The following is a 144,179-nucleotide window of genomic DNA, read 5'->3' as shown; positions in this document are numbered from 1 at the left end:
AAGGTTTGAAGGGAGACAAAGAGGGTGTGATCAAGGAGAAAGGGGTAGTGGTAGGTCATTTGGAGGTCGAAATGAGACCCAAAAGAAAAATGAGGATGTGAGTACTAGCAGGAACTAGAGGAACAAGGCTTTCAACTGCTCTCATGATCAAGACTTTGGAAATCAAAGAGGAAGTGGTAGAGGACATGGCCAAGGAAGAGGAGGCTTTCATGGTACTTGTTTCCATTGCAATGAAGAAGGTCATCATGCCTTTGAATGCCCTCAATGACAAGGAAGGACAGATAGGAGAGCTGAGGGTCAAGCTAGGGTTTCTCATGTGGATGAGGATGCACAATCATCACATTCAGAGGATTCAGAAAGAGGAGAGACTTTAGTGAATGAAAGGGTCCTACTAAGTGGTGAGATTGAACCAGGACAAAGGAGGAGTTTATTTCGTACCAGGTGCAAGTGTGAGGATAAATGTTGTAATGCGATCATTGATGGTGGTAATACTGATAACTTGGTATCAGAAGAGATGGTCTCTAAGCTGAAGCTCAAGAGGGAGAAACACCCCAGCCCTATCGGATTGCTTGGGTGAAAGATGAACATAAGGTCCTAGTAAGTGAACAATGTTTAGTGAAATTCAAAATTGGGAGTTACCATGATGAAGTTCTTTGTGATGTTATTCCAATGGATTTTTTCCATCTATTGTTGGGTAAACCATGGTAGTTTGATAGGCATGTATTACATGATGGTCATGCAAACACATACTCTCTAACAAAGGATGGAGTTCGCCACAAACTGAAGCCCATGAAAAAGGAAGGTGAAAAAGTATGTAGTAGTGCTAGGATTTGTCTTGTTGATGGAAGGAAGTTTTTAGATGGCATGAAGCATTAGCGTATGTGCTATGCTTTGATCCCTAGGAAAGATAAAGAAGGTAGTAGTGAAATACCACTTGAAATTTCAAATTTACTAGGTGAGTTTAGAGATATCATCACTGATAATGTTCCAAAAGGATTTCCATCAGTAAGCCAAATCATTCATCAGATAGATTTAATCCCAGGAGCTAGTTTGCCTAACAAGGCTACTCATAGGATGACTCCTACTGAAACTGAGGAGCTAAAAAGACAGGTTCAAGAGCTATTGAGGAAGGGCTTGATTCGAGAGAGCTTGAGTCCATGTGCAGTATCTACAGTACTAGCATCAAAGAAGGATGGAGAGTGGAGGATGTGTACTGACTCTCAAGCTATAAATAGGATAACCATCAAGTATCGGTTTCCTTTGCCAAGAATGGATGATCTTATGGACTGCTTGAGTGGAGCTCAGTACTTCACAAAGATAGATCTCAAGAGTGGCTATCATCAGATATGGATACAAGAAGGAGATGAGTGGAAAATAGCCTCCAAGACCAAGGAGGGTCTTTATGAGTGGTTAGTCATGCCCTTTGGATTGACGAATGCCCCAAGCACCTTCATGTGGCTTATGAATGAGGTACTTAAGAAGTTCTTGGGAAAATTTGTTATTGTCTATTTGGATGATATTTTAATTTTTAGAAAGACTTTGGAAGAACATTTATTGCATATTTGTAGTGTCCTTGAAAGGTTAAGGGAAGAGAAACTATTAATTAATCTGAAGAAGTGTATCTTTACAAAAAGGGAGTTAGTCTACTTGAGGTTTTTTATATCACCTAAAGGTCTCAAAATGGATCCAAAGAAGGTAAAAGCCATCTTGGAATGGCCTACTCCAAGGTCTACTACTGAGGTAAGTTCATTTCATGGTCCGGTTAATTTTCACAAGAAGTTCATTCAAAATTTCAGTGGCATATGTGCACCCCTGATTGGCACAATAAGAGGGGATGGAAAAGAGTTCAAATGGACTGCGGTAGCCGCGAGAAGTTTTGAAGTGCTGAAGAAGAAGGTGACAGAACAACCTGTGTTGGCACTTCCAGATTTTAGAAAGGTGTTCCAGGTGGATTGTGATGCTAGTGGCAGCACTATTGGGGCTGTATTAAGCCAGGAAGGTAAGCCTATTGCATATTTTAGTGAAAAATTGAATGATGCAAAAAAGAAGTATTTTGTTTATGATCAAGAGTTCTATGCAATAGTTCAGGCCTTAAAGAAATGGAGGCATTATTTATTGCCAAAGGAATTCATCAGGCATTACAGTACCTAAATAGCCAAGGTAAATTGAATCAGAAGCATATGAAGTGGGTAGAATTCTTGAAGAGCTATACATTTGTGTTGAAGCATAGAAGTGGAAAATCTAACAGGGTTTCAGATGCACTAAGTAGGAGACAGTTGTTGGTTATAGTAATGCAGGTTGAAGTAGTTGGGTTTGTTGAACTCAAGAATCTGTACCCTGAGGATCCTAATTTTGCTAAAGCATGGAAAGCTTGTAAAGAGCCTGTTGCTCTAGACAGAACTAAGTGGTTAGACTATCTGATTCAGGATGATATGTTATTCAAGGGCAGTCAATTATGTATTCCAAGGAGTTCCATGAGAGAAAATTTGATTAAGGAGAAACATAGTGGAGGGATGGCAGGAAATTTTGGTTGAGATATGACCATTGCCATTCTTAGAGAACATTATTTTTGGCCTCAAATTTCACAGGATGTGAAGAAGTTTGTACAGAGTTGTCAGATTTGTCAAGTTACCAAGGGATTTAGTCACAATACTAGACTATATCATCCATTGCCTATTCCATCAAAGCCATGGGAGGACATAAGTATGGATTTTGTTCTTGGATTGCCGAGAACAAAAAGGGGTAATGATTCAGTATTTGTGGTGTTTGATAGGTTCTCCAAAATGGCACATTTCATTCCATGCCACAAAACTCATGATGATGTCCATATTGCAGACTTGTTTTTCAGAGAGGTGGTAAGACTACATGGTCTTCCAAGGAGTATAGTTTTTGACAGAGACACTAAATTTGTGGGGTATTTCTAGAGAACATTGTGGAAAAAGTTGAGGAAAGACTTGAAATTTAGTTCCACACATCATTCGCAGACTAACAGCCAAACAAAAGTGGTAAACAGAAGTCTGGGCAATTTGTTGAGATGTTTAGTTGGGGATAAGCCCAAGGGGTGAGATTTGATTCTACCACAAGCAGAGTTTGCTTACAATAACTCTATAAATAGGAGTACTAGTAGATCACCATTCCAAATTGTATATGGAAGTAGCCCAAGGACTGCACCAGTATTGAGGAAGATAGAGCAAGGGGAGAGGACAAGTGTTGAAGCTGAAGAATTTGCTAAACATATCAAGCATCTACATGAGGAGGTTTAGGCACACATTACCAAGATGAATCAAGAGTATAAAGCTAGGGCTGATCAAAGGAGAAGACATAAGGAATTCCAAGTAGGGGATCTAGTCATGGTACACTTACAAAAAGAAATATTTCTAGCCGGTACTTACAACAAGCTAAAAATGTAGAAATTTGGCCCCTACAAAATTCTGAAGAAACATGACTCAGGAAATGCATATGAGGTGGAGTTGCCAGATGGTATTCACATTTCTCCTATTTTCAACATTGCAGACTTAACAAAGTATCATGATGATGGTGCAGATGAGGAGTCGATGTTAGAGCCATGTCCAATTCCTGCTTCTAAGAAGGAGGAGATAGAAGACATTTTAGATCATCATGTGGGCAGGATTACCAGAAATAGGTAGTATGAAGAGTATCTGATCAAGTGGAAAGGACAGCCAATAGAGGACTCAACTTGGATATCAGCAGCTAAGGTTTCCCATTTGGGATTTCCTCTACCATTCATAAAGTGACAGGGTCACTTTTCAATCTACCCTGGGTGTCTAATGCAAGAGGATCCAGAGGTATAAGGGCAATCTTGTGTCAACCAAAAAAATGTACTTAGTTTTTGTTTCATGTGTTTTCATATCTAGATACCCATTTGGATCAAATAAAGGTTCCAACTCTCATTGTTCCACTATTAGTGTTCTGGGTTAGAGTTTTTAATCACCTTGGGATATGTGTAAATGCCAAAAAAAATAGGAGTATGTAATTGAGAAAGAATTTTGGTGAACTAGAAGGAGTAAATTGGTTTGATGATTGTAATTATAATTTAGAGCATTCCAAAAAAAGAATCAGGTCAAAAGGCCCCACGGTTTGAAAGTTATCGCAGTTTTTTTGGTTTCTAGAGACCTCCTAAGAATGCTTCAAAGTCAAGTTAGGGGAATTAAATGACCTTGAATAGGGCCTAAAATGGGGGATGAGTCAAGCTCATCCATAGGGCTATATATTTCTTCGAGAGCTTTCCAAAAATGTAAACGATTCGTCAATCAGAGCTACGATTCAAAAGTTATGCCTCCCGAAAGTTTGGTTACTGTTTCTAGATTCTTCTAATTTTGTGCCAACTTCTAATGCGACTTCTGGAGCCTTCTATTTGGTCAGTGGATGCCAACTAGAAATTTCTAGAATGTATCCCTAATCCTTAACCCTTCGGGGTCTATTTAAGAACATTTTTGGCATTGTAAAAGGTAGTTCAGAGTGGAGTTTAAGAGAAGGTACTGGGAGAAGAATTTATCTCCAGATTTATGCTATTGTAAGCCCATAGGGCATGTTTTGGAGTCTATTTCTCTGCACTAAGTGTACTAGCATATTTTCACAGTTAATAAAATTTTCCCTTTCCTATTGTGTCCATTTTGTGCTTGGGTTGTGTCTCCATCACCTTCACCACACACAATTTGTGTCTCTAGTCCTTATCATCTCTCATTTTTTGATATTTTTGATTGTCACCAAGACATTTTTACTAGTTTGTTTGATGGAGGTTCCCCTTCCAGTTGAATTTTGGACCAAAATTATAGCAAGGACCACCTTCCATCCAAACCAATGGAGCTATCACTGAGCTAGTTAATGCAAAAGATAATCTTGAGAAGAATGATGATGACTCTATAAACTAGGTTATCATTTCATATGCTCTCTTCTCTCCAAATAACTGCACAAAGCCCATCAAGGTTGGTGTCATTGAAACTTATATGGATAATATTGACTATAAAAAGAAGAAAAGTGTTAGGCAAGGTTGTAACTCTTCAATTAGAACAAGAATGTAAGAGATTATTAAGCCTAAGAACACAAGCTCTTGTTTCAAAAACTCACTTTTCTCTAAGTTTATGAAAAGTTTTTCTTCATGTAACCTTCTTAACACTGTCTCCAAATGTTTCATGTGCTCCTCTTTTTTCTTACTAAATATAAGGATGTCATCAAGTTCAACCACAACAAATATTCTTATATAATCCTTCAACACTCCATTCATTAATCTCATAATGGTACTATGGGCATTTGTAAGCCCAAATGACATTGCTAACCACTCATAAAGACCTTCTATAGTTTTGAAAGAGGTCTTCCATTCATCCCCCTCTTTCATCCTGATTTGGTGATACCCACTCTTGAGATCATTTTTGTAAAATACCTAGCCCCTCCAAGACAATTCAAAGAATAGGAAACCTATATCTTATTGTTATTCTATTAATTTTTCTAGAATCAGTACATAACCTCCACTTGCCTCCCTTTTTCAATGCCAAGACCACTAGAACAGAACATGGACTTATACTCTTCCTAATTTTTCCTTGGTCAAGTAGCTCTTGGACCGATCTAGCCACTTCCTTGTTTTGGTCTGGTGTCATTTTATAAGCTGCCTTATTAGGCAAGGATGCCCCTAGTATGACTTCAATCTAATGATTGATGGTTCTTTGAGGAGGTAATGTTGTTAGTGTCCCATCACTAATGATGTCATTAAACTGATCCAATAATTTCTTGACTTCTCCATGTAGGAGTGCTTGCTTTGGGTTGTCTTCTTCTTTGGGCTTCACAACAATAGAAAAGCCTATTCCTTCTTCCTTCTTAAGGCCATGCAAAAACTCCTTTCCACTCATTAAGAGTACATTGGAATCTATTGTGGTCACTTCTCCTTCTTCAACAATTGACTGAATCTTGTAAGTTGTTCCACTCTTTTTGAAGGAGTATTTATTATTCTTCCCATGATGGGTAGCATCTTTGTCTTATTGCTAGGGTCTTCTTAACAACATATGGCAAGCATCTATGGGTAGGACATCACATAGGATATTGTCTTGGTACCCTCCTATTGCAAATTCAACCCATACTTGTTTATTGACTAATACAGTCTAGTCTTTGTTCAACCAAGTAACTCTATAAGGATTTGTATGGGGAATCTTGGTTAGTTTTAACTTGTGAATTGCCTCCTTTGAGATAATATTGCATGTAGACCCTGAATCTATTATGACTTTGTATACCTTGCCAAGGATCTTGCACTTAATTCTAAATAGGGCTCTCCTTTGTTTAGGTTCTTCCTTAATAGGTTCCTTGATCAACACCCTCCTAAGCATGAGATTCTCACCACTCTCTAAATCTAGATTTAATTTAGGAGATCTAACACTACTAGCCTCTTCTTGTGCATAAGCCACCTTCTTCTCTAGTTGTGAGGTTGATGATTTATCGAGACATCTATAAGTAGGATGGCATAGTTTACCAAAATTGTAGCACTTCATACTTGCAAAGTGAGATCCCATATTGAAACCACCAAATCTACCTATGCTAGAGTTACCTCTACTACTAGTATCACCACCATGGAACCCTCTACCTATGCTAGAGTTACCTCTACTACCAGTATCACTACTCTACTCAATCAACTTTGATTCTCCTTGATTCTTGGCTTCATTACCTCTACCACTAAATCCACCACTATAACTTCCTCTAGAGTCTCTTCATCTTCCTCTACCTCTTGTGCTTGTATCTTGTTTCTTTTCACTATTTTCCTCCACTTTAAGAGCTAGTTGATATTTTGTTGACAATGGTAGGGCTCAATAGACTAATTTATTCTTGTATATTCCACCTGAGTCTATTTAAATATCTAGCTGCTTTGATACTTTCATCTTCTTGAACCTTGGATCTCAAACACAATTTATAGAATTCTTCAGTGTAAGTAGCCACATCCATGTCCCTTTGTCTAAGACTGTCTCTTCTTATGGAGTTGTAACTCATAATCTTCAAGTAAGTAATTTTCTCTTACCTTAGCCTCCATTTCCTTCCAGGTAGCTATAGGTTTCTTCCCTTCTTTCTCCCTTTCTGCTTTTAGAAACTTTCACCATGCTAGGGTTGGTCCCTTCATCCTTGATTTTTCTACCTTTATCTTCTAAGCTTCACTAATGCCTTCACACTCAAAGAGATTCTCCATTCTTTCTATTCACTCCATTTCTAATTTAGGTTCCATTTTTCCATTGAACAAAGGTACTCCAAGAGTTTTTCCCCCTAATGCCTTGATAGCTTTCAAGAATGGTTATTCTTATAATGGTGGATCTAGTTTAGGGACTCCATCCTCAATATCCACTACATTACCCTTCTCTTCACCATTCTTTAACTTCTCTTTCACCTTATCAATCGTCTCTTCCACTTCATCTAGCTTGTTTTTCATAACTTCTAAAGCTTCCTTCAGGAGCCTATTCCCCTCCATCTACTCTATCATCTATTTGCCCAACTCTACATTGGTCACCATGCTTGTCTCCCCCACTGACTCTGACATATAGTATGTCCTGGCCCAAATCTTCAGGGGCTTTGATACCAATTTGATAGGGAGAACTTTTTCCTTGAGTCCTACCTCCCGTGGACTCCCTTAAGGCCTTTATCCTAGCCTTCTTAGGGTTCTCTCAATGACCTTATTTGAGAGGAATTCATATCTCAATTCCTCTTCTCACCTAAACCTCACTACCAAGTTGACACTTCTCATAATTCACCCTTTCTCCTTGAACATAATTAGCTAAACTCAACTCTCAACTCTCCATGACCATGGTCACCTCCTAGTAGGATGGATGACCTTAAAAACTACACCAATCACCTAAGTTTGGCACCATTTTACTCATTCTAATCATGGTTTCTTTACCTATTTCTTGAAATCCCTTGTAATAGCCCTACTAGCCCTTTTAGGCCTAATTAGGTCTCTTAATGTAGTTTTTGTGAAATAACTCAAAACCTTGAAAAAAAAGCCTTCAAACTTTTGACATTTTTTGATACCCCTTTCAAAGTACTACAAGATTTTTAGGTTTTCAAACCTTAAGTCTTATGTACAGCCATTCATATATTCATACCTATTAACAAGGTTTCAAGCTTTAATAGTCTATAATGGCTTTATTTTGATCAAAATGCATATCAATTGGATTCAACTTGTCAAATCCTTCTCTTACATGTCCTTTAGAATCTAATCTTCACCTCCATGCCCTTGGATTGCTCTTTTCAATCCATTAAGCAATTCATCCATTTGTTGTTATTGCACTTGCTCTACCTGGGTACCAATAAATTGGCCTAGAGCAAGATAGTAAACATAGAAAACCTGCAAGTTTTAACCCCAAAATGCATGTGTACACTATTTATAGAGTACTCTACCATATTCAAAGTGGTTGTGAAGGTCCCACCATGGGATTTCATGTTAGAGCCATTTTCTTCCTCCTAAATCTATATAGACCAGTGAACCAATCACAGAGAGAGGAGTTTTATTTCACCAAGAAAAACAATTGAACTATGCCTAAAAATGCACATAGAGTAAGCACATGAGTTTTCCTAACTATCCATGCTAAGAAAATCCTCGAGTCAATTCATTCCAATAGAGATGCTCAAGTTGCAAGTAGATTGTAACAAGAAATGGAAAAAAAATGATAGGTTTATTATGCAAATTTATTCATACAAACTTCTAACCCTATCTCCAAACCTTGGATATTCTTAAATAGTTTCAATCTTCATGTTCCAACTATTGGAACTGACCTCCAACTGCTTCTTGATTGAGTAGCACTTTTTATCAAATGTTGTCATGAAAGCATTCCAAAGTTGCAATGTTTTGATTAAGTAAAAACGGGTTTTGAAAGGACCCGAAACCTTGTACAAAGGGATAAGAAAGATATAACAATGAATGATCTTAATATAACTATGGAACTCCACCTAAAAAACTAGAGGGACATGCCAAAGTTCTCAACAAGAGGGCTAAAAACCTAGAAAGCCAAAGACCATCAAGATTTACATTTTGGTCTAGTCTTTTGAGAACGTAAAGACATATCAAATAAAGGTTTGGAGGATTTGATGTGTTTTCCTTTAAGTGATGTTCATCCATCCTCCACCTTCCCAATAGCCATCTGCCAATCCAAAGAGCGAGGGTAGACTGTAGGAAAAAAGGTAGCCTCGCTACTAGCCCCCAAAAACCTCACAGAAGAATGGGCCTCTATACCCATAGCAACAGGAGATGAAACAACTGAATCAGCACCAACATCAATGTTGTGGACAAATTCATTAGCAAAGGAAGAGACAACAACAACATTCTAAATCAAAGTCTCCTTAAGGATAGCAAAAGAATCCTCAAAGATAGCAACAGAATCCTTAGGCAAGGAAAGATCATTCTAAGAAGTGATATTCGCCCCATCCTCATCCTTGGATACTTTCTAAACCATATAGTGATCATCTAAAACCCCCAACCACCAAGAAGGTGATTTCTTTGATCTAGCCTTGTCAAAGGAGCATCACGCAGTGAGATGGCTAGTCTTATGACATTTCCTACATTTGAAGGGAATACCCTCATAATCAAGAAGTTGGATCCAAGAACCATTAGGATAAGCCAACTTAATCATTTCAGGGGGACCCTTGGAGACATCAATCTCCACAAGAATGCGAGCATGTGTCATCTTATACACATTTGAAGACTCTAAATCAACCAACTTGAAGTCCCTAATGGCATCCCCCACAACCTCCAAGACTAAATACTACCAAAAGTGAAGGAGAAGATTCGGCATCTTATCCATAGAGGTATCTTATTAAAGGATTCAGTTGTCAAATCAAAATCTTGATACCAAGGTCTACTCATGAAGGGGAACCTCTCCTACCAAGAGAAACAATGGCACAGGATTGAATTTATATCTACAACATTAGCAAATTTCACAATTTAAAAAAAAACCCTTGCCACAGGGTAAATTTGAACTAAATCTGAAATGATTGGTTACCAATATTTGGAAATCCAAGCATGCAAATCCAAAAGCAAGGGCCAAAAACTCCAAAAATGAAAAATAGAAGTAGTAGAAGAGTAATCCTCCACATACTAAATCTAGATGAATCACAAGTGGGTTAATTACAGAGACAAGCACAATCAAATAGAGTCCCCTTCACTCAATAGGACCACCAAGACCTACCTCATAATCAGCCACATCCACATATGAAATAGAAGATCTCCCTAAAGAAACCTGAGACCCACTAAGAGAAATAGCAAGGAGCCTTGCACAAGTAGCATCAAGAAGACGATAAGCTTTTGCACTGGCAGTAGGAAGATGCACCTAGGTGAGAGCAGCTGGAGTAGCGAGGATCTGAGCCACAACAGCAGGAGCATCCACAACAGTACCCATAGGACTATGGGTGGGAGAAATGATAGTTTGAAAAGCATTCGTAGGAGCGCGGATGAGAGCAAGAGTGGGAGCCATCCAAAGTTGCAATGTTTTCATTGACAACTTTAGCAACTTTTTCACTTTTACAAGTCATGAGCCCTCCTCATGAGTGCATAATACTTAAATAGACATTTTTAAACATATCTAGCATCAATCCAACCAAATTCACACATTACAAGGTCAATTTTCCTACTCAAGTCATTGACAACTTTTTGCCATACTTGGAAAACTTTTCCCATACACTCAATTAAACACACAAATCCACTAGACACACCTATGGGACCTATTTGAAGTCTTTATTATTCGGTGACTTGGCTAGGGTCACTTACAAGCCAAAAATGAGTTAGGATTTAGCATAAAACCCTAGGTGCCCCTATTGTCTCACTAAAAATCAGTCATATAGGTGACTAAATTATGGCCACTAGATTATTTGATGTAGGACGTTGTAATGTAGATACAAGTTTTCTCTAACGTAGAAACTATCTCTGCAAGAGGTAATCTTTTTTATGTGAGAAGATGTACTATGCTTGTCTTATATTTAGTTTTTTTTTAATCACTAATGGTGGGTTTTTCTTAAGTGAAATCAAAAATTAGATATAAAAATAGAATAAACTCTTCAAATAAAAATGAATAGAATAAAATAAAATATTTTTTAAATAAAATACAAAATTTGTGTCAATGTAGTAAATTAAATTATTTTAAACTTTTATACTAGATAAAGTACAAATTTTGTGTTCATTCAAACAACATGATATTGGGAGACTTCAATAACCACAACTTAGAACACCACAAAGAAGTCCCTCCTAGGATTTAAACCAAGGTCGCCACAATGAGAATACATTACTTTAACCACCTATGCTAAACCCTTTGGACTTTTAAACTAGATAAAGTAGCTTTGAATATTTTTAGATAATATATTTAGAATATTTGTAATAGTGAATCAACTCTATATATTTAGAGTATATAGATAGTGAATCAAAAAACACAGATATTTTTCACCTCTATTTGATAAATCAATTGTCTTCTCTTATAGAAAAAGTAATTTATCAAAACTTCAAGTCTCTAGAAGGCATTAAATGCATGCAATATGAATGATGAAAACTACAATGTTATAACAATTCTTGCTATGATGTGTTTGGACTCCCAATGTTATAAAAAGGAGGTACCTATGGACCTGGACTATATTTTGGGTAATACCCTTTTCCAAGCATTCTATGTTTTCCATTCATTGCTAATTGAGTTTCCTTTTAAGACTATTCCACCTGCACTACTAATTGAATCCCCAGAAAGTCACCTTTTGAACCATTGTATAAGTTGTGTGCAAAAAGTTTGCATTATAATATAACAATTCAATGAGAACTAACAACTCTAGGTAACAAAACAATACTCTTAAGGTGGAGGGAAGCTGCAATAATATGGCAATGATACAGTAGTCATAAAATGCCTAGGCCATAGGACAACACCCCAAAAGAGTATGGCTCTTTTATATATTAAACCTACATACCCCAAGGATGCATCCTTGCCTAAAAAGCATGACTTTACAAGATGAGGATGTCCTTGGGATGGGGGGAGGGGTATGGGACATCCCCCAACCATCTCCAAAATGACCAAATTCACAAGGGACATCTTGAGTACTTAGGGAAGGAGGGGTGGCTTTTCATCCCCAGTACGGAAATGGGATGTCTAGAAATCCCTTGATCGTACTAGGGATGGTCGATCATCTCCCCTTTTTTGCATGAAAAAAGTTTTTAAAGTCAACACAAGAACAAAAGGTTAAGGCTTCCAACTTGGTTGCCTTGGTGGGCCCCACCCCTCCAAATGCCCTAAAAGGTTAAAAGGGACCACATTTTGGTTGTTTTGTCATTTGTTTGGTTTTGTTAGCGAAGTTGGAGTGTGTTGCAGCTGGCTGGGGTTTGTTTTTTGCAAGAAGAGGAGGTAAATTTTTTTGCTTACAAGAGCTTGATCAAGGGTTTGAGCTTCCATTTTGTGCACCAAGTATGGAACTCTTTATGCTTCCATTTTTCATTTTTTAAATATATTTGCAGCTTGAAAAGTCTAATTTATTTTTATTTTTTTCATTTTTTCATCTCATATTTCCATTACATATTTAAATCTCAAAAAAAAACAAAATGAGCAGCAATGGGAGTATAGTAGAAGTGTTGATGAGGAAGAAAATGTGTTTGGGGGTGATGTTGCTAGTAGTGCGACTACCAAAAGAGTTGATTCTAAATCTGATTTATTTAAATGTCCTTCCATCATCATGAAGGATTTTTCAAAGGGTCCTTTCAATAGGAAAAAATGTCTTCTTCAATATGTCACACCTAGGCCAAAAGATAAAAAGAATTCAGGAGGGACTAGGGTGTGGGATTGTCATTGTACACAATGTGAACACATATTCATGAAACCTTAATGTAGAATGCAAATAGACTGACGACAAACTATACTAGACCCAAGATATCATCATCAGAATTTAATCTCTATGAGCGTATCATGTTTCTCTAACTACAACTGCTAAAATAGCTCTCAGACTAGCATCTTAGTGACAATTATAGAATGGGAGTATGCTTAAAATGTAAATCTACAATGAATACATGCAAGATCTATGACTAAAATGCAAATTATATGTGAAATACAACACCTAGAAATGCTCTTGAAATGATCATGCAATGAACTAACATGCAATAAATGATGCTAAATGACACAAAATGATGCTAAAATGCTTATGAACTTGCTACAATGAAAATGCTAAAATGATGAGTCCAAATATGCCTATAGTGCGGATGCATAAAAACTTGGGTCCTTCTACTTTTGGATTTCCCTCCTATTTATAGGATTTTGAAAGGGATTTGGGTAAGAATCGGGATTTTCACCTTTGACTGGTGGGTGAAAATGAAACTAAAAACATCTCATAAGAGACCAAGAGGAAGAGTCCAACAGACTTGATTTTGAGGATAATTGAGGATATTTCTCATTCTTTTAAAATGAAAAAGGGAGATTTTCCATTTTGTGAGGATAAGTGATTTTGTTGATTTAATGAATGTCTTATTTATTTTCAACACTTTTCTCTTTTTCCTCCTTTTTTGAATTTCATTTTATGAATTTGAATTGTTTTTCTCCTCTTTTAAAGTTGATTTAGGTCTTATCAATTTGATAGGTGATTAATGACCTGATGTGATTTTTGATTTGAAAGTCTATTGTGTTTCTTCTGATTTTCTCTTTAATTTGGACTAATTGATTAGGATTGTGTGATTTAAGTCTTTGCCAATTTTTAGGTGTCTACAAATGCCTCTCTTTGACCTAATATGCGAAGCATATTAGTTCAAAGATTGTCTTGATTTTTTTATGTCAAATTCTGATGATGAGATGTCTATTTGATGAGATTTTGACATTTCATCATTGTCGTGGTCTCTATCTATTGATGGTTTGATGTCTGATCATTGATGATTTGATGTTTTGATTGTCGTTGATTTGATAATTTGATTGTCATTGATTTGATGATTTGATTGTGATGTTGATTTGATGATTTCATTGTGATGTTGATTTGGTGTTGCAATATTTTTGCTTGGATATCCCAGTTTTGGTAGACTTGATGTTTGAAAATTTTTGGCTGGGGTAGGACGTTTTTTATGTTTCAAAAAAATTTGATGCCCTAGTTTGATATAGATATATTGCCCCCTTAGAAATGAAATTGGAAGGAAGTATGGAAGTGCAAAAGTTGAGTAGGTTCCAATTTTATTTTTGACATGTTGGGAGTTTGGCAGAAAAAGATAATTAGATTGGTTTGATACAATACCCAATTCATTTTGGTGAGCCAAAAGATGCCAATAGTGGGTAAGTAGGGTGAAAAGGTGATATAAATGTCCCTTGGGGGGGTTAAATAGGTCAAAAAGACCTTTTACGCTTGTCATTTTCACTCTCCCCTTTTGCATTTGGTAATTTGGAGCTCTGAGTCAGCGAGGATGGTAGTTTCGTTACGAGAGCATAGATTTGAGAGGGATCATCAGTATGAGCATCCAGTAGACTATGGTGCCTTGGTAAGTTATCAAGATCCTCTACGTTTGAGATTTAGCATTTTTACCTATGTTTTTGACGTTTTGTGCAAATTTTTACGGTAAATGTGGTAGTTTGAGTAGATTAGTGCATGTAAAGAATCGTGTAGTACATATGAATTGCTTTAACGCATTTGAATGATGTATTAGAGCATTCACAGGTCAATTTAGCACATAGAAAAAACCCTAGCTTGCAAGTAGATTAGTGCATAGGAGAAAAAAATAGCGCATATAATTTTTATAACAGTACTTTTAAGATTTTTGGCGCATCCAAATTCTGGTATAGTGCATATACTTAATATTTGAGAGCTTTTGAACAAAATAGAACTTATGTCTTGTAAAATAGTACATGTTATTATTATATTAGCGCATATTTGTTATAGTGCATATGCTATATAAATGCATTCAAGTGTTAAAGTAGCACATATGCATGTTTTAGCACTTTCAAATGATAGGATAGTGCATATGTCTTAGGAAATAGCGCAAAAGATTATCAGAGTGTGAAAGCTGGGTATAAAAGATTAGATTCTTGGTCTGTCAGCCAGGGATGGTCATAACGAGTAAACAATAGGAGTTAGTTATTTGTGAAGTGATGTTGTAGGATCGATCAGGTGATAGATAGGTGATGTCCTAGCTTAGGATACAAAGTATGGAAGACAAGCAAGTCCAACTCAGGATAGAGAAAGATGAGCAATAGGTCCAAGATAGAACTAGCAGCTAAGTAGTGAGATATGAATATGAGGTTGATGTTTGATTATCACTTTGTGATGAAAACTAACATGTTTATTTTGTCTGATGAATAACAGGTGCATGGGTGAAAGCTCATGGTACGAGGATTGTATCCATGGCCGTTAGAGGCAGTGGAATGATTTTCAAGCACAAATTAACAGGTGATAGACATATGTGGTTTCATCTATTTGTTATAGATGCCCCAATTCTGAGTGAATAGGGGATTACTGATAGCTATGGTTGAGTGATGGCACTCAGACTACAACACATTTCATTTTCCAATGGGGGAGATGACAGTGACTCCTAAGGATGTATATAGGATTTTCTAGATCCCAACCATAGGGGATTTGGTATATTATGATCAAATTGTCGATGGTGCTACATTCTGAGACTTGTTTGGGGATGACAGTATTGGTGATGACAATGTGTCCTAGTTTCAGATGTTATAGTATGATTCATTGCCAGCAATGTTGGCTAGGTTGATAGGGGGATTTATGTTGCTAGACCACCGACGGTGAGGGTGTCCAGTTGGATGGGGCTAACTGATATAGGATATGACTAATAGGCCATGTAGATTTGCATGGGGTAGTTGTATTTTGGCTCACATATATCATGATTTACATCAGGTCATGTACTCTGGAGCCTCATCACTATCAGCAGGCTCATTTTGTTACAACTGTGAACATGGGAGCATCTACCTTTACCCAACTAGTGTGTATGCAACAATGGCCATAGGGTATACCATATATGTATACTTATTCTAGTTTGATCATGCAACCCCATTTGGGCAAGACGGAGTATTGGCAATAGGTTTTGGATGATATTGATGAGGTGATGAGATGGTGTACTTTTTTAGTCTAAGGTATCTACTTGGTCGCGTTGCTGCTGTGATAGAGTGGTTTTGTTTCAAGCGGGTGGCAAGGTAGTTCAGTCGGCAGCAAGGAATGCCATAGGGGATAGCATATTATGCCCAGGTACAGTAAAAGAGGGCAATGTGGGGGCTAACTTAAGAGTATGAGGCCTATTTGGAGGCCTTCTTATAGATGATAGACACACCGCAGCCATGGGCCTTGTGAGATGGGGTGGAAGATGTAGAGATGGAGAGGGATTATGCATAGTGGTTTCAGCATCATCCATTCCCTAGATACACAAACCCGATCAAGCCGATTCTGGAGATTAATGAGCCATCGAGTGGGGGAGAGGATGATGATGATGAGGGTAGTTTAGGGAGAGGTAGAGGGAGACGACGAGCCAGGGTTAGAGTGGGCAGAGCACAAGGGAGGCATGGTCAGGTAGCCATGGTATTACCACAGAGGGGAGTGGCACGAGGCCTAGTGTAGGGACTAGTGGGTGTAGAGAAGGTCAGAGGTATTCACGGTTAGGGTGGTGTATGAGTGAGAGGAGGGATGGTTGGTTAGTGGGATGGAGAAGAGAAGATAAGGGCTAGGTTTCTAGAGGATGTGCAGTTTGTCAAGCGATAGAGGCTATGAGTGTAGGGTCCTATCAAATATCTACTAGGTGCATAGCCACAGGGACAGTAGTAGGTGGTATTAGATGCACAGCCATAGGTACAGTAGTCGGTACCACTAGAGGCACACCGATACTAGGGAGGTTAGAGGGATTGACTAATTTGGAGGTGTAGATGAGTGCCATAGAGGCTTAGATGGGTGAGGTGTTGAGTACCTTACACACATTCATAGTTGTGATGACACCAAGGCCACCACCGCCACCATTGCCACTAAGGATAGATGGGGCATTGTCGAGTTAGACTGTTTTGATTGGACAAGTTACACCATCAATAGATGTGATAGGGCAGGTGCCCCGAGGGGATACAGGTGCCCCTAGTGAGCAGGGAACGTCAGATCAGGCACTTCCACATGGATGAGTGTGTGTTATGTATTGTGATCTCACTCCTCATGATGTATGATTATTTTCTTGATGTTTATTGGACATTTATGTTGATGTACTTAGTTGATCCTTAATTTATGTATGTTCATGTTATATGATCATGTGATGTTCGTGTCGAGGCATTTTATCTAATATTCATGTGATTTTAGCCTTTTGAAGGATTGTCTGATTGTCATGTTGCTTTATGATATATCTAAGCTTATTGATGTTTTAGATGTGTGTACTTATTATATCATGGACTTATGTGTGCATGTGATTGTATGTGTTGATGGATATGGTAGCAGTGGATGCGGATGTGTATATATATGTGAGTGATTAGTGTAGATGTATCATGATTTAGAATAGATGGTATGGCATGAATAATGTAATGAAAATGTGATGTGGTCTAATGAATGCAATGATATGAAATGAAAATGTGGTAAAAGAAAATTTGATGTAATGAATTGGTCATAATAGGATATAATAAAATGGAATATAATGACATGTAACAAGATGTAATAGAAATGATTTGTAATATATTGGAATGAATTGTGAAAAATGAATTGTAATGAGGTGAATGTCATGGTAATGTAATGAAATGTGACAAAAATGTGATAAAATGTGGAAGAGAAATGATATATGATGAAATACAGTGTGATTTAATGAGATGAAATAAAATAAAATGAAATAGGTAATGAAATAAAATGAAATGTAATAGGGAATGGATTGAATTGTGAAAAGTGAAACGTAATGAGATGAATGTCATGGTAATGCAATGAAATGTGATAAAAATGTGATGAAATGTGGAAGAGAAATGATATATGATGAAATACAATGTGATGGAATGAAATAAAATCAAATAAAATCAAATAGGTAATGAAATCAAATGAAATGGAATAAAATGAAATGACATGATAGTTAATGAAATGTGCAATGAAATGAAATGAAATGAAATGAATTCAAATGATATGTAAGGACAGGATAGTTAATGAAATGAAATGAAATGGGCAATGAAATGAAATGAAATGGAATGAAGTGAAATGATATATAAGGACATGATAGTTAATCAAATGAAATGAAATGGGCAATGAAATGTAATGAAGTGAAATGATAAGTAAGGACATGATAGTTAATGAAATGAGATGAAATGGGCAATGAAATGATAAGTAAGAGGTAATGGATTGAAATAGGGAATGAAATGACATGGGATGAAAAAAAAGAACAAAAAACAAAAAATAAAATAAAATGATATATGATAAAATGAAATGAAGTAATGAGATGGAAACCAATGTAATGCGGTGTGATGTGATATAATGAAAATAGAATGAGATGAAATGGGGAAAGAACACAAAAAAATGTAAATGCACAAAATGTGACAAAGTGTCATGGAATGGAACATGGTAACATGAGAATAAAAAGGAGTGCCCAAGTGTGGGGATGGGATGAAAGGAGATGGAAAGATAAATGAAAATGTGATAAAATGGGATGAGACAAATGAAGTGTGAGTGAAGGTGAAAAATGGAAGGAAATGAAATTGTTTGAGATTTGAAGGCTATGAGGTGGAGTGTCATCTTTTGAGATTCAAAGGCGACGAAATGAATGAATAATGTGGTGAAATGGAAGGAGATGGAGTATGAGAGGAGATGATGCAGTGAAGAAAATGAGGTGGAAAGGGATCAAATGAGATTGTTTGGGATTCAAAAGCCATGCAAGGCAATAGATGAAGTGGTGAAATGGGATAGTGACTAGAATTGTCTGAGATTTGAAAGCCACATAACACAATGAGTGGAGTGGAAAGGTGAGTTCATGAAGTGTAATGTTGGTGTGGATGGGATGAAGAGACAAAGTCCATGATAGTTGAGTGCTCAGAAGCTCGTCTTGAGGTTGATGTTGATGTTGTTGTCCACTATTCAATAATCAATTGTGAAGTTTTTGATTAATGTTGGTGAATTGCATCCTAATTTATGTGTCAACCATTTGTTTTCAAGGAACCCAAGAAGAAAATTCAAATTAGATGAATGCAACTAACTGTCACTTTTTTAAAGAGATGCAAGCTAATTGTCATCATAGAGTGTGTGATAAAAAGTGACTAAGTACAACCACCACTTGCTCAGCTATAGTGATATGAATACTATGTCATAACAAGAAGTACCAGCAAAGATGATTGATGTACAAGAAAACATGACAACCACTAAGAAATAGAAGATATAGCTATAGAATAATAAAAATAGGCACACAGACAGTCACTTGTCAAATAAAAGACCTCACCTAAGATAGCACACAAAATTGGTCAAGGTACACATGGCATTCCATATGAGAGGAAGCACTTATAAGTGGACATCAATAATGTGTGAAACCAAAGGATCACTAGAGTTAAACAGTAAAAAACCAATAAAAATATCATGACTTCATCCTGATACCTCTAGTCAAACACATTATCAAGGTACTAACAGCACATGATTGCATAGAAAACCATTATTTGGGAACTAGGCGTGCTTCCAATTGTGTGTAACAATAGCAAGTTTGTATTAGTTATGCAAAGGAGTAATGGTTGTATCAGGCAGATAAGAGAGTGTGGCATGTGTCAATGGTGATTTAGTAGCGGGTTTTTTCTATGCATCAGCAAAAATTTGGGTGGCTAAATGTCAGAGCCAAGGGTCAAGTGTACTAAGTACTAGTGTGGCAAGATGTAGAGACTGGATATGTGGAAGACTAGTATAGAACAAGTCTCAAGTGAGTGACGGCTATAAGTATGTGGATAGTATGGGAATGAACCAAGGCGAAGTGAAGAGTAGAATATGATTATTGGATGTATTAAGAAGTTGTAGGAATCATGCAAGTGAAAGTATTTTGGGCTCACTAGATCAGTCGCAGCAGGAGGGTGATGCTAGCTAGGGAAGGTGGATGAGGCAAGGGAAAAGAGTGAAGCATGTTCGGCAAACCTTTGAGGAGTGGGTGGATTAGTCAAAACTCCAAGTGTTAATTTTAGGTCTAGGTGAGGCAAGTCAACTAGGAAAAGGGTCAACGCAACTCAGAGAGGTGGGGATGGAGGTAGAAGAAATGCCCTTATCATCTTTAATGGTGTTAATGGGGACAGCAGTGCAACAGGCATTGTAGGTGGTATTAGATGATGAGCCAATGATGCAGGTGGAGAATAGTCCACCTGAGAAGATGAAGAGTATGTCAGGAGTGGAGGAGGAGGTGGGGGAAATAAAATCTCCTAAAAAGTCCATGGGAGAAACTTTGAAGGATGTGGGAGGTGTTAGTGGAGGTGAAATAATGAGTGGGATGCATCAGTGGATGAGCCTCAAGATGTCGGGATGAGGGTCAACAGAAGGGGGAACGAGTGGTGTAAATGTGGAGGAGCCACAGCTAGAGCTGGGAGATGGAGATCAATCATCATGGGACATGGAAGGATTATAGAGACTGCTAGCTATAGAGAGAGTTCAAGCAGAGAATGCAAAATAGGTCACATTTTTTTTGGGATTAATGGAGAAGGTGCAAGAGGATTGGGCACAAATAGAGGCAAGATGACTGTAGGCGGTGGTGGATGTAGAGCGGGCATGGGTGCAATCACTAGAGATAGAGTTGTGTGTGGAGCACTCATGGATGGAGGGAAATCATGTGGGTATGTAGGTTGAACAGTCACGGGCTTAGTGGTTGAAGGAATCATTGAAGATGGTACAGGTGGGTTTAGAAAGTGCTCAAAATGAGCTAGTGTTATTGCAGTCATAGTTTGAGTCTTTTAGGGAAGCAATTGCGAAGGCAAACTCCTTGGTGTTAAAGTTGCAGGAGTGATTAGCATTAAGTGAAGAGAAGGTGAGGCAATTGCAACAGCATTTGGGTGAGGTAAAAGCGGACATGGAATGTTGGTGAATGATGATTGCTCAGATGCAATAGTAGTGGGATGTGGCCCAACGAGCCATCACTGCATAGGGGGTAGGAAAGTTGGTGGAGAATGTGTTCGTGGAAATGCACCGGACGATAAAGGTACACCGAGAAGACACTTATTGGATGGGACGTTATTATTAGGCATTCCCAAATGAAGATAAACGAGAGACGTAGTTTATAGATAGGGAATTTACACATCTATTGAACATGCAATTACGTGGTAGGAGGTTTCCAATTCCCATGGATACAATGTGGACATGTAGGGTGTTGACACCAAGTGCTTCTTTGTCTGGAGCTGGGCCAGAAGGGACACCATTGATTTGACACCCTATTTTTCCATCTCCCCCAAGGAGGCCAGAATAAACAATCTATTAGAATTCTTTAGAATAACTGAGAGGGGGGGGGGGGGGGGGGTGAATCAGTTATCCAAGGTCTAAATGACCTAATAATACTTTTTCACTAATTACAGTGAGCCCATTAAACTATTCATTCATCCAAGCTTAAATAAAACATGCAAGATCAACACATGACACAGTGATTTACATGGAAACCCAATTTGGAAAAAACCACCAGTAACATGCTACTCAATTCTCACTCTTCTAAAGTGATGCCCTGTTAAAGGCTTACAACACACTATTAAATGTGACCTTGTTAGAGGATTTCACCATACTGTTAGGAATGGGCCTGGTCAAAGGACTTTGGAACATTCACTTGGAATGTCACCCTGTTAAAAGATTTACAACATGGCTATTAAACCAACCTAAGTCCATAGGATTTATACTAACTGTTACAATTGCTAGAGAGTAACAATAAAAGCTTTTGATATGATACAACTCACAACACATCTTGTAGATTTCAGATTACACTTCAGTTCAATCCTTTGCTTGGCTTCAATCACTGCGGCTCTGACAGCTTGTCTTACTTTCAAGCTTTGTCTCCTTGATTCTTCTTGCTCATCATACCAATGCAATCATCTCTGTGGTAATCTATTGAAACAGAGTTTATGTGCTCTCTTCCTCCTTAGCATCTTCTTCAGCACTTCATGCTTTCATGCTTTCATGCTTGACCTTCTATCTTGCTTTGTGACCTTATGACTCCTTAAATAGAAATCTAGAATACTTTTGCCACTAGATTCTCCCTCTCCAACTTTAGGGCTTTAATAGATTAGGTAGGATACAATGTATCTGTCTCATATCTTGCTTTTATCTAGAACCTTTGTCTAGAATTCAGTTGTGTTCGCCAAAAAAATTTTACATAGTGTTTTATAAAACCAGCTTTTACATAGTGTTTTGTGCCACCAGCTCATCATTCTTATCTTCTATCTGATTTACAAAATTCTAGATAACTACCATGTTGGCTCAAATCTGGTGAATCTTTGACTTTTCAAAATAATGCAGCAACTTGACATTATTGGTTTACTAATGCTCGACACCTAATCTTTACTCGGCACTTGATCTTCACTTAGCACTTGATCTTTACTCGGCATTTGATCTTTACTCGGCACTTGATCTTCACTCGGCACTTGATCTTTACTTGGCACTTGATCTTTACTCGGCACTTGATCTTTACTCGGTACTTGATATTTACTCAGCACTTGAAGATCAGTCGGCACTTGATCTTCACTCAGCGCCAGAAGGCTGCTCGGCACCTGAAGATCACTCGACACACACTAAGGTTGAACTTGCTCGGCTTCAATTGAGAATCAGTTCGACACTAACTAGCTTGATCGGCTCTCTCTAATGAACTTAGTTAGGCTTAACAAATGACTTAGCTCAACCTTACATCTTTCATGTGTTTTAGTGTGTCCATTCTCTATGTCTTAGAGTATATCATCAATACACTATTTCATCAATGGCTTAGCTGATCCTTGTACTTCATTACAACATCATAACTTCGACCTTTCTCTAGGTGCTCTAGTTACATCTTATTGATTGCCTCCTCCTTGTCAATCAACCAATTGATAGTATTCAAATCACTAAAGCAGTTGTCATTCCTGCAAGTAGCAAGTTTGACATCAATGAAAAAACAATGATTGAAAACATTCTTTACCAGTTCCATTATTCTTCATTCATGATCTTTTCAATCATTTCCAACACAATCCGCTAGACACAGTTGGATTGTAATGTTGTCATTGTCATTGTAGGAGAATGAAAAGTTTGTGGTTGTTGTTGTGGCAATCAAAGGGACAACAGATGTTGATTTTAATGAATTGTCATGTGTATTTTTGATATTTTCATAATATATGTGGATGTTTTTGCATTTTGTGGAATATGTAAATGTTTTTGGATTTTTGATAGATATTTGAATGTTTTGGTTTTTTTTGACAAATGTTGGAGTGGTTTTAATCTTCATAAAAGTGGAAACAATGTGGTCCATAGAGTAAGGACAACCATTACTAGTAGGTGAGAATATCTGTATGGGCGCATAATAGAGGAATACATAGTCAATAAATGCTCTATTTCGGTATATGTGGAGCTATGATGTGTAAGGCATGACTCTGTGTATTAATTGCCTTAATGTTGGGATAGTTTTATAGGCGGGTGTTGAGACAAACATTCTCAAAGCCTATAAAAAGGCATTTTGGGGCCCAAAAAGGATACTTGGGTCCCTAGGAAATGAAAGAGGGCCTTGAAAAAGGTGTTTGGACCCAAAAGGCATTGTTACCTATTTTTGCCTCTCACCAAAAATTTGAATTTTGAATGCAGGCCCATCCAACGGTCACTTCCCGTCTTTAGTATTATTTTAACACCATGGAGATACAAAAATAAATGAGTAAAAAACCTTATTATATCCCATCTATTTCTTAATTTATTTTTGTTGGCCCATAACTTTTCACGCCGTCAAATCTTTTGATCCACGGTGGGCGCTTTCTTGCATTCTCAAGATGAACTACCTTTAAACAATGCGGGGAAGCCCCTTTGCGACGTGGGGCAGATGGGTCCATGTTCTTCTTGTGGGCCGCAGAGGGGAGAGCAGAGGTGAGTTGGCATTTTGATTGGTGCCCACTTTCTCGCATTCTGTGTTGTGTCAGACTTCCTCACAATGCGGGCAAGCACCTTGCTACTGCGTGTCATCGTGGGGCCAAGTCATGTGAGGTGGCTGCTAAGTGGTTTGTGGGCCCAAAATCTTTAATGGAAAGTGTGGTATAAATACAAATCTTTCACGATTGTCGATCTTCTATAGATCGAAAATCAGCGCTTACGCGCAATATGAAAGTGCATGAGTTTTAAGGAATGCAGGCAAGCCCTTTTGTGACACGTGGCACAGTGTGATGTCATGGGCTTACCCTTCTCAAAAGGAAATTAAATAGCTCATCTTCCGTGGTAGTTGTCAGGTGAGGTGGAATGCAGAGGAAGTGTTTCATTGGTCCGTCCAACTGACTAGGTATGCGGTCATGCAAAATTTATGATCACCGTAGATTTAAAGAGGATCAAGGATTGGCACTTCCCCGCATTAACAAGATGCAAGGAAATTAAGCAATGTGGGAAAGCGCTTAAAGGACATGTGTCCTTGCAGACCCGAGGAGATACATTACAGCAAGGGCGTTGGCAGTGAGGGCTGGCAGTTATGAGACTGTCACGGTTAGAGTTGCAAGGGGGCGCAGTTAGTTGAAGATGTTGTCAAACTTGAGAAGACTTTACGGGGTGGTAGAAAAATAAAAGCCTATTGGCCCACGTGGCCTATTTTTCTTGAAGGACTCATTTGACTTGCTGACTTTGCTGACTGATAAGCCAGAAACGTGGGGAATCAGGTTTTCTTGCACAATTTAATCTTCATGATTGATTCCAACCACTCTTGAGTGAATGTTGCACTTGGTAAATGAAGGAGAACACTCCACCACCTCTGCTCCTACCCATCTACTTAGTCAAAATGGTTTAATGGCACCATTTTCTGTCTTCTCAAGGCCCTGCTTCGAAAAAATGTCAGATTTCATTATATTTAAGTATGTGCCAAGGTTGGATTCGCCCTAGATATGCATGATTATTCTCTATAGGACTTAATGACGGTGGTTGTGGAGTAACTTCAGTTAGAAATATCTCAGTTATGCCTAAGCTAAAAAGGCAATTATTGTAGATTTTGTCTGTGTGGTCAACTCTTCTTTGTTTTCTCTGATATTGCTCTGCAACTTCAATGTAAGTCCCATTTGCCTCTAAACTGTATGACATTCTACCTTATCTCCTCCAACCATTGATGTAAAGTGCAAGAATGATTTGTCTCTCATTGGTGTATTGTAGAGATCTACAATCTTGCATGATTGTATCTCTTTTGGCTTGTGAATGATATATAAGTGAATCCTCTCTTTCCTTGTGTCATTCATTTGGGTTTTCTGATCTGTATGTGATTGTTAGATTAAAGCAAGTCTGGATATGTATATATTTTGGTGTCATGATGGTTCAATAGTGCATGTATGGGCAGAGATTGGTTTGAACACTCTATTTTGGTGCATCACCCCCTTAGGTTAGAATAGGTAGATTTGCTTCTATGCATTCCTTCTCCCTTTTCCTCTCCAAGAGTAGTTAGGTGCACCCTGGTAGTAAAGGAAGTTGGCCTTCTCCAGAGACTCAACCTCACAGTTCAAGTCCCACAGCTTGGAGGTTGTTTCCATGTTTCACAAGGTTGTCCTTAGGTAAAAACTTTGGACATGGGTGCAAACTTTTGTGACAACAGGCGTGTTGGGGCCCTAAAAAGGCATTGGAGGGGGCATAAAAGGTGTTTTGGGCCTAAAAAAGGTGCTTTGGGCCTAAAAAGCCACTTTAGGCCTGAAAAAGGCACTGGAGAGGTCCTGAAAAGGATATTGAGGCCTTGAAAAAGGCACTGGAAGGCCTAAAAAGGCGTTTGAGCCTGAAAAAGGTGTTGGAGGGGTCTTGAAAAGGATATTGGGGCCTTGAAAAAGGTGCTTTGGGTCTAAAAAGGCTCTAGAGGGGGAGCCAAGCTCTCATGCTTACACTTGCTTATTATGTGTCGTCAGTTGAGTTGAGGATGAAAAAATCCAATGAATATATGGGCTTTCGAGATAGCATTGATATATTTGTTGAAGGGGGCTAGGCTGATCATGGCCACTAAAACATAAATAAGACTAATGATCCATGGGGAATTGTCACTCGTGACAAGAGGAAGGAAACAGGGGCATCTCTTGCGCTATCCATGTTGTGCCAGATTTTCCAAAGTCCTGCAAAATGTTTCAGGACATTACTATGCTGCTTCTTAATATCAGCAAGGCATGTTGGTTTCAAATATTTTATGTCCTATTGTATAGCCTAATGGAGCTAAGGTGAGCTAGGAATTGATAGGAATTTTGGGGTGTTGTTAATTTTTCAAACGTTTGTGGCTATGTTTAGTAATTATGACCCCTTTTTGAACGTTTTTGGTAAATTTGGATAATATTTGAACTCTTTTTGTTAAATTTAAATAATTTTGAATTTTTTTGATAGTTTTTGGCAATATTTGAACTTTTTTTATATTTTTGGCAATTTTTGAATTTTTATTGGTAATTTGAGGTAATTTTTTGAATTCTTTTTTATATTTTAGGCAATTTTTGGAATTTTTGAATTTTTTTGATATTTTTAGGCAATTTTTTTTTTTTGATATTTTAAGGCAACTTTTGATTTTTTTTTTATAATTTTGAATGATTTTTAGGTCTGTGGGGGTGAAACAGAGGATGTGAGTGAGATTTGTTGGAATATAAGGCTAACTAGGACCATGTGAGGTACCTAAAGAGGCAATGAAGGGATTTTATGACATCAAATGGGTTGACTGAGGGCTAAAATAAACATTGGAGATCATTGGCCAAGGTGGATAGCAAAGAGGTGCATTGATTTTCCTGCAATTCATGTCTATGGTATCTCAATACATAATTGGCCTCCTTGTTTTGTTGAATTTGTTGTGCTCTCCTTTGTTGTTGTCATACTAACTGTTTGTGCTGTTGTGAACTACATTTGATGCCAAAGAACCACAAGATTGTGACCCACAAATGTTTCTCAATTCCTACTACTCCCACTTCTAGTTCTAGTTCAATCTTTGCTTCGTGGTATGGACAAGGATTGTTGCATGAACATAAAGAGTTGTGGGTGTACATTCAATCAAGGAAAAGGGCTTTGATTTTCTCTTATTATTGTTGTTGTTATTGTTATTATGGGCTTTCTTTGCCTTTCTCAACTACTGTTGTCATATTGGTTGTTTCTACTGCTGTGAACCACATTTGATGCCAAAAGACCTCGAAAATATAACCCACAAGTGTTTCTCAATTGGTTATGTGTGAAATTAACTCGATAGTGCTTGAAACAAGCAAAATTTGTCTAGAGGGGTTGCTTGAGGGTTGTCTTGACTATTTTTCAGCATTGAAGGACTTGTGTTGTTTAGGAAAGTCCAAAAGTCTTGTCTCTCGACCCTTTTCAAACCAAAGGTGACATTCTCACTTCTTTTGTACCATTTTCTTTTTGGTATTTTTGAATTTTTTTGATTTTTTTGGTATTTTTGATGTGTTTTCCAAATATTTTAGACATAAATCTATTTGAGATGGATATTGTTGATGGGTTTTGCTAGGTCTGTACCATCACAATCTAAAAGTTTGTAAGTACCAGTCCCAAAGGATTCTGTGATAAGGTAAGAAACAATCCAATTGGCCTCCTGTTTTCCTTTCTTTTCCCTAGTCGCTTGGTTGTTAGGGCTTTCTCTGAGTACTAGGAAACCAATCTGAAAAACACAGGATTTGACCTTTTTGTTTTAATGTCTAGATAACCTATTCTGATACACTTTGAGATGTTCATGTTCTATATGCTAATGTTCTTCTAACAACTCTAGCTTATCTAGACAGGCCACTCTGTAATCCTCATCTGATAGGACGTCTCGAAGAGTAACTCTCAAGGATGGGATCTCAACCTCTAAAGGGAGAATAGCTTCACAGCCATAAACCAAGGAGAAGGTTGTCGCACCTGTAGGCATCCTAACACTCGTCCTATAGGCCCAAAGGGTGGGGTTCAACTGTAAATGCCAATCTCTACCAATATCATTGATAGTTCTTTTGAGGATGTTGATAATGGTTTTGTTGGTGGCCTCTGCTTGGTGATTTCCTTAGGGATAATAAATTGATGAGTGGTGTATAATGTGAAATTTTTTACATAATTTATCAATTATTTGATTTTTAAAGTATAGGGTATTGTTTATGAGAATGGCATGAGGTATGCCAAACTGATAAATGATATGGTTGAGAATAAAAGAAGAGATTTGTTTTCTCATAGAGTCGGCAAGTGGCACCACTTCGACCCACTTGGTGAAGTATTCGATGGCGGTGATAATCCATTTATGCCCACCAGAGGAGGGTGGATGGATGGCTCTAATCAAATCAAAGCCCCACTGATAAAAAGGCCATGGTGTGGCCAAAGGGTTGAGCTCTTGGACTGGTGCATAGACAAGGTTACCATGGATTTGACATTTTTTGCAGAGTTTGACATAGTTGATAGAATCCTCTTCCATGGTTGGCCAAAAATAGCCCATCCTAAGAATCCTTTTGGCTAGTGTGAACCCACTGGAGTGTGACCCACAAATCCATGCATGAACATCCTATAGAGCTACTCTAGACTTGTCCTTTTCAAGACATCTAAATAAAGTACCATCAAGACCTTTCCTATATAGTGTATCAGCCACCAAGGTGCAATGGAAGGTTTGTCGAATGAAGTGTCATTTTTGGTTATGTGAGAGGTCAAATGAAATGGTATTATCATAGAGGTAAGTGATGATAGGGCTATACCAAAGGGAATCGGGAGCGTCTAAGTGGAAAATGATAAGGGAATCAAGTTGGATAAACCCTGGCTAAACCACCTCTTCTACTAAGAACTCATACTACTTGTGCTGCTCCAAGAGTTGGAGTAAGGAAGCCAGGGTGGCCATAGCATCTGCTTCTCTATTCTTCTCTCTGGGAATTTTCTCAAAAGTAATGTGAACATAACATGCCTTGAGTGTATCAACCATATGTTTATAAGGCAATAATTTTTCATCTTTGGTTTGATAAGTGTCGATGACTTGACTAATGATCAACTAGGAGTCTCCATAAACCTCTAGTGTTGTTAGCTTCCATTCTATAGCTAGTTTGAGACCCAAGACTAAAGCTTCATATTCTTCCATGGTGTTGGTGTAGGGGAAAAGCAGTTTTTAAGACTTGGGGATGGTAACACCTAATGGCATGATGAACAAGATACCGGCGCCTGAGCCATGTTGTGTGTAGGAACCATCAAAATAGAATTTCCATGTTATTGGCTCTGTCTGAAGAATATGCATGTCTGGGAAATCTGTTAGGATAGGATTTGAACTCTCTATAGCATCTGCCAATTGATCGGCAATGGCTTGCCCTTTGATTGCCTTCCTATCAACATACTCAATGTCTAACTTGCATAGGATCATTACCAATTTAGCCAATCGACCAATTAATGTTGTTTTTCTGAGAAGATATTTGAGGGGGTTGATTTTGGATATGAGCTTGATTTTGTGTGTTAGAAGGTAGTGACGTAGCTTTTGGGATGAAAAAACTACGACTAGGAAAGCCATTTCAATAAAAGAGTAATTGAGCTCATAATTGACCAAGGCACCACTAATATAATAGATAGCCTATTATTTTCCTTGGTCATTTTTCTACGCCAGGAGGGCTCCGATTGATTTATCCATTACAGAAATGTACAATAACAAAGGTTTGTGTGGTAAGGGAGGTACTAACATGGGAAAATTCATCAAGTAAGTTTTGAGTAAGTCAAAAGCCTTCTAGCATTGGTCATCCCACTTAAAATTTATGTCTTTGTGTAGCAAGTGTGTGAAAGGTATACACTTCTTCGCCAACTAAGAAATGAACCAATGAACTGACTGAAGCCTACCTTGAAGAGAGTGTAATCGACTCAGGTCCTTTGGAGGTGGCATACTGATTATGGCTTGTACCTTTTCGAGGTCAACTTCTATCCCTTTGGCTGAGACAATGTATCCCAGGAGCTTGCTAGATTTGATGCCAAAAGCGCATTTCTTTGGATTGAGCCTGACTTTGAATACTTCTAGTTAGGTGAATATTTTGGCTAGTATGGTGAGATGTTCTTCTCAGCTGTGGGATTTGACAACAATGTCATCCACATAATCTTCCATGAAGATATGCATCATATCATGAAAGATAGTGGACATGGCCCGTTGATAGGTAGCCCCAACATTCTTTAACCCAAAGGGCATCATGTTCCAACAAAATGTACCCCATCCACAAGTAAAAGTTGTTTTCTCTTGATCTTCTAGTGATATCCTGATATGATTATACCCTGAAAAATTGTTCATGAGAGAAAACATGGAATGACCTATTGTTAGATTGAAAATGGTGTCAATGTTGGGAAGGGGGAAATCATCTTTGGGACATGCTTTGTTTAAATCTTGATAATTGATGCAGATGTGTATGTTGTCATTCTTCTTTGATATGGAAACGATGTTGGATATCTATGATGCATACACCAAGGGTCGGATGAAATTGGTGTTGATTAAATTTTCTAACTCTGCTTTGACTAACAGAGCTATATGGGGATGCATCTTTCTAAGCTTTTGTTTTACTGGCTTGGCCTCTAGAGAAATATTGAGATGATGGAGGATTAAGTTTGGGTCTAAGCTAGGCATGTCTGCGTAAGACTGTGCAAATTTTATCTGTTTTTCTTCAAAGAAGCAGATGAATGCATGTCTTTCCTTTGTGCTTAAGGACTGTGCTAAATAAATGACCCTTGGTTCTTTCTCTGTGTTGATGTTGATTGGTTCTATTGGTTCAATCAAAATAGAAGATCTTTCCTCAGAGTGTTCGGGTAAGGTATCAATCACCCCATCTGTGGGTGCCATAATTGGGTTTTTACCTTGGGATGCATAACTTTTGTTTGGTTCCATTTTTTTCTCGAGGTTAGCTACAAATTGGTAGTGATTATTGAGGTTGTGGGATGCTTGACTTGTTCTAATGTGACTGAGGTAATTGATACCAAACTCGATTATATGCCTTTCTTTTTTTCTTTGGCAACGAGATGGTTCAACTGCATTAAGGTAGAGGAAGACTTCATGGTCAGTGTCAAAATGAGGGATGTGGTGAGGCTCAGTTGTATCCTAATTAATGAGTTCGGGATGAACTAGGGCTAATGATTCGTAACATGGAGTAGGTTTGGCAGGGTTTAAAGACATGATTTCATTGGATGGCTCATATGCTATATCTATTAGATCTATGACATGAGCTTCTTCTAGAATTTTGAAAAAAGTAGAGCTTGTGAGAGGCTCATAGTAGTCATCCTCAACCTCTACTAGAAAGAAGTCAAGGGATAGGGTTTGAAATTGAAATCCTTCGACATGTTCATCATCTTCCAAGTTGCTCTGTTGTATCTTGATTCTCGGCGAAGTGGGTCTTGGACTATGAGTTGTTCCTTGTGTAGCCAAATTGTCAGATGTGGGTATGTGAACTACATCACATTCTTTATCGTGAAGAAACTCCTCGGATAATGACTCAAATTCCCATTTAGTGGAATCGTTGTCGTCTTCGTTATTAGAGATGTTCATAGATGGTTCTTTCGGGGGATATGAACCTAAGAGGGACAGGTTCACATTTATGATGTTAGTTGTTTTCTAGCTATAACCATCCTTTTTTCTAGGTACCCATGCCAAGGTGGAAGGGGAGGAATCATTATGCTTAGGACAAGCTTCGGAAGAGGCTTGTGTCCTATCTTGTCCATCATATCCTACCCCCGTTTTAGACTTGTTCAAAGTAAATTGTGCCATTAGAGGTTCAATAATGTCTGTCCCTTTTCCTAAAGGACCATCTCCCGTGTATCCCATCTTTTTCATTAGGTCAAAACTTTTTCCATGGAGGTGGGGAGAGATATCAATGTTTTGTTGACTGATTTTTGCCACTAAGTTTGGAGGCATGCTGCTTGCTTTAATAAAATGTGCATGATAAGGCTTGGTGGATGATGATTTTCCATGAGATCTTGGAGAAAGTGGGGGATCAAATAGGGAAACTAAGTACTCGCCCACCCCTTTGTGATGCAATTTACACTTTCTATGAAATTCTTTCATCAATCTATTCATTTCTTCATAGTGTGACCATTTAGGGTCTTTGGATGATGATGGTGAAAGAACGGAAGGACCCGAACAACCCACTTTCTCTTTACCCTTAATTGATGTTGATGAGTGGTTGTTGTTTCAGTCGGTAGAGCATGACGTGTCTGCAATTGTGGACTGGCTGATGTCATCAGTTGGTGTATTAGTTTCTTCCCTATTCTGAGGAACTGAGGAATTACAATACTGTGCAAAATGCTAGTCTCTGGGTATGGTCACTTCTTGACCCATGTAATGAAATTTAAGACACTGGTCATAAGTGGAGGGAATGGCCTGCATGTCATGAATCCATGGTCTTCCCAATAGGATGTTATAAGTTAATTGTAGATCTAAGACCTAACAAATAGTCTCTTTCACAACTAGTCCTACTCTGATTAGCAAAATAAACATGTCTTTTGAGGATCTTTCCTTGTCATCATAAGCTTTGATGGTAATTTTCTTTCTTGGGTCAATAGCATCCTTTGTATACCCTAGGGCTTTTACTAAGTTGAGTGCAAATATTGAGGCCTACTCCACCATCGACCAATGCTTGCTTAACTCTATTTCTATTAATAAAAACTTCAATATGCAAAGGATAGTTTTGGGGTTGGATGACAGACATGTCATCTTGGGCTGAAAAAGATACGTAGTGAGGGGTAACGAGGTTGTTGACCATGTTCTGGAATCTACTCACATCTAGATCGTTCTGTACTAAGGCTTTAGTGAGTATTTCTTTATGCTCCGGGGAAATCTGTAATAGTTCAAAAATGGAGATATGGGTCAGAGTTTTAAGTAATTGGTTGACCAGGTTGTACTTGGGCAAGGAGGAGCTTGCAGTTGTAGGGTCGGGATTTGATAGGTCCTTATAGGATAACTTTAGAGGCTTGGCCTCGGGTAACAGCGTTTGAGGATTGTTTTTTGTTTTTATCCTTAACTATGATGACATTTACAGTGTCATCAAAGCCAAAAATCATGTTAATGGTGTTGTCGTAATGATGCGCATAATTAACCTTAGTGTGAGGGGGTACATTCTGATTGGCTTTGGAGGATTCACCATTTTCATGACTCATGAAGGGGTTCTTGAAGGCCATATGATCTTCATTATTGCTAAGGTTGTTTACTTTGATGACTCCATCATTGATCAATTTTTGGATTGCCCCCTTAAGGGCAAAACAATTGTTTGTTAAATGCCCCCTATTTCCCTGGTAGGCATAAATGTGCTTGTCATTCCACCATTTCAGTTTGACTTGGGGTTCATAGGGTTTAGCCTCAGGAAGTACAATGAGCTCATCCGCCAAGACGGTTTGCAAGGCACTCTCATAAGACACTGATAGGAGTGTGTAGCTTGGGTATATCAGAAGATTGGTATCTGCGAGGAGGATGAGCTTGATTGTAAGCAACTTGTTGATTGTTCATTGAAGGGGGTTTCCACATTGCGTCGATAGAACGAGCGAGTATTGGCTTGTTGGGGTGCATTTGGGTTAGTGTTGTTGACAACAAGATATGATTGGTTTAGATGGGATTGGTTTTGAGGTTTCACATGGTTGGCCTCAACCATCCCATCATTAATAGTGTTCTTGTTGTTGTTTCACCACCACGACTTTTGCTTATCGGTGGCCCAATCAGAGGAATTATGAGTCTACGTGGAGTTATTTGAAAAGCCCTTACCATCTTTTGATAGTTTAATGATGTCATTACTTAGTAAGGTCTCTTCTACCTTAGCAACATTTTTTAAAGTGGTTTTGAAATCTTTGGGCCCTTGGAGTTGGAGCCAGTAATTCATTGGTTTGGAGAGACTATTAATGAAGATGTCAGTCTTCTCTTTATCGGATATGTCTATGTGGTACTTAGCGAAAGTCTGTCTCCATCATTGTAAGAAAGTTTTGAATGACTTGTCGGGGAGTTGTTTCAAGTTGCATAGGTCGATCATTGTAACTTCCCTTTTGATATTGTAAGAATATTGGGAGATGAACACGGAAGCTAGTTAGTCAAAGGTTTTGATATTGGAGGGCAGGTTGTAGAAGCACTCCATGGCTTTCTCTCCAAGGCTTCTAAGAAACAGTCACATCAAGTACGTCGTATCATGGACAAACTCCATACTCAAGGTATAGAATTGCATGAGGTGGTCTTATGGATCTGATGTGCCAAAATATTTATCATATTTTGGTATTTGCACATTTTGTGGGAAAGGGGTGAAGATAATGTTCTTATCAAAGGGGAGAGGACACACCTTCTTGAATTTGAATTCCGCAGGTTGTGTTTTTCCTCTTTTCATTCTTTCCATTTCCATTTGTAGGTCTTGTAACTTTTGAGTAACAACATTTAGGGGTGACTCTTCTTCATCTCATTTCAAGTTGGTCACATCAAAATTAGATGGTAATTTCGCACCTTCTTGTGCTAATGCTAGTATATAACGTTCCTTATTTTTTTCGAGTATCTTGTCCATGATGTCAACAAGCTCAGGAATTTGTTAGAAATCTTCGATCTTAGTTTCAATACTTTTGTCATCCCAGATGTTAGATGAACCCATTGTGGCCATGGATTCTGAGTTTCGATTTGACAAAGGTGACTTGTGAATAGTTGTGTTCTGTGGGCAATCTATTGTTGTAGTAGGCTCGAGGAGATTTAGAGGTTTTGTGTGTTTGATGGTTCTGTTGGCTATTCTAGCACTCACTCGTATAGGTGATCACTTTGGTCTTGTAGCTGTACCAGCTTTATGTGGTGGCATAAAATGTGAGTTGGATTCCTTTAGATTTTAGACATTTTTCGAAAAGGCAAGCGTTCCTGTTGACTGTGATTTGTTTGTGGTAACAAGCTAGATTGGACAAGGTGTTTACGAATGTTGATAGGATGAGTTTCACTTTCGCGAAGTCAGGTAAGGGACGAATGAGTCTCTGAACATTTCTGACTTGATGTGCGAAATGAAGCAATGATAACTGTTGGGTTGATAATGATGTTTGTAGCTCTGCTTATTTCAAAAGGATGTTTTTAGCTCTACTAGGCAAATGCGTTGTTTTAAGGCTCATATGCGCAATTTAATAGGAATATGCGTTATAACAGAGATCATAAGCATTATGTAAATATTCAGAAGCGTTATTTTATGCAGTATACGTGCTACTTTTAGGGTTTTTTAGCAATGTCTTCATCTTGGACTTGGTTTCTCGATACCAATTTGAAATTTTTCTTTCTGGAAGGTTTGTGATCCACACTAATGTTCATTATTAAGTTTTAAAGCACTTCCAAGAACAATAGTAGTAAGACCAAAACAAAATGAAAAATCGCACGCACCTAGAAAATGGAAGAAAAATGGCTTCCTATCAAGGTTATCTAAAGCCGGTGACTAGTGGGTCTTAGTATTCTAACTGTGTTCAGATTTACCTCTCCTGTGACAAAGAGCTTCCCACCAATGCCAAGGAGGTTTGGCACAATCCCTTGTGGGACTACTAGAGGAAGGCTATGTTCCGAACACAGGTGGCTTGCATTCGATTGAAAATGCAAGATTGGGAGGCAATCCCTCTGACCGAACCTGCTAAGGCAACTCAGGAGGTAGCCCTTCTATGGAAAGATAACCCTACCTAGTGCAAAGCGGGAAATGGAAATCACGATAGGTCTAGGAGTCTGATCACTCGAGGAGAGTGAGAGCATATCCCTACTATTTTGACTTCTCAAACACAACAAACATGAAGTTTGATTACCAGCCCTTATACTACTAAAGACAGAGGAGCTCCTGGTTAGGTTATGTGTGGATTCATTCCTCATTCAATTGTGACCAATCTTTACAGAAGGTCGGGCATTCTGATCAACTCAAAGGAATTGAGAGCATAGGCCTACTTTTGTGTTAGATCAGCGAGATCGAACGCTTCTATTACGCTATGTTTGAAAACTTAGAAATGCCACACTTTCAATCAATGAGAGTCGAGGTCCACCTACTTGATTCAGAGCTAGCAAAAGCTAGACGCATTTATGAGGGTCTTCATTCCTATTGCACATGGTCTGCAATCCGAAGGCTTTTTGGTTAACACGGAAGAGGCTTGTAAGAAAACGATATTTGGATCTGGAAGTTAGATTCAAGAAATTGTAATTTCTACCAAATGTGCTACAGAAATGTTCATATGTGTTTCAAGAAACCTTATATGTGTTATTTAATCATGTAAATGCATTATAAGAAAATCAAATGTGTTGTAAGATGCCTCACATGCACTATAGAAATGATTAAATGCATTATAGAAGTCTTCAAAAGTGTTATAAGAAGATGCAGATGTGTTATAGAACTATACAAATGCATTACAGAACTGTGTATATGTGCTACAAAAAGTTAAATGCATTAAAACAAAGTTCATAAGTGTCAGAATATCTCTCAGAAGCATTGAAACAGATCTCAAAAGCACCAGAAGATCCAGATCCGGCCCTTGTATACTTGGGGAAGACTTTGGAATGTTGTTCTTGCTAATATGAGGCCTTCTAAACACTATAGAACCTGTATTCGATCAGATCTGCACAAGAGAATAGCAAGAAACACAGATCTATACTAGAAATGAAATATTAGATTGAAAATTTTGAAAATAGAGAGGCTTTTAGTTTGGCCCCACGGTGGGCGCCATTTTGTACATGGTGTGAACGCGTATTTATGAAACCTTAATGTAGAATGCAAATAGACTGACGATAAACAATACTAGACCCAAGATATCATCATCGGAATGTAATCTCTATGAGTGTCTCATGCTTCACTAACTACAACAACTAGAATAGCTCTCAGATCAGCATTTTAGTGATAGTTCTAGAATGGGAGTATGCTTAAAATGCAGATCTACAATGAATACATGCAAGATCTATGACTAAAATGCTAGGAGGAAGAGTCCAACAGACTTGATTTCGAGGATAATTGAGGATATTTCTAATTCTTTTTAAATGAAAAAGGGAGATTTTCCATTTTGTGAGGATAAGTGATTTTGTTGATTTAATAAATGTCTTATTTATTTTTCAACACTTTTATCTTTTTCCTCCTTTTTTGAATTTCATTTTATGAATTTGAATTGTTTTTTCATCTCTTTTAAAGTTGATTTAGGTCTTATCCATTTGATAGGTGATTAATGACTTGATGTGATTTTTGATTTGAAAGTATGTTGTGTTTCTTCTAATTTTCTCTTTCATTTGAACTGATTGATCAGGATTGCGTGATTTAAGTGTTTGCCAATTTTTGGGTGTCTACAGTCATGTTTGTCTTGATGATTTTAGGGGCAGTTATACAAGGGTGAAGTCACACTTTTTCAGTGTTCATGTCATGGAGTTAAAGCTTCTCTTAACTTGATTGATGAACAAAGATAAGAATGTCAAATATTGCACTTAGAGGCTGAAATGGAGGAGCAAAATTTGACAATGACATCACCATCTATTCCGTCACAATTATCTAGGCATATGTCATCTACCACTGGTACTAGTGGAAGCCCTACTAAGTCTAGAAGGAAGAGAAAGATGAGTAGTGGTGAGAAGGGCTCTATGAAAAGTATGTTTAATGCACAAGCAAAAGAAAAGTGTGAAGCATCCATTGGTAGATTCTTTGTTGCTAATGATATTTCATATCATGCAACCCATTCCACTTATTTTAAACAAATGGTGAAAGATGTATTGAATATAAATCCCTCATTTGTACCCCCTAGTGGGCATAAGCTACGAACCACCATCTTAGATGAAGAGTACTCCAAGGTTGTTTTGTTATTTGAGAATATGAAACGCACTTGGGTTAGGACGAGTTGCTCTATTGTGATGGATGTGTGGACCGATGTTAGACATCGATCACTTATCAATATCATTGTCACATCCCCTATTGGCTCTTTTTTTTTTTAAGTCAGAGATTGCTAAGGAAAGAAAAAGGATGCAAAATTCCAGTTCACCATTTTGAGAGTTGTCATAGAGGAGGTTGGGTCGTCTAGTGTAGTACAAGTTATCACATATTTTGCACCTATGTGCAAATCAGCTGGTTTGATGATAGAAGGTGCTTGTAGGCACATCTTTTAGACCTCTTCTTGTGTTCATGTCTTGAACAATGCATTGAAGGACATAGGAAAGATTGAATGGTAAAACAGGCGATGTTAGAAGCTAGAGAAGTGCAAATGTTTATTTGCAACCACCACACTTCACTTTCTCTATTTAAGTCATTCCCCAAAAAGTTCCTCGAACCGAGACAAAGTATGACAATTTTAATTATAGTTTACTTTTAATTTGATTTAAATTTATTTTTATTTATAAGTGTTACAAACTTACATGTGATGTTTTTTATCATTAATGTTTAATTTTATTGATATTTTAATTTATAATTGTCTCTATAGGTATTGCACATATTTCATCTTGATGGAGAGGATGATGAGGTGTGTAAAGCCCTTCAATTGATGGTGGTGAACCTAGAGTGGGGACAATGGTCCAATTCTAAGTGCTTTGAAAGAAAAGCAATGAGGCAAAGGATCCTTGATGAGGGTGGTCCACAATAAGATAAGTTGCTGATTTTTAAATTTGATATTAGTCTTTTGCTTGTTGATTTGCATGCTAACAGTCTTTAAAAAATCAAATTTCTAATTCTGATTTTAATTCATGTTTGCATCTTGCAAATATATGTGTTTTGTCATAGCACCAATTGTAGATGTCATTAGATATGTTGATACTGACGCTCCTAGTTTGGGAGAGATATATGAGACTATTGACAACACATTGGAGAAGATGAAGAGAATTGTTGCAACAAAGGATCCTACATTGGGGTTTTATGAGAAGAATATTAATTCTATTGCGACCCCGAGGTGGAACATGATGAATACCCCACTTCATATGACAATCTTTGCTCTAAATCCCAAATGGTATGCAGAGTTGGGTAGAAGTGGCCTCCCATGTGATGATCCTGAGGTATTGGATGGCTTCACAAGAGCCATTGATAAGATGTAGTCAGCTCAAAAGGCCTCTACTCTTCGTGCACAATTCCTTGACTTCACCAACCTTCGTGGCCCAAACTTGGGTAAGCCACAAGAAAGGTTGGATAGAGTTGTTTTGGCACAGAAAGATTCTATTGGATGGTGGACTTGGCATGGGAGAGATTCACCTGAGTTAAAAACACTTGCCACTCGCCCCTTTGCACAAGTTGCTAGTTCCTCAGCTGCAAAGAGGAATTGGTCCACGTATTCATTTATCCACTACATCAAGAGGAACAAGTGTACCTCTAAAAGAGCAAAAAAGCTAGTGATAGTGCATCATGCTCTTCGACTTGCAGATCGTCAAACTCTAGAGTATAAACAAACACCAGCTTTGAGGTGGGATGTTGAGCCTGAGGATGTGGCCTAGATAGATTAGGATGCCACAACTCCAAGATTGGTTGGGGTTTCATTAGATGAGACTATGCTTCTTGTGGAGAATGATAGTGAAAACTTGTTTTGATACCATGGCAGTAGAGGCAGAATAGAGCAACAGTTTGTTTCATTTTCCTATGTTTTGCTTTCTATGTTGAACTTGGACATGATAATACATTGATACATTATAGCAGCCCTCTAATCTTTGGGCATATTTAGATTTTCATATTTTTATGATATTGTTCACTACTAAACTTATATAATATATTTATATTCACATATTGATATGCATATTGACAATTGAATATGATATGCTTTGTGCTTAGTTTCATATGACTGACATGTATATTTGCAAACTTTTGTGTGTGTGTGTGTGTGTGTGTGTGTGTGTGTGTGTGTGTAGCTGTCCCCGTTTGCCATCCCCTCCCCTCCCCTCGCGCCTACCCCCTCTCCCCCATCCCCAAAATCACCAAATAAAATTGCCATCCCAGAAACCCGTCTTGCAGTCCCCGTCCCAAAAACTCGAGGGAACATAGTATTAAACATTTGAGGAACCATACAAGGCTAACACAGTCTTCATTCTTTGGAAATGTTCAATAAGAGAGGGATATAAGTTCCCAAAAAGCAATAGTAAAATTCCACAATTCCTCTTACCAAAGAACACAATTCCATGACACTTGAAACTTAATGTTTATATTTGATCTGCAAGGGAAAATTTACTGTTTTTTTTTTATTTCCTTGTGACATCTTGGTAACCTTCTATTAGACCAAACAATGGTAAAAAGTACTGTTTGAGTTTTACACTTACATATTCAGGTGCAGATATGATTTTAAAAAATAACACATTCATTTGGAAAGTAAGGCCTTACTACTATGATCCTGGATTTCCCTTACCGTGCTACATATGCTGCAGAAGTTTATGTTTTAATTGAGATCGTCAAGGTAAAGGGGAACGGTCACAAAAACAGAGTCTCCCAACTTTGCATTACAGTACTGCAAGAAATAAGGGCCAAAATTGTCCAATTAGTGACGTGAAGACTGCTTTTGCAGTATTTTTGGCCATAAAATGTTTTCACTCGGTAAAAAGATTTAAACATGTATAACCTTTTTGATAAAGCTCATTTGGCCTGCAACTTAATACTAACTATGTCTTGCAATAACTATTAATAATTAAAATATGTATATCAACCTTCCTTGTTTGTAGCCTGAATGAGTATCCATTATATTCATAGAAAAGCTGCTCTGGAGGAGAATATGTAGAAAGTGATAAAATCCATGACAATAAAAAATTCAGATGGTTTATTTTTGTCTGTAAATTCATATTAAAATGGTTTCAAGTTATGTTGCAGTCATAATCATTGATATTGTAATTCTTTGTAAATCAACATCAGTTACAAAAGAATAAGCATCATTTGTTTAAATGGAAAATATCAACATCTTTTTTCCATTTCAAATAAGCATCTGTACAGCAACTACATACAAGAACATCATCCAAAATCAGCTGAACAAACATGTAATATAAACCCCAAATAAGGTTCTAAATACCAAATAAACTCCCAAATATTTGGCTCTGGTATTTCGTGCTGTTTTTTAAATGGCGTCATATAGTTTCAATGGCATTAAAACATGACATGCAACCAACCATATACAACATCCATTGGTAACATCAACAATTTTTTGGGCAGCATTTTCAAATATTGGGTATTTCTTTATTTCTAATCAACTTTTTCAGCATGGCCTTCTCTTCATCAATACGTTTCTTCTCTGCTGGGTTTGTTGCCTTTATCTTCCTCTTCTCCTCTAACATCCATTTATAAAGCTGGAGTTGTTCATCTGCCAATATTTGTGGTGGTGTTATCACCACTTTGGTACTTGGTAAGGTTTCACTTCTTGTCTCCTTTACAACAGTCCTCTCTTCACCATCTGGAACTTTTTCTACAACTTCAACTACATCCGTAGCCCTCTTTTTATTTTCCAAAAAGATATAACCTGACAAAAAAAATTACCAAATTCATTCTGTTTTGCACATACTCATTCATGGCACAAACTTCTAGTCTAAAACTCGTTAAATCTTGCACAAGAGCTCAATCAGTCACACAATTAGACTTCAAGAACAACTAGTAAAGTAAAATATAATTCTAATTACAAGTACTTTCAATTAATAAATATCATAATCCTACGCGACCAATGATTCTTCTAATTGAAATTATAAGATTCACAAGGTACTGGCAAATTAAAAGCCATAAGGATACATAATACATTTCCTAAATGTCAACTATTGGAATACAAGATCAGACAGGAGACTTGTCTGAGATTGCTGACCTACACTGAAATACTGTGAGTTTAAGAAGACAATTTCCGGGTTCAAGCCCTACAGGTGTTAGTAGATTTTAGCAATAAGGGTTTTCTTTTTGGGTGTTCCAATCCAAATTTTCGGTGTGTAGTTATTCAGTCCATTTTGGGAGAAATTAAACAAACAACACTTACATGCAATCTTGCTTAGTTCTTTAATTTGAATGATGGCAAACCTAATTATTTGAATTTCAGAAACTGATAGAACTTTCAGAAAAATGGCCCAAAGAGCACAACAAAGGGCACTAAAGTCCCAAAAAAAGTCATCACACACAAAACCAAAGATGTGAGGAAGCCAAAAGGATCAACAAACAGGACCAATGTGTTCATCAAAGACATGACAAAAGCAATGGCATTGCAATTAACACCAATCATCAGTTCCTACTTTGTAATGTTCCCTTTCTGAAAAAATATGATTTAATAATATATAATAATAACAACATTAAAATATAATAATAAATAAATAAATTATAATATAATATAATATAATATCATTACAAGTTAATTAAGATTAATAAAAGGACAAGATGCATCAAATGAAGAGTTGCAATTCCCTCACCTAAGATATAAAAGGTAAGAGAGTAATTGAAAGGGGATGTGAAGGGAATGATATGCTGTTTTGGGATGTAACAGCAGACATATAAGCAGAACTAAGTAGCAAGCATCAATGGAAAATTAATGAACAGAGATAAAGGTTAAGGTAGCAGTGATAAAGTAATTTGCAGCGATCATATTAGGAAGGCCACAAACTATCAGAAATATGAGCAGAGATAAATGGGAGCTGCAAAAATTAAACACAAATAATACCATGCTCCATATCTTTTCATTCAATGCATTTGCATATATGTGTAGGATTTTTATTTCCTAAATTATAGTCAACTTCCTAACTCATCTTAAGTATAATGAGTTGTTTCAACTCGTTATATAATTACAACTAATTCCTGACACCTAGAATAGCTATGTGAGTTACTAGTAAAACTCACTTATATTTTAACATACCACGAAATATTGACCGTACTAGTAAATAAAAGTTGTTTTCCAAGAAATTTATATTTATGACATTATTGATACTAATTTTAATACCTATGTGAACACTGATTGCTAACACGAACAAGAAGCAATTATTGTTTAAGCAGCGATCATGCTTGAAGGTTTTCTTTGTTAGCGAAAGCCTCTCATTACAGTAGGTGTGTTCATTCATGAAACCACCCTCCACACGAAGATATAGTAAGTTGTTCTGAAGTGCATTGTAAGGGAAACATGGGGAATAAGAGTTTCTATCAGATTTGCAAATGGGAAGATAAAAAGGAAGATCATCAAAGAAAGGTTGAAGGCATAACTGTAAGAAGAGTTTATGGCAGAATCATAAGAAGAGTATATGCAGATAGTAAAAAGGAATATAAACAGATATTAAAACATATGCTGGTATAAATTGAGAGGGAAGTATCTGCTGACTTAAAGGAGAAGTATTAAGAAAAGACAAAATTTGAGGATGTGAATCAAAAAAGTTAAATGGATTGAAAGAGGAATAAAGAAAGGAACATTTAAATCAAGGAAGGATAAATAAAGGAACAGAAAGTAATAAAAATTGAGAGTATTTCAAAAAGGAAGAAATAATGAAGGGTTGTACTCTTCCAAAAGGGTGCAAATTGTGGAAGGTAGTGACTCTTTCAAAGGGCAGAAATTATAAAGAGATGTGACCTCTCCCTTACATTGTAAGACATAAGGTAAGAAGGTTCCATTTGAGGAGGAGACTCGAGGGATATCAATTAGTAAATAAATTTATTATGCTCAAAGGGCAGATAGGGGAGTGGTGACCCAAGTCTTATTAAGGTGGTGGCCCTTTCACCAACGAAGTATAAGAAGAAGAATCTCAATCATTCAAGAATCATCACTCATGAATCCACAAAAGCAATCATAATTATCAGATCAAACAAACTATCAAATCAGCATAAATTCAATTCACCAATTTATTAAACCAGCACTCATTACATCATCACTCGTCAATCATCAACTAATGAGAAAACCACTCATTATTACACAAATACCTCAAATCACAGAATCACAAGAATTCATTCAATCTATCAAACAATCAGACCAGAGCAATCATTCCAAAAGGCATTCAACAGATCAAAACACAATCAACAAAAACATAAATTTATATCAAGGAAGGTTGAAGCATTCAATACAAAATCCAATCAACTCATAAAAATTAGACAGTAAATACATCCATCAAATGAGTTAATCTTCAGATCAAACATAATACAGTGGTCTGATATTATGTCACATCTACCTTTCTCAACACTCTTTCTCACAATCAATTGTGGTGTATGGGTGTGTGTGTGTGTGTGTGCTGCTTATGCATATATACATAATGCTTGAGTGTATACTCATATAAAAATTAACATATGCCTGTCTGAAATCCATCTTGTAGAAAGGGCATGGGGTGTAAGAGGAGGGGTTATACGAGGGCTCTCTAAGTAGGCCGCCCCAGAGATGACCATATGACTGGCTTCTAGGGCCAAGGGCTTTGGCAATCAACACGCTCTTCAGATTACATAGAAGAACTAAGTAACCCCCTTACTAACTTTTCCCAACTCTGCAATGATGCCATTTATCTTTAATGGGATGAGACATAGATGGGGAAAGTGGGTACAAGTAACCAACTAACTAGGCCAACTTGGCAGATGTCCATATTGACTAACCACCAAGGCCAAGAGGGCTTTGGCATTCACTCCGCTCTTGGGCTTAGTGTACATTTTTCTTATGTTATGATTGCAAGATTCAAATCCAAGGTCGCATTATTTAAAGAGAGATTTTATTCAGTAAGATGTAACCCTAACCCTAATTTGTTGCCATTGTGGTTATGAGACAAATTAGGAAGGGGTCATTACATAGATAGCTGTGTGCTACTTATAATGTATTTCTCCTTTCATAGAACGACTAATGTACGCAGAATTCAGTTTTAACTGATAACATGAAAGCTAAGGAGCAAACCTCAGTACACATTATAATACAACAAAAAATAGCATAGCATAGTGTAGTGTCATAAATTGCATGCCTATGTAATTTCCTGCTCACCTAGGCCCTTTAGGGCATGTATGGCCTCTTGTACCTGACCCTTACATTTCAGCACCATTCCACATTAAATTTTGGCATCTCCTTGGCATTCTAACCCTGGGTTCATAATTGGATCTACATTAGTGGGTCTCCATTGAGGGGAGCAGATCCTGATGTTTGGGCCTAAATTCAAAATGCTCACTGGTTAGCTTGTGGGAGTGGAAAATTTAAGCTAGTGTTGGCTTGCTCTGAAATCGACATCCAAAAATGCTAGGGAGAGCTATAAAAGGAATTATAGGTCATCCTCCCTCATTTGGTGCTTCCCCTATCATCAATCAAATCAAGGAAGCATTCAACTTCTCAAGCATACAAGGCATTTTTTCCCACATACTCTTCAGATCTAGCATTGTAGGAAGCTTCAACATCCTTTATGCAAGCATGCATTCATGATTTTTCATCTTACATCTTGTGAAGTCATGTTATTGCATCAACACTTGCAATAACATTCAAAAAGCATTGCATCAAGATATAAGACATCTCAATTGTCAGATCAAGCCTTTCCTACATATCAATATGCTTTCATTTACATTTCAATTTCGTGGTTAATTCCAAAACTGGGGTAAAGCCCCTTCTACTTGTTGTGGGGTTTTCACGCCATCACCCCACTGCAAATGGGGACTCCCTCTTTTTGCCTTAACCCCTTTAGTTTTGGATCTTAGAGCAAGTCGGTGCTGTCTTTTTGGTCAGTGAGGGGAGTTTCAGAAGTCAAGAAAAGAGGAGTGTAGCTTGAAATCAATTGAGTCCTTGGTTTTGAGAGGGCTTGGAGGGGCACAAAATAGTTAAGTGTGGGCAGCCTAGCATAATCTAGAGGTCAACGTGTTAACGAGAAAGAGAAGACCAGACCAAAGAAGGATAAGTGGCATTACAACACAAGTTTGGGCATGAAATGGATTGGAGTAAAATAAATCCTCAATCCCGCCATCCCCAAGGATAAAATTCTCAAGCCATCTTAATTTCCACCCTCTCATTATGTCTAAAATCTTGGCCCACTTCACAGTCCTGCCTATGGACAATTCCTCAAAGTTATTAGAGGAAGATTTGGCATGTTTACAGGTCAAAAACTTTAAAGGAAATGAAATCAGACTGAGCAAGTGGTGGTTTAAAATATGAAACAGCCATCTTGATGAGCAAGTTCGCAACCAAATTAGTTGAACCTGACTATCTCGGAAGTGAGTTCTTGGTGGATCAAGCTTAAGACAAAGTCGAAGTAGAGGCAAAAAATTCCTTGGGAGCAGCAGAATTCCACCACCCCCAAGGTCCAAGGATAAATTCCTCTCCCCATGTGAATTTTCGCTATATTGTGATAGCCATGAAAGCACAAAATTTAGCGTACTTAATCTCAAAATGAAGTGAAAACTGTTAACTGACATGGATCGTTTTTGCAAATGTAATTATATTGCCATTTTTACAGATATTTTCCAAATGCAGATTTGAGGACTCGTAAATATTTGAGGAAGAGACATGTCTCTAAAGTTTATTTATCTAATGATAATTTACCATCAATAATGAATCTTATGATCATATCAATCTGACAGTAACTACAACTTAACACTCCCTCTAGTTAGGAAGGATTGATAATTTGATATAGAACATATTATGTTCTTGAGTATACAAAGAGATATCATCTCAATATGATATTCCTAGAATGGCATATTTAAGGATATCAACATAAATCCATCAACACACACATATATTATATATATGGAATCGGCTACAATTTACAATGAGGCTAAATTTCTCAACACTTTTTCTTTTAGCAAAGAGGGAAATTAAGCAATTTCTATAACTTTAATATAAGTTTAAATACCACCTTAAGTGTCATCTATAATAGATTTAAGTTATGGTGCCTGGCAAGATCCGGCCCAAAGAACCATAACAAATTTCATCGTGTCCGGCAAAATCCAGCCCGAAGAACCATGATAAGTTGGTTATCAAGGTGTCCGGCAAAATCCGGCCCAAAGAACCAAGATAACACTTGCTCCAACACATTTTGGTGTTAGGAGATAGGTCAACTATTGATAAGATCGTCACCTTACAATAGTTACCTTCTATTCATTATCATAACTTCCATAACTCCAGGACAACAACTTCATGTAGTCTATTATGATAACAGGTCCAACTATTGATAAGATTGTCAACTTTCAATAGCTCCCCTCTAGATATATACATCAATGAAAGATCGTCACCTTTCATGATATAATCACAACAGCATCATGTAGTAACTCACATGATATCCACCATGAACCAAGTCAGAGGGAGAACCCACCATAGCTACTACTAGAGGGTAGAACAAGGTTTTCACCTCAAACTTCTCTCTCATAGAGGAGAGCATATTACAAAGAATACCACTTAGAAATTCTTCTCATAGAGAAGATATCATCCACAAAGGATTGCATCTCAAAATTTCTCCCTCTAAACAATGATCCTAGGAAGTTAGGTCCTATAGTTACTCCCTTTGAGACTATCTTCACCCAAGCATGCCTCTTGGACTCTCTCTAAATCTGATATTAATCTTTCAACCTTGAGTGATAAGCCGTTGTTTCCTCATGATGTATATAAAGGGTAGGCCCATCAAAATCATGCAATCACACACATGTATTTTAGACTCCCTCTAAGTATCAATCTTCTAAGCTCTTGCATTGCCTTCGAAGAAGTGTCATACTCCCTCTTAATGTAGAAGAATCTCATAATCTTAATCATCAAAGATGTTTGCGTCAAAAGCCTCATTTTATCAATCTTGATCATCACGGTCTTTGGAGCTACTATCATTCAGTACAAAATCTAGTAGCATGTGTAAAATACCAACTTTTTTTTCCTGCAAGAACATCCTCATACATAAAGGAAAAGATCAAGGCAAATAACACATAGTATGTATAAAATTACAAAAAAAAATATAGAGAGTAGATTAATGCAATACTCAAAGATAAGAAAAAATTATCTACACATGAATGGAACATCTCCCCTTTAAAGTGAGAATGGAACATTGTTTATCATTCCCCCCCACAATATGAAGTTTCCAATCTTTTATCATCAAACAATTTTTCCATCACATTAAATATGGCAAGCTTCATCCTATTGGTATCCTTTTCGATGTATGTGAGAAGTCTGATTTGTAGTTTCTTCTATCATCTTAATACAAATTATAGTTTACATTTGAAATTATATGAAATTCATACCACTTCATCCTTATGGGAATCCCAAATAATTGAGTATTGCAATCTCAAAGATGCCCTTCGTAAATAGTCTTCCTCACAGCAGTGACTTGGACATGTTGACCATCCACCTATTCTACTTCTTATAACTCCTTTCTTGGAGCTTGGTCCACGTCGCCTTTTGCCTGACTTACTTCACATTATTTCTAGGCTTATGATGGATTTTATTTATGTTGTATGCCTTGAATATGTTGGATGCTCTGTGATGATAACAATAGCTCAATCAACCTACAATGATAGCAATAGAAGACTCTATGTTATACGTTGTCATCTACAAATAAGAAAGCATGTAAGACTGTTTTATCAAAGTTCGTTCGATATTGTAGAAGACCAATTTGTACCAATATCAAAGTTTGTTCAATGCATGACTACCCTTTTGTACCACATTTTCCTTTATCATTGTGCCGTCGATTGATGATGATATTCTTAATGCTGCATTTTTCCATATAATTGACTGCCTAAAATTGGACATAGTCGATGTTCCATCCTCTTGACTATCGTAATGATATTGTTCCCTTGCTATTAGGATTGACAAGACCTCAAATTTTTTCGCTAATGCCTCATACACAACAAAAAGTGATATATTGGTCTTAAGGTATTTTCTATGATAATCTCCCTCAACTCTAGAGCTAAGTTCGTATGCCCTTGTTTTACCAAGATGAGACTTCCTTGATATCTGTTATGCCCATAGTAACGAGAATCGCGCTGAAATCACGTGAATCGCCGATTCAGCGATCAGATTTATACACGCCGATTTTTTTGGTGTCAGAAATCATGATCGACGATTTCATCGGGTGAATCGCATGTATTGGCGATTCACTCAAAAAATCGCATGTATCAACGATTCACTCAAAAAATTGCATGAATCGCCATCAAAAATCGGCTGGCAGCAGCAAGCATGTTTAGTTGGAAATAATAAAAAAATCACTTATGTTTTTTGCTTTCTTTTTTACCTTTCCTCTTTGTTATAACCCTAAAGGGCCTTCTAATTGTTAAGCATGAAGCACTTGGAGTAGGTGATATGCTTTGAAGCACTTGGAGTACGTGTTGGATGTGAAGCTGTCTTATAAAAACTCTTTACCCCATGTGGTAAACACAAACTTCCATGTTTATATATGTTAAGTTTCAACTTCTATTTGATGATGTTATAGTGTGTTTAAGTTATATTCAAAAAAGGGTGCATGAAATAAGTCTTAAATTGTTAAAATCTCTACATTTAAAGGGTTTTTTCCAAGGTTGCATGGGTACGTGGATACAGGAACGGGAACGGGTACGCTTATTTTTCAAAATAGGGGACGGGGGGTACGTGTGTATGCCTAATTTTTTCTATATAATTAATATTTTATATAAAATATAAAAATCAAAATATATGTCATGAGTCATGACATTGAGCATTCAAAACAAGAAATTTGAAAATATGAGCCATAAGTCAAATTATAATAGATATATGCTATTGCTGAATGTTTATTGTTTAAAATATTTTTCATAATAGGGGATGGAGGTACTTGGGTATGTCAAACTTATTTCAAAATTATACTTTTATATTTATAAAAAATCTGAAATTATGAGTCATGACTATGGTTTTTCAAAACAAGAACAGTGATAAAGTTTGCAAATGTAATGTATTGTTTTCAGTTTCAGATTTGCTATATGTTTGAAATAATAATACATGATAACTTAGATGCATAACAAAGAAGGCAGACTTTAAGCATGAACAAGAAGATCCTAAATCATATGACAATGACATATTGCAAATGATAAACTTATGACTTGAACAGTGATAAAGTTTATTGTTAATGAGTATCAAAGTTTCAAACTGATTTGGTATTGAATTAAGTTTGATAAACAACAAGCTAATACAAAAATAAAAAACCAAAAAAAAAATCAGAATCTTAATCAAGGTCCTTAGCTTTGATGCTCTCCACCGAGTAACCGGTACGTGGGATACGTGTACCCGGTACTTGGGTACATGGGTACGAGTACCAAGGGTGTGGGTACGAGTACCCATGCAACCTTGGTTTTTTCAAATTTGCCGATTCACCAGCGATTCACCCCCGATTCACGATTCGATTCGGCCGTGCCGATTCCGATACGATTCCGATTCTCGTTACTATGGTTATGCCTTCTTCCCTGCTCTCGACAATCCCTCTTTCTGATCTAGTCTATGTGCTAATTTCTTCCTGCATATGATTGACTTAATCCAATGGATTGATTTACAATTTTGTTCTAGGGATCTCTTCTATTTGCTGCTCGGTTGCTCCAATATGACTGCCAAACTTTCCCTCTTGATGCCTTAGACCGTAGACTAAACAAGCTTCTGATTTTCCCTATCACTATCAAGAATGGAATTTTAGGCCCTTATAATTTCTTCAATAGATGTGCCTTCTCTTATGTTGAGCCTTTTTTTAACATACTGCTCTCCAAAGACATTTCAAATAGAAAAGAATCATCAGCCTTTTGCTTCATGACTTTCTTACATGTGCAGTCTAGCTCTGATACCATGTTAAGTGACATGGATCGTTTCTGAAAATGTAATTATATTGCCATTGTTATAGATATTTTCCAAATGCAGATTTGCGGACTCATAAATATGAGAGGAAGAGACATATCTCTATAGTTAATCATCATTAGTTAGTATAACCATATGTATAATATATAAATAATTATATATATTTAATATAATATATGTAATATATATATATATATATATAAGAATATTTATCTAATGATAATTTACCATCAATAATGAATCTTATGAAAGTCCTATGAAGAAGATGATCAACTTGAGAGTTTGAATTGGATGGAGGAGGAAGTATATAGAGATGAAAACGCCAAAATAAAGAAAATCCTTGGAAGTGACAGAATTCCATCACCATAGAGGATTCCATAATACTCCTCTACCTTTGGATTCTGCCCTGAGTTCTAGACTATATGACCTCATTTTCAAGATAAAATGATGAAGTTAGAAAGTGATGGAAGTCTAAATGGCTAGCATAATTCAAAAATGACAATCCAAAGGGCAGTTAGAGTCAAAATTGGCTGAGATTGATGAAGGAAGAGTTTTAAAAGTGAAATAAAGAAAATCGTTGGGAGTGGTGGAGTTCCACCACCCCACAGGATTACAAGTCCTCTCCACATCATATTTTCTGCCCCAAGGAGTCCTCTAAGATGTTTTTGACTCTGCCCAAAAAGACCACAAAAATCCCCTAAGTCCTATTTCCACCTTGAATAATGATAAGAAGGCTTGATGTTGTTGTGTGAGAAGAAACAATGGAAGCTGAATCAAAGTACATAAATAAGGGATGGCAGAATTCCACTATCCCTGAGGATAAAATCCCGCGCGCGCCCCCCCCCCCCCTCCCCCCCCGTAAGACTCAATCAAGGATATTATTAACTGTGACTTCATTATAGAAAATTAAACATTTTTAAAAATCTTCCTTTCCCTACCAAGTTGGCCTAGAGACACCATAATTAATAAGAATTAAATGATTTTTCATTGGTTATTCAGGGCCAAGTCGGCCTACATAGGAGGACATGCCTCCTCAAGTTGCAATTGCCTATAGAAGGCAGGCAAAGCTGAATCATTTTGACACCAGATCACAAATCATTTGCCTCTGCAAACTAGACAGCGATTTTAATCTCTGCCTATAGCAGCAAAGTGCCCCTTAATTAGCAGAGATTCTTATCAACTCCACGCAGGGAACTGACATAAAGAGAGCAGATTGATAATGACAATTTTGAAGTTTCTTGGCAAGCAACAGTTCTGGGTAAACAAAGGCAGTTTCTAGCAATAACTATGGGCTTTGAAGGTGGCAAAAAGACTGAATCTGAATATAGCATAATGCAGAAATCACCTATAATTTCCAGATTTTGAACAATTTTGTTAAATCGAATTTGCTATTGATTAAATTTCAGATCTTCTCATATGAAAATGTTCAATATTTTGTTAAGGGGAATCAAAATTGCAACTGAAATTCATTGAAATAAATTAAAAACTGATTTCAATGCTTGTCTACATCCAGTAAAATAAAAAAATTGCAAGGAGGTGAATTGATTATTTTGACTGCTATTCAAGTTAATAGACTTCATTGCAAACTTTAGTTTTCTTTTGACAATAATCAAAATATCCTCTAAAAAAAACTATAAGTTCAAGTAATTGGATTTTCGTTAAGGCATTAAAGAGAGGCATTTCAAAAAGTTTAATAAAAACTTAGCTTACTAATTGCAAATCTAAATCTAAAAGCTTGATGTGCTAGTAGAAATCAAAACTCCAGTCTAATTGAGGAATTGTAATGGCAAGGAGGAGTATGCGAGGAGCTAAGGCTGGGAGCTCAAAGAAGGATAGACAAGCTCACGAGAGGAAGGACATCAAAAAATGGTACCAAAATCCAGTTTCGCCATGAAGAATAAGAAGATTGGGGATACCAATCTTGGACCTATCAACATGATTCAAGTCTTGGATGAAGAAGAAGAATGGAATAATTCAAGTAGCCACCTTCCCTCCTACCATGCAATGCATCGAGTTGGATCTTGAATGTGCACGCATTATAATCCTCAAAAGAAGACAGTCGAGTATGGGAAAGAGAAGAAGAAGGTTATAACTCTGCTATCAGGAAAGACTATCAGGACTGCCTTCAGCATACCATCTAACAAGGAGGGAACCTTTATCACAAAGGAGCAAACCTTGAAACACTACAATGATCAAGAGGATGCATGTGTGAAGAGGATGAACGATGAATGGATGGTTGAGCCATGGAGTCACTACTCCAAGATCTTGAAGTTGACCAAGCTGACTACATTGAACTTCAAGCAAGACATTGGTGATCTCATTATAATGTTAAACATGGTGATGGGAGAACCACAAGGTGGCACTTTCAAGCCTTGGATGTTCTAATTCATAAATAAGATCTTTTTGGGGAAGGTGATGTTTGAATGGGCAAAGGTTATCAGTGACAACACTGACCACCAACCAAGGATGATGAACACCAAGACATTTTACATGACATCCTACCTAGTCTATATGCTGGCCATGGTGTTTAAATCCCAAGGATTGGCAAGTTTGGGAAGAAGTGGAACCACTTAAGGGGAATACTTAGTGCATGAATGCCATCCACAGCTACACCTTCATAATCACAAGAACTTCAAGATTTTCAATGATGTATTTTCCATGAAGATTGTGAGACAGATGCAAGAGGCTCCACATGTGAGACTTTCCAAGGAGGCTAAGAAATTAACTGAGGAATATAGATCATGGTACATCTAATATCCCAAGTTCACATATATTTGAATACTTGGAAGTATTATTTGTCCAAGGAAGTGCCCAAGATATTCTATGAGCAAAATGGTGATCATGGAGGTAGCAGGGCAACTACTTGCTTATGACAGAATTCAAAAGCAAAAGCAAGAAGTTTCATTCAACTTCAATCTTCGAATTGGAGTATTATGGGCTAGGATTTTATGAGTCATGAGCAAGTTTTGATCCATGTAATAAACATAATTAATGTTGGAGGGAGCCAAGATCTTAAAGCACAAGGGTACCTTCCACTAGTGAAACGAAATGAGAACACAATATGATGTCTATCATATAAAATGAAGTGTCAAAACACGCAGTGAGAGCCTTGTATATATAGACAAGGTAGAAGAGGTAGGAAGGTAGGACCACCCCTCCAAATGTGCACACTTGTATGCTCAAATGAAAGGTGTGTCAGCATGTGTAAAGTATCTATTTAGGTTGCATGGTTACGCATACCCACACCCCTGGGAGCACTGGGTACACATACCCAAGTACTGGGTACACGTGCTCCAAGTATCAGATACTCAGTGGAGAGCAGCATAGCTAAGGCCCTTGATTAAGATTTCTGATTTTGATTCAGTTTTTTGTTTGTGTATCAGCTTCTTGTTTATCAAGGTAAATTCAATACATAATCAGTTTGGAGCTCTGATACAATACTGATTAACAGTAAACTTTATCATTGATCTAGTCAGAAATTAATATATTTACAATATGTCATTGTTATATATAATTTCTGATTTTAATTCATGTTTGAAGTCTGCCTTCTCTATTATGCATCTAAACATTTATCATATATTATTATTACAAACATATTGCAAATCTGAAACTGAAAATAATACATTAAATTTACAAACTTTATCACTGTTCTTTTTTTTGAAAAACTGTTGTCATGACTCATACTTTCAGATTTTCTATAAATATTTAATTATATTAAAAAAAAAGTTGATGTGCCCAAGTACCCCCATCCCCTATTTTGAAAAATAGCTGTACCAGTACCCTTAGGACCCAAGTACTCACATCCCTGTGACCTTGGTATATATGCATGCAATAGGTGTCTCAATAGTTAGTTGTGTCTCAACCAAACGAAGTTCAACAAAAGGCTAGATCTTGTTAGTTGTAATGTACCATTAACACACGTAGCCATATGCCTCCTCCCATTGCACACCTTGTCGTACTACTGTATGGCGTACTACTGTATGGCCTCCTATGCTCCCTTTTGTTGCACACATTGTCGTACTACCGTATGGCCTCCTGAAGTCTCACACACATGTTGTACAGCTCCACCTGCACTCATACAATTCACATCACATTGTATGACCTTTATTGTCACATATAAATTTCACACTAAATGGCTTTTATCTCTCATCATACAGCCAAGACACTTCGTACAATATGAAGATCATTCCGCTCGTATGATCATACCATTGTTACGATCAACCCTTTCCTTGTATAATATCAACTCAGTTCAACTACAGTGATGTTCACATGTGGTTTTCCTAGTGCCAAACTTGTGCGCACAAGCAGACAACACTCCACCATATGGTCGTATAGTGTCTATGCCACAACTCTCGAACAGAGCCCTCCACGTATGATATTAATAATCTCAGTTTCAAAAAGATTGCTCCATTATATAGCGTATAGTTCCATCATATAGCATATAAATACAAGATGTTTGATGATATTAATATGCGAGAGATACAAAGATAAATGTCAATGATGCCACAGACAGAATATTGTAATGCTTCGATTAAGAACATTGCAATGTTTCGATAATGAATATTATCCAAAAAACAATATCAGATATCTATGTCATACAAATTTGTCTTTGAATGAAGAATTCACAAATTTGAAGCGCAATGTGAAATATCGGAGTGATGTTTTTGACGGCAAACTAGGGTGAGGAACAACTCCTATCAAAACAGCAAATACAGAATAGGGAGGATCTTCCATCCCTGAAACTGCATACAACTAAATGCCTAATTCCAAATGGAATCACAAACACAAAGAAACATAAACTCTACGATACTTTCCTACATTGCTAACCATTGCCTTATAAAGGCCTCCAAGAAGTTTTTGGAAGGTTACCATTTGCTGACATCATTATTATTATATTATTATTTTGGCACCCTTCTATTTTATAAAAAAATTAATTAATTAAAGAAGCCCTTTATAATATTGATTTACTTTATTGAACTTGTGATGCAAGCAAGGGATGAATAACTAGGGCCAAAGGCACACCCAGCTATCCAAACCACCCTGCAAGAGTTAACACAACGGAAGCAAACACGAGGAACAGCACCAAGGAAAGAGAGAACAAGGATATATTTATTGATTCATCAAATATTCAGCATACATGCCCAGCTATAAGGCCAAATTTGAAGCATCCTCTAGAGTATATTTGAGGAGCACCTATCATGATATCAATGCCCAACAATACCACAGATATATAAATCTACCTTAATGGAGTGTTTCCCCAACTTGACCTCTTTTTTTGGAACTATACCATCCAAAGAAGTAAGCACCTAACTTAGATGCTTAGTTAGGCCCATTTTGGAGATTTTGAAATTTCATGCCCATTATGCTTGATCCAACTACCTATCCCCACTTATTTTGGCATCTTCATGTCATTCCCAACACCTCATTTCAGTTTGGGCCGTTTTTCCTTGGTATGGAATGCCCTAGGCATTGTATTCCAAGGTATGCAATGACCTAAGCATTGTATACCTCAACATTTGGGCCAATATTTGAATTAGTGACCCATTACAATGCTTTAATGGGGAATTAGATCATGTGTCAACCTCCAGTTTTTAAATCCCAAAAAGTTGTGGAAGGTATATATAAGTAGCCTATCTATCCTCATTTTGGTAACCATGATCAAGATTCCAAGTACTCTCCTACAATTTCGCATCCAAAATCTAGTATTTTTCATTATCCAAGGTAATTTTGAAGGCAAGCTTCTCCAATTTAGCAAGTTTCTCTCACATAATGGTCAAGTAGAGAAGTTCCCAATCGAGAAGGAAGATTTTTCAACTATCTACATTATTCTTCCTTCAAGGAAATTGTTCATCAAGAATAATGAACATTGAGGATCTTGGAGTGGCATCCATAGATCCATACATTTGTGAAGGCATCATTTTTCTTTCTACATTCCAAGGTTCAATAATTACAATTTAAGCAACATGAAAGCATCTTCATAAATATGTGCAATCTCAATATTTTTGTTTACAAAGTTATTTTCATTAACAAGGTAGATCTAACATTTACATGCTTTCCTTTATGTATTTTCATTTACATTTCAAGGTTTATTCCTAAACAAGGCTTTGACCAAGGCAATCCCTTTTCAACCCAACAATTTCCCCTTTTTTTGTGTGCAAGAATAGGTGACGAATCTATTGGTACACAATTTGGAAAGTGCAGGAGCTGACAGACTATTTCGGAAAGTTTCAAACAAAATCAATAGGCATACAATGCCCCGAGCATAGTGTACTTGGCAAATCAACTTCAGATTCAAACTATCTTTTGTTTTTTGTTTCAAGTCATTTCAAGTTATTGTAAGCTTTCTAACAAACTGAATTTTTCATTAATTCTCATATTTGCTTATTTGAAATTCTATCTTGTATCACCCTATCAATTTCCCTCAAATCCAACTTATCTCGGTTACATTACAGTGAAGGATCATTGATTCGCTTAGTTAAATCCTACTTGAGCCTAGTGAGTCATCTTCCTTTTGGGTTGATGAGGGATGACAAATAGATATATCTCTCAAGAACTATATAAACATGAGGATGAGTTTGTTGGGAGGTTCGTGCCTCTGCCCCATTTAGGTGAAGGTATCGTTCAGCATAGACCAATGGATTTGTGACATGTGCTTATCTGCCTCCTGTGGAGCCCTACCTCTAGTTGTTGTGACGCACTGATAGCTCGTGTAATGTCCCCATTTTAGCAGTTGACCAAGTGTGTGTGCGTTAGCCTTGTTCTACATGGTCCCGAGGGCTAACGAAGGGTTTAATGGGATCCTGGAGTGTTTTGGCCTAGTCATTTCCAGTTTGGGCCAAAACGAAGTTGATTTACTCAGTTTCAGGCATATTTACTATTTTTAGTAAGTCAGCAGGACACAGTGCAGGTCAATTTTGGTGATTGGATTTGATACTCCTTGGTGAGAGCTTTCTGATGAGCTATCACTCGCATTATTCGGAGTCCGATTGCTAATACATTTAATGCTTGAAGTTTTATTAAAGTAACGTCTAATTTAATTGTAAAATATTAAAGTGTTACTTTAATATTTATTTTATGGGGATCTGTACCCAAGGGAGACATAAGGGGTATTTTAATATATGTTTTATATACTACACATCTTTTATACCACATTGCCCATATGAGTTGAGTGAACCCTTGGAAATAGAATAAAAGGAAACATTTGTGGCTTCATTAGCCAGGTTGAATATGAGAAGAAATTGGTGTGTGAGTTGCAGCTCCGTTCTTGGCATTTGAGGACGTTTATCCTCTCTTGTAACATTCTAGACGTCATTCCCTTGGGGTTTGGCCTTTGGAATTTTTTGTTATTGGCTTCATTATCAAGCAATTTAGTTGCATTTCCAGCTATAGGTAGATTTGGTATTTTGCTCATATCTTCTTCACTACTTTTCCGACGCTTATGCCGCTTTGGGGGAATGATATTACGAAGGTAGTGGACTGATTGAAGGACAAAGCACTGTAGCAGCAAGTTCGAAAGCATGGGCTGGAGTATTATGTCAATACTGCTGAAGTAATTAGTGAGTTGATAAATCTACCATGTATTTGGTTTTATGAATTCTGAAAATAACATTTATTTAGCAGCAGTTCATTTCCACTTTGCATATTATTGTAGTTTCTTTCTTGTTTATGTTGTATGATACCAATTCCATGCACAAAACACAACAAACAAATAAACGTTTGATTTCCGGAGTTATAAGGGGTTTAAAACATTAAACGGAGAAATAAGAGGTTGAATGCAAACTGTTTGACAAAATTCCTTTCAGCAAATTGGTTTAGTTTTTTGAGACATTCAGGGGTGCCCATTACAGTGGTATCAGAGCTATAAGTCTTGCCATCCTGTGGAGGTCTTATAGGGAATTTGGAACAGCCGGATAGAGGGAAAAGTATTTGACGAAATGTCAAAACACTAAAATCAAAAATCAAAAAGAACACAGGCTAAGCATTTATGTTTGAGCATGCGGCAGGGGCCTTATAATTTCCGCGATACCAGAGCAAGACAAAATAGGATTTCAGACTTGCAAAGCAAACAATCTAGTACATCCGTGTAGGGGGACATTGAATCCAGCCATACAGACACAGAGGAGATATTCTTTGATCAGGACAACAATATGGGTGATCGAGATGACAGGAATACAGGATTAGGCGGAGGCGGGAATGCTGGTCCAGATCAGGGGGACATAATGTTCAAACAATTGCTGGATACATTAGAGCAGGGGCAGCGTATGCAACAAGAGCAAAATAGGCGAATGGACATGATGTTGCAGCTCATGGCTAGACAGATGGGTGTCAATATTAATTCAGGTGATGCCAACAACAGAAACAATAACAATGAGGGAAACAATAACAATGGAGGAAACAATAACCATGGAGGCCAAGGCAACAACAATGGTCCTGAGAATAACATTAATGGTAATAATGGACACGGCAACAATGGGAATGAGGCTGATAACTTTAGACACGTTGCATGCCCAGCTCGAGACCTCTTCTACCCACCTTCCCACCCAGAGATCCGGTTCAACCAGTAAACAAACCGCAGATTACCAAGTTACAGGCTCAGTTCAGGAGGGACTGGGACGCTAGTGGACCGGAGTTTCAGGCAGATATTTCCCTCAGAGATTATATGGACTTGAGGATGAGACACATGCCTAGAGCAGGAGGGAGGAATCAAAACTTTAAGCTGAGAAAGAAAGTTGGAAAACTTTCCTTACCTTATTATGATGCTTCAGGGAAGATGACTGCACGAGCTTGGGTGCAGAAGGTAGATACATACTTGCAGCTAAATCCTATGCCTGAGGAGGAGGCTATCAAGTATGCGGCTATGCACTTGGATGGCGTTGCACATGAATGGTAGCATCATGGCATGGTGACTTTGGGGCATAACAGATTACATCCTATGAGGAATTCACCGAAACATTGATTGAGAGATTTGACACTAGGGATCCCGAGTTACATTTCAAGGAACTAGCACAGTTAAAACAGTCAGGTTCTGTGGATGCTTACATTGCCGAGTTTCAGCGCTTGTCTGTACTTGTTACTGATATCTCTTCTAGGAGATTGGTGGTGTTATTTTGTGATGGTCTTGCTGATCCATTACGAGGTTGGGTGTAGGGACATGATCCACTCACCTTAGCTGAAGCAACTAAAAAGGCATGAGATTTAGCCCCTTCGGTATACAAAGGAAAAAACCATTCAACAGATTCTTCCTACCGCAAGGACAAAGACAAAAAACCGTTTCAAAAAGAGTATAGCAAACCCAAAGAAGGATCAAAAGGACTAGACAATGAAACCTTGAATGAACTTCAAAAGAAGAAGCTGTGCTTCCATTGTAGAGAGCCTTGGGACTTATCTCATAAATGTTCTCTCAAGGCTAAGGCAAATCAAATGGAGTATTTTTCAGCAGAAGATTCAGAGTCAGAGGGGGAGGATCAGCACTCCGATTCAGATGAGGGTAACACTATAGAGGAGAGCAGCATTCCTAAGGATGATAGATCGATGGCACGCTTGACAGGGGCCCAAAAGGCAATCACATTTAAGGTCAGGGGTACTATCCAGGGGCAGAAAGTGATATCTCTTATTGACACTGGGGCTACACATAACTTCATAGATGCACAGTTGGTAGCCAGGAGAGGGTTACAGACAAAGGAGCATGATGGGTTTAGAGTCATGGTGGCTAACAGTGATAAATTATTATGCACTCGGAAGATATCTAATCTTCACATCAGGTTTGGAGATGGCTACGAGTTGAAGGATGAGTTCTATGTTGTGGACATGGGAGATTATGATGTCATCCTCGGCATAACATGGATGGCTTCACTAGTGGAGTTCACACTCAACCTAGTGAAATTGGAGATGAGATTCCAGCATGAGGGCAGAACTGTGGTACTTAGGGGTCTTTCAGATGGAGGTTGCAGAGTAGTGTCCTTGAGGAGAATGCAGAGACTTTTTCGTCATGATGACATAGAGTGGGCGACAGAGTGCTACATTATGCCAACTTCACCAGAGCCACAAGAAAAGAGTCATCCACCAGATATCTAGAAGATACTTGATAGACACGCTAAAGTATTTAGCGATATTCCTCATGGGGTTCCTCCTGACAGAGGGATGGAACATGTTATTGAGCTCGAAGAGGGAGCCAAACCAGTTATGATTACTCCCTATCGTCATCCTAAGAAACACAAGGATGAGATAGAGAAGGCGATTAAGGATTTGTTGGAGATGGGGCATATCAGGCCCAGTAAGAGCCCCTTTGCTTCAGCAGTAGTATTGGTAAAGAAGGATGGGACGATGCGCATGTGCATCGATTACAGGGCACTGAATAAGAAAACAATTAAAAACAGGTATCCCATTCCTAGGATTGATGAGCTGATTGATGAGTTGCATGGGGCATGCTTCTTCACCAAAATTGATTTGCGATCCGGATACCATCAGATCAGGATGAGAGCAAAGGACATTGAGAAAACAGCCTTCTGATGTCACTATGGCCACTTTGAGTTCATGGTTATGCCATTTGGTCTAACCAATGCACCCGCTACATTTCAAAGTTGTACGAACCAGGTATTCAGGAAGTAGCTGAGGAGATTTGTCTTGATCTTCTTTGATGACATCTTGGTCTTCAGTAAGACCTGGGAGGAGCACTTACATCATCTGGAGGAGGTGTTATCTGTTCTGGAGAGAGAGTCATTGTATGCCAAGGAATCTAAATGTGAGTTTGGCATGACTGAGCTCCTTTATCTTGGGCATATCATTAGTGCAGATGGCGTTCGGGTTGATCCCGAAAAGATTAGAGCTATTGTAGAGTGGCCTACTCCCACAAACCTTACACAACTTAAGGGATTCTTTGGTTTATGTGGTTTTTATAGGAGGTTTGTTAAGGGATTCTCACAGATTGCTACACCCTTGACAAATCTTACCAGGAGAGGAGCCTTCGTGTGGACAGGGGCAACACAGAGGTGTTTTGAGCATTTCAAGCAGATAATGTCTTCATGTCCAGTTCTAGCTCTACCGGATTTCACGAAGCCTTTTGAGCTTCATTGTGATGCATCAGGTGATGGGATTGGAGCAGTATTGATGCAGGAGAAGCATCCCATTGCATTCGAGAGTAGGAAGCTCCAAGGAGTTGAGAAAAGTTATTCTATCTATGACCGGGAGATGTTGGCCATAATGCATGCATTGGCCAAATTTCGATCATATTTGGTAGGTGGACGTTTTGTGATCAAGACTGATCACAACATTATTAAATACTTCATGAGCCAGCATGATCTTAATGACCGGCAACAAAAATGGGTGACTAAATTGCAAGCTTATGACTTTGACTTAGAGTTTGTCAAAGGTAAGAAAAATGTGGTGGCTGATGCCTTATCTCGGAGACCTCACTTATGTGCTCTGGCAGAGATTTCAGGAGATTGGAGAGATCGGATTATAGCAGAGTATGATGGAGATGCTTGGGCTTCTGGATTGATTTCAGGTACCATACAGGATGATCACTATGAGGTGATAGATGGATTGATCAGAGTTCAAGACAGGGTTTATTTGATTCCGTCATCACATTTGAGAGAGGCGATACTGAAGGCATTTCATGATGCACCCACCGCTGGACATCCGGGGGTCTTCAAGACCTACAGGCAGATCCGAGAGCGGTTTTCATGGAAAGGGCTCAAGGATGATGTTCAGAGGTATGTCAGGGAGTGTGTGGTTTGTCAACAGAATAAGGGAGAGCAAACATTTCTTGCAGGTTTATTACAGCCCTTGCCCATTCTTGATAGGAAATGGGAAAGTATTTCGATGGACTTCATCACTGGTTTACCACGAGTGCAGGGAAGAGAGTGCATCTATGTGGTGGTGGACCGCTTGACGAAGTTTGCTCACTTCTTTGCTATTCCGTCCACTTACACAGCAGCACAGGTGGCAGATCTTTTCTTTAGAGAGATATTCAGGTTACTTGGGCTGCCCAGATTCATTGTCAGCGACCGGGATAGTAAGTTTATGAGTGTTTTTTGGCAAGAGTTGTTTAGGTTGTGTGGTACAAATCTTACACCTAGCACTAGTTATCATCCACAAACAGATGGGCAAACAGAGATTGTGAATAAATGGGTGGAAGGATATTTGAGGAACTATGTAACTGCACAACAAAAGGCTTGGATCAGATGGTTGCATATGGGAGAGTATTGTTATAACACCACTTATCATATGTCCATCAAGATGACTCCTTTCATGGCACTCTATGGTTATGAAGCACCGAACTTCATGGATTTAGTTTTGGGGTACAGTAGAGTGCCCAAAGCCAAAAACTTATTGCAGGATAGTCAGGACATCCTGAAAGTGCTCAAAGAGAATATACAACAGGCCAAGAATCAATAGAAATTGTACGTTGATCAGCACCGAATAGAGCGTAGCTTCGAGGTAGGGGATATGGTTTACTTGAGGCTACAACCATATAGACAATCATCGCTCAAGAAGAGCGGAGCTGAAAAGTTGAAACTTAGATTTTATGGTCCCTACAGGGTGATTCGCAAAGTGGGCAAAGTCGCCTATGAGCTTGAGCTTCCAGAGGGCAATCGAGTGCATAATGTGTTTCATGTGTCTAGGCTTAAGAAAGCCATTGGTCAGAATGTAGTGCCTTCTGCAGATTTACCCCCTTTGGATGAGGAGGGGAAGCTTGTGTTAGTACCCGAGGCTATTCTGGACACCAGAGAGAGGAAGCTTAGAAACAGGATAGTGAAGGAGTATTTGGTCAGATGAAGAGACCTGCCGGAGGAAGATTCTACATGGGGGAGTGAGCAGGTTATTCAGCAGGCTGGACTGAGATTGCTTGAGGACAAGCAATTTCAAGGGGGGCGGACTGTAATGTCCCCATTTTAGCAGTTGACCAAGTGTGTGTGCATTAGCATTGTTCTACATGGTCCCGAGGGCTAACGAAGGGTTTAATGGGATCCTGGAGTGTTTTGGCCTAGTCATTTTCAGTTTGGGCCAAAACGAAGTTGATTTACTCAGTTTCAGGCATACTTACTATTTTTAGTAAGTCAGCAGGACACAGTGCAGGTCAATTTTGGTGATTGGATTTGATACTCCTCGGTGAGACCTTTCTGATGAGCTATCACTCGCATTATTCGGAGTCCGATTGCTAATACATTTAATACTTGAAGTTTTATTAAAGTAAAGTCTAATTTAATTGTAAAATATTAAAGTGTTACTTTAATATTTATTTTATGGGGATGTGTACCCAAGGGAGACATAAGGGGTATTTTAATATATGTTTTATATACTACACATCTTTTATCCCACATTACCCATATGAGTTGAGTGAACCCTTGGAAATAGAATAAAAGGAAGCATTTGTGGCTTCATTAGCCAGGTTGAATATGAGAAGAAATTGGTGTGTGAGTTGCAGCTCCGTTCTTGGCATTTGAGGACGTCTATCCTCTCTTGTAACATTCTAGACGTCATTCCCTTGGGGTTTGGCCTTTGGAATTCTTTGTTATTGGCTTCATTATCAGGCAATTTAGTTGCATTTCCAGCTACAGGCAGATTTGGTATTTTGCTCATATCTTCTTCACTACTTTTCCGACGCTTATGCCGCTTTGAGGGAATGATATTACGAAGGTAGTGGACTGATTGAAGGACAAAGCACTGTAGCAGCAAGTTCAAAAGCATGGGCTGGAGTATTATGTCAATACTGCTGAAGTAATTAGTGAGTTGATAAATCTGCCATGTATTTGGTTTTATGAATTCTGAAAATAACATTTATTTAGCAGCAGTTCATTTCCACTTTGCATATTATTGTAGTTTCTTTCTTGTTTATGTTGTATGATACCAATTCCATGCACAAAACACAACAAACAAATAAACGTTTGATTTCCGGAGTTATAAGGGGTTTAAAACATTAAACGGAGAAATAAGAGGTTGAATGCAAACTGTTTGACAAAATTCCTTTCAGCAAATTGGTTTAGTTTTTTGGGACATCCAGGGATGCCCATTATAGTGGTATCAGAGCTATAAGTCCTGCCATCCTGTGGAGGTCTTATAAGGAATTTGGAACAGCCGGATAGAGGGAAAAGTGTTTGACAAAATGCCAAAACACTAAAATCAGAAATTAAAAAAACACAAGCTAAGCATTTATGTTTGAGCATGCGGCAGGGGCCTTATAATTTCCGCGATCCCAGAGCAAGACAAAATAGGATTTCAGACTTGCAAAGCAAACAATCTAGTACATCCGTGCAGGGGGAAATTGAATCCAGCCATACAGACACAGAGGAGATATTCTTTGATCAGGACAACAATATGGGTGATCGAAATAACAGGAATACAGGATTAGGCGGAAGCAGGAATGTCGGTCCAGATCAGGGGGACGTAATGTTCAGACAATTACTGGATACATTAGAGCAGGGGCAGCGTATGCAGCAAGAGCAGAATAGGCGAATGGACATGATGTTGCAGCTCATGGCTAGACAGATGGGTGTCAATATTAATCCAGGTGATGCCAACAACAGAAACAATAACAATGAGGGAAACAATAACCATGGAGGCCAAGGCAACAACAATGGTCCTGAGAATAACATTAATGGTAATAATGGACACGGCAACAATGGGAATGAGGCTGATAACTTTAGACACGTTGCACGCCCAGCTCGAGACCTCTTCTACCCACCTTCCCACCCAGAGATCCGGTTCAACCAGTAAACGAACTACAGATTACCGAGTTACAGGATCAGTTCAGGAGGGACTGGGAGGCTAGTGGACCGGAGTTTCAGGCAGATATTTCCCTCAGAGATTATATGGACTTGAGGATGAGACACATGCCTAGAGCAGGAGGGAGGAATCAAAACTGTGAGCTGAAAAAGAAAGTTGGAAAACTTTCCTTACCTTATTATGATGCTTCAGGGAAAATGACTACACGAGCTTGGGTGCAGAAGGTAGATACATACTTGCAGCTAAATCCTATGCCTGAGGAGGAGGCTATCAAGTATGCGGCTATGCACTTGGATGGCGTTGCACATGAATGGTGGCATCATGGCATGGTGACTTTGGGGCATAATCAGATTACATCCTATTGAGGAATTCACTGAAACAATGATTGAGAGATTTGACACTAGGGATCCCGAGTTACATTTCAAGGAACTAGCACAGTTAAAACAATCAGGTTTTGTGGATGCTTACATTGCCGAGTTTCAATGCTTGTCTGTACTTGTTACTGATATCTCTCCTAGGAGATTGGTGGTGTTATTTTGTGATGGTCTTGCTGATCCATTACGAGGTTGGGTGAAGGGACATGATCCACTCACCTTAGCTGAAGCAACTAAAAAGGCACGAGATTTAGCCCCTTCGGTCTACAAAGGAAAAAACCATTCAACAAATTCTTCCTACCACAAGGACAAAGACAAAAAACCGTTTCAAAAAGAGTATAGCAAACCCAAAGAAGGATCAAAAGGACTAGACAATGAAACCTTGAATGAACTTCGAAAGAAGAAGCTGTGCTTCCATTGTAGAGAGCCTTGGGACTTATCTCATAAATGTTATCTCAAGGCTAAGGCAAATCAAATGGAGTATTTTTCAGCAGAAGATTCAGAGTCAGAGGGGGAGGATCAGCACTCCGATTCAGATGAGGGTAACACCATAGAGGAGAACAGCATTCCTAAGGATGATAGATCATTGGCACGCTTGACAGGGGCCCAAAAGGCAATCACATTTAAGGTCAGGGCTACCATCCAGGGGCAGAAAGTGATATCTCTTATTGACACTGGGGCTACACATAACTTCATAGATGCACAGTTGGTAACCAGGAGAGGGTACTATTCAGCATAGACAGATGAATTTGTGACACGTGCTTAACCGACTCACGTGGATCCTTGCCTTTGGCTAGTGTGACGATCATTGATAGCTTGAGCGTTTGGTGTAATGGCAACGGTGATTCCAACAAAGTTACCCATCCTCCGATGGTGATAGAACCTACAACATTAGTCTCAGAGTTGAAAACAATTTTTGGGATGTCTTCTTTTATCATTCTTATTTGGTGATATAAGAAGTATTTAGCCTCGTGAAGTTCATCAATAAGTTCACCCAATCTAGGAATTGCGTATTGATTCTTAATCCTCTTTTTGTTCAACGTCCAATATTCTATACAAATTCTTACCATATTGTCTTTCTTGTTTAAAATCACTATCAATTATGTGAACAGGCTTGAACTAGGTTGGTTGTGACCCATCTCTCGGAATACTTTAATACTTTTTCCTATTTCTTATTTATATTTTTGCAGATGTCTATAGGGTAGTAATTGCTGGTTTTGGCCCTTTTTCCAATTCTATAATATGTTCCAAACCCCTCTTAAGAGATAACACAAGTGGAATATTGTCAAACACCATTTATGTTTCCTAAGCATAGATTGTATCCTTGTGCAGAGGACTTGTTCAGGATCATGCACTTGGTAGCCTACTCTCCTTGTCCATGCCCAGAATTCCTTATATTCTTTTGTTACAAACTATCTCTTCAAAACCCACGAGTAATCCTTCCAAAGTGATTTTGTCCCTCATGCTGGAAATAAATATTCAAATTAGGTAGATCAAATTTGAAGCATTCTATGGAGTATATCTAAGAAGCCTCTAATATGATATCAATTCCCAACATTACCACACACACACACATATATACCTTAATGGAGTGTTTCCCCAACCTAACCTCTTGTAACTATATCATCCTAAAAAGTTTAGCACCTAAAGTAGATGCTTAGTTAGACCCACTTTGGAGATTTTGAAATTTCATGCGCATTATGCTTGATCCAACTACCTATCCCCACTTATTTTGGCATCTTCATGTCATACCCAACACCCCATTTCAGTTTGGGCCCATTTTCCTTAGTATAGAATGCCCTGGGCATTATATTTCAACGTATATAGTGACCTAGGCAGTGTATACCTCAACATTTGGGCCCAAATTTGAATTAGTGACCCATTGCAGTGTTTTAGTGGGGAATTAGATCACGTGTCTGCCTGCGGTTTTTAAATCATGAAAAGTTGTGAAAGGTAATATAAGTAGCCTATCTATCCTCATTTTGGTAACCATGATCAAGATTCCAAGTGCTCTCCTACAATTTCGCATCCAAAATCTAGTATTTCTCATTACCCAAGGTAATTTTGAAGGCAATCTTCTCCATTTTAGCAAGTTTCTCTCATATTATGATCAAGTAGAGCAAGAAGGTTCTTTGACTATCTACGTGCATTCTTCCTTCAAGGAAATTGTTCATCAAGCATAATGAACATTAAGTATTTTGGAGTGGCATCCATAAACTCGTGCATTTGTGGAGGCATCATTTTTCTTTCTACATTCCAAGGTTCAATAATTACAATTCAAGCAACATTGAAGCATAAGTTATTTTCATTAACAAGGTAGATCTAACATTTACACACTTTCCTTTATGTACTTTCATTTACATTTCAAGGTTTATTCCTAAACAAGGCTTTGACCAAAGCAATCCCCTTTCAACCCAACAATTTCCCTTTTTTTGTGTGCAGGAATAGGTGACAAAACTATTGGGACACAATTGGAAAGTGTGGGCACTGACAAACTATTTCAGAAAGTTTCAAACAAAATCACTAGGTAGACAATGCCCCAAACATAATGTATCGGGCAAATCAACTTCAAATTCAAACTATCTTTTGCTTTTTGTTTCAAGTCATTTCAAGTTGTTGCATGCTTTTTGACAATTTGTATTTTCCATATATTATCATACTTTCTTATTTGGAATTCTATCTTGTATCGCCCTATCAATTTCCCTCAAATCCAACTTCTCCCAATTACATTATAGTGAAGGATCATTGACTCGCTTGGTTAAGTGCTACTTGAGCCAAGTGAGTCATCTTCCTTTTGGTTGTGCAATTAGAGAAAGGAGGGCAATTCTCGTTTTATTACATGGCTTACCTTCCCCTATTGTACAAGAACAATCTTACTGCATCTAAACAAAGTTCATGTGGCTTAGGTGTCGGGAAATCCTCAAACATCCTTGGTTTTTAGTTCACCTTTGCAACCAATCTTTTGTCAATGAAATTGTGGGATGTTCCAAAATCTACTGTTAGGATAAAACCACGGACAAAAATAACAATTACATGCAAATATAAACAATAATAGAACATAATAGATCGCACAAAAGAGAACACAAGACACCAAGATTTAACGTTGTTCACCCAATCCCTGGCTACATCCACCAAACGGCAAGTCCAATATTATTACAATCCAATGATTACAATATGTAATCCCTTACAGCACAATACCACCGCAAGAAGTAATTCTTGCATCACCACAATGAAACAATCCCTAACCCTAAGCCCTTTTATACAGGTATTTTTGTTGCCGAGGAATTATGGAGTATGTACAGTACTTCCCTGATCAATCACCACAATCTAACAATCTCCCACTTGGGGACTGATCAGGCTCCACACTAAACAACAATCTCCTACTTGGAGACTAATCCTGTAGCTATGCCACTACTCCATGAGGCTCCCATTGGATCAAACCACCCTGGACTCTACTATTTTTTTATTTATGTTCAGTCTAGAAGACCAACCGAAGCTGAAGAGGAGTTCAACTTTTCCCTTGTTACTACCTCTGTAAACATATCTGTTGGATTGTCATCTGTATGTATCTTGTCCAACTTTAACTGTCCATCATCCAAAACTGACTGAATGAAATGGTACCGCAACTGAATGTGTTTTGTCTTTGAATGCAGAGCAAAATTCTTCGCAAGATGAATGGCACTCTGACTATCTATAAACAAATAATTATCCCTCTGAGGGTGTCCCAATTCTTCCAAGAAGAACTAAAGCCATATCATCTCCTCGGTTGCTTTGTAGCAGCAACATACTCTTATCTCTATAATGGATAAAGCATTAACCTTTTGCAATCGAGAAACCCAGCTCAAGGCTGCCCCACCAACAGTAAATACATAACTTGTACTCTTCAACCTAGTATCAATATCCCCTACTAAATCTGAGTCAACATAGCCCTGTAAATTAGTAATAGAGCCCCCAAAGTGTAAACACTTACTGGATGTTCCTCTCAAATATCTGAAAATTCATTTGACTGCATTCCAATGCTCAATTCCTAGATGACTTATATACCTACTAATGACTCTCATTACATGTGCAATATCTGGCCTTGTACATACCATAGCATACATCAAGCTTCCTACAACTGAAGCATAAGGTACCTTGGACATCTTATCCTCCTCTTATTGTGTCTTGGGACACATCTCCTTAGTCAACTTCAAATGACCAGGTAAAGGTGTGCTGACAGCTTTAGCATTCTCCATAAAGAAACATTGCAACACATTCTCAATATAATTAGCCTGAGATAAAGTCAATTTCTTGTTCTTCCTATCTCTACAAATCTTCATACCAAGGATTTGTTTTGCTGCCCCCAAATCCTTCATAGCAAATGCATGTGCAAACTGGTGTTTCAGCCCCTCAATGTGATCCATGTTAGACCCAGCTACAAGCATATCATCAACATATAAACATAAAATAATGTAGCTATCATCATCCAACCTCTTAAAATAAACACAATGATCTGAATGACACCTACTATATCCACGCTCATGCATAAAACTGTCAAATTTCAAATACCATTGCTGAGGTGCTTACTTCAAGCCATATAATTTTTTCTTCAATCTACACACTAAGTTCTCCTTACCTTTGACCTCAAATCCCTGTGGTTGAGCCATATATATCTCTTCATCCAAATCACCATGAAGAAAGGTTGTTTTAACATCACGTTGCTCCAAATGCAAATCTTCAGTAGCCACAATACTTAAAATAGTGCGAATAAAAGTCATTTTTACAACAAGATAGAATATCTCATCAAAATCAATGCCTTTATTCTAGGCAAATCCTTTTACCACTAACCTGGCTTTAAATCTTTTCTTACCTCCATCCTCTTCTTTCAACCTATAAACCCACTTATTCTGTAAAGCTCTTTTACCTGCAGGCAACTTGCATAAATTCCAAGTCTTATTTTTCAGCAAAGAGCCCATTCCGTCTTTCATAGCAGACATCCACTGAATCTTAGCATCCACCTGCACAGCTTCATCATAACATTCAAGTTCAACAGCATCGGTTAGTAAAATAGAATACAAAGAGGGAGAAAATCTTTCTAGAGGTCTACTTAGCCTTGTTGACCGTTTAACATTCACTGGTGTGCATGGTATTAGTTGTTGTGGTTGTTGCACATCATGAGGAATTGTTGGGACATCATCTTTTGGAGTATCATCCAGCACTAAATAATTAGCTTCTTTCTTCTCATGTTGCTGCAACAGATTTTTTTACAACACTTTCTCATTGAATATGACATCCCTACTTCTTACAATTTTATGATTTTCAAAATCCCAAAGCCTATAACCAAATTCACCAATGTCATATCCAACAAATACACATTTCTTTGACTTAGCTTCCAGTTTGGTTCTATTTTCAGAATCTAAAAGAGCAAATGCTTCACAACCAAAGGTTTTGAGAAAAGAATAACTCACCTTCTTACCAGTCCATGCTTCCTCTGAAATACCACAACCCAAAGGAGTAGAGGGGCCTCTAATAATCAAATATACAGTAGTATTGACAACCTCCACCCATATGTTTAAGGGAAATCCAGCATGTAACCTCATGCTCCTTGTACGCTCCATTATAGTCCTGTTCATATGTTCAACCACTCCATTTTCCTGTGGAGTCCTTGGAACAATTTTTTGTCTACGAATACCATTAGTGGAGCAATAATCTTCAAACTCATGACTACAATACTCACCACCATTATCAGATCTGAGACATTTTAATTTCTTACCAATCTCATTTTCAACCAAGCATTTCTATTTCTTAAAAGTTAAAAATGCATCAGCTTTTCGTCTAAGGAAATAAACCCATACTTTTTTAGTTGCATCATCAATAAATGTAACATAATAATGAGAGCCACCAAGGGAAGATACTTGAGTTGGTTCCCATACATCTGTATGCACAAGCTCTAATTTCTCACTTTTATTTTCCTTCCTAGTCTTCACAAAACTCACTCTCTTTTGTTTTCCATACACACAACTTTCACAAAAATCCATATTAACACATTTCAAACCTGGCCAAACTTGCTTTGAATGAAATACTTTCATACCTTTCTCACTCATGTGCCCAAGTTTGTTGTGCCACAACGCTGTATCAGAATCTTCAGCAGCTATTTGTTCTCCCTACTCAACAGCAGCAATTGTTCTTGAACATTCATTTTTCTCTTAAACAATTAAAGTAGAAGGAACAATATGATCTATACAAAGATATAAGGTGCCTACTTTCACACCTTTTGCTACTACAAGGAAGCCTTTTGAAACCTTCCAATTCTTATCATTAAAAGTAACTACACAACCCTCATCACCGAATTGCCTTGCTGAAATTAAATTCCTACTCAGCCTTGGAACATGTCTTACCTCATGTAGTGGCCAATGATTCTCATTATGCCACTTAATCTTAACTTTTCCCTTTCCAACAATCTGACAGGGTTCATTATCCCCCAAATAAAAAAGCCCAAACTCCCCTTGGACATAATCGATAAAATAACCTCTATGAGGTGAAGCATAAAATGAAGCACCAGAATCTAAAACCCATGAATCATCAACACTTTCTAAAGACAGAAGCAAAGCATCCTCTTCGGACTTGTTACTTACCACATGTGCCTCCTTGTCTCCATCTTGCTTTTCCCCTTCATTTTTCTTTCAAGTCCAACAATCTTTCTTCTTATGCCCTAGTTTCCCACAAGTACCAACAGTCATTTGGTCCTCTTGATTGAGACCTCTTCCCTTCTGACTTTCTTCTTGATTTCCCACGATTTCTGAAATTACTCCCTCTCTCAGTCGTTCTGCCCCAACTTTGTGCGTTCAAAGCACTTCCAAATGTAGATCTGCCTGAGGCTTTCCTACGAGTTTTCTCACTCAAAATAACACCAATCACATCATCGTATTTTAAAGTATTAGATCCAAAAATGGAATTATTCACAACCATTACCAAGCGATTCCAACTTTCATGCAAAGAACACAAAATCAAGAGAGCCCTAATTTCTTCATCAAAATTAATACCTATAGAAGATAACTGAATAGTAACAGTATTAAGCTCATTTAAATGATCTGCAACAGATCCACCTTCTGCCATCTTCATATTAAATAAACGCTTCATGAGAAATACTTCGTTTGAAGCGGAGGGCTTTTCATACAATTTCGCTAGGGTTTCCATCAACTCTTCTGTCGTCTTCATTTTTGTAATATTAAATGTCACCGATGGTGCCAAGCATAATCAAATGCTTCCAAGTGCCTTTCTGTCTAAAAGCTCCAAGTTGTCATTTGTCATTTGTCATAGATCCCCGATTTTTGGTTTTTCCTTCCAGTGGCTTCCATAAATCCTTCTGATAAAGATAGTCTTCCATTTGCATCTTCCATAACTGAAAGTTCTACTCATTAAACTTGTCAACCCTCAACTTACCCTCCTCTACCATCTCTCCCACTCAACCGTGAGACTTTCCTACAGAGGATAACTGAAAAAAATAACCTCGCTTTGACACCGCTTGTAAGAATAAATCTACAAACAAAAATAACAATTACATACAAATATAAACAATAACAAAAAAAAATAGATTGCACAGAAGAGAACACAAGACACCAAGATTTAACATGGTTCACCCAATCCCTGGGCTACCTCCACCAAACAACAAGTCCAATATTATCTCGATCCAGTGATTACAACCCGATTACAATCCATAATCCCTTACAGCTCAGTACTGCTGCAAGAAGCAAATTTTGCATCACCACAATGGAACAATCCCTAACCCTAAGCCCTTTTATACAAGTATTTTTGTTGCTTTAGGGTTAAAATTAGTTATAACATGTCGGCCATAAAATGCCGATAAAATAGTCCCCAAAAAAAATTTCTTGGGAGCTCCACACCCAAACCCCCGACAGTCATGGCCTAATGTCCCCGGCTATATTGGGCGTTGCCGCCCCTAAACCCCCGCTCAGGGCCTGACCTGGCCCCAAACTCCGCCAAGGAATTATGGAGTATGTACAGTACTTCCTTGATCAGTCACCACAATCTAACATCTACTAGAGATGGTTCTTCTAATTTTGAATACACAATGCTTTGAAGCTTGAATGATGATGACTATTATTCCATAGTCTTCATTTTCATCCCCATACCTTGTCTCCTTGTGTGCATTCTCTCCATTCTCTTCCTCGGAGGTTGCTTCTATCCTATGAACGTGACTTTGCATTTATGCTCTGGTTTCCATTTTTCTTTAAATTTACAACACATTTTTCCCTTTCAGATTCTCTTTCATGGCAATTGTGTGCCCTCCTGTTGTTTTTTTGCATTTGAGACATTAGAGCCTTGTCTTGCATTCACCCTTGTGTGGGAAGTCTTTTTGGTGCCTATCTTTCTTGGGAAAGGTTCTTATATGTAAGTTAGTAGTTCTAACGCTTGTAGATTATCTCAAGGCTATTTCAATAGCACTGTCGAGAATTATGAGTTTAAAAGCACTCACCAATCCTCAAAAAGTCTTCCAATCCCTTCACAAATAGATAAGTGAATCTCTCTTGAGTGATTTGAGGTACAATGACTAGCAATTTTTGGAATTTGTGGCAAATTCTTCTATTGTTCCTTGTTTTCTTAGTTAGGTTATTTCTTTCAAATGTATTGTGGATGTTTTTGATCAAATATTTTGATGAGATTTTGTGTGAAGTGATTGTAAGTTGTTATTTGTTGGTGGCCCTAGGTCATGAGGTCATGGTGCCACCACTCATCAGTCGTTCTTGTTAAATGGAGTATAGCAAATTTGATGGTGTTTCCTTTTGTCATAAGACTCAAAGATGTCTAAGTTATGAATGCAAGAACAAGTTATATTTTCCCCGATCCATCAAAGGTAGTGTTGTGGCCTTTTCACACATCTCCCAATTGCAACTACGTATCCCCTCTTTTCACTTTAAGCCTCGTCTTTTTGGCTTTTCCTTGTGGTAATTATGACACAAGCTTCTTAAGATTCCTCATGTTCCAAGTGAGAAGTGACGAAATTGGCTAAGTCTAAATGAGAAGGGACATCCACCTTTGGCTCCTAGAATGGAAACTGTATTTATTAGTGAATTAGGTTGAGGGTGAAAAGGAATTGAACTCTCAAAGAAGATGTCAAGAAAGTCTTGAGCAATTTGACTTGCTATTTTTTGAATTTTGAATTTTTTTGGATGTTTATTTTGGTAAGTTTTCACTGAATCCTAAAATGGTCTTATTTTGAGTTTAGATGTAATTATTTTAAGCAAGGTATAATTTTAGTAAGTTTCATTGTGTCTCCAATTCACCTAATTTTGTGTTTGAGCAAACTTAATATTTATAGTAATTATTTTTGGCATGTATGGTTTGACAACTGAGCAATGGTTGAAGAGAATGAAGATGGGTATCCAAAATTGTGATGAAAAAGCATTCCTAAAAAAGATGTCTCCAAAAAAAGCAATTCTAAGAAAGCACTCCTATAAAAAGCAATCTAAAAAGGCATCAAAAGGGGAAAAAAGCAACTTAAAAATAAAAAAGCATACACAACTCCACAGATTTTGAAATTAGGTTAGTGTGTAATATGTTGCTCATTTCTGGAGAAGTTTGAGAATAGGACAAATAACTTATTCAAGGGAACATGTCCAATCATTGGGTGGACTCCAATGCCAAAAAGCAATGCAAGTGAGCCAAATTGGAAAGCAAGTTGGGAAAGCAATGCAAGTGAACCAAGTTGGCAAAGCAATACAAGCAAGCTGAGTTGAGAAATCAATGCAAGCGAGCCCAGTTGGAAAGCGATACAAGCGAGCCCAGTCGAGAAAGTGATGCAAGCGAGCCGAGTCAGGAAAGCGATGCAAGTGAGCCGAGTCAAGAAAGCAATGCAAGCGAGCCGAGTTTAGAAAGCAGCACAAGCGAACCAGGTTGGGAATGTAATACAAATGAGTCAAGTTACGAAAGCAATGCAAATAAGCAGAGTTAGAAAGCAATGCAAATGAGTCAAGTTGCAAAAACATTGGTAAGCATGAAAAATGAGCAAAAAAGAGAAAAAATTGGCTCAATATTGGAGGATGTTCCATGAAGCCACAACAAAATCCACAAAGTCCAACTTCAAACAAAGGATAGGAGTCGATAGAAATAGGCATAGTATACAAAATCTTCCTACAAAGCTCAATTGCCTAAGCGTTAAAAATCCTCCTGCAATGCTTAAATGTACTTTGGGTGTTAAAAACCCTCCTACAATGCTCAAATGTACTTTGGGCACAAATCTAGGTAGGCAACCAAAAAATTTGCTAGAGTGTTGGAAATCGTCATGTAGTGATCCTCCTCAAATGCACCTTGGGCTCAAATCCGAGATAGACAAGCGAAAATTCATCTAGGTGTCGAAAATCCTCTTGCAGTGCCCTACTCAAATGCAACTTGGACACAAATCCAAAGTAAACACTTAGAACATGCACAAATGCACCTTGGGTGCAAATCCAAGGTAGACAAGCAAAAAGTTGTCTAAGTGTTAGAAATCCTCCTACAATGCACTTGCTCAAACGCACCTTTGACAGAAATCCAAGATAATAAAAAAAAAGGTTTGTCTAAGTGTTGGAAATCCTCCTACAATGCAATGCTCAGATGCACCTTGGGCGAAAACCCAAGGTAGGACAAGTAGAAATTCGCTTAAGTGCTAGAAATCCTCCTACAATGATCCTCTTATGGTGCAGTCAAATGCACCTTAGGCACAAATCCAAGGTAGACAAGCAGAATTCGTTTAAGTGTTGGAGATCCTCCTACAATGTAGTGCTCACATGCACCTTGGGCACAAACTAAAGGAAGGCAAGCAGAAATTTGTCTAGGTGCCAAAATTCTTCAGTAGTGCAAAGCTCAAATGTGCCTTCCACACAAATCCAAGGTAGGAAAGTAGGAACATGCCTAAATGAAAAGAAAATCCACCCTCTTGAGTTATGCGCCCATGGGAGAGAATTCTGGAGAAAGAAGGTGTGTTTTGCAGAAAAATGTGGAATTTTTAAGAGGAATTCTGGAGTGGATTTGAAAAATTAAGAAAAGGTACGAAAATTCTGAAGAGAGATTTTCAACAAAGAGAAAAGGTTTCTAGAGAGAGGGCCTCAACTTTTAAGAAGGAAGTACATTTGCAAAGAGTGAAGATATGAGGAAGAATTCCAATTCCAAAGGTTAAAGAAAGCTTATTAAGTTCCTAAATCTTGATTCCAATGTTGAAGACATCCAAGTTTAAAGAAATCCAGTTCAAGGCATTCAACAATCAAAGTTCAAGTGCACGTGCAAGAGGAATGCAACACCTTGAAGTTCCTTCAAAAATCCAAACATCCTAGCCAAGAAAAAGCAAGGCCAAATTCCAATTCCAAATGATCAAGGAAGACATTCAAGTTCTTGAGATCCAATTCAAGTATGAAAGACTTCAGCAATTACTGAATAGTCAACAAGAATGATACTCAATCACCTTCCAAAGTTGACACATCTAGATTCTTTGTGTTTAAGTAAAGGAATAAATGACAAACTATTATTGGCAGACGACATTTAATGCACAGTGGGCATTCATTCACCCACTCTCCTCACTAATGGAGTGGCTCTCTTTTGATTGGTCCAAGCAGACCCTATCATTAATTGTAGATTCTCCCTTCTTCCCCTAACCCTAACCAAGCTAAGGTGCCAAAATTTAGCCCATTAGCTCTATTTCAATCTTGGCCACCGATTGTAATTTGACATCTTTATAAAGGCCTCACTTCACATATGTAAAGGAAGTGAATTTTAAGATTGTTGCTGAGAGCTACCGAGATAACAAAGTCTTCATTGTTGGTTCCATGGTGATTAATTAAAGTGCCTACATGGTTTCAATGTTCCCTCACTTAGAGTAGATTTGTTAATAGGCTTTGATTTCAATGGAGAAATGTAATGGTGTCTGAGGGATTTCCCCAGCTCATACTTTTCGTAATTAGTTGATTGTAAGTAGTTGTGTAAAGCCAGCCTTGTTGAAGTATAGAATCAGTCGAAGTGATATACTCATTACATTGAGTATTTGTATTCATGATTTATATGACTATTGTTTTATGTCTCATATTCTAATAAGACATATATATATATATATATATATATATATATATATGAGTGTATGTATATCTATGGCTTACATAAACTATGGGACATGACTTTGTTGTAGCCTCTGTTGGATTGATTTTATTAAAGCTACCTCATTGATGATAAATTGTCCATAAGCTAGGTGTATTATATATATATGAGTGTATGTATATCTATGACTTACATAAACTACAGAACATGACTTTGTTGTAGCCTCTGTTGGATTGATTTTATTAAAGCTACCTCATTGATGATAAATTGTCCTTAAGCTAGGTATCTTATATATCATATTACATATATCATATATATATATATATATATAATGCATAATATATAATATATATATATATATATATAATAACCTCATTGATTTTATTAAAGCTACCTCATTGATGATAAATTGTCCTTAAGCTAGGTATCTTATATATATAATATATATAATACATCATATTACATATATCATATATATATATTATATAATAGATATATAATGCATAATATATAATATATAATATATATATATATACATATATATATATATATATAGGATATATGTAATATAATATGTATTATATATAATATGTATTGTATATATTATGCATTATATATTATTATATAATAATATAATAATTTTATATTATATTACATATATAGTTAATATATTAATATTATATATATGTTAAAGATGAGTTATGATTATAGTTATTTATAAACTAAATAGTAATTAACTATAGAGACATGTCTCTTCATGTCTCTTGAAGAGACATGTCTCCTCGTATCATATTATACATATATGAGATCCAAATTTGCATTTGGAAATATCAATTAGAATGGCAATGTTAGTACATTTGCAAAAACGATCTTAAGTTACTTTAACATGGTATCAGAGCCAACTGCAAATGTTTTGAAGACTGATTTTAATATAAAATTCTGCATATTGACCACGTTTATAACTTGGTGAATATAGGACGTAGTGAGTGTTGTGAGTTTTCACACCATCGCCCCAAATTTTTCGGGACCCCACTTTTTTGTATCACGTTGGCAAACTTTTGAGTTGTCCAAAAATTTTGATTTGATTAAGTGATAGGACACCTACAAGCCAGAGGGGAGAAAGGGTTAGATTTATTTTCACCCACTTTCGACTTGATTTTCCAGAACAACCAATTTCATCCTTAGGTCGGACAAAATTTCAAAGAGCAACACTTGGCAGGATAAAATTGTAAATTTTGTTATTAGACAATTTTTTTTGAAAATTTGGATATAATTGTATAAATTTAGATAATTTTCAAAAAAGTGAAATTTTGTTAGACTTGAGTTTTTAGAAAATCCTAAATTTCTTTGGTGAAAAAAATTTCTTTTGTGAAGACGAAATCAAATTGCAAAATTGATTTTAGACTCTAGAAATGATTTTTATTTTTTGTCAAAAAAACAATTTAAATTACTTCACAAAATTGATTTGAATTAAATTGCAAAAAATTGGCTTTTAATGGATTAAAATTGCCTTGAAAATTTTTAAGTCTTTAGTAATTTAATATTGAAAAAATGGCTTTTGGTTAGCCAAAATCCGATTTTAATGACATAGTAATTAATAAATCATCATTAAATGGAAACATTTAGCATCTCCAAGGCATTATTTACTTTCTTTTTGCAATTTTGGTCTAGTTGGCAATTTTTTAAAGTAAATTTCTTCTTGGCAAAGTTAATTTTTAGCTAAGCATTTAATTGGGGGCCATGTCTTGTGTTCTAATTTATTTATTTTTTGCTCCCATGGTCCCAGTTGGCCAGCTAGGGAGGATGAGCAAGTTGGGTATAAGAGGAAACTCTTTCCCCTCATTTCCTCATTCCTCACTCCTCCTCTTTGGTGCTTAGGCGATTTTTGACTTGGAGCAAATTTCTTCTCCTTTAGGCAATTTTGAAAGGGCAAATTGGCATTCTTTTTTGGTGATTTTTCTTCATGGTAGAGATCTCCTATCTTTGGCAATTTTCTTTGTGAAGCAGATCTGCACTTTATATTGGCAATTTTTCATGATTAAAGGGCAAAATTCTCATGCATGGCGGTTTCTCAAGGGCAGATCTGAAACTTTCCATTGGTAGGCGATTTTTTTTGCAAAGTCTGATTTTGCTAAGGAGCTATGATTTCTACCCTAATTTGGGCGATTTTATTTGGAGGAGATTGTGATCAAAGGTCTAATTTTTTGGGCAAATGGAGGACAATTCCAAGAGCACTAAATTCTGATTTTTTTCTAGCTAGAGCCTCAAGATTTGCAAGGGGTTTGAAATTCTCGAACTCTGATCCTAAATTCCAAAAGAAGACCCGACTATTGGTAAAATGTAATTTCAATTCATTTAGAGTTGAAAGGGGTCCTTAAGCTGATTTCCTTCTTTCATTCTTCTCTAGATATTGTCTCCCTTGGTTCTTATTGCATTCATTATCCACCATTTCACCATCCTATCATAGATTGACAAGATGGTAGATGTTAGTGCAAGCAAGAATCCAAACGAACAAACACTAAGAAAGACAAAGAGGATATGATGTCCAAAACAACTGTCTTCTCAAAAATGAGGCGAATAACCGATACCAATGTCGGAACAGTAAATATGCTACAAATAAAAGACAAACTAAAGGAAGGACAATCGCCCTTGGCAAAGAAGATATACAGAAGGCAGTTGCACAACACAGCCCAAACGTCGACACTTCTATTTCAACCATGATGAGCGACATTGGGTTGGCACTGGATTTTGAAGACATCAGAGAACAAGATATCAATGAGACAAGACCTGGATCAAGATTGGATGAGTTAGGAAAAGTTGCTATCAAGAAAGAAACATTTGAACACCCTTTCCTCCCTCAATGTCTTTTATCGGATTTGCAAAAGAGTATGAGAAGGATCATGAGAAGACACTACAAGCAGCAAGCAACGTGACGAAATCAGCGGAGCTCAAGATAAAGCACACATCTTGTCCTCCCATGGAAGAAGTCAATGAAAGGCTACCTAAGCTCATTGCCTTAGCTAAAAAAATGAAAGAAAATGGGAGTGTTATATTAAAAGATCATTTGATGTAAGCCCAAGTGGCGATTTCTCTTTCTTCGAGGATAGGATGTGTCTAATTCTGATTGGCCACCATTTTGGTGCCTTCTCATTGGTTGCCACTTTTCTACTTTTTTCATTGGTCCATTGGCAAGGTGGCGTCTCCTCATTTGCTAATGGGGTGGCAACCCTGATTAGGGTTTTTAGGATTCAATCTGGATCGTCGATTTTGCCTTTTGATCTCTACCATCGGTTGTAATTTTGGCCTCTATGTAAGGCCATTTTGCTCTCATTTGTGGGGGAGTTATGTTGGAGAATTGTTGCCAAAATACTATCAAAGTTGTTCTCTATTCATTGTTGTGGCTTGCATGGTGGATAATAGATATACATGATCATTTTGGTGTATTGCATGGTTCTTCTCATCTCTCAAATTAAAGTAGGATTTCATTTCATGTTGTTAGAGTAGAAGTAGATGGCTAATTGTATGGTGATGTTAGTGAATGTTTGATAAGGATCTACAACTAGGCCACTAGCATCTTAGCCGCTGGTTAAGGAGCCTTGTGTGGTAAACTAGTTCTCTCTTCCTTTGAATCATTGCATCTATTGCGGTGGAGCCGCTAGTAAGCTTTCATTAGATTCAATCCCCGTCTATTTGCTAATCTTTCCATTCATAGGAGTAGGAGTAGAATAGTGAGTAGTTGAGTAGTCGAATTTCACTCTAAGAAAGTTAGGAAGGTAGAAGTCATTAGAAGCATTATTACCTCCTCACACAATTAACATTATCTGACGCTACATCCTCCACCATCACTGTCACCATCAACATCACCTGGCACTCATACAAAATCATCACCATCTCACCAACAAACCCAAGTCATCCTTGAATGAATAACATAAGGCCACCTACATGATTACCAGCAAATCCCATCGATATACTGAGTTAGTATCCACAGGTGTAAGGAACATTGGAGTTATTCTCATGTCCTATGAGTATTAACTTTTCAAGAGAGGAATTGTGTGTTTGATACTACGTATCAAGTATTCAATTGCTAATATGTTATGTAATGGTACAAAAACTCACATCAACATTATCTGGCACTAGGAGGGCTGAATGATTTTCATTCTTGGATCAACTTGGAAATTCGGAGCAGAGATTGACGAGGAATGAAAAGCTAGATTTGAGATGACAGATCTCTTTTAAAAGTGAAAATCAAAAAATCAAAAAATTAAAATAAAAAAAAATTCAAAAGGGGAAGGTTTCTCAATGGACAGACAGGTAGACGTTCTTCCCATTTGGTTTGATTTGAACAAAAGATTACCTCCATTGGATTTGTCTCAACTTGCTACATCAGGGAAGTGTAGGATACATAGTACTACAGATCATGAGGAGCTGGATTGTTTGGTGTTTCTCTTAAGAGTGGACTTGGCATTAAGAGGAAAATTTTCTTTTTCACAAATACATGAGCCTGCGGTTCTTGTCAATTCAGAGAAAGACTTTCTTGTTTTTAAAGAAGATATCAATAGGGAACCAAAAAACATATGTGAAAGAAGTTCTTGTTGCCGTGTACATAGTCTCTCACATTCAGAGTCTACTTGCCCATCTTGCCAAGACACCATTGACTTGGTCAAGTTTCAATTGGGTTGGTATGAGGAAATATCATTGGGAAGTGGTAAACATTTCTTTCAGCTTTTAAGTTGGACGCCAAAGAATGAAGAAGGTAAGATTTATCAAGATGATATAGTTGATTCTAATGTTCAAGATAACCAAGTGGATGAACCTTCACACACTATATCGCAAGGTGGAGAGGTTGACAAGAAAATCAAGGAAACAATTGAATTTATCCAAGAGAGAGAAAGGATGGTAGGTAAAGGTCAACAGAGGAAGACACATGAAGATCTACAAATGGAACATCGAAAGGTGGACGAAATGGAAATCTTTGGTGAGCCTTCATGCATAATTCGAGAGGTGACTCTTGAGGATGGGTTGCAAGAAGTTTCAAATATCCTTAAAGAGGAAGATAATCAAGTGGGTGAGTTGAACAAGGAATTACAAGATATCACAAGAGAGTTCAAATATGAGAAAAATATTGATAAACCAATACAAGGCGCTATCTCCACCACATTCTTTGGGGGGATGCTTGAAGATCCTATGGAAGAAATACAAAAGGAGTCTTTGCCCGAAGCCTTTCAAAGTGATCAAGCTGTTGCAAGTAGCATGATTCACCATCAACTTCGACCTCCAAAAATTTTGCCACTTGAAACGGAAGTTTATGGGCAACTCACAAAGTTGTATGATGGTTCTCCTATCAGTCTTGAAGGTGCTATGTTTAATGAGAGTTTACATAAAGAATTGCAAGATGTTCCTAAAGAGAGTTCAAATAGAAATTATATACTAGATGATGAAGCTCCTATTGGTAAGGATATGCAAGGATTGTTAAGTGGTGATCAAGTTGCTCCCATAGAAAGAGAAAACAAAGAACAATTTGGGTTGATGCTGCAGTAGGATATTATGCTCGAGCAATTTGGAGAGGTGTTTGATGGGGAGAATATCAAGGAATCCTTAATTTTTAAGGATGCACTTGAGGAGATTCACAAGGATGCATGGTTCATGTTTCACAAGGACAAGCCCCCTAGAAGGATGTTTCAAGGCCTTGACTTCACAACTGACCCTGCCTTGATCACTCACGGGTTTGGTGTTGATGCTATTGGGATGGTTCACCACGAACCTCGACTTCTTAAGGCCATCGAGAATTTGCAGGTTCCATTCGAATTTGAGTCATGCAAGGTTGTTTCTTTCCCTGCTCTTAAAGATGAAAGGTTTGAAAGTTTTTATTTTGATTATGGAAATTTTGGAGAAACAACTTGTATTTGGATTAATCGTGGACCCTATGAGTTTCCTCAATTGTTGATCTTGCATTATAATTTTCTAGAGTTTGAGTTTGAGGTGACAATTTTTTTTTCAGAGTACAAGGATGAGTTTGCGAGTTTGAGAACTATCACCCAAACCTTGTTACTTTTGAACATCCTGAGAAACCATGTTAGATCCAATGTATATATTAGATCGGTTAGTGTTGTCCCATTAGAGTCTTGTACATAGTTAGGGTAGGTTTGTCTTGGACCATTTGGTTCAGGAGAATAGTTTAGTTTCCTTTCAGTTGGGTAGATTAAAGTTTCTTTTTCGATTGGTGAGAGTAGTTTTCTCTCAGTTGTTTAGTTTAGATGTTATGAGGGAGCTCGAGCTTAATTTGCATCAAGTCATTTGACTTGAAATTTTTTTAGCTTCCCTCCATTGGAAAGCAGTTTTGGTTTTTGGGCCTTTACAGGAGCAAAAGGGAGTCCATGTTATCACTCGTGGGCAAGGTGTGTAGATTTTACATTTTAGTGACAAAACGAAGTCCATCTGGTTCATTTCTTGAATATATTTGACGAGGTTCAAAGGTCAAAGGATGTGCTCAATTGTTGGTCTATGGTAGGACTTGTACTAAATTTGGGTCGAAGTCGATAGAGGTTCTTGAGTTATCTCTGGCATGGTTACAACATTCTACTCACACTTAATTGCTCTGAGTTCTTGATGTCTTGAAGTGAAATTGGACTTAGTAAAATCATACACCTGCTTCAGCGCCACTGTGGTCTTCCAAACCCTCTGCAAGCTTCATTGCCTACAAACGAAACAAAAGATTGAAAAGAAAAGAAAAAAGAGAAAATGTCATGGGAAAAGAGAAAAAGTAGTATCAAAGTGAAAATAAAAAGGAAATTTGGTTCAAGGGTGTGCAATCATCTCTATCGGTGCTATAAAAATAATCACTAAAGATAGAACCATGATTGTGGTGCCACAGCGATAAATCCATCAGGGCTATAGACACCTGGATGGCAGCGCGGCTCTATCCAAGTTGCTTTTGAAGTAAGGATATTATAATAACTAAGTTTAATGGATCTGAGAGAGTATCAAGTTCTCGTCGAGCGGGGAATAAATCATTTGCACACACGTGGGTAACTTATGGTCAGAATGCTTAGGATCAACTTGAGAGTTCTTTCCCTTGTTGAGTGCTTGTTCTTAAGTAGATTTTTGAATAGGCCATCCTAAGATTTTTGTTCTAAGTTACTTATTTCTTGAAATGTTCAGGAACATTTCTTTGGGTTGATGCTAGATGTTGTGAGATTTTCACACCATCACACCAAATTTTTGGGGACCCCCTTTTTTTATCGCCTTGGCAAACTTTTGAGTTGTCCAAAAAATTTGAATTGATTAAGTGATAGGACACCTACAGGCCAAAGGGAAGAAAGCATTAGATTTATTTTCACCCGCTTTCAACTTGATTTTCCAGAACAACCAATTTCATCCTTAGGCCGGACAAAATTTCAAACAGCAACACTTGGCAGGATAAAATTGTAAATTTTGTACTTAGAGGATTTTTTTTGAAAATTTGGATGTAATTGTATAAAGTTTGATAATTTTCAAAAAAGTGAAATTTTGTTAGACCTGAGTTTTTGGAAAATCCTGAATTTCTTTGGTGAAAAAAATTTCTTTTGTGAAGATGAAATCAAATTGCAAAATTGATTTTAGACTCTAGAAATGATTTTTATTTTTTGTCAAAAAAAAAATTTAATTACTTGGCAAAATCAATTTGAATTAAATTGCAAAAAATTGGCTTTTAATGGATTAAAATTGCCTTGAAAATTTTTAAGTCTTTAGTAATTTAATATTGAAAAAATGGCTTTTGGTTAGCCAAAATCCGATTTTAATGACATATTAATTAATAAATCATCATTAAATGGAAATATTTAGCATCTCCAAGGCATTATTTACTTTCTTTTTGCAATTTTGGTCTAGTTGGCAATTTTTTAAAGTAAATTTCATCTTGGCAAAGTTAATTTTTAGCTAAGCATTTAATTGGGGGCCATGTCTTGTGTTCTAATTTATTTATTTTTTGCTCCCACGGTCCCAGTTGGCCAACTAGGGAGGATGAGCAAGTTGGGTATAAGAGGAAACTCTTTCCCCTCATTTCCTCATTCCTCACTCCTCCTCTTTGGTGCTTAGGCGATTTTTGACTTAGAGCAAATTTCTTCTCCTTTAGGCGATTTTGAAAGGGCAAATTGGCATTCTTTTTTGGTGATTTTTCTTCATGGTAGAGATCTCCTATCTTTGGCAATTTTCTTTGTGAAGCAGATCTGCACTTTATATTGGCAATTTTTCATGATTAAAGGGCAAAATTCTCATGCATGGCGGCTTCTCTAGGGCAGATCTGAAACTTTCCATTGGTAGGCGATTTTTTTTGCAAAGTCTGATTTTGCTAAGGAGCTACGATTTCTACCCTAATTTGGGCGATTTTATTTGGAAGAGATTGTGATCAAAGGTCTGATTTTTTGGGCAAATGGAGGGCAATTCTGAGAGCACTAAATTTTGATTTTTTTCTAGCTAGAGCCTCAAGATTTGCAAGGGGTTTGAAATTCTCAAACTCTGATCCTAAATTCCAAAAGAAGATCCAGCTATTGGTAAAGGTAATTTCAAATCATTTAGAGTTGAAAGGGGTCCTTAAGTTGATTTCCTTCTTTCGTTCTTCTCTAGATATTGTTTCCCTTGGTTCCTCTTGCATTCATTATCCACCACTTCACCATCCTATCATAGATTGACAAGATGATAGATGTTAGTGCAAGCAAGAATCCTAAGCGAACAAAAACTAAGAAAGACAAAGAGGATATGATGCCCAAAACAACTTTCTTCTCAAAAATGAAGCAAATAACCAATACCAATGTCGAAACAATAAATATGCTACAAATAAAGGACAGACTAAAGGAAGGACAATCCCCCTTAGCAAAGAAGATATACAGAAGGCAGTTGCACAGCACAACCCAAACGTCGACACTTCCAATTCAACCATGATGAGCGACGTTGGGGTGGCACTTGATTTTGAAGACATAAGAGAACAAGATATTAATGAGACAAGACTTGGATCAAGATTGGATGAGTTAGGAAAGGTTGCTATCAAGAAGAAACATTTGAACACCCTTTCCTCCCTAAATGCCTTTTATCGGATTTGCAAAAGAGTATGAGAAGGATCATGAGAAGACACTACAAGCAGCAAGCAGTGTGATGAAATCGGCGAACCTCAAAATAAAGCACACACCTTGTCCTCCCATGGAAGAAGTCAATGAAAGGCTACCTAAGTTCATTGCCTTAGCTAAAAGAATGAAAGAAAAAGCGAGTGTTATATTAGAAGATCATTTGATGTAAGCCCAAGTGGCGATTTCTCTTTCTTCGAGGATAGGACAAGTGTCTAATTCCGATTGGCCACCATTTTGGTGCCTTCTCATTGGTTGCCACTTTTCTACTTTTTTCATTGGTCCATTGACAAAGTGGCATCTCCTCATTGGCCGATGGGGTGGCAACCCTAATTAAGGTTTCTAGGATTCAATCTGAATCGTCAGTTTTGCCTTTTGATCTCTACCATCGATTATAATTTTGACCTCTATGTAAGGCCATTTTGCTCTCATTTGTGGGGGAGTTATGTTGGAGAATTGTTGCCAAAATACTATCAAAGTTGTTCTCTATTCATTGTTGTGGCTTGCATGGTGGATAATAGATATACATGATCATTTTGGTGTATTGCATGGTTCTTCCCATCTCTCAAATTAAAGTAGGATTTCATTTCACATTGTTAGAGTAGAAGTAGATGGCTAATTGTATGGTGATGTTAGTGAATGTTTCATAGGGATCTACAACTAGGCCACTAGCATCTTAGCCACTGGTTAGGGAGCCTTGTGTGGTAAAGTAGTTCTCTTTTCCTTTGAATCATTGCATCTATGGAGGTGGAGCCACTGGTAAGCTTTCATTAGATTTGATCCCCGTCCATTTGTTAATCTTTCCATTCATAGAAGCAGAATAGTGAGTAGTTGAGTAGTCAAATTTCGCTCTAAGAAAGTTAGGAAGGTAGAAGCCATTAGAAGCATTATTGCCTCCTCCTCGCGCAATCAACATTATCTGGTGCTACATCCTCCACCATCACTATCACCATCAACATCACCTGGCACTCATACAAAATCATCACCATCTCACCAAAAAACCCAAGTTATCCTTGAATGAATAACGCAAGGCCGCCTACGTGATTACCAGCAAATCACATCGATATACTGAGTTAGTATCCACAGGTGTCAGGAACATTGGAGTTATTGTCATGTCTTATGAGTATTAACTTTTCAAGAGAGGAATTGTGTGTTTGATACTCCGTATCAAGTATTCAATTGCTAATATGTTATGTAGTGGTACAGAAACTCACATCAACAGTGAGGAAATGTGATTAAAGACAAATTGAAACACATGTTGTCATATGTGATGAGGAGTAATAGACGACAACACCAATCATCTTTTGACTGTCTTTTACAAATATTAATATTATTAATATTGACGACAACATTAATAATATTAATATCATTAAAAGAAGAAAAGGCCACACAAGCAATTGAGAAATAGTAATGAGGTCTATCACTAAAATTTAAGATGGCAAAGACGATTCACAAATTCTGGTGGCTAGCTTATTTTACAGACCACCTCAAAATGGGATAAAAAATAAATCATCGAATAAAAAATAAGGGTAAACTCGGTCCTCTCATATAAGCTCCCATCGCACGCAATGACCAACGAATTTGTAGGTACGGTCCATGTGGAGTAGTAATAGGATATTGCTAACATAACGCAATACTCGACAAATGGAGTCCATTATTGGCTGGTGTGACCTATCACAGCTACATGCCTTAGCTTCTTGGATACACTCAGAAAGTTATATTATTATTGATAATATATATAAATATATAATCAAAGTCAAAGAAATCATCCATTCAAGAAATCGCATTTGACATGGAAATCGTGCCAAGGAAAGTGTTTCTCGTGTGAACTGTGATAGATATATGTGTTGAGGTTTCCAGAATACGAGGAGGCTACAGTATGGTGGTTAACAATAACAAGGTTAAAACATTAATCAAGTGAGATGGAACAATATAATTGAAAGGTTCGAATGTATTCAATATAACTAAAGATGACCATAAAATATAACTGTTGCACAGGGATACAGTCGGTGGATTTTTATGACAATAACATACCGGCCATATTGATGGCCTACACATGGAGGAATAATTACCACTTAGATGATGACATGGACATAGGGAAAGAGATAAAGTTTAGTGAGCAATACATGTAGATAAGAACTGAGAAGACAATCTATGAACAACATTGCATAACTCATAAATGGGAGTTACAAAAGATAAAAATATATTAAGAACAATAATGTTGAATCACGAACAACAGTGTCATAGAACAATGTATGGTGAAGGGTTTTGACGATAGCTCACTCATATTTTGGAGATGACATTAAAAGGATGAATCCTAGTATGCAATCAATTAAGATGATAATTGAAAGCCAATCTTTATGCTTAGAGAGTGCGTGAATATGGCAAACTGAATTGGCAAATATTATAATTATAAGAAGAGAGACGTCTAAATTTTTTAAAATGTAAATAAGAAGATATATCAAACATAAAGCCTTCCATGACAGCGGGCATATAAACGTTAAGGTAATGTTGAGGTAAGTATTATTTATCTACATCTCTATGAATTTGTTATTTAAGTGGATTTTAGATTATTAAATATATTTGGAGAAAACATGGAAAAATACATATATTAAATATATGTATATATACTCAAAGTATACATTTAAATTAGATATTCATTTACTCTATTTGAATAATTAAATATTATTAAGTTGAATTATTATCGAGTATAGAATTACTTTCCAAAAAATAAAAAATAAAAATTAATAGAGATAAAGGTTGATATCATTCATAGATGATTGTCTCTCATTAGACTTGATAGTGATTGAGAACTCCATAAAATGAAGTATGTGGGAAACTGACATTGTGAGGGGGAAATAATAGTCAATGTTCCATTCCCACTTTAACCTTATTTAGAGGGGAGATGTTCTATTCTCAAATAAAAATGTTTAAAATATAGATTAAAATACATATTGAAATGATCTTATTAATTATCCTTGAGTATTTTGTTTATCTAATCTTTGTAATATCTCGCTTACTTGTTTTTCTGTACAAGCATTTACCTTGATCTTTTCCTCCGAGAATGTTCTTGTAGGAAAAGGAGTATTAATATCAGATTCAGAGAAAGTCTAATACCTTGTTAAAGGGAAGTTTATTTTAGAAGCTTAGAAGGTTTATGTTTAGAAGGATTCTGACACATTGGTTAGAGGGAGCAAATAAAGGATATGGTTTCATCAACCGTCAGAGGGAGTAAACAAATGTTGTGATGGAATCTTCAGTGATCGATAAATTGTAACAGTGAAGAGGACTGAAATTCATGCAACTATGTGAATGAGCCTACCTCTTGTGTACATCATAAGAAAGTTGTGACTTTAATTAAACTATCTATGAGTCTCTCTTTGATAAATGAAACTTGACATATGAGTTGTAGAGTCATTCAAGTAACACAATCATACTCAATCATGATATTGGCGTATTGTGGACGACTTTGTGTTTGCTTCTACTATTAAGCTTAATGAGTGTTTGGATCTTCAATGGATGAAAAGAGCAAGTTGGAACTTAGAAATGAGTTGTCATATTTGATACCAAAAATTTCAACAATATAAGAACAAGTGGAAATTTTACATTGTGGGGGGGAATAATAGTCAATGTTCCATTCCCACTTGAACCTTATTTAGAGGGGAGATGTTCAATTCTCAAATAATCTAAATGGAAATTTCTGAATCTTCATGTAGAAATAAGTATTTGTATCTTTTACATTTATCTACTCTTTGTAGTCTCTCTCTTATATGCAATTCTTTACATACTATAAGGATTATTTGTTTTGATCTTTTCCTTTATGTTTGAGGATATCCTTACAGGAAAAGAAGGTTGGTACTTCACATATGCTACCAAATATTGTGTAGAATAAATCTAATGATAGTAGTTCCAAAGACCCTGATGATTAAGATAGATAAAGTGAGGCTCTTGAAGAAAACATCTTTGATGATTAAGATTATGAAATTCTTCTACATTAAGAGGCAGTATGACACTTCTTCGAAGGCAATGTTGGAGTTTAGAAGTTTGATACTCAGAAGGAGTCTAGAAATACATGTGGGTGACTGCATGATGTGATGGGCCTACTCTTATGTATATCATGAGGAAGTGATGAATTATTACCAGAAAATTAGACAATTGATTCAGAGTGAGTTTGACAAGCATCCTTGGGTGAAGAGAATTTCTAAGGAAGTAACTAGAGGACCTGACTTCCCAAGATCGATGTTCAGAGGGAGAAATTTTGAGATGCAATTCTTTGTGGATAACATCTTTTCTATGAGGAGAAGTTCTAAGGGAAATCCTGTATATTACAGTCTCCTCTATGAGAGAAGTATAAGATGAAAACCCTTTGTACCACCCTCTGATTTGGTTCATGGTGGTTACTATTTCACATATGATATGTACTGAAAGGTGACAATCTTTCATTGACATATATAAACAGAAGATAACCATTATAAGATGATGTTCTTGTAAATGGTAGATCTATTACCATGGTTCTTTGGGCCAGATTTTGCCGGACACCATGATAACACACAAACAAAAGGTAATTGTTTTTAAGGTGACGATCTTGCAAATGATAGGCATGTTATAATGGACATCTCTATATATTGCTTCGAGCAATTAGAGATCATAGATAACAAACAAACAGAAGGTAATTGTTCGTAAAATGACGATCTTGCAAATGATAGGCCTATTATCATGGACATCACTAGACATTGCTTCAGGCAATTAGAGATCATAGATAACATTTTCATTATTACTCTAGATATTGTTTCAGACAATTAGAGATCATAATATATGTTATAATAATGTTTATAACATTGTGATTGTAGTTATTTGACAAGTCACTATTTCAGAGTGTTAAAATCAAATAATATGTTGTGTATAGATATCCTTGATTTTGATGTCTCATAAAATGTTTTTGTTACTTCTCCCTTGCTAAGAGGGAGTGTTGAAGTATAGCATCAATCGAAGTGATATACTCATTACATTGACTATTTGTATTCATGATTTATATGAATATTGTTTTATGTCTCATATTCTAATAAGAATATATATATATAGACACACACACACACACATATGAGTGTATGTATATCTATGACTTACATAAACTACAGGACATGACTTTGTTGTAGCCTCTATTGGATTGATTTTATTAAAGCTACCTCATTAATGATAAATTGTCCTTAAGCTAGGTATCTTATATATATAATATATATTATATATGTAATATAATATATATTATATATTATGCATTATATATCTTATATATATAATATATATATGATATATGTAATATAATATGTATTATATATATTATGCATTATATATTATTATATAATAATATAATAAAATAATATTATATTACATATATAGTTAATATATTAATATTATACATATGTTAAAGATGAGTTATGCATATAGTTATTTATAAATTAAATAGTGATTAACTATAGAGACATGCCTCTTCATGTCTCTTGAAGAGACATGTCTCCTCCTGTCATATTATACATATATGAGATCCAAATCTGCATTTGGAAATCATTAATTACAATGGCACCATAAGTACATTTGCAAAAACGATCTTAAGTTACTTTAACAAGCCTAAGCCCCCCTTTTCATGGATGCTTAACTTATATCATTAAATGTGCATTGTTCATTATGAGGTGTTCATTATGATATGAAAATTCTTTACATAACCCTTAGAAGATTGCACCAGCTCTTGCAGAGTTCTAGTTGATCTTAGCGAAGCAGATCTTGGCTATTGGGAGTTTGTCCATTATAGCACTATCTATTGATAGCATTGCTCTTAGGAGTAGATTTAGATCCTTCTAACCCTTTCGCCTTTAATTCCAGTTCAATTCAGCTGTGTCATTCAAAGAAGAAGCATCACAAGATTGAAATATTTGATGAAGAAGTTTCAGTCAGCATTGCAAAATAAGCGAAGAACAATTCAAACATAAGTCCCTTTGTGATACCAGCATATCACATTAACCATTGAGCTTATCCACAAGTCATTACCTCACAGAAAAGAACCTTGGAGTCGCTTGTATGATCTTTCGCAATCTTAGCATACAATGGATTTTGCTTAAGAGAAGATAAGATACCTTGGTATTTTGTTTTGTTTTGTTGTTTGTGCAGTCATAAAACACACATCAATAGGTATGAAGGGTTATTTGACTCTCTTTCTTTTAGGTCCTTATTTGGTTGCTACTTTCTTTCCTTACTAGGGACAACCCTCATTTCAACGTCACAAAAATCTTTAAAAGAAATGTCCCTCCAATTCGGGATCAATTCTAATGTATGCCTCTACAATCTTGTCAATATTATTTATAGGTGGTGTGTTTGTTTCTTCCTCTTCCATATGCTCCTCCCTAGGTAGCAAAGGGATTCTATAGGGTCTAGGCTTAGTTCCCTAGGAGAGCTATTAGTGTTTGCATAGTGGTTGGAGTTTGTATCCATACTGTTGTTACTCATATTTTGAATGACTTGGAGGAGTTGGTTGGTCCTTTCATTTTTCTCCCTAAGAGCTTGTGTGGTTTGGGTTGTTTATTCCATAAAAGCCCTCAACTCACTGCACATATTTTCTTCTTCTCTCCCACACCCTTTGAGCCCTTGACTTTGTTTGTATCAATTATCTTCTATGGAAAGAAGCTTTGATACCAGTTGTAATGTCCCCAACTAGGAGGCTATTAATTTCCAATATTAAATATACATTACTATATAACTAAATCAAAAGAATTTAAAGAACAGCTAATAATCCATAGTGCATTTGGTAGATGACATTCCAAACCCACATCCTTCCATCTCTTCAAACTTAAACCTGGGGAGAAAAGAAAGTATTTGACATAGGACACTCAAATACCAATTACCAAGTGGATTAACTCAAAGTTTCTAAAGCACATTCCCACCCATCTTGGTACAATGTCGTCAAGGGTTTTTGATACACATGCCTTAGTTTATCTTGGGATTCATTCATCTTGTGAGGAGTTATTCCCCAATCGTTTCCTAAAATCTCTCATCCTCAAAAGGAGGTCTAACAAGAGACTAAGGGCTAAGATATGAATATACAACTAGCAATATAATATTAATAATGTGTGTGTGTGTGTGTGTATTTCTGATTTATTACTATAGGCTGATATTTATAACATTTATAGAATAGAACTATAAATTGAGTTGAGTTAAGAACTTATATTCTGATGCAATATGTACAGAGCATACACCATATAGATTTATATCTGCTCACAACCAATGAAAAATTACTTACTGTTTTGTATAACCCATTCTGAAATCTCTTTACTTCTCAAAAAGATGATTTTCTTATTTGATGCCTCCAATGAATGCGTAGCATGTCTTCTTATATCTTATGGATAGACAAGTGACATATCCTATGACCATACAACTTTGTCATCACTAATTGCATCTTTTTGTTAATCTTGTATTTATCAATTAGATTGGAATTATAAATTGCAGTCCTTAATGAATGTGTCTCTTGAAGTATAAGTAACGTTGGGTAACATCTTTTGATTATTTCTAATAGTATCCACATAGAATCATACTTCTTCCTTCATGGCAATTACCTTTGCTGAGTGATAGGGAGGCTCTAGACTCAAATCACTATCTCAACTATTTGGTCATTTCAAGCACCACCTAAAGGCATAATCTCTTAAGATTAGAGCAGCCTAACTATTGGAAACACTCTTTCCCTAGAGCTTTCAATCAATTTACAATAGTATTCAAACTACTCCCCAGACTCATCTACATAAGTTTGAGCTACAACTTCCTAAATCCTTTCAAGACTATCTTGCAGGAGTAGAAACCTTCAAAACTCATCTAAGCACCCTTGTTCCAATCCAAAAAGACTGTTCTTCCAAGCATTCCACCATCATTTTCAAACTTAGGCAGTTTTAGGCCTATTAGGCTTTTAGGACACAATTAACTATTTGTTTTAGGTCTTTGAGATCTAGCTCAAAAACTCGGCAAATGATCCTATGATTAAATGGCCATTCGAAGTACCTATATGGAAGACCTAAAAGATTTTGCAGGTCTTGGGTCTTCAACCCTCCATACAATGCCAAGCCCTAAATTAGCCTTTTCAAGTGTAACTAGGCTTGCAATTGCTTCCTCTACTCAAAACTTAGACAAATAGATTCAACAGAGATAGTACTCTTGCCCAAGGCTTTTTCTAGCCTCTATGCATCCTTCTACATCACTAGATTTCACTTCCCAATCCACTCCTGCAAACAACAGTGTTTGCACAGTTCAAGCTCCTAGTCCAGCTATCAAAATGCTTGCCTAGGGCCTGATGGCAAAATTTAGAAACTGCACATTTTGGCAAACTTCCAACTAGAGAAGAAAGCACATGGTCTCTACTTCTATACCCCCAATGGCCGTTGGATTTCCACAGTGACTAATCAAGTTAGAGACATTTTTCCAACTCACACCCCAGAACTGCCAGAGAGTTACAGTCTGTTGTTTGAATTTTTTTTGGTAAAGCAAATCAACTAAACTATGTACATCAAAGCACACAAAGGAAGAAAATGAACTATTCTAACTATTTAAAACAAGAAAATTCCAATTCCAACCCACTATCTACAAGTTGCTCGTGTTGCAGAGCTACAGTGCACAATTTGTCAGTAAAATGCAAAGTGTTCTATATTGCAAAAAGTGCCAAATGGCTTCCAACCTTTTTACAATCGATTCAGGGACCTTATATATGTTCGATATTCATAATACACCCTCTTCGTGTGTGCCCATAACTGATTCTTGGCCGAAATGCAAAAACTTGCAAGCAATTTTGCAAAAATTCCGAAGTTGTCAATGTAACTTTTTGACAACATATGCGACTTTTGCCTTCCCAATGCATACCCCTAATCTAATGATGTAGAATGATGATTTTTGGTCCTCAATACATGTAAAACACTAAAACATGACTTCTTACCAACTTTTGTATCATTTTCACAATATGCCCAATCTTGGCATACTTGACAACTTTTTGCCAACAAAGCAATGTTTTGACAATTGAGACACGACTTGACTCAAACTCATTAAATCTCACTTAGGACATCTAATGGACTCAAAAACAATCCTTATTCCCCCATTAACCTACACAAGGCCTTGCAAGCCAAAATTTGATGGCTTTCTCACTCGAACCCCTAGGAGCTCCTGCACCATTCTCCCACAGTAAAAAGAGCTCAAGTCACAGGAGATGACAAGAGTGTAAGATCTATACCAAACTTCTTAAAATCAGTCTCAGGGACCGATGTAGCTTCAGCATCAGATGAACCTTTCCACTTAACCAGGTGTTCCATTTAAATCTTGTGCCTAGTTTTCTTGGCAACTCTGGACCCCAACACTTTCTCTGCTTGTAGCTTGGATTGAGGAGGTAATTGTTAAAAATTGGAAACTATCTCTGCAGCATTAGGAACTGCTACATCAACCTCAACTAGAACCTTTGAATGGAACTAAATCAGCTACATTAAAAAACAGGTGATAATGCTATATCTTTAGGCAAGTCAAACTTATAAGCATTGTAACCATACTTTTCCAAGATTTTGCAGGGGCCAATTCTTCTCATCTGTAGTTTATTAGGGCCCCTTTTAGGCTTGCCTTTTTTAGATGAACCATTACTAAGTCTCCCACCTGATACTGAACATCCCTCTTTTTCACACCTACTTTGTCTTTGATCCCTGTCTTTAACTATGCAGTATAATACAAAAAAGTTGATAAACCATATATATAGATGGGTAGCCACCAGGTGGAGACTCAAATGTGTAAAAAGAAACTGAGTTAAAGAGTAAAGGGAAGAATAATCAGTTGTAAAACAGAACAAGGACAGAATGAAAAACAGTCAAATCCTACATAATATTATGCTGAAAAAAAATATAACGTGGTCACAGAAAGAACTGATGAACAAAGCATATTTGTGAAGAAACATTAAGATAATGTATGCAAGCCACTAAAGCATTCACATGAGCCACCAAGAAATAAATAGAGAATATTATCAGCGTCAAGCACAAACAAATTTAGGAAAAATAAAAAGTGAAACGTGCAAATTTGTAGCAAGTCTCTAAAAATAAGAATTTTGGCCTCATTTATTTATCTGGTACTCATCTCAATCTACCAACTGCAGCATGAACAGTCCAGAGACCACAAATGCATTTAGGGCAAATAAAAAATGAAACATGTGAATTTGTAGCTATAGTCTCTAAGACTCAAAAAATTTGACCTTCTGTGAGTGATGAGCCATGATAAGAATTGTGATTAGAAATGTCAGAATTTTACATATTTAGCTCCTGCTTTGGGCTTTCCATGTGTATGGCTAACTAAACATATCTCTTCTTCTCTCTCTTCTTGCCAATGTAATTAGTAGGCAGGGACTGTAATTGAGGTGGATCAAGGATTCTACTTGAAGAATCAATGTTTAGGAAGTGTTCCCCTCATTAGCATTCTACTGATCCCGGCACTATCAAACAAAGCATTCTTTCCTGACACTAATTGGAATCGTTCCCAAGAAACATGTTTCTATGCAGCAACCTGCTGTCACCTAGAAAAAGAAACAACAACATGTGTATTGCAAAAACTTCAGTTATGGTTCTGCAAAATCTTCCACGCTGCAAATTTTGTAATGTATTAAGTGTTTCATGATGGATTGCACCTATATAATTAGCTACTCATTTGATTTGACAGCTCAAATACATGCATAACTAGTTAAAGAATAACAAATCTGCTTAACACTCCCAAATATGTAGCTCTTTCTTGGTTTTTATTGTTTTGGGATTTTTCATGTAATCTTCTTCTCATTTCCAATAGCCGATGCTCCCTAGTTATTGTTAACTAGAAGCTAGATAAACCATTTCCCACTCGTAATAGATTGTGTTGTCCATTGACATTCAAGTTGTTGCAGGATCAATGATTCAGCGCAAGAATTCAAGTTAAAGTATAACCAATGATCTTGTTACTGTTGGAGAGAATCCACATCCACACCAATGATGGGCTGGCCATAGAGGGACCAGTAGCTCAGTTTGTAAAGCACAACAACAGCAGAGAAAATGTCCTAGGTTGGAGTCGCAGTTGGTGTATATGAGCTATAACTCAGCATGTGGTATCAAATGTCAAATTAACAGCCCCAAACAGCTTCGGTGTGGCACTTAAGCTGTTCGAAATAAGCCACACCCGCTCAGACTACACAGGCTACTCCGTTGGTAGAGCACTTCAGCAGAAAATGGAAGTCTTAGGTTCAAATCCTAGAAGGTAGTTATGTAATCACCCAGATTGCACAGACTTTATATGTAATTCATAAACCTAATTGTGTACACTAGTTCATAAACCTAATTGTGTACACTACTGAGCAGGATGCTGTAACACCTATTAGCACCGCTGAAGGATCCTCGGCTGAAACTTAACTTATATGATCCAGGATCGTTACAGCCTTGGTCATTTGGCAGTAAAATCTAAGAAGAAATTATCACTGACAAGATACTGAATTCCGCGCCTAATGTTATATTAAATAAGAATGAAGATGAACGATTCCACAGATTGTGGTGTACCGTAATGGTAAGGACGTGCATTTGTATGAGAGCAACTGATGTTCAATTCGCTGCTTGGCGACAAATCTAAACAACAAATTATAGAGATCGTCGAGCAGTATAGAAAATAGGGTAGTTTAACAATAAATATGGCATGTTTGTTTCCCCAAAATTGACACGATTCATAGTCTATCACTCAAAACCGCAGTCACGCAGCCCACAGACTTGAGTGTCGAAGCTTACATAAAATAGAAAGAAAAAAACCAATGGTCCACTGTCTGAGTAAAAGATCAGTCTGGCCTTCAAACCCTAACTTTCTTTTTACAAGACAAATTAATCTTTAAAAAAAGGCAAAGAAAAGTGAACGAGAAATCCAATTGCCTCCAAAATCTCTATCAAACACTATTTTTTTCTTTTCTATATCTTTATGAATGCGATTGAACAAAAGAGCTAAAGTAAATATCGTATACCTCCAATGCCCGCATTTAGGAGAACTAAACCTGACAATAAGTACCGATAACGATAGAAAAAAGACTCCGACTGGCCTTCTGGTGTTACAGCACTGGACAGCCCTCTTCTTCCTCCTGAACCGCAAAATTCAAAACCTATTATATAGTTTAATCCATACAATCTTTAAAAAACTACGCTAGCGAAAATCTAAAACCTACATTACTTTCTTTTTCTTACGTCTAATCTCTGTTTTGGAGATGTTGGAGAAAATCTTATAGACGTTCATTTTTCTGACGGGAAATATACACACCACTCGAATCGATCTCCGTTCTGAGAGATCTTGCTACACATACGTAATCATGCTAAATAGCTGGCTTCAACAGTCATGAGAGAATCTTTGCTCTGCGCTGGCCAGGACATCTTTGCTTTCTCTCACGAATTGCTATATACAAATGCTCAAAAGCCCCTTCCCTGGTAACGGAGAAGTTAGGACTTCAGATTAATATATTATTAACAAAGAAAAATGAAACGTAAAATGCTAACACTAGGGAAGAGGAGCAAGGAGGAGGTCACCTTATGTTTGCTAACACTAGGGGAGAAAAGCAAAGGATGATCATCTTATGTACATGGGCGAAAGGATCTAGTACTTGAATGTGTTCTAATGGTTGTGGTAGGGATTCTTAATTTGATACCAATTATTTTGACAACATTGTCACAATAGTTGTGAGAGAAGTTAAAGTTGTTAGTATAATGATGACTACTCATAATTGAACGAAATGTACCCTTAATTGTAAAAGGTAATCATTGATGTGTTGCCACATCAATTGGGCAAGTATGGGTACCCTTTTTGTACAGCCATTGGTCTCACTTTTTATTTCGCTTATTTTAGACAACTTGACAAAAAGCATATTAATGTGGTATCATTACTAATGATGTGGACTTGAAACCTTAGTTATAAGAAGACAACTATTAAGTAAGTTGTAAAAAATTGGGAGTGATTTGAAATTTTCACATACAATTTTGATAAGCTCAAAATTAAGGTGTTCAAGTTCTGGGTCCTCTCCCCTATAAAGACATTCACTTATTCTACAATTTAGTCAGATAAGTTGTTTGCCTTAACAAATTATTGTGATTCAAGTACAACAACAATTGATAGATGTCATCATCTAAATGCAATATCATGAGGTACTTTGACCTATCATAAGGCACTTTGACCGAGGATAGTGACATGGCAAGGTGTGTGTAAGTTAAAATATCTATGTGGCAAACAAATAGTTACTCACCCCAAGCAAAGGATGGGCTACATTAACATCACGTCATTAAGGAACATTAGGCATCCTTTAGGATTTACGACACATCTCATACATTGCATTGCCCTAATTCCTCCTTAATAAGCAACACACGGTCATCCAACATTTCATTTCAAGTCCTAGCCACCTTTTCGGGTTTCTTTCGCATACACTCTTGAGCGTTTGTCAATTTAGTTGCTAGCAATGGATTATCTCGAGGCCATAATTGGGTGTTTCTTATGTATATCATGGAGACCTCGACATCGTTGTAGATACATGTCCATCATGCACATATTGTATGTCATCCTTGTTGTGCATGTGATGGTAAGAAGTGGTTCCATTTTCCTTTTTGTATTTTTTGTTGTGAGGGTGGTGCATGTTGTTTTGCTTCTAGTTGCATTCAATTTATTTTGGGACTTATAACCACCATTTCCTTCTCCATTGATTTTCTTGTTTAGTTTTATCCTTATGGAATGTATGCTTCTACCACCTCCTTGTTGCAAGTTGGAACGATCATCATGAAGGGTTGGAGTAGTGGAGGGAAGCTCATTCATCACACATTCAATCTAGGAGATGTTTCTTCCTCACTAAGTTTGTAATTGTTGTATTCCTAAGATTTATTGAGTTTTTTTTGTTTTTTTACAACAACATTTTTTTTCGCATCCATGTAGCTTGATTTTCTTTGGTTGTATGCTTTTCTCTATCATGTTTATGAACACTACATAATTGTGTTCATAAACACACAAAATCTTTGGAAAATTAATTATTTGTTCAAGCATTGCTCTTAATTTTTTTAACTACCCCATTTTTAACAAATATATTGTTGCTTTCTTATATTTCATTAATGACAAAAAATAATCAGTGTTTCTTTATTAGTTCTAATAAGAGATTTTTCAAATTCTATTAAAGGGGTTTTCAAGTATTCTAATAATGGGGTATTTAGTAATTATGTTCATGGGGCTTTAACTTATTCTACTAATGGAGTTTCCAATTCATCTACTAATGAGGTTTTCAATTATTCAGGCAATAGGATTTTCACTTTTTTTTTACTGGAGGTTTTCTTAGAAATAGGGAATACTGAGAAGGGGGGTGAATCAGTATTCTATAAACTTTTGTTACCAACTGGATATTATTTATTACTTTGAACCATGCATAAGAAAGTAAACAAGTAATGATGAACAGTAAGAGTAACCATGCACAAAGAGAACTCATAACACCATATTTTGTTAACTAGGGAAACCCTAGCCAAGGGAAAACCCCAATGGGAATGATGCCCACAAAGATATATATATATATATATATATATATATATATTCCTTGTTAGAGGATGGACCCTTTTAGGATTCTATAAACATGTTCAGTAGATAAGAGTCCTTGTTAGGAGACTTTTAATCCCTATTAGGAGATTCCAACCCTATTAGGATTTGTGGTACAATCTATGCAACAAGAGCTCACTGCCCAAACATGCACTTTCAGTTACAAGAAGATCTCACTGCCCAAACAAGTAATCTATCCTTTGAGTTCCTCAAGTATAGAAGTATAGATGTTGTAACTTCTTTCAACTAATCTTTGACCTCAGCTTGATCTTGGATCACAAAATTGGGTTATCAAAAACTCACTTCTGCATATGATACAAAACTTCACATTCATAACTTTCACACATAACTTTTGAATAATCTCGCAAGATGTATTTGCATAAATACCATGCCTTTTCAAAAATTGTTGCTAGGTTGGCTAAGACCAAAATAAACTTTCCCAACTTAGAGTAAACATCTAGTATGTCATCTCTAAATGGTCAAGTAATTATTTTGTAAACAAAATAATTGCTTTACCTTTCATTACGCTGATCTATACTTAGTTATACTAGTAAATCGTAGATATATCTTTTATGTATTGTCTATTCTGATGTCTAAGGTTTTACACATTATCATCAATATGCATATTGTTTCCATCTATCCTCTCTCTCAAAAATAACATCATATAAACGAATTATACTTCAAATATCGTTCTTTGTTCCTATCTGATAAACACATAACTGTATTCACTAGAACTTGAATAACAAGTGTCAGAGTTAGTATTCCTGCAAGCAATGTTAACCACATGTTCATCTACTTCATTCTTCCTCCATGTAACCCTGCTAATCATAGGATGATGTCAGCAACAGGTTGCATACAAAACAATACACCGTTGTAAACCAATTTCATACTTAGACAATTTTCTGAGTACCAAAAAGCTAAGTATCTTTATTTATGAGGTTTTCTACAAGCATGTACAGTGTATGTTACTATTAATGACAACATTTACATATCTACATATAGCCAATTGTCAACAATCTCCCCCTTTGGCATTGATGGCAACAAAGTAGGGAAAATTGGTTAAGTATCCAAAACTTACAACATTACTACACTTACCATCTATTACAAATGCTCCCCCTTTTGATATGAATACAAAATGCATAACTTACTTACAATTTTCTCATACAACTTCTCCCCCTTTGACATCAATGAAAAAGGTCGGAATGTCCAAAAAAACTATCAAAAAATTTTGTCTAACTGCTATCAAAAACTTTCAAAAATTTTGTGTCGCTACCTCAAGTTGATATCATCTTCATACAATCACCAAAATTTTCCTTTAGACTATCTATACCTTTCTCCCATGTCTCCTTTGTTGCTTTGGTAGTAGTGAGAATTGCACATAAGGCATATGATGTAATCTCAACTACATTAAGGTTAGAATATATGAAATTGGAATAAGTGTCCTTGGTTTTAACACATTCCTCCAATTGTCTCTCAATGGTTGATAGTTTCAGAGCTATAGTTTCTCTGAAATCTAATAATCTTCTCAAAATTTTCTTTTTTTCAAGTTGTAGTTTTCTGATGTCAGTGTGAACACTAGTAACTTGTCCTTCAAAATCATCAACTCTGCTAGAAGGTTGTTGAAACCGACTTGTCATAGCTTCTAGCTCACTTAGCTTCCCTTCAATCTTATTATCCAAATCTTTAGTCAACTTTTGAGATAGAGTACATTTGATGTACAATACCTTATCACCTTGTGTTTCAAAGTTCCTTAATATAAGTATCAAGACTTAGCAAATCATTCTTTATGTTTTGACAAATAGTGCTAAAAAGATTAGCATCATGAGAAATTTGAGCCTTAGACTCTACAACACTTAACAAATATGTAAATTCATCATTAAAAGATTTTGTTCAGGGTCTGCTTCTATATGTTTGGCTACCAGAGTGCTATGCAACCTATCAATCACATTCATTAATGTCCTTTGTTAACTCTTGACTTTCCCATTCTTCTCAATCAACTTGGTCAAAGATGAGATCAAGTTAGATTGATCATCATCATCACCTATAAGGTTGGCAAGAGATAGTGGAGTGGATGAGCTAGATGCTTTAGTCTCATCTTCCTTTTGTTTCTTCTCTATTGTCTCCCTTGCTTTTATCTCTTCTTCTTCCTTCTCTTGTTTTTCTTTCCTTTCCTTTTCTTTCTTTTCTTCTTCCTGCTTCTTTTCCTCCTCAAACAACTTCAACTTGGCTTCTTCAACCTTTTTCTTTTACTCTTCTAACTGTGTTTTCTCCTCTTCAATCAATTTTAACTGATCTTGAATGTTTTCAAAATGGGACTCAGGTTGATCACAACTTACAAAAGGATCATCTTCAATATTAATAATAATAATTGTTTGATCAATTTGCATTGTATCACCACTTATTGACACTTCCAAAGTTTTCTTTGTAGTAGTAGGTGTTGCCTTTAACTCAAACATCATTTTGTTGATGGCTTTAGTTGTTTCACTTCTTATGACATTCTTCTCACCTCCCATAAATAGAAATGGCCTCATCTTACTTCGTAAGCAAGGTTCTAGATTGTTCATCAATTTCTTGATTTCTTCTCTGTCATCAGTTTTGCACGTAGTTCTTATCATGGACTTCTGAAGTTCCATGTCTTCTTGATGAACTAGTGTCTTCTTTGCTATAAGTCTGTCATAGACCTTCTAATTCACAATGACTTCAATGTCTTCAAGTTTCAAAATGTTAAGAATCATATATCTCATAGTAGAGATATCAATTTGTTCTTTCTTAATATCATTGTATAAATCATAAAACTTATTATTTGCACAAAATTCCCCTCATTGACAATAGTTGTGTTACTATTTTCTATCTTTAGTTTCTAGGGTCGCCTTGTTTTACTAGTTGACTATTTAGAAGCAATAACCTTTTCAAGTTGTTTAACTTCTTGTTCCTCTTCTTCTTCCTCACTGGAATCTGCAATTATCAACAATGTTTTCTTCCTTTTCTTAGGTCTAGTAGCTTGTTGCTTGACTCTTTTTAACTTGTGAGTCTCAACTTCTACTAGTCTTTTAGACTTCCTTTTCGGTTCACTAGGTTGCTCGGTTGATACAACAACATCTAGAATACTTTTCTTTGCAAGAGTCATTGCAATGGATACACCGGATGCTTGACCAAGTGATAAAGGTGACACATACATCACACCTTGTTCACTAGTTTGTTTCAGTCTGGAGATTTTTTGTTTGACTACCTATGATTCTCTTTCTATCATACCAGCCTCAATCAATGCTTTCTTCATCATAGTCTCAACCTTCTTATGAGATGCTTTTTCTAAAGTTCTCTAGTAAGCTGAGTAAGTTATCTCTTCATATGTTCCAAATCTGTATGAGGCTTTGCCCTTTCTGGAGTTCAACAATAGATCAATGTAACCAATAGCTACATCATCACTCAATTCATAACCTAAGGGTTCAAGAAATGTTTCCCTTGATGCTACTACTTCAACATAAGTTAGGTCTGTATCTACCATAAAGCATATGTCATCCTTAAATCTATCAACAATTGCCAGTGCAATTCTAAATCTTTGTTTCATTTCATTCTAGAATTTTCTCATAATCAAATTGCCACTATCCAAGATTTTATCTGCAAGATGCCTTCTGCATACATTTGTTATCTTATCCATAGTACGTTTTTCACTGCTCATGATCTCTATAACGAATAGAAATAGAAATATTTTAAGTTCACGAAAGAAAATATGATTGATTAGTGACTGAAATCTGAATACATTGTTCTTAGTTCTCTTAGTCTTCTCTAGATTCTCAAGGAGTTGTAATCTCAAAATCTCACTCAAATTTACTTGTTCTTTCTCAATACAAATCTTGCAGGCTACATAGATAAAGCCTACTACCAACTCATCACTCTTAGAACTCACACAAATGGAATATGCAATGATTCTACTCAAGAATCTCACATCATGTTGTCTAATGGTGTTGATCACTATTGCCTTTACATTATAAACTACTTCAGTATTGAGTTCAACCTTCTTCTTGACTAATTTCTCACCAATGGGTACACTGCCATGTTTGCTAAGACCAATAACCTCATGAATAAGGTTCGCAGATATGTCAACTATGTAATGCCTCAACAAGGGATCCAAAAGAATTAACCTAAAGTTTTGATTAAATTTGCCAAACCTTTTTTTTTAAGAAAGAAAGAATAACATACACATCAATCATAAAGTAGTGGAAGCAATAACATACAATCACATAGAAGCATACATAACATATTACATTCCTTAAGGATTCCAAGATGTTGAGTCACATTTAAATTAATTAATAATAAGTCTACAAATACCACATCCATATGAAAGAATAATTAAAAGTCCAAAGTCCATTTAAATAATATACATTTGTTTCGAATGCCACTTGGCAATTAAATTTGGAATACTCAATCATCCACTTTACATCTCACAGGGTATGAAAGGCTAAAAGAATATACATTTATAAAAATAGATTGCATCATCCTCCTCAAATCCATGATACAAAGTACAATATAATAAATGAAACCATCCATAATAAAGATATAACTATCCATCATAATACACAGAGATAGAATGAAAGGAAGTGCAGACGAGGAAACTCCAGCCATGACACCTACAAACGGATCTCAATGGTAAGAGTAAAAAGCACTACCACCCAAGCACGTGGTAACCCAAAAAGGCCCACTCCCATCGCACTAAGGAGATAGTCTCAAGTCCCAAATAGGATATCAATCCAAATATCAAAAGTACACTCTAAGTCCAGGAAACCCTAAAAGTAATCTAACTCAAAAGTTCCAAGATAAATTGGCATTTAATCCTAGAGGTACACATAGACATGTAGGAAACCTACTATGTAAGTGGGCAAGTGTCATCGCATGAATCAATGCTAGAGTTACCCTAGCAGTTTCTCAAGACCTCGACCCCCTAGTGACCCTATGTGGCACTAGTATCCTCTCATACTGACAAGGCATACTAACGATGCAAGGTCACATCCAAACGTTCTCTCTACTCCCATCCTAGTCTGTACTAGCACTTGAGGCATAGGTGAGAACATAAAAAGACTCTTATTAGGTTCATTTTACTCTCATTTAGTGTAGTGTTTTCACTTATTAAACAACTTACAATGGGTTACCCTGGCAACCACTTAGGGCCCTGGCCTCCATTGCAAGCCACTTCCCGACATTACATATAGATAACCTACCCTACACTCGTGAAATCATAAATCAAAGAATCATAGTAAAATCACCATATCCCTATACAAGTGATTGGAAAACATCCAAAAGATAAATCACAATACCCATAAGTTCTCTACAAGCAACTGGAAAGTATCCTAAAATATTGATCGAAGACTCAAAATGGTCAAGTCAAATATATCATAGCATTCATCTGGCTATCCCACAATGAAAATGAAAATAGTAACCAATAATAGAATCACACTCATCATAGAGCATACCGACATATTACCATGGTTGAGTTAAAAAGATCAAGATTAGTTTAGCATAATACCACATTCACAAAACTCCCAAGCCTCTGGTAGACGTCCTAAAACTAGTCAACACTCTAGTCCACCCAAACCCAAAACATAGACAACATACAGATAAACAAAGTGTAGGTTTCATAGTTTGGTTTGATTTTGAAAACATAATGATGAGTTAAATGTAAGGTTTTAGTTTTATTAATGTACGTTTCAAGTATATAAGATTCTCAGTTTACCCCACAAAATTAACCCATTCATTTATTCGAATCCATTGCAGAATTCACCCTATTATATTTTAAGTCAACTTCCCCAAAATATTCTAAGGATAATCAATTATTTAAATAAATTATTAAAATAAATCTCATTAATTTTAAATAAAATAATTGGAAATTTCATTAAAATCAGAATAAAAGATTAAGTAAATCCATAACCTTATTAGCTAAATTCCATTACTAAAATAAATTTAATTTAATTATACTTAATTCAATTATATTATATTATGTTAAATTGATTAATAATTAAATACATAAAACAACTATCTTTTAATTAATTATTAATAAAATTAAAACAGTTAATAAAATTTTATTTATTAAATAATATTTAAAATTAATATTAAATAACATGTAAATTTTTTTTTTAAATATAATTTAATAAAAAATAAACCCTGTGAATTAATAAAGTAGGTGTTGTTTTTAAACAGCCGCCGACCCTTTTAAAAAGGGCAGCCACCTGCTGTGTAGGCCTGCAACAACACTACTATCACAGTACATGTGGCAACAGTGGCTGCCGATGTACGAAGGGGGGGTATGGGGTTTTTCCCCACCCCTTGCTCATTCAATTTTTTTTAAAAAAATTGTTTTGCAAAATTTATAATATATAAATTATAAAAGACAATAACCCTCCCCTTGTAAAATGATTTAAAATATATATATTTTTATAAAGAGTTCTAGCCTTAATCTAATAGAGGAAATATGACCAACTGGTTGAATTTTCAATTAATTTTTTTTGAATTTAAAACAATATCCTTCCCTAATCAAATTCCACTTTTAAATCTACTAAAGAAGGATAATATTAATCTTTTCATTTTCTCGTATATAGAGGGTTTAACACGCATACTAGAAATACACAACACTGAAACATTCATCACAAGAAATCTTCAAATAACCATGCAACAGTTACGATGAAGACAAGAAAAGAAAGAGGGCAATAAACTGTGTGAATAACCACAAGAATCTACCTAGACTCTGATGCTAATCACTATGCCCAAAAAGGTTGTAAGAGAAATTTCTTTTCTCAAAACCTTCTATCTTCCGAAATTCTTTCCCCTTCCAAAATTCACGGTCCCTTGAAAATGAACCCTCAATTGGTGATAAGGAGTTCTCTCCTAAAATCGGGGCACTAATTGTGCGTTCACCTGAGAGGACTCCTTGTTCACCAGACTTTAACTCTTATTATCTTTTCTTTACCTTTCCTTTATCTTTTCCATGCATGTTTATTGAATTGTAAAATAACTTTATTTAATTTTCACTTGACTTCTCTTTTCAATTAATTTATTAAATTTTAATCTCATGCACGCATTATGCAATTTGGAACTTTTAATAAATTAATATCTTTTTCTCTTCTTAATTTATTTTTGAACATTAAATGATAAAATATTTATTAACTTAAATAATAATAGTATTTAGCATTTATTTAAAAATGAACTCTAAATATATTATTATTAAATTAAATTAATATTATCGTGTTCTAAAATTATTCTTATAACTTTTATCTTCAAATTTAATTCTTTTTATTTAATTAATCTCCCAATTAATTAAATATAATTAAATATTAAAAATGTCATAATAATTTTTCATTAAATTAAATCATTAATTTAATAATTTAATTTGACTTAATTAATAGAAAAGTCACCAAGGACTCATAAAACAAAATACGAAAACCCATCATAGAAAAACACATACAAGATCAAATTAAAGGGTTATAATCATGAATTAACGTCATACAATGCATTTGGAAGGTAAACAACTCAGATACTTTTCTTAATTTTCTAGGACAAATGGGTTCAAAGGTTTTGGATTTGGACTTAAGAATTTATCTCCCCTCTCTTACCATTGAGATAATGTGATAGGGTACGCTCATCCTAACAATTCAAGGAAGTCGATACCCGGTACCTACAATCTACATAAAATTCATCCATGTACAAACACATATATACTAAGTTAAATAGACAATGACAAGAATTGGTGCATCGTGTAGATCTTGACTAGCAGGTGACTATGACTCCCTTCCTCAACCACATCAGAAATGTCATACATAAAGAAAATATACACACACACCATACACATGCAGTATGGGGTAATTATCCATAAAAAAAAACATATGATAATCCATCTAAATAATTATCATCAATAGCTGAAATCACTGTAATAATCATCATAAAATCAACTAAATATGAAACAATATCTAATAATTTGAAAGATAGTGCTACTAATCAACAAGCATAAACTAGCCTAAAAGAGTTCGACAATAATAATTAAATTCAAACTAGGGGCAAGCACTACAAACTACATTCTCCCATCGAAAACTTCCCATTATGAATTCTGCTTAATATAATTTGAGTCCATTCTTCGTTCTCAAGTTCATAGTAAAAGTAATATCTGAATAGATCTAAATCTTTTAGATGTTCAAATCCAAGCTTTATAGTCATATCATGGTTGAAAACAATTTCCATATCCTTGTTCATAAGTTCACCTCCAATAGTTTCAAACTTGCTAGACAAGTAGCTTCCTCCATCTTCCAAGTACAATACGTTGCTCGGAGTAATTGATAGATCCGAATTAAGGTTTCTTTCTAAGGGTTTCATAGGGACAACCTTCAATTTGGGTCTCTCAATATTCTCAACATTGTGAACTACTAACATATCCATGATTTCACCAAATATAAATTTATTGAAGAAATTCTACAAAAAAAATGATAAAATACCTTTTTTCGAAGTAGGGTTTTGCTTGAAATTTCTTTGACAAATCACTTCTGGGTGCTCTAAGCTTCTGAGATGATCACAATGTAGAAATAATCAAGTTCATACTCTATTTATTTATCCAACTTGAACTTTCATTAATTGTGTACTTTGTTAAATCAAAAAGTTGATAATTTCATTCTAAAATCAAATATCTGCTCAAAATCATTTGTTCAATCTTCAATGCTACCCGAGGTTAACCATAGCTTCCTTTCATTATGATAATGGTCCACAAAAAAAAAACATTCTTTTAACAACAATCTTCCTCCTTCGCAACAATCTCCCTCTTTGTAATAATCTTCCTTTTTGATCTACATCAATGAGCTTTTCAATCAGATTTCCAACAATCTCCCTCTTTGGCATTGATGGCAAACCAAACTAATCAACCATCAGACTACACTATTCAACCACAAGCTGACTAGGATTGTTAGAAATGCTTTAGAATAATTGAGGGGGGGGGGGGGGGGGGGTGAATCACTTATTCAAAGTCCAAATGTCCTATTCAAACTTTTCACTAAATTTAGTGAGCCTATTCAATCACTCATTCATCCAAGCTTTAACCTTTCTAACCAGCAAGTTATTGTAAATCAACATGCAAGCATAACACACAAGAAATCAACACATAACACAGTGATTTACATGGAAACCCAATTTGGAAAAAACCACCAGTAACATGCTACTCAATTCTCACTCTTTCGAAGTGATGCCTTGTGAAAGACCTGCCCTGTTAAAAGCTTACAACACACTGTTAAATGTGACCTTGTTAGAGGATTTAACCACCTTGTTAGAAGTTGGCCTAGTTAAAGGATTTTAGAACATTCACTTGGAATGCCACCTTGTTAAAGGATTTACAAATGGCTGTTAGGCCAACCTAAGTCCATAGGATTTTAATATCTAATACAATTGCTAGAGACTATTAGAAAATCTTTGACCTGACTATAACATAGAACTCAACTTGTAGATCTCAAATCACTTCTCAGCTCATACCATTGCCTAGTCTTCAATCTTTGCAACTCTTGACAACTTTCCCTCCTTTCAAGCTTAGTCTCCTTGAGTCTCCATGCTCAATGTACCAGTGAAATCATCTCTTTATGACCACTTGTAGAAGTAGAGCCTTTGTGCTCTTCCTTCTCCTAGATGTCTTCTCCTTAACACCCTTCTAACCACTTCGTAGTTGTAGCAATAGTATCATTAGCATTTGCTTCTTGGTCTATGACTCCTTAAATAGAAGTCTTGGAGTTCTTTTATCACTCGATTCTTCCATTCTTTAATTTTAATTCATATGGATTAGGTAGGATTCATTGCATCTAACCCATATTCTGTTTCCTCTAGAAACTTATTGAATAATCTTCTTGAATTTGCTCAAAAATGGTTTACATATAATTTTGTGCCACCAGCTCATCATCCTTATCTTCCAACTTGTTCACAAAATTCAAGGTAACCACTTTGTCGGCTCAAATTTGGCAAATCTTCATCATTTGAAATAATGCAGCAGCTTGACACTATTGAAATACTGGTGCTCAGCACATACTGTGTCACTCAACATCAACTATGTTTTTCCTGATGCTTGGCACCTAAAGATCACTTGACACCAACTAAGATTTTTTGATGCTCGACACCTAATCTTCACTTGGCACCTGAAGATCACTTGGCACACACTAGAACTTCCTGTTACTCAACTCCAACTGAGAATTTGCTCGCCTTCAACTAACTTGCTCGGCACCCACTAATGATCTTAGTTTAAGGTTTGCAATCAACTTTGTTACAACTTATTCTTCCAATGTTTCTAAGTGTGACCAACCTCTGTATCTTTGAGTATGTTATCAATACATCACTCAACCATTGTCTTATATGATCTTTACACTTCATTACAACATCATAACTCAACCTTTCCTTTAGGTACTCTTGTTACATATTGTTGATCAAATCCTCTTCATTAATCAACTAAGGGATAGTACTTGGATCTTATAAGAAAATATCATTCCTACAAATAGTAAGTTTGACATCAATGACAAAAAAATGATTGAAAACATTCTTTTAACAACAATCTTCCTCCTTTTCAACAATCTCCCTCTTTGTAATAATCTTCCTTTTTTATCTTCATCAATGAGCTTTTCAATCAAATTTCCAACAGTCTCCCTCTTTCGCATTGATGGCAAACCAAACTAATCAACTATCAGACTACACTATTCAACCACAAGATGACTAGGTTAGAACAGTAAGTCAAATGCCAAAAATAAATTGTATTACCATTAGTTTTCACATCTCCCCCTACTATCTTGATTGCTTCGTTTCTACTTCTCCCTTTTGGCTACTGTATCCTTGTTCTTTGTTTTTCTCCCTCTTTATTGCTCATCTTCTGTAGTTTTGATCAACTTTTGATTATTTTTTGTCAACTTCTCCCTCTATCTTCATTTGACCAGTATCTCCCATGATACTTTTGATCACATGTTGTTGATTAGTTTTTCTTAGCTTCTCCCTCTTTGACAACAATGCCAAAAATATATTATCATCTTGATTTGCACGTGTAGCTTTTGCAAGTTCATTCTATTTCTCCCTCTGTCACCTTGCTTGTGACTGATTTGGAACTTCAACACTTTTACTACTTTAGGCATGAATCCTAAACTAAACATCATTTGCATCAATGTGTAAAATCTTTAACAGTCAGCTCATTTGATGCAAGGCATTCTTGCTTTTGCTTCAAGTAGCCTTGGCTAGGGGTATCACCCCTAACTTACCTTTAAGATATTCAAAAGCATCTTTAGGTAGTGCTTTGTGAAGATGTCAGCAATCTGTTCCTTTGAGCTAACATATTCCATCTTCACTTGCTTGTCTTCCACCAACTCTCTTACATAGTGATACTTGATTGCAATGTGCTTGGTTTTAGCATGCATTACATGGTTCTTTGATATGTTAATAACACTTGTATTATCACAATAAAGTATCACAAGCTCAGTTACCTTTTCCTTCATACCTTGCAACAAATGTTTGATCCATACAATATTGATGCAATTTATAGTACCTGCAACATATTCAGCTTCAATAGTGGACTATGAGGTACAACTTTGCTTTTTGTTGGTCCATGTAATCAACCTTTTTCCCAAGAAAAGTGCTCCTCCATTGGTGCTTTTCATGTCATCAATGTTACCTCCCCAATCTGCATCAGTGTAGGATTTCAATTCAAAATTTTCACTCCTCTTGTAGTACAAACCAAAGTCATTCTTTCCTTTTAGATACCTCAATATTCTCTTTACTTCCATTAAGTGATTTTCTCTTGGATTTGCAAAAAATCTTGCCACTATTCCAATAGCTAATGTAATGTTTGGTCTACTATGTACAACATATTGCAACTTTCTAATCATTGATCTATACAATGTCTGATTCACTTCAGCAGATTCATCATTCTTGGATAGCTTGTGTCCTGTTGCCATTGGTGTGCTGACTGGTTTTGAGTCTTCTAACCCAAATGTTTTGAGTATCTCCTTGATGTATTTGGATTGGGTCACAAAAATGCTATGTTTCGATAGATGTACTTGTAATCTAAAAAAGAATTTAATTTCTCCAAACATTGATATCTCAAACTCATGTTTCATTTGATCAACAAAATCTTTGCATAGACCATCTTTTCCTCCAAATATTATATCATCAACAAAATTTTTTGATATCAAAATGTCTTTGCCTTTTTCGGCTTTGATTTACAAGTTGTTGTTGTCATTTGTTCTCTCAAATCCTATCTTCACAAGATATTTGTGCAATTTCTCATACCATGCTCTAGGTGCTTGCTTCAATCCATAAAGTGCTTTGTGCAGTTTGCAAACCATATCCTTGTTCTTATCATCTAGAAATCCCTTAGGTTGTTCTATCTAGACTTCCTCTTCTAGTATACCAATCAGAAAAGTAGACTTCACATTCATTTGGTACACTTTGAAACCTTTGTATGCATCATATGCAAGTAATGTTCTTACCCCTTCCATTCTTGCAACAGGGGCAAATGTTTCCCCATAATCCAGTCCTTCTTCTTGTGCATAGCCTTTGCAAACTAGCCTGACTTTGTTTCTTGTTATCTCACCATTCTCATCAATTTTGTTTCTAAACACCCATTTGGGACCAATCACATTCTTATCAAATGGTCTAAGAACTAAGGTCCATGTTTTGTTCTTCTCAATCTGATCTATCTCCTATTCCGTGGCTTTATACCAATCATCATCTTGTAGTGCATCTTTCATTGTTTTAGGTTCAACCTTGCTCAACAAACATGATTCATTCCTGAGTCTATTCCTTGTCATTGGTCTGGCATCCTTATCACCAATGATTTGATCTATAGGGCGATGTCTTCTTACATACTTGGCTAATCTTGGTTCTGTCCTTCTTTCCATGTTTGATACTTCAGCTTTAGAGTCATTTTGTTCTTCTTCATCTGGTATTTCATCATTTCTCTCATATTGACTATTTTCAAAACCAGAATGTGCATTTTCTACATTCTGCAGCTCAGCTTCTGAATGCAGCTCGACATTCACTAGCTGTGACTCGGCAGATACTAAAATTTGTTGTTGATTCCCAACTTGATTTGCAGTATTGTCTTCAACTATCATTCCTTTATAGAAGTATACAAAGGCTCTATAATCCTTTGATTGCTTTGACTCATCAACCTAAACTTATGCATGCTCATCAAAATTTACATTTACACTCTTCACAATCTTGTTAGTGTTAGTGTTTAAACACTTATATGCCTTCCTTCTAGTGTAGTATTCAAGGAATATGCCTTCTTCACTTTTTGCATCAAACTTTCCAGTTATAGTATCTTTAAGAATATAGCATTTACAACCAAATACTTTGAAATTTTTTACATTAGGTGAGTGACCATACCATAATTCAAAAGGTGTTGCATTTGTAACTTTCTTAACTTGAACTCTATTCAGTGTGTAGACTACAGTACTTACAACTTCCTTCCAGTACTTTAGTGCAACATTTTTCTCCATCATCAACATTTTAGCACAATTAATCACTGCCTATTCCTTCTTTTAGTAATACCATTTTGTGGTGGAGTTCTTGGTGCTGATGTTTGCCTTTTGATACCCTTGTCATTACAAAATATTTCAAACTTCTTTAATGTATACTCAACTCCTCTATCTAGCCTTAGGCATTTCAGGTTCTTTCCTATTTCCTTCTCAACTCTAGCCAAATACCACTTAAACATTTGAAATGCATCAGATTTTTCTTTAAAAACATAACAATCATCATCCTTGAATAGTCATCTACAAATAGCATTATGTAGCTATTTCCTAGGTAGCTTTGTACTTCTATTGGACCACATAAGTCTGCATGGACTAACTCTAGTACTTCTTTGAAAGTGTATGTTTTTCTTTTGAAACTAGACTTAGTCATCTTCCCTAGTTGACATTATTTGCACATTGTGTTTTCAGGTTTCTTTAATTTGGGCAACCCTCTGACCTTCTTCTTCTTGCTGATGCTAATCAGATTATCAAAGTTAACATGACACAACCTTTTATGCCATAACCACACATCATCAAGTCTAACAACAAGACAAGTTGTATCTTCCATATCTAGGTAAAATAGATTACTCCTAGTTTGTTCACCTTTTCCTATCAGATTTCTATCAATGTCATAGATCTTGGCAATTTTGTTTCCAAATTCAACTTTACAGCCTATATTGCCTAACTGTGATACACTCAACAAGTTGTAGTTCAATCCTTCAACATAGTATGCATTATCACATGAAATTTTCTCTGTGAGCTTAATAGAGCCTTTTCCTTTGATTTGACATGGAGCATCATTACCAAATCTAACACCATTTCCATCATATTGAGTAAAGGTGATGAATTTACTTTTATCTCCTGTCATGTGATGTGAGCATCCATTGTCTATGATCCACTTGTCATTCTTGTTCACACAGGTAACCAATGTTGTTTCTTCATCTTCATCTTTATTCGATTCATCCTTCATGACCACATAGACTACTTCATCATCATTCTCATCAGAATATTTTTCAACAATGTAGCATCTCTTGCCTTTTTCTTTATAGTCTTTGCTATCATCTTCTCTTTTGTTTCTATACTTGTTTCCTTCTTTGTAGTTTTTCTTCTATGTACATCTTGCAACAATATGACCCACTTCATTACAATTGAAACATATGATAGGGAGCTTACCTTTGAATTTACCTTTACCTCTATGGAATCTCCTAGCTAGTAGTGCTTCTAACTGTTCCACATCTTCCTCATCTATGCTGCTATCACTAGATGCATGTTTTCCCTTTCTTCTCTGCTTGCTTGATGTCTCCTCCTCAGTGTCTTTTATTGTCATCTTAGCCTTGAAAGTAGATTCAAGGTTCTCAGGTTTGTAGTTATCAAAATTTGACAATTCAAATGCAGTAAGTCTTCCCACTATACCTTCAAAGGTTAGTGTGTTCCCTTGTACACACCTCATCTCTTAGATGGCTGAAACTCTAATAGCATAGATAGAGAGCAAAGTTCTTAAGTATTTTTTGATGACAATTTCTTCTTCCAATTGACTACCTAGACTTCTTATTGCACTTACCACTTCATTCATTTTTGCAGCATATTGAGCAACATTTTCACCTTCCTCCATTTTCATGTCATCAAACTTTCCTCTTAGGCTTTCTCTCTTTAGTTTATGGACATTCTGATCTCCTCCATAGATATCTGATTAGGCTTTCCACATCTTGAATGTAGTGCCACAATCTTTGATATCATCATATTCTGCATAACTAAGTGTAGAGGCAATTTCCAGCATTGCTTGATTGTACTCTTTCTTTTTATTCAAATCATCTACAATAAGAGGTCCTGCTAGATTTACATGCTCTATTCAAATTGAGCTTTGTGCACAGTCACCTATTGATCCAAGGTGCAATTTCATCAAACTCTGTCATGCAACAAAGTTGTCTTTGTTGAGCTTGGGAACTTCTCTTTTAGACATCTTGATCTTCCTACTTCTAGTACCTTGAAACTAAATTGGCAGATGGCTCTAATACCAATTGTTAGAAATGCTTTAGAATAACTGAGAGGGGGAGGGAGGGGTGTGAATTAGTTATTCAAGGTCCAAATTTCCTATTCAAACTTTTCACTAAATGTAGTGAGCCTATTCAATCACTCATTCATCCAAGCTTTAACCTTTCTAGCCAACAAGTTATTGTAAATCAACATGCAAGCATAACACACAAGAAATCAACACATAACACAGTGATTTACATGGAAACGCAATTTGGGAAAAACCACCAGTAACATGCTACTCAATTCTCACTCTTTCGAAGTGATGCCTTGTGAAAGACCTTCCCTGTTAAAGGCTTACAACACACTGTTAAATGTGACCTTGTTAGAGGATTTAACCACCTTGTTAGAAGTGGGCCTAGTTAAAGGATTTTAGAACATTCACTTAGAATGCCACCCTGTTAAAGGATTTACAAATGGTTGTTAGGCCAACCTAAGTCCATAGGGTTTTAATATCTAATACAATTTCTAGAGAGTATTAGAAAATCTTTGACCTGACTACAACATAGAACTGAACTTGTAGATCTCAAATCACTTCTTAGCTCATACCATTGCCTGGTCTTCAATCTCTACAACTCTTGACAGCTTGCCTTCTTTTCAAGCTTAGTCTCCTTAAGTCTCCATGCTTAGTGTACTAGTGCAATCATCTCTTCATGACCACTTGTAGAAGCAGAGCCTCTATGCTCTTCCTTCTCCTTGACACCCTTCTAACCACTTCACAGTTGCAACAACAGTATCAGTAGCATTTGCTTCTTGGTCTATGACTCCTTAAATAGAAGTCTTGGAGTTCTTTTCCCACTCAATTCTTCCATTCTTTAATTTTAATTCATATGGATTAGGTAGGATCCATTACATCTAACCCATATTCTATTTCCTCTAGAAACTTCTTGAATAATCTTCTTGAATTCGCTAAAAAATGGTTTACATAGAATTTTGTGCCACCAGCTCATTATCCTTATCTTGCAACTCATTCACAAAATTCAAGGTAACCACTTTGTCAGCTCAGATTTGGTGAATCTTCATCATTTGAAATAATGTAGTAGCTTGACACTATTGAAATACTGGTGCTCAGCACATATTGTGTTACTCGGCATCAACTATGTTTTTCCTGATGCTCGGCACCTGAAGATCACTTAGCACCAACTAAGATTTTTTAATATTCAGCACCTAATCTTCACTAGGCACCTGAAGATCACTTAGCACACATTGGAACTTCCCATTACTCGGCTCCAACTGAGAATTTGCTTAGCTTCAACTAACTTGCTCGGCACCCACTAATGATCTTAGTTTAAGCTTTGTAGTCAACCTTGTTACAACTTATTCCGCCAATGTTTCTAAGTGTCACCAACCTTTGTATCTTTGAGTATGTTATCAATACATCATTTAACCATTGTCTTAACTTATCCTTGCACTTCATTACAACATCACAACTCAACCTTTCCTTTAGGTACTCTTGTTACATCTTGTTAATCAAATCCTCTTCATTAATCAACTAAGCGATAGTACTTGGATCTTATAAGCAAATATCATTCCTACAAATAGCAAGTTTGACATCAATGATAAAACAATGATTCAAAACATTCTTTTAATAGCAATCTTCCTCCTTTGCAACAATCTCCCTCTTTGTAATAATCTTCCTTTTTGATCTTCATCAATGAGCTTTTCAATTAGATTTCCAACACTCTAAGCTTCTAAGATGGTCACAATGTAGAAATAATCAAGTTCATGCTCTATTTATTTATTCAACTTGAACTTTCATTAATTGTATACTTTGCTAAATCAAAAACCTAATAATTTCATTTTGAAATCAAATATCTACTCAAAATCATTTGTTCAATCTTCAATGCTACCCGAGGTTAACCATAGCTTCCTTTCATTATGATAATGCTCCACAAAAATTCACTCCACAAAATTTGTTATGAAAACATAGATTTCATCTTTTGTCATAGAATAAACTTTCTTTGTTATAGCAATAACTCTTATTTCCTTCGTAACTTGTTTCAATAAGCTCCAAATTGCAAGTAATCTTAGCTACAATCTAAATTCATCTAGATACATCTTTTCTCAACCTCACTACTCATAGCTCGATCTCTAAAAAAAGTTTCAAATTTTTGTGTTGTGAACAATCTTAATTCAACTTGGTTGAATCAAACTTGATTACTAACTTCAATCTTTCTTTCTCTACATCATCTAACTTTTCTTTAGATCCCATAGTTAATCCCTTTACAAATGTCTCATCAAGTTCTTCTCAAATTCACTAACTACATTTCTTTGATCTTCACTATCTTTGTTAGTTTTGAAGTTCCTTTTATCATTTCCGAAGTTCCTTCCATTGTTCCTTTTGTTTCCAAAGTTTCTTCCAGTGTTCCTTTTGTCCATTCTACAATACTTTGCTTTATGCCCGAAGTTGTTGCATAACTGACATACTGGGGTTCTACTTCTAGAATTTTGTTGATCAATAGGTACTTGAAAATTTTGGGGCTATGTGTCCATAGTTGTTACACTTATAACACATGATCTACTTTCTTTCTTCATAAGGACTTCTTTCTCTTGATGTCCTCTCATTAGATCTTCTTCTATTTGTAGGGTTGGTATTTCCAAACATCCTTCTATTCCTTTTATCATTATCATTTTTAGGTTTCTTACAATCAATTGCTTTATGACCAATAGCATGACAATTATGATAATAAAAATTTGTAACATGATTAAATGACTTATTTGCACAATCTCTTTTCATATGACCTATTTCATTACATGAAAAACACTTATTTCTGAATTCATACCTAGTTTCTTTAGGAGATTCAACTTGTTTAGGTTCATCCAATTTCTTAGTTTCCTTGTCTTGTCCAAGTTCTTTAGATTTATCAAAAGATTGACTAGATTCAATCTTGTCATCAGATTTATCTTTATCTTTCAGATCTAATCCACTTTCAGATTTCTTCGTAGACATGTTAAATAGGTAACCAAGAACAATCTTATCATAGGTAGGTCTTTGTACTGACATTTGTTCATCAAGCTTTTCTCTTCTAGAATAAAGCTTTTCAAGTTGTACCTTGCTTTGAGTTAGTTCACCTTTCAAAATAGTGTTGTCCTTTTGAAGTTCTTCATGATCTGCTTTTAATGCTTCAAGTTTAGATGTCCTTTTTGCTAGATTGGCTCTAAGATCTAAATTTTCAGCCTTCAAATTAGATTCAACTTTTCTAGGATCATTCTTCAAACTCAACTTTATATTTGTAATCTTTAATTCATGCTTCAAGATCCTGTACTCTATTTTCAGCTTTGAATATTCATCATCACCAATTTTAGGTTTAGTAGATTTTTGGGCTCTGATTTGAGATGTTCAATCTTGTCCTTCAGTTGTCCAATGTACACTTTGGAGTCTTCATATCTATTTCTCAATTTATCTCTTTCTTTAGAAAGAAGATCAATTTTTTCAAGTGCCTCTTCAGGGTTCTTCATCAACTATTCCATATCCATAGGGATCTTACTCAAGCTGTTAAGCCTCTTCTGAGTAACTGCACTCTGATACCAATTGCTAGAAATAAGGAATACTGAGAGGGGGGTGTGACTCAATATATTACAAAATTTTGTTACCAAATAGATATTATTTATTACTTTGAACCATGCATAAGAAAGTAAACAAGTAATGCTGAACAGTAATAGTAACCATGCACAAAGAGAACTCATAACACCATGTTTTGTTAACTAGGGAAACCCTGACCAAGGAAAAACCCCAATGGGAATGATACCCACAAAGATATACTAATACATACATACATACATACATACATATATATTCCTTGTTAGAGGATGGATCCTGTTAGGAGTCTATAAACACATTCAGTACATAAGAGTCCCTATTAGGAGACTTTGAATCCATGCTAGGAGATTTCCACCCTGTTAGGAGTTGTGGTACAATGTATGCAAGAAGAGCTCACTGCCCAAACATGCACTTTCAATTACAAGAAGAGCTCACTGCCCAAACAAGTAATTTATCCTTTAAGTTTCTCAAGTACAAAATGATAGATGTTGTAACTTCTTTCAATTGATCTCTGACCTTAGCTCGATCTCAGATCACAAAATCAGGTTATCAAAAACTCACTTCTGCATATGATAAAAAACTTTGCATTCATTATTTCGCACATAACTTTCAAATAATCTCGCAAGATGTCTTTGCATAAATACCATGCCTTTTCACAAATTGTTGCTAGGTCAGCTAGGACCAAAATAAACTTTCCCAACTTAGAGTAAACATATAGGATGTCATCCCTTATTGGTCAAGTAATTATTTTGTAAAGAAAATAATTCCTTTACCTTTCATTCCATTGATTTGTACATATGCTGGTAAATCATAGATATCTCTTTTCCATACTGTTTGTACTAATGTTCGAGGTTTTACACATCATCATCAACATGTATACTATTTTCATCTATCCTCTCTCTCAAAAATAACATCATATAAACAAGTCATACTTCAAATACTTTTCTCTGTTCTTGTCTGATAAACGCATAATTGTATTCACTAGAACTTGAATAACAAGTATTAGAGTTAGTATTCCTACAAGCAATGTTAACCACATGTTCAACTCACTTCATTCTTCCTTCATGTAACCTTGCTAATCATAGTATGACATCAGCAATAGGTTGCATACAAAACAATACACTATTGTAAACTAGTTTCATACTTACACAATTTTCTAAGTACCAAAAAGCTAAGTATCTTTATTTTTGAGGTTTTCTACAAGCATGTACATCCTGTGTTGCCATTAATGACAAAATTTACATATCTACATATAGCCAATTGTCAATAGTTTTCACATTGTATATTAATGTTAGAAATAGGGAATACTAAGAAAAGGGGGTGGGGGTGTGATCGGTGTTCCACAAACTTTTACCCAACTATGGATATTATTAACAATCTTTAAACTTGCTTAGATGATCAAAATGAAAGGTAAACATGAGCTTAACACAATGTAACTCATAACACCATTACTTGTTAACTAGGGAAACCCTGGCCAAGGGAAAACTCCGATGGGGATGGTACCCACAAAATGATCCACTAATCAAAAGTATCTTGAGAAAGCTATTGACCCTGTTAGGAGTTTATTACATTTGTATAGTGTTGAAGCTACATCATATGGGGATTTCATCTTAGATGAAGTGATTGAGTTACCCAAGTTTGATCTTAATACAATCATTGTTGAGGTGATGAGCATTCTTTAGGAATCTCTACAGAGGAAGAAGAGCATTCTTTAAGATCCATGTAAAACCTATTTTTTTTAATAAAAAACAATCTTTTAACTTGCATAGATGATCAAAATGAAAAGTAAACATGAGCTTAACACAATGCAACTCATAACATCATTATTTATTAACTAGGGAAAGGATGGTACCCACAAAATGATCCACTAATCAAAAGTATCTTGAGAAAGATATTGACCCTGTTAGGAGTTTATTACATCTGCATAGTGTTGAAGCTACATCATATGGGGATGTCATCTTAGATGAATTGATTGAGTTACCCAAGTTTGATCTTAATACAATCATTGTTGAGGTGATGAGCATTCTTAGGGAATCTCTATAGAGGAAGAAGAGGCAAGAATTCCTAAGGAGAGAGCACAAGCAACAACAAGTATTGCATGAAATTAAAGACATATTCACTAATGCTTTTAGCCTTCCAGAAACTAATAAAGATAAGACTATCATTGAGAAAATTATCAAAATTGTGGACAAAATAAAGGATGCAAACCTAGACTCTAATGTCAAATTATTAGAATGGTCAGAAAGAAAATTCCATACAAAGGTACTGAAAAAGATATCTAGTGCTATTGCACTAAGATAGGTTGTATCCTTGTTAGAGGACTAGGCCTTGTTATAAGCCTCAACCTTGTTAGGAGTTATTTATTACAATACAAAAGAATGCAAGATGAGCCCACTACTCAAACATTCATATACAACTGTACAGTGCTATCAATAGAGATAGATTACAAAAACCTTATATAGTGTTGATATCTTCAATATCTTATGTCTTTGTAGTTCCCTCTTCAAAAATTGTGTACACAATTGTCCTGCTATGTTCTAGCATCAACTTCACATCTATAACAAAAACATAAAGTGTGTATGTAAACATTATATCAATATAGTATAGTGTTACACTTCGCTTAACGAAATGTTCTACCTTTTTACCAAATTACTAAGTCCTATCAGCCTTGTTGCTTGATACTTTGCTAAATATTTTAAATAAGCTTTTGCAATGTATGGGTTAACATCTAGGATGTCATCCCAATATTGTTAAGTAATTATTTTGGTAAACCAAAACAATTCCTTAACCAAAATGCCATCATTTTTCCTTTAACTTTATTTTGTCATGGCAACTCATACTTGGTAAATTTGCAATAACTAACACTATACTTGACAAAATCTTTAGCACTAGTACACACTAGTTGTATACATTATGTTTTACCTTCACGCAAGTGCACATAACCTCAAGTATTTTTTGTGAAGTCCGCCGAACCAAATTGTATGACTATTAATTGTTTCCCTTTACCATACTTAGACAATTTTCTAGATTTCTATACTTAAAACATAATCTTATCTTTTACCATCTCAAAATAGACTGTACATTGCCACAAATGACAACCCTAATGCATTACCTTAGTCAAATTTCCAACAATCCCCCCTTTAGCATTGATGGTAACATATGGGAAAATTTGGCTAAGTGTCAAAATTCCAAAATTACTAAATCTGTGAAGTATTTCACATGACCATCAAAATTTTAAAATTTATGGATCAATTCTGTTAACTTCATAATGGTTTTTGACGCTTGAGTGCTAATACACTTACCTAATTTCTCTATTGGAGTCGAGTACACCATGAATGTCGAGCCACAACATGAGCCGAGTTAGGAAAGACTTCAGGTGCCGAGTGATCTTCATGCGCCAAGTAGTTTTCAGATGCCGAGTGAAGATCAGGTGCGGAGTAAAGTTCAAGTGCTGAATGACTTTAAGTGCCGAGTAGAATAAAGTTTCGGGTGATATTCAAGTGTCGAATCATAAATGATGCCGAGTAATACATAAATAAAACAAGTGCCGAGTAAGCCAATTTTGTTTAGGTGCCGAGTTATCCAGGAAACAGCATGTGCCGAGCATCAAGTAATGCTTTAGGAGCTGAGTAACTCAGAATATCAGCATAAGAGTTTGTAATTGCACAAACTATGATGCAAACAATTTTTGTAGCCGACATAAGGTAAATCTCGAAGGATTAAATGATAAGATCAAATCTTTTATCTTTCTTATGCAATCTACATGCAACCAATAAGAAAAATGATGAAGGCATGCAACCAATGGAAGAAGTGCAAACAATGAGCGAAAAATAGAGATTGAATATGGATCGAAGATCCATACCTAACCCTAAATCCTCAAATGTCTTTATAAGGAAGACAAAATTTTATTGTAAAATATACGAGTGGATATACAAGGGTGTATAAGGAAATCTACTTTTAGAACAAGGGTTATCAGATCACAAAGGATCAAGATCAGAGAAAGCAAAACAAGTGCCTACATTCAACAATCAAAGATTGTAATCTATCAGGTTCATTGTACCTAATACTTTCTAGCAATTGTATTAGAATGAAAATCCTATGGTGATAGGTTAGCTTAATAGCTATTTTGTAGATCCTTTAAATAGGTGATTAAATCCTTTAACAGGGTGACACTTCATGTAAAGTGTTTGTAAATCCTCTAACCAAGTCACTATTGACATAGTGTAAAGCTTTTAACAGGGCAGGCCTTTAAGGGCAGACCATCATAAGTGGTTGAACAATATTGCTGCAGTAATTTTTGTGGGTATCATCCCCACCCCAGTTTTACCTTCTTATTCCTGGAGGGTTTCTGGGTTACCAAATTTCAGTGTTATGTGTTGTTGATGCATGTCTTAGTTTCATGTTTACTTGATATATTTACATGCATGCAATTTACTTCTACCTAAAAGTTTTATTGGTTAAAAGTGTAATACTTCTTATTCACACACCACCCCCCCCCCCTCATAAGTATTCTTCCTATTTGAATATTCCAACAAATTCTATTTATCATACCATCTTCTACATATATATATTGTAGTCCCCTTTACAATATACATAGTATTCCACAAACTTGATTCTAGTATTAAGTGATACGATTAATCATATTTGTATCAATTGTTTCATGTATCATTTATTTGAAATACATTGTAAGTATTGTTTTACACTCAAGATTTAAATCATTTTTTGTGATATTATCAATTGATTTTCCTTTGTCTATTAATTAGGTTTTTAGTTATATTATTTAAGGGTTTTTTAATTATTTTGTTAATCAAATTTTCATTTCTTCTTTTTTGATAGGTAAAGGGTCCTAGCTAACTAATTTTTAATTTATTAACCTATTACAACCCAACTCACTAGGGGCACCAGTAGGAAAGAGACAAGTAGAGAAAACCTTTAGTCTTGCCCCCAAAATATAGAACTTTTAATATCCTTAGTTACATCCATGCCACTTGCAACTAGGTTAATTGTAGGGAAATATGTTTCCTCATTTGCAAACATATGCTCTAACTTCCAATACCTACTTTTTTGACCATACATAGGATGCAAAGACCTACATTCCTTTTAGAGAAAGAGATCAACTTAAGGAGGTTCATACTTCTCCTTTTTCAAATATGTACAAATGAGTTATTTTTATTTACAACTTTGGATCCATGTCCATGTTTAGAAGTCAAATATTCTAAAACATTCCTCTATTCTCCCACTTATTCTTCTTAACCTTCTCAAATCTTGGATAATCCAATGGCTTCCTACATACAGAGGGGAATCAACTACCATAGATAAACTTGTTTGTGTGTTAGACAAAAAAATATGAATTAAGCTAAATCATTTCATCCTTTTATTCTTACCAAGAGCAAGCAAACGTAAGAATAAGCACTTAGTGCCCAATAAAACTAAAAGATATGCATAGTTCCTATTTGAACCACTATAATAGTCATTTAAAGATTTAATCAACTTACTCAGTAAGACATTATATCTTTATAAGACCTTTATTTATACATAAAAACCATGTACTAAATGAAAACAAATGCATAATATTTCATATGTGAGAGAAAATAAATACAAAAGGACATACCTTGCTTAATTGATAATAAGCCAAAATTTATAGACAATACAATCTTAAATTAATTCATAATGTAGACCAAAATATCTGGGATATATATTTGTAGTCAAAATTTCTTAACTAGTTAAGATTAGGTATGAGATCTTTAGACACATATTGATTCTTCTAAATCATTTAGAGAAAGGAAATCAATAGGTCATTAATTAAAAAATGTTAGAATATGCTCCTCACTCTCTGATTATCAAGTTGAGTCAACCTTTCATTGGTCAACTTGATTTTCCAATAACCATTCATCTGAGCCTTCCAACTCAAACTATCCAAATATTCCTTAAAAGGATATATATATATATATATAGGAGATTAAAGTCTCACAAGAATTAAAGAGGAACCAAAACTATACAAAGTGAGGTCCACCATACCAACGACACAAAAGAAGTAAAATAACATAACTATAAAGTAAAAGTAAAGAGATATAGACAAAGGGAAAGCATGTGCCAAAGAAAACATACAAAAAGACCATAATAAGAATGTGTGTGTGTGTGTGTATTTATATATGTATATGTATATGTGTATTTATGTATGTATGCATGTATAGCTATGTATACATATACATATATATGTATGTATATGTATATACATACATACATACATACATACATAATATATGTGTGTGTGTGTGTGTGTGTGTGTGTGTATAATACACACACATATAGATATATATAGATGTAAGAGCATCTTGGGTCTTTGAGCAATTTTGCATCAACCAAAAAAAATCTTTTTTTTTTGTAATAGTATGATGTCGTGAAGTAGTCATTACTGATGTTGGTTTCTTATTGTGCATAGTTGTCATCATGTTGAGGATCTATGGGTCCTTGTCCTAAGTGTCCAAGTTATAATGTTCCATATTTCTTGAGTTTTATCATTCTTTGCAGTCCCTATTTCATGTTGTTTTCATCTAAGTGTGTTGTTTTGATTTGTACAATTTCCTATCCTTATGAGACATCTTGTGTAGTTGGAAGTCAACTCCTAACACATGTGTGGACCTACCTTTGACTGCGTGTGATTTTATATTGTCCTTTTCATAGATTTTGTTTACTCTTCCAAGTTTAGACCTATATTATGATTAAATGCTTGACTAGCCCAACTTGTGGCTTAGCTAGCTATAAAAGAAGCTTGGTTAGTTGTAGTAAATGTTAACATCATAATGTTTTTGACACTTGAGTGCCAACACACTTAATCATATTCCACATTAGATGTCGAGTACATCATGCATGCCGAGCAATACAAGTGCCCAGTAAGTTCAAGTGCTGAGTAACATAAAGTGCCGAGTAAGTTCAAGTGCCGAGTAACATAAAGTGCCGAGTAAGTTCAAGTGCCGAGTAAGTACAAGTGCCGAGTAACATAAAGTGTCAAGCTGATATAGGTGCCAAGTAACACAGAGGTGCCGAGCACTAGTAACTCAATAATGCCGAGTTGCTGAATTATTTAGGAAATCGAAGATTCGCTAGATCTAAGCCGACAAGGTTGTTATCTAGAAATCTGTGAATTAAAAAAAGAAGATAAGAATGATGAGTTGGTGGCACAGAACACCATGTAGAACATTTTTAAGATACAACTGGCAAAGTTTCAAGAAGAAAACAAGATATGGGGTAGATACATTGTATCCTACCTAATCAATTTTGAAACCCTAAAATTGAAGAGGGAGAATTGAGCGGTAAAGGCAAATCAGACTTCTATATAAGAAGAAAAAACTTCATTATAAAATGTAAGAGAGATAAGAGGTATGAGAAGATATACAAGGGTTCACAAGGAAGTCTATTTTTAGAAGTGAGGATTATCAGATCACAAAAGGATCTAGATCAGAGAAAGTAGAACAAGTGCCTACAATCAACAATCAAGGATTGTAATGAGTCAGGTTTATTGTACCTAATACTTTCTAGCAATTGTATTAGAATAAAAATCCTATGGTGATAGGTTAGCTTAACAACTATTTCGATAAATCCTTTAACTAGGTGATAAAATCCTTTAATAGGGTAACACTTCATGTTAAGTGTTTAAAAGCCTCTAACCAGGTCACTATTGACACAGTGTAAAGCCTTTAACAGGGTAGGCCTTTAACAGGGAAAACCATCAGAAGTGGTTGAACAATATTGCTGCAGTAATTTTTGTGGGTATCATCCCCACCCCAGTTTTACCTTCTTATTCTAGGAGGGTTTTTGGGTTACCAAATTACAGTGTTAAGTGTTATTGATGCATGTGTCTGGTTTCATGATTATTTGATATACTTACATGCATGCAATTTACTTTCAGTTAAAAGTTTTATTGGCTAAAGTATGATACTTATGATTCACCCCCCCCCCCTCTCATAAGTACGCTTTCCATATTTGAATATTCCAACAATTGGTATCAGAGCATAATCCAGATTCTCTTAAGGAAAAGCCTAACAGCTTGGAGGAGAAGATCTAAAGATGGAAGCCTTCAAACTTCGAAAGATAATTGAAAATTAGGTGATAGATGTGCAACTTGCTTTGCATAGCTTGGAGGAATTCAGAAACAAGTTGAGAAACTCATTAAAAAAGAGGAAGGATCTAGCCATAGCTGAAAATGATATACACTACAAGGAGATTGATACCACCAACATATTTTCTAGTGGAGACACTAAAGAGTTTGATGCAGCAATAGCAGAACTGATGGAGAAAAATAAAATTCAAGCAAAAGAGATAAGAACTCTCAAGATGGAACATGAATCACAGGCTATAATGATATGTGAAATTATTGAACAAAAGAAAAGAGCAGTTGATGATAAGGTCATGATGGAAAATGACAAAAAGAATCTTGCAAATAGACTTGAAGAAAAATGTACTGAACTGACAAGGATCTCAAACATGCAGATGGATACACTTGCCCAAATGATGAATCTTCATCATGAACTCAATGTAAAGGATATTGAGATCTCTACCTTGAAGATGCAAAATGAACAAATACAGAATGAATTGAACAGAGAAAAAGAGGTAGTAGAGAATCTCAACAAATCAAGTGAAGTAATCAAGTATTTTGAACAGTTGCTGAAATCACCAAAATCTGCCCATGATACATCAGGACTAGGATACAATAGCACTGAAGTTGGAGAATCATCAAAGAGTGCTGAACAAAGAAGTGATAAAGGTAAGAATTCAAAACCCACTTATCATTTCTGTAATAAGAAGGGACATACAACTAATGTGTGCAGGAGTAGAAGATTTAATCAATCAAACATACCCAAAAGTTTCTGTCACAAGTGCAACATGCAAGGACATATGACACAAAATTGCAGATCCAATGTCACAAGGACTCAAAGATTTGATGGACATTGTTATAATTGCAAAAAGTATGGACATAGGGCATTTGAATGCAGATCAAAACCTATGTGGATAGTAAATCAACCAGCAAAAACATCAAACCATGAATTTTGGGATTACAACACTAGAAACAGTTGTCACTATTGTCAAGAATATGGACATATCCCACAGAATTGCATATGAACACATTTTAGAGGGAACTACAAAAGATGGTTGAGTCAAACCACATGTTTCAGTTGCTTGAAAACTGGTCATGTCAGCAGAAACTGTCCTACAAGATCAAAGGCACCCAAGACTGAAGATAACAAAGGAAAACAAATAATTGATGTTGAAAAGATAAGAGGGCAAATGAATAAAACTTGGAAAAAGAAGGAAGGGTACAACACATCAAGTGGAGGGATCACCTCACCCAATGGGTTAAGTGATCATACTTCATCAAACTAAACACAAGAAGTACACAGGACTGATATAGAAAGCTATATCATACATTAGTCCCAATAAAAGGAAGTTAAGCAAAGTATAAATCCACATGAAACAAGATGTTAAGATAAAACTAAATATTGATGCCGAACTGCCTTTGGATGCCGAGCTCCCAACAGTGACCGAGCTGAAAATTGATGTCGAGTTGGATAACTCCAATAGAAGCCGAGTAAAATGGAAATAATGGAAGCTGAGTTAGGTTAAAATTTCTTTATAAGCCAAGTAGACAGTTGGCAGTGTACTAAGCATTTATTACAATTTTAGCATAGACTTGTTCTTTGTGGAGGACCTCCAAATGTGGGGTTATGGAGGATTGAATTTGCATTAATTTGGCCTTTATATTGGCCTCCTCACTTGTTAGTGTAGCTAATTCTCTTTGAGTGTGAAGCGATTGGGAAAAATGCTTCTCACTTTGAGCTGGATCTCTTGGTAATTGCATGCTAGAAATCTTCAGATTTCTCTCCAAGCTCATTATTCTTTGGCTTGTCTCTTATCTGAAATTGGAAAAATCACACAACTTTTTGTACAATGAGAAAATGTTCTCAAGTATAGTTTTGAACTTTTCAATTTTCATGGCCAATTCTACCTATTCAAGTGCTATACCACTGGATATTTTCTCATTTACCTTTCCTTGGAATTTCCTTTTAGACCACTTCATAAGTTTAATGTTTGTATCTTGGTCTTCACTTGTCACCTGGTCAACAATGTTTGATAATTGTTCCACTATGGGCTTTGACTCATCTGGTGACTACAAGCTGAAGGCATCCATAAAGATGTCCTTAATCTCATGTAGTGCTTGCTTATGTTTATACTCTTTTCTGAGTATTTCCTGCCTTTTTCTCCTATTTAATGAATCTTCCATTTCTGTAATCTAGTCCAAGGTGATAGTCTTTGAGTCATAGGCATGTATGACTATGTCTTCATCTAGCTCAGGGTCTCCATAGTGAAGTACCTTGGTCACCTTGGTTGAGCTTGAGCCTGGTGTTGATATTTGCAAAGGTATGGCTTTAGTGCTTAGCTTCTAAAGGGTTTTTGTAGGAGTGCCAATTTTTGGTAGTTCTAAAAATGTCTGAATAGCAGTTTGCTCCTTTTCTTTTGATGTATCCTCCTTCTCCTCAGACTTCCCTTCTTCTGCAATTTTCTTTTTAATGGTATCACCTGCTGTTATTGCAATTGTTGCAGATGGTGGTGGAAGCATTAGGATTTGAGTGCTAGTAGCTATATAGATGAAAGGCTGTTCTTGTGGTTCCACCTTGTCTCTTTTTAGTTCTGCTACTACCTTTTGTAACTCATCTACACTCACTAATACAGGGTTTGTGCATAATTGTGCCTGTAGAGTGGATTGGTGAAGGATCTTGGAGAGATCCTCTGTAGTTAATGGATTGATGTTTTGAGCAGAATTATCAGGAACATCCTTGATTTTTATTGTGTCTGCAAGTGTGTTGGTTACATGAGGAGGGCTAGGGGGTGGCATTTGTGTGTCTTGCACACTCTGTTCCTCTTGCTGCTACTGCTAAGCTATTGCCATGTCTTCTTTCTTTTGTGTTTCCTCCTCCTCACCTTTTTCTTTGTCCTCCTCATCTTCCTTATCTTCCTCCTCTTTCGTCTCTTCTTCTCCTTTCTTTTCTTCATCTCCTTTTGTTGTTGCTTCCTCCTCCTTCTCTTCCTCTTGCTTCTCTTCATCTTTTTTCTTCTGCACTATTTTCTTTTCTTTTATCTTCTCTTGAGCACTGGCCTCTACCTTATTTGCTTCTTCATCCTTCTCATCAGTTATCTTGTAGATTGTTTTCCACAATTGTGTGGACTTATTCACTACATCCTCAATCTTATTTTGTAGGATGCTAAAGGCTCTGTATTTAGGTGCAAATTTTCCACCATGTTTCTTATTGGCCTTTGTTATTTGACCTCTTGTTAGGTTAGGCATCACTTGTGCTAAGGTAGATTCTTTGATCTCCTTTTCCATTTTCAGACAATAATGCCATTTGTTTTCAACTATCTCATATAACTCCCTAGGCATGGTATTATCTAGCTTTAGAGGTGTGCTTTTGAATTCAGCCATCATGGCATACACAGATTCCTCTATTTTATTTTGATTTTCTCTACTTAGCTTATTGAACTCAATGTTTTTCAAATCATTCAAATCTACATTCTTAATATTTTCACAAATTTTATCTAGAGCAGATTTGGGAGGATGGTTTACCACTCGAAATTGGTTGATATCCTCTTATTCTATTCTCTCATCATCAGTGTTTGGTTGTGCTACATATTTTCTTCTTTTCTTTGGCACTTCACCAGTCTGTTCAGTGGCCTTCTTCTTCTCTTTTACTTGTTCCTTGGCCTTTTGTGAGGATGTCTTTGCGGTAGCCCTTGTTGCTGGTGCTAGCTTGGTTACCTTCTTGGGTTTGGGTTGAGCTAGAGGCTGAGTTTTAGCCTTTCTCTTCTTTTTCTTAGCTTGTGTAGGTGCTTCCTCAGCTTCTTCTTCCTCGTCACCTTCCTCCTTATCTTCTCCTAAGCCCTGTGTCAACTCCATTGGGCCTTGCCCTTATTCTTCTTCTTCACTCTCTCCTTCTTCTTCTTCCTCAGCACTTGCTTCCCCTTCAATATCTGCACCAAATTTCTTCTTTATCTTCTTTACTAATTTATCTTTCCTCTTAATTATAGAGGCTATCTTTAATTATGTTTCAACTTTGAATTTCACAACATCATATGTGCCAAAATGAGGAGCCTCCTTATCAATCTCTTCTGTAAGCAATGTTGTGATTGTTGCTGAGGCTTCATCTACATCAAGTTCATATCCTAATGGCCTTAGCCATCTCACCCTTGGAATTGCTACTTGGATATAGGTATTCTCAATGTCAATCAAAAAGCATATGTCATTGATATGTTTTTCCACTAGGGAAATTTGTATTCTAAACCTTTGCTTCATGGATTTCTTAAAATCCTCAAAATCGCTTGTCATTTGGGCTTCAAAGTTGTCACCCATCTGATCAATGTACTCATTTATTTGTGTGATTGCAGATTTTTCTGAACTCCATTTTACCTTTCCAATAGAAGGAAACTCTTCCATGACATAAAATAATATGCAGACAAGAACTGAACTAAACTTACATTGAGCACCTTTTGACCTTCTTATTGCTCCTAGGTTCTCATTTATCTACTGAAGCATCAGTTTTGCTAGATCATATGTATGATCTTTCTTTACAACTTTGTAGGCTACATCAACAACTATACATGGTACACTATTCAATATGCTGGATTGGTAGAATTTATGAGAAATCACTCTCACTACAAAATCTAGAAGTGGATCAGCTATAGTATCAATTGTCATACCCCTCTTATTCCACTTAGCTCCTGTATTCCTTTCAATAACTTCTTTGGAATCACTATGCAGGGTCTTAGGCTGATCTAGGGTTGGGAAACCCGCAACTCTATGCACTATTTTCTTGGTAATCTTTACTGGTCCTATTTCTAACCACAAACATCCATTGTGAATTCTGTTGAGAAAAATCCATATCCATTCAGTTTTGAAACCTATGAGATAAACTAGGGTATCGGTCAAACCCTTCTTCTTGACTATTTGGAACTCATCCTTTAGAATTTTGTTCTCACACAATTTGTCATAAGCTTGAAAAATTTCAAGGTCTCCTATTGCTCCTATTTTGCAGTTGTAACACTTCCTTACATCCCGCACCATGACAACTTTGGGTGGAATTATAGACAATGCGCCAACAGGGTCATTTCTATAGGTGACTTCTGGGATGGGTCTAAACTTAAGTTGTTTTACTTTATTACTGACTAGCTGGACCTCATAAATTTCCTTTCCCTTGGAGTTTCTTGAATTAGAAGCCATTATACCAAACTGGGGTTTTAAATATATTAAAAACTTTAATATTGCGTAGCTCGGCACTTGATAAATATCTTAGATTGACAAAATTTATGCTGAGTCATTGTTGAAATCAATGCAAAAGGCTTCAAGGTTTCTCTATGATTGCTTCTCCTCTCTTCTTGTCTTTTCTCTGTGTTCAAATGGTGTAAAAATGATCAAAATTTGATCTTATACCTTCTAAAACCTAGCATTAAATGCTTAGTGCATATAGCTATAAAATTGGCACTTGAAGGTTTCAATATGACTCGACTTCCATTGGATTTCATTCACTCAGCTTCTACTAGATTTCTACTTCATTTAGCTTCCATTGACATCTCTTAACTGGGCATCAACCATCAACTTGGTAGCTATTAACAACTTGGCATCCACTGGAGCTTTTCTTGACATCTTCAATTTTTTTTTACTATGCATCTTTGCTTATGCTAATTTCTTCCTTGTAATACTTCTTTGTCTTGGGACTAATGCATGATATAACTATGTATATCAGTCCCATACACCTATTCATGCTTAGTTGGATGAGGTGTGATCACTTGACCTCTTGGGTGAAGTAATCCCTCCATTTGATGTGCTACACTCATCTTTCTTTTTCCAAGTTTTGTTCATTTTCCCTCTAATTTGTTCAACATCTACCTTCTCTTCTCCTTTGTTGACTTCTGACTTGGGTGCCTTTGACTTTGTTGGACAATTTGTATTGATATGACCAGTCTTCAAGCAATTGAAACACGTGGTTTGACTTAACCATCTGCTATAGTTCCCTCTAAAATGTGTCCTTATACAATTTTTAGGAATGTGCCCATACTCCTGACAGTACTAACAACTATACCTAGTATTGTAGTCCCAATTGCAATGATGACCATGGTTATTTCTCCTTATAGGCTGATTAGGTGTCCACATAGGCTTTGATCTGCATTCAAATTCCCTATGTCCATACTTTTTGTAGTTGTAGTAGTGACCCTCAAATCTTGGTGTCCTCATGGTCTTGGTTCTGCATTCATGTGCTTGATGTCCTTGGTTTTTGCTCTTGTGACAAAATCTTGCATTTTTAGGCTTATCATGCTGATGACCATCCTTTCTCCTGCATACATTAGAGGTATGTCCTTTTTTACCATAGAAATGACAAGTAGGTTTAGTGTTCTTACCTTTGTTACTCCTTTCTTCTGTAGTCTTGGATGATTCTCCTTATTCAGTGCTGGTGTAACCAAGTCTTGAAGTATCATTACTAGCCCTTGGTGATTTCAGTAACTACTCAAAGTACTTGATAGCTTCATTGGGTTTGTTGAGCTTTCTGCTATCTCCTTTTCTCTTCTGAATTCATTCTACAATTGTTCATTTTGCATTCTCAAGGTCCTTCATGTTTAGCTCATGATGAGCATTCATCATCTGACTTAAGGTGTCAAGCTGCATGTTTGAGATTCTTTCAAACTCAATTGTCTTTTCCTCTAGTCTATTGGTAAGATTTCTCTTGTCATCTTCTATCATAGCCTTGCCTTCAATAGCTTTCTTCTTCTATTCAGTTACTTCACAAATCATTATGGCTTGTGATTCTTGTCCAAGCTTGAGTATTCCAATTTCTTCTGCTTGAGCTCTGTTCTTCTCCATCAATTCAGCTATTGCTGCATCAAATTCTTTGGAATCTCCATTAGAAAATACTTGTGTGGTGTCAATCTCCTTGTAGTGTATGTCATTTTCAGCTATGGTTATATCCTTCCTTCTTTTCAAGGACCTTCTCAATTCCTCTCTGGCTTCCTCCAATTTGTGTAGAGCGAGATGCACATCAATTACCTGATTGTCTATGATCTTCCCAAGTTTGAAGACTTTCATCTTCAAATATTTTCTCTAAGCTATTAGGCTTCTCCTTGTGAGAACTACACTTTGATACCAATTGTTGGAATATTCAAATGGGAAGAGTACTTCTTAGAGGGGGGTGAATAAGAAGTATCACACTTTTAACCTTTTCAAATCCTTTAAAACAAATAACTGAAAGTAAACTGCATGCATGTAAACATATTAAATGAACATAAAGGAAACACATGCAAGTAAACACATGACACCAGAATTTGGTAACCCAGAAACCCTCTAGGAATAAGAAGGTAAAACTGGGGTGGGGATGATACCCATAAAATCACTGTAGCAATAATTGTTTGACCACTTCTGATGGTCTACCCTGTGAAAGGCCTACCCTGTTAAAGGCTTTACACTGTGTCAATAGTGACCTGGTTAAAGGATTTAAAACACTTTACATGAAGTGTCACCCTATTAAAGGATTTAGTCACCTCTTCAAAGGATCTACAAAAATAGTTGTTAGGCTAACCTATCAACATAGGATTTCCACTATTCTAATACAATTGCTAGAAAGTATTAGGAATCTTTGACCTGATTGCTTACAATGTTCAATTACTAATTTCAGGCACTTGATCTATTCATTCTAATGTGATCCTTGCTTGATTTGATGTCTATTCATAGTCCTGATACTATTATAATCAATTAGATGTGTAATTGTTGCTCAATTCACTAAGTCTTTGATGCCCCTGTTGTTTCTCATGTTCTGCAATTTTTGCTATCTGCTTAGCAACTTCCTTCACTTCTATACAACATCATGAAATCGTGGGGTCTAAGCCTTCTCATAAAGACTTCATAACCTTAGGATTAGGTATGGATCTACAATCCATATTGAATCTTTAATTCCTGCTCATTTCTTGCACTTTTCTCATTGGTTGCATGCTTTCTCCATTTTTCTTATTGGCTACATGCTGATTGCATAGGAAATATAAAATATTCATTCTTATCCTTATTATCCTTCAAAATCCTTCCTTGTTGACTCAAAAAATAGTTTACATATGAGTTTGTGAAGGCACAAACTCATATGCTGATTCTGTGTCACTCAGCACATACTGGACTACTAATGCTCATCACATGTTTCATCCTAGTTTGCTTGACACCTATTACATTATGTCTTGCTCAACACCTATATAGTTCTAGCTCACTTAACACCTAAAGAATTTTGGCTTGTTCGACATCAACTATGACTCGACACCTATTTATCACTTGGCACTTGTATAATGCTCGACACCTGAAGTCATTTGACACCTGTTGGAATTATGGCTTGGTATATACTGTGGCTCAACATGTATAGTGTACTTGACTCCTATATGAAAAGTGGTTAAGTGTGTTGACACTCAATTGTCAAAACTAAACCGAGACCAACAATAACAAGAAAGTCAAGATAGTAGTCACAAAATTAAAAGATCATGCTTCACTTTAGTGAGATTGTTTACAAACTAAGAGACAGAAAAGGGAAAAGGACAAAATCAAGACATGGGCAAAGATGATTGGAAAGACGAAAAAGAATTTTCTCCCAATAGATTGCCAGGTTAATTTTTTGAGGAAGATGTGCAATTTGAGGCAAAAAGACATGAGTGTGAAAGAATATACTGAGGAATTTTACAAGTTGGATATCAAATTTGGACATGTGGACTATGAAGTTGAGAAAGTGGCTAGATACCTAAATGGTTTGAGGACATCGATTCAAGATGAGATCATTTACGTTAAGATGGAATAGAGGAAGCATATCAATATGTTTTGAAGGTTGAAGAAAGATTGACAAAGAGGCATAATCAAAGACAAAGAGGAAGAGGTGGTAGATTTCAAAGAAGTAGAGATATAACTTATGGAGAAAGTATTAGATCTAACAACACAATGCAAGATAAAGGAAAATCAAAATGGAAGGAAGAACCTATTGGTAAAAGAGGTCATTACACTAGAGGTAGCTATATTAGTTACTCTAGAAATAATAATAGTGGAAAGAGAGAAGAAAGAACTCAGTTTGAAGGTACTTGTTACAAATGTGGTGAAGGACATAGAGATTTTGAATGTACTAACTCTAGAAAGAAGATTGGAGGTAACAACATAAGTAGTCTAGCTTGTGAAGATGTTGTTGAAACACCTAATGAATCTGGAAATGGTGAGAACCTAGTGTTGAAAAGAATCTTGTGGAATGAAGACGTTTATGGAGAACTTGTTCTAAGAAGAAGTTTGTTCAAAACCAGATGTAAGATCGTTAGGAAATATTGCAAGGTAATCATTGATAGTGGCATCTGAGGAGCTAGTTAATAAATTGTAGTTGTAGAGATTAACACACCCTAAACCTTATCATGTTGCTTGGATCCAAAAGGAGATAAATTAATTGTAAGTGAGCAATGTCTTGTTAAATTCAAAATTGGGAATTATCATGATGAAATCTTGTGTGTTATTATGCTTATGGATTGTTGTCATATTCTTTTGCATATACTTTGGCAACATGATAGACAAGCTTTGCATGATGGTAGATTGAATTACTATACTATTTAGGCTAATGGAAATAAATAAATCTTGTCTCCTTTGGTAGAAAAACTTGATGAGAATCACTGTACCACAATTACAGTATGCTTTGTTGAAGGTAATTGTTAGAGTAATAAAGTTTTTTCTTATTAATGAAATCATATTGATTTAATTATTAAGTCACTTATTATCTCTAGTTTATTTAAGCTAACTTTGGGCATATAATAATTAATTATTTTATTAATTATTATCATGCAATCTAGATTTTACCTGTTAGGGTTTCGATCTCCTTTTATATGATTGATCTCTTTGCAATTTTCTTCATTCATTTTTGATAATAGCAATCTCTCTTTTTGCTCATCAAGAATTTCTCATCTATGGATCTAGGAGTTCTAGCCTCCATAGCTTTTTGCTTCTCTCTTCTATGACAGGTGTTTCCATGCAGTTGATTCTTGGGAACTATGTAGTTGATCTTTCATCAACTTGAACATGGTATCAAAAATCCAGATCTTCATGCCCCTATTCTAGTTATGAGAGGTTTGGCTTGCCTTTCAAATTTGTGTTTTTTCTTTCAAAGGGTTTCATTTTTTGGGCTTTTTTTTGTATTGGATCTGGGGGTCACCTTTTTTGGTGCACTTTGAGCCCACATAGACCTCACCATTGAGTGTAGAGAACCCAAAAACCCTTATTTTCATATAAAATTTGTCCAATTTAGAAATAGTTGGAATCTAAGGAAAAAAAAATATTGCTCCCAAATTGGGCACATTCTCGAGGCGATGATTTTATGATTCTTTGGTTCAAAAATCAAGATTTTTCTGGTACACAAATCAAGATTTTTTGGCACACAAATTGAGACTTTTCGGCACATAGATCAAGACTTTTACATGCAAATCAAGACTTTTTTCGCACAACAATTAGGATTTTGGCTTGCAAATCAAGATTTTTTGGTACGCAAATCAAGACAATTTTAGTGTAGACCTATATGCTTCCTGAGATAGTTTTGGCACGAAAACAAGTACATTTCCCAAGGTGGTTTCTATACTAGCGAGCATGCTTTTTGATGCATTTAGGAATAGGTCTCGAGGCAATAATTTTTTAACTTTTCTCTACGAGCTTTTATTTGACCTACATGTGGTTTTTGGTCATAACTTGCTCATCTGTACTCTATGTTTCACAAATAAGATATCACTAGAAAGCTAGTTCCGAGCCCATTCTAGTGGTGTAGGTTATTTTCAACTTTGGTGCTTCTTTGATGGTTTTTTTTGCTATCAAAGTTAAGAGTTCTATTTTGCACTCTAGGAGACATATATTGAGCATTCAATCTCCGAATTTGGATTTTTTTATATCATTGGAAAGGTATTTGAGATCTCTTTCTAGTGATGATGGTTATTTTTTCTAGATTTTTCTCTAGGCACATTCTTTTCAGTCTTTTGCATTTTTGCATTCTGGTTGATATCTTGGTTGTTTCTATTTTAGGGATCGATTTTGTTGCTTCATATGATTCATCATGGGTTGTACTATATCTTGTATTAGCCTTATGTCTCTTTTGATCTTTGTTGACATCCTTTTGTAGTATTTTTGCAAACACATTGAGATAAAGTGTCCACTCTATTGCATTTCAAGATCCTGCACATCTTTGTGTTTTGTTGTACTTGCACTACATTATTAAGTGCCTTTGGGGGTTTCATGTTGGCCATATTTTCTATCTCCCTTTTTCAAGTGAGTGTTCCTTCCATGACATTAGCCTCATAATGTATCGATGACACGTGCCATTATAAGTGTTTGTACTTCTTTTGCACTCTTGATGTTCCTGATTCTTCTTTCTGCAGTAGATATTGCATTCAGTTTCAGTGTTCATGTCTTACCTCTTAGCATTATAGAGGGTTATGTTGATTCTATTGCTTTCTTGGTTTGATGGAGAGAGCTATGTATTCAGTATTTGATCCTAGGTACTAGGCTATTGCAGTGGCTAGATACCTATGCATTTTGTTGAGATGGATCATTTACCATATAGACATTTTTTCATTCCTATTTTTGGAGACCATGAAGATACCTTTTATTGTTGATCGATTAGCTCTTCAGACTTAGTCTTCTCTACCTGATCATGTTCTATACATTGGAGGTTCTTCGGATCAGCAATTTGATAATGTTTGCAACTTCATGCTTCAGTGGTCTTTTTCATGATCATCTTTTGTTCCTATCTTCTAGAAAATTCCCTAGTTTGGAGGCTTCTTCAATCCTTCACTAGTTCTTTTTAGTATTATTTCCATCTCTTTTTGGAGTAGGGGTTTTCCCATGTGGTTTTCTCTATTTCTCCTATTTTTAGAGATTTGGTTGTGCTTGGGTACCTCATGAGGCCTTGTTGCTGGGACCCAAATTTCCTTTCGGTAGTAGTTTCTAAGTTTTTAAATACTCCCTAAGTTTATCTAAGGGGGTGTTACGATAATATTTTTTTTGCTTATTAATTAAATCACATTGATTTAATTATTAAGTCACTTATTCTATCTAGTTTACTTAAGCTAAACTTTGGGTGTATAATAATTAATTATTTTATTAATTATTATTATGCAACCTTTATTTTACCAATTAGGGTTTTGATCTCCTTTTATAAGGATTAATCTCTTTGTAATTTTCTTCATTCACTTTTGATAATAGCAATCTCTCCTTTTGTTCATCAAGAATGTCTCATCTGTGGATCTGGAAATTCTAGCATCTATAGCTTTTTGCTTCTCTCTTCTATGATAGGTGTTTGCATGCAGGTGATTCTTGGGAGCTGTGAGGTTGATCTTTTATCAACTTCAAAAATAATCAATTTGCTAAAGAGGTGAAAGAATTAAATGTTTATTTTACTTTGATTCCTAGAAAAAGTGAGAAACAAGATGAGTTAGAACATGCACTCGAGAGTGAATCTTTGTTGGAAAAGTTTCAAGATATTATTTTTAATAATGTACCCAATGGTTTGCCACCTATGAGGGGCATTAGTCATTGTATGGATCTGATACTTGGAGCTAGTTTACCTAGTAAAGCACTGCATAGATTGACACTAGATGAAAAGGTTGAATTGAATAGGCAAGTACATTAATTGCTTGACAAAAGTTTGATTAGAGAAATTTTGAGTCCTTGTGTAGTACCTATCATGTGAGCACCTAAAAAGAATGGAGAATAGAGAATGTGCACTGACTCTAGAGCTAGAAAGAAGACCATAATGAAATATATATTTCCTTTATCTAGTATGGATGACATAATGGATAGTTTGAGTGGAGCAAGGTATTTTACAAAGACTAATTTGAAAAGTGGATATCATCGTATCAAAATTAGAGAAGGAGATGAATAGAAAACTTCTTATTAGACCAATGAAGGTTTTTATGAGTTGTTGGTTATGCCTTTTGGTTTAACTAATGAACCTAGTACTTTTATGAGGCTAATGAGTGAAGTTCTGAAGAAATGCTTGGGTAATTTTATAATTCTATACCTTGATGATATTCTAATATTTAGTAAAAATAAAGAATAACATCTTGAGCATGTCAAACAAATATTGTAGAGACTAAAGGAGGAGAAATTGCTGACTAATTTGAAGAAATGCTCATTCATGAAGGAAGAGATTGTGTATCTTGGTTTTTCTATTTTAGATGATTGTTTGAAGATAGATCCTAAAAAGGTAAAACTTAGTCTTGATTGGTCTACACTTGAGAGTGTTGGAGAGGTAAGATCATTTCATGGATTGGCAAATTTTTATAGGAAGTTTATAATGAATTTTAGTTCTATTTGTAATGTTATGACTAAGACAATGAGAGGAGATAAAAGTGAATTCAAATGGGCACATGGAGCACAAAGAGTTTTGAAATATTGAAACAAAAGACTATAGAATTGTCTACAATTAGTTTGACTAATTTCAATAAAGTTTTTCAAGTGAGCAGAAGTGTCATTGGAGTTGTTTTCAGTCAAGAAGGAAGACCTGCAGCTTTCTTTAGTGACAAATTGAATAATGCTAAGAGAAAATATTTAGTTTAAAATCATGAATTATATGCTATTATTCAAGCTTTGAAGAAATGGAGACATTACTTGATGCCTAAAGATTTTTTGTTTTATATTGACCATAAAGATTTGTAGTATTTGGTAAGTCAGATTAAGTTGAATCAAAGACACACAAATTGGGTTGATTTTTTGCAAAAAAATTATTTTTCATTAAAACACAAGAGTTGAAAATTAAACAAGGTTGATGATTCTTTGAGTAGAAGAAGTAATTTGCTAACATAAATGAGAGTTGAGGTACTTGGTTTTAATGATTTGAAGTATCTATATGAAATTGATCCTGATTTTGTAAAACCTTGGAAAGCTTTTAAAGATCAGATGGTGAGAGATAAGTGGATTGATTAGTTCATATTCAGTTTGGCTTGCCGTCAATGCCAAAGAGGGAGATTGTTGAAGAAGATTGATTGAGAATAGATTGTTTCAATCATTATTTTTTCACTGATGTCAAACCTGCTATTTGCTGGCAAGACAACTACTTATATGATTTAAGTCTTATCACTTATTTGATTGATGAAGAGGATTTGATCAAAAGATGTAATAGTAACACCTAGAGGAAAGGTTGAGTTATGTTATGGATAGGAGTACAAGAATAAACTAAGATACTAAGCAAGTTTAGAAGAACAAGTTAAACAAATTTTTTCTGCAAAGCTTGACCAAGTGGATAGTAGGTGTCGAGCAAAGTGAGTGCAAGCTGAGCAGAAAATTAGTTGGAACCGAGTAAAAGACTATTCTAGTGTATACCGAGCAAAATAGTAGATGCTGAGTAAAGTTTAGTTGATGCCGAGCACCAGCAAACTTTAGTTCATGCCGAGTGATTCTATAGAGGATGCTGAGCAACACAGTGTGTGTCGAGCATTAGAAGGAAGTTAATGCCAAGTGGCTACATTACTTGAAAAATTGTGAATTCGATGGATTTGAGCTGACAAGTTTGCTTTCTTAGATTGTGTGAACCAGGTGGAAGATAATATTGATGAGTTGGTGGCACAAAATTCAAGGTAAACCATTTTGAGGGAATTCAAAGAGGATTCAAGGTGAAGTTTCTAGAAGAGATATGAAATGAGGGGTAGATTCATTGAATCCTATCTAATCTGTCTTAACCCTAAATTGGATGATGGAGAATGAATGACAAAATATCTTAATTTCCTATTTATAGGGATGGCTAGTTACAAGAAAAAGAAGTCATGTGCAAGAACCTAAGGAAGACAAGAAGTCAAGGGTTTTTCTTCATCAAGTGACCTAAGAGAAGAGTCTGCATTGACATGTTAAGCAAGAAGCCTTAAGGGTATGAATGCTTAAAGGGTGAACAAATTATCAAAGCTAAAATGTGTAAAGGCCAAGCAGAAAGGAGGACTAAAATAGATTTGTAATCTGCAAATGAGGTTGTAAGTTGTTATTAGATCAAACCTTACTATTACTCTCTGATAATTGTATCAGTCTAGGGTAAATCCTTTGGATTAAGGTTGACCTAACAATCATTTGTAAATCCTTTAACTGGGTGACATTCCAAGTGAATGGTCTAATGTCCTCTAACAAGGCTCACTCCTAACAAGGTGATCAAAATCCTTTAATAGGGTCACATTTAACAGTTTGTATTGTAACCTTTAATAGGGTTGGCCTTTTATAGGGCATCACTTTAGAAGAGTGAAAAAGAGTAGCATGTTATTGGCGGGTTTTCGCAAATTGGGTTTCCACATAAATCATTGTGTCAAATGTGTTGTTGAATTTATTATGTTTCATGTTTATATTTCTGCAAATTGATTTGACTGTAGCCTACAAGTTTTAAGTGATTGCATAATCTTATGAATGCATGCATGATGATTAATATTTTATGGGTTCACTAAGCTATGAAAAGTTTTATTTATACATCTAAACCTTGGATAACTGATTCAACCCCCTCTTAGTTATTCTAAAGAATTCCAACAGCGATGAACTGAACTTCAAATCTATCTTCAACTTCTTCCACAATGTTTGCCAAAAATACCCAAAAAATTTGGTATCTTGATCTAAAACTATACTCTT

General features: G+C 36.2%; 1 protein-coding gene across 1 annotated transcript; it reads right to left on the bottom strand.

Moving 5' to 3' along the window:
- Positions 1-40,792: 40,792 nt before the first annotated feature.
- On the bottom strand, positions 40,793-99,247 carry LOC149531499 (WAS/WASL-interacting family protein). The gene is made up of 3 exons (XM_089811966.1): positions 99,067-99,247; positions 98,850-98,963; positions 40,793-41,370 (listed from the first exon to the last, which is right to left on the bottom strand). The coding sequence occupies exons 1-3, from the start codon at positions 99,113-99,115 to the stop codon at positions 41,072-41,074; spliced, it is 462 nt and encodes a 153-aa protein (XP_089668092.1). The 5' UTR covers positions 99,116-99,247; the 3' UTR covers positions 40,793-41,071.
- Between the last annotated feature and the right edge of the window lie 44,932 nt (positions 99,248-144,179).

Source organism: Cupressus sempervirens, chromosome 11, assembly GCF_028749045.1.
Source record: "Cupressus sempervirens isolate cs-2001-9-10 chromosome 11, ASM2874904v1, whole genome shotgun sequence".
Classification (NCBI taxonomy): Eukaryota; Viridiplantae; Streptophyta; class Pinopsida; order Cupressales; family Cupressaceae; genus Cupressus; species Cupressus sempervirens.
Note: the sequence above shows the minus strand (reverse complement) of the source record. Positions and strands in the feature narration are given on the sequence as shown.

Bases quoted from the DNA above. Each gene is read 5' to 3' on its own strand.
- LOC149531499 (XM_089811966.1), bottom strand. From the start codon at position 99,115: ATGAACGTCTATAAGATTTTCTCCAACATCTCCAAAACAGAGATTAGA. The intron at 98,964-99,066 runs GTAAGAAAAAGA...TTTGCGGTTCAG, and splicing joins CTCCAAAACAGAGATTAGAC to GAGGAAGAAGAGGGCTGTCC. The intron at 41,371-98,849 runs GTATACGATATT...TTTTTTTGTCAG, and splicing joins CCTAAATGCGGGCATTGGAG to GTTATATCTTTTTGGAAAAT.